The sequence below is a fragment of the Sciurus carolinensis genome, chromosome 6 (assembly GCF_902686445.1).
Source record: "Sciurus carolinensis chromosome 6, mSciCar1.2, whole genome shotgun sequence".
Taxonomy (NCBI): domain Eukaryota; kingdom Metazoa; phylum Chordata; class Mammalia; order Rodentia; family Sciuridae; genus Sciurus; species Sciurus carolinensis.
In genome coordinates this window covers 35,029,913-35,153,896 of record NC_062218.1, presented here as the reverse complement: position 1 = coordinate 35,153,896, position 123,984 = coordinate 35,029,913, and the positions used below count along the sequence as shown (strand labels likewise).

General features: G+C 36.4%; 3 protein-coding genes across 7 annotated transcripts; 2 read left to right on the top strand and 1 right to left on the bottom strand.

The window, feature by feature from the left end:
- The first annotated feature begins 9,509 nt into the window (after nucleotides 1-9,509).
- Nucleotides 9,510-49,271, top strand: Prkaa1 (protein kinase AMP-activated catalytic subunit alpha 1). Of its 3 annotated transcripts, XM_047555877.1 has the most exons (10): nucleotides 9,510-9,720; nucleotides 18,705-18,846; nucleotides 20,436-20,529; nucleotides 20,949-20,993; nucleotides 23,885-24,029; nucleotides 28,097-28,184; nucleotides 36,568-36,792; nucleotides 41,572-42,058; nucleotides 42,170-42,296; nucleotides 45,590-49,271. In XM_047555877.1, exons 1-10 carry the CDS (start codon nucleotides 9,594-9,596, stop codon nucleotides 45,832-45,834), a joined length of 1,725 nt encoding a protein of 574 aa, XP_047411833.1. In that variant the 5' UTR covers nucleotides 9,510-9,593; the 3' UTR covers nucleotides 45,835-49,271. The 3 variants fall into 3 exon arrangements, with proteins under 3 accessions (XP_047411833.1, XP_047411834.1, XP_047411835.1); XM_047555878.1 differs by lacking the exon at nucleotides 20,949-20,993 and having other exon boundaries at nucleotides 9,514-9,720; nucleotides 45,590-49,269; XM_047555879.1 differs by lacking the exons at nucleotides 9,510-9,720; nucleotides 20,436-20,529; nucleotides 20,949-20,993 and having other exon boundaries at nucleotides 18,707-18,846.
- Nucleotides 49,272-52,442: 3,171 nt separating this feature from the next.
- Nucleotides 52,443-101,821, top strand: Ttc33 (tetratricopeptide repeat domain 33). Of its 3 annotated transcripts, none has more exons than XM_047555534.1 (5): nucleotides 52,443-52,559; nucleotides 56,819-57,040; nucleotides 91,178-91,259; nucleotides 92,295-92,426; nucleotides 95,994-101,821. In XM_047555534.1, exons 2-5 carry the CDS (start codon nucleotides 56,820-56,822, stop codon nucleotides 96,345-96,347), a joined length of 789 nt encoding a protein of 262 aa, XP_047411490.1. In that variant the 5' UTR covers nucleotides 52,443-52,559; nucleotide 56,819; the 3' UTR covers nucleotides 96,348-101,821. The 3 variants fall into 3 exon arrangements, with proteins under 3 accessions (XP_047411490.1, XP_047411489.1, XP_047411488.1); XM_047555533.1 differs by lacking the exon at nucleotides 52,443-52,559 and adding an exon at nucleotides 52,607-52,648; XM_047555532.1 differs by lacking the exon at nucleotides 52,443-52,559 and adding an exon at nucleotides 52,654-52,701.
- Nucleotides 101,822-105,016: 3,195 nt separating this feature from the next.
- Ptger4 (prostaglandin E receptor 4) lies at nucleotides 105,017-118,313 on the bottom strand. Its single transcript, XM_047556749.1, has 3 exons — nucleotides 117,760-118,313; nucleotides 116,386-117,304; nucleotides 105,017-106,959 (listed from the first exon to the last, which is right to left on the bottom strand). Exons 2-3 carry the CDS (start codon nucleotides 117,259-117,261, stop codon nucleotides 106,369-106,371), a joined length of 1,467 nt encoding a protein of 488 aa, XP_047412705.1. The 5' UTR covers nucleotides 117,262-117,304; nucleotides 117,760-118,313; the 3' UTR covers nucleotides 105,017-106,368.
- Nucleotides 118,314-123,984: the final 5,671 nt, after the last annotated feature.

Genomic DNA, 123,984 nt, shown 5'->3' with positions numbered 1-123,984 from the left:
AGCTTATTCTAACATATAAATTTTGGGAGGGACACAAATACTCAGCCCATCATTTTTAATGTTGTGTGGTATCTAGGATGGACTCCTAGAAAAAGGATATTATGTAAAAACTAAGGAGTTCAGAAAATGTGTGAAATTTAGTTACTGATAAAATATCAGTTTTAGTTCATTAATTTGTAACAAGTGTACCACATAATATATAATGTTGAAAAGAGTGGACACTGGGTGTGGGGAATATAAGAACTCTGTACTTATTAGAAAATAAGTAACTTAGCAGAAGGGAAATATGACAAATCCAGGGATGAGATCAGAATACTACAATGCATGCCTTTAGCAGCCACGTATTTGTTAGCAGTAAGTCACTGAAGGTTGGCATGTCTGTTTCTTACAGTATCCCTCAGTGCATAACTGTACCAGGATAGACAGAGGGCAGCCAGAGGCAATCGAGTGGAGCAGCTGCATAGGAGCCAGTGTATCAGGGATAATATACATTTTGGGAGCATCACAGAATCAGCGAACTTTCCATTTGAGCTTTTGACCTGAGCTCCTCTCAGGACCTAGCTAAAAAAGAACTACCTGAACAAATCACTTGTTGGGACTAACACCCCCAACCCACAAATACTTAAGGTTGGATGCTAAGAAGTTAGGGTCGGATTAATGCGGGGTCTTTGTTTCCCAGGATATTGCTGTGGCAGTCCTCTTTTTCTGCCTTTCCACTTCAAAAAATATTGAAGAAAATTTGAAAGAATATTGTTTTTAAGAAGACCAAATTGCTGGGCATAGTGGTGCACACTTGTGATCCCAGTGACTCAGAAGGCTGAGGCAGGCATATCTCAAGTTTGAGGCCAGCCTCAGCAACTTAGTAAGACCCTATCTCAAAATAAAATAAATAAATAAATAAAAAGGGTTGGGGATGTGGCTCATCAGTAAAGCATTGCTAGGTTCAGTTACAGTACACACACACACACAAAGACTAAATTGCTAATTTGAATGGAGAGTCAATCAAATAAATATTTGAATTGATCCCATAGCTGAGCCCACTTAAGGCACCCATGTTTATCAGCCTTTTGTATTTCTGAAGTGTAATTCCATAAAAGCAATTCTAACATCAACCAAGAACAGGCTAATTGAAATATCTTTCATATTCTAATGGTCTAAAATAGTCCAACGGTTCCCTTTAAAAATGGGAACAAGGCAGGGACGACCTCTTTCACCACTTCTATTCAGCATCGTACTTGAAATACTAGCCAGAGCAACTAGACAGACTAAAGAAATTAAAGGCATACAAATAGGGAAAGAGGAACTCAAGCTGTCATTATTTGCTGATGACATGATTCTCTATTTAGAGGATCCAAAAAACTCCTCCAGAAAACTTCTAGACTTCATAAATGAATTCAGCAAAATAGCTGGATATAAAATCAACACACATAAATTAAAGCATTTTTATACATAAGTGATGAAACATCTGAAAGGGAAATGAGGAAAACAACTCCATTCGCAATAGCCTCAAAAAAAAAAAAAATACTTGGGAATCAATCTAACCAAAGAGGTGAAAGAGCTCTACAATGGAAACTACAAAACATTGAAGAAAGAAATTGAGGAAGACCTTAGAAGCTGGAAAGATCTCCCATATTCTTGGATAGGCGGAATTAATATTATCAAAATGGCCAAACTTCCAAGGGCGCTATACAGATGTAACACAATTCCAATTAAAATCCCTATGACATTCCTCATAGAAACAGAAAAAACAATCATGAAATTCATCTGGAAGAACAAAAGGCCCAGAATAGCCAAAGCAATCCTGGGCAGGAGGTATCACTATACCAGACCTTAAACTCTACTATAGAGCAATAGTAACAAAAACGGCATGGTACTGGCACCAAAATAGAAAGGTAGATCAATGGTACAGGATAGAAGACACAGAGACATATCCACATAAGTACAGTAACCTCATACTGGACAAAGGTGCCAAAAACTTACAATGGAGAAAAGACAACCTGTTCAACAAATGGTGCTGGGAAAACTGAAAATTCATATACAGTAAAATGAAATTAAACCCCTATCTCTCACCCTGTACAAAACTCAACTTGAAATAGATTAAGGATCTAGGAATTAGACCTGAGACCCTTCACTAAATAGAAGAAATAGTAGGCCCGAATCTCCATCATGTTGGCTTAGGACCAGACTTCCTTAAAAAGACCCCCATAGCTCAAGAAATAAAAGTAAGAATCAATAAATGGAATGGATTCAAACTAAAAAGTTTTTTCTCAGCACAGGAAACAATCAACAATGTGAAAAGAGAGCCTACAGAGTGGGAGAAAATCTTTTCCACACACAATTTGGACAGAGCGCTCATCTCCAAAATTTATAAAGAACTTAAAAAACTTTACACACAAAATTCAAAGAACCCAATCAAAAAAGGGTCTAAGGAAATGGGCAGACTCTTCACAGAAGAAGATATACAGGTGATCAACAAATATATGAAAAAGTGTTCATCATCCCTAGTAATTAGAGAAATGCAAATTAAAACCACCCTAAGATTTCATCTAACTCCAATTAGAATGGCTATCAAGAACACAAGCAATAATAAATGTTGGAGTGGATGTGGGGAAAAGGGCACACTCATACATTGCTGGCGGAGTTGCAAATTGGTACAGCCACTCTGGAAAGCAGTATGGAGATTCTTCAGAAAACTGAGAATGAACCCACCATTTGACCCAGCTATCCCACTCCTCAGTTTATACCCAAAGGACTTAAAATCAGCATACTACAGTGATGCAGCCACATCAATGTTCATAGCAGCTCAATTCACAATAGCTAGATTGTGGAACCAACTGAGATGCCCTTCAATTGACAAATGGATAAAGAAACTGTGGTATATATACACAATGGCATATTACTCAGCCATAAAGAAGAATAAAATTATGGCATTTGCTAGTAAATGGATGAAGCTGGAAAATAACGTGTTAAGTGAAATAGGCCAAGTCCAAAACAACCAAAGGCCAAATGTTTACTCTGATAAGTGCGTGACAATATATAATGAGGGGGGTTGATGGGGGAAGAGAAGAATGAAGGAACTTTGGATGATGTAGAGGAAAAAGGGGTGGGAGGGGGTGGGGATGGAAAAACAGTAGAATGAAACAGACAGTATTACCCTATATTACCCTATATATATATGTATGATTACATGAATGGTGTGAATCTACATTGTGTACAATCATAGGAATGAAAAGTTGTAACCCATATTTGTACAATGAATCAAAATGTGTCTGTAAAAATAAAAAAATATTTTAATTAATTAAAAAAATAGTCCAATGGTACAATTTAGACTATCTGCATATCCTTCAAGCAATCATTCAACAATACAATTTGTATTAATTGATAAGAATAGGGGAGTAAAGAGGTTGCAATTGTACCTTCAAGCAAGTTGATATGCTTTGTACTGCTGTTTACAAATAGAACAATATGCCTGATAATCCGTGATCAGTTGAGGGGCATGCAGAGTTAATACCTTCTTATTAACACTAAAGAACCCAACCAGGACCAACCAATAATACTCACATGGAGACAGGCCAAGGGAGTTCTTGTGAACAGTGTGCCAAGCTTTTCCCTAGAAAAAGAGTCCTGGGCCTATTTATACAAAGATAATTGAAATTTGAAATTCATCATTAGGAGGCAGTTTTGAACATCTTAGCCTAAAATGTTTCAAAGCAGGAGTTAGAAATCATCTACCTTACCTAATAAGAGCAGTAAAATTATCCACAAACTAATTTTAATCATTGAAACTTCTTGGGGAACTTCTAATTTAAATTGATTGCTATTCTCTTTCATAAGTTTGTATTGCTTCAGAATTCTCTTAATTATCCATGTTTTCAAAGTAAGTGCTCTGACCTTGGATCATTGTACTACATAAACTGGGGGAGCCAAGCAAGGAGAGAGCTTGCCTATAAGCCCAGCGACTGGGGAGACTGAGGCAGGAGAATCTCGAGTTCAAAGCCAGCCTCAGCAACAGCGAGGTGCTAAGCAACTCAGTGAGACCCTGTCTCTAAATAATATACAAAATAGGGTTGAGTATGTGGCTCAGGAGTCGAGTGCCCCTGAGTTCAATCCCCAGTAACCCCCTCCCCCAAATAAACTAAACTAAACTGGGGAGACCTCATCTACATTCATTGCCCTACTTCATCTGCCATCTTCCCAGTGATGACACAGAATCTGTAGCTCTAGACTGACTTCTTTGGGGCTGTAGTCCTGTATTACCAGTATCATTATGGATATCTTTACCTGAAAATCTCTTAAATGCTTTAATGTTAAAAATAGAATTCATTATTTCAGTTGAACCCTGTTTAGTCAGCTTTGCATCACCATGACCAAAAGATCTGACAAGAATGACTTAGGGGAGGAAAAGTTTATTTTGTTTCATGGTTACAGGGGTTCAGTCATGGGAAGTTGACCCTATAGCTCTGGGCCCAAAGAGAGGCAGAACACCATGATGGAAGGGTGTGCACTAGCTCTCTGCTTGCCAGGGACAAAGTGTAACTATTGTTTGGATATGAGATGCCCCCCAAAAGTTCATGTGTGAGACAATGCAAGGTTTAGAGGTGAAATGATTGGGTTATGACAGCCTTTACCTACTCAGGGCAGTAATCCTCTGTTAGGGACTAACTGGGTGGTAACCTCAGGCGAGTAGGGTGTGGCTGGAGGAGCTACGCCACTGGGGGCATTCCTTTGGAATTTATATTTTGTCTGTGTCAGGGGAGCTTTCTCTCTGCTTCCTGATTGTCATGTCCTGAGCCACCTTCCTTTGTCATGCCCTTCCACCATGATGTTCCGCATCACCTTGGGCCCAGAGCAAGAGAGTCATCTGTCTATGGACTGAGGCCTCTGAAACCCTGAGATCCAAATAAACTTTTCCTCTTCTGAAATTGTTCTCATCAGGTATATTGATCACAGTGGTGAAATAGCTAACTAAAACAACCCCAAATGCATGCCCCCAGTGACCCATCTCCTCCAACCACATTCTACCTGCCTATAATTAACACCCATTAATCCATTCAAATTATTAATCCATCAATCCGCCAATCAGGTTATGGCTGTCATAATATAATCATTTCATCTCTGAACATTTCTGCATTGTCTCACGCATGAGCTTTCAAAAGACACTTCACATTTAAACCATAACAAACTCTCATTCCCTAAAAAATCCCATTAGAAACCTGGAAGGTTTTCACAACAATCTTTGTGCTTTGCTAATTCCATCTTCTAAATAGGCCTTGAAATTTTCTTTTTCATACATGGTGCCTACCTCATAATTTTTTCCCTAGGTGGCTGCAAATCTCCTTTTTATCACTGCTTTGGTCTTAGTGTTCCCATCTATCTTCCAGAATAAAAAATTGTTTTAAATTTTTTCCTGAAAGTTAATTTTTTGACTGTAATATATGCATAAAGTTATAAAGTGATACAGGGAATAGTCTGCCCCTTGCACATAACTTTCTAACATTTTTTTTTCTTTCTTTATATATTTGTGTGTGTGTGTGGTACTGGGATGGAACTTGGGGCTTGCTCATGTTAGACAAGCACTTTACCACTGAACTACATCAACTATATCCCCATGATGCGCCTGACTCTTAGTCACCTAATACTTCCCCAAAGTACCCATCGCTATCAATTTCTTAGGAAAAGAATTTTTAAAATGCATCCAATTCTCAACTTGCCATTGCTCATCATCTTAATGTACAAGATAATGTCCAACTGAAAGGCACATATGAGGCCTTTTAGGATCCAGTCTCTCTATATTCAGATTTCATCTTCTTAACCACTCACTCTTCTTAGACAGTCTGAGGTTTACTTCTCTCAGTATCTTTGTATGTGCTTTTTTCCCTCCTCAAGAGGCCTTCCCCATACCACCCTTTTGAGTAGAAAACGTCATCACTCTCTTTCTCTCTCTCATTTTATTTATTATTTTTTTGGTACCAGGGATTGAACTCAGGGGCACTCAACCACTGAGCCACATCCCCAGCCCTTTTTATTTTTTATTTGAGACAGGATCTTGCTAAGTTGCTATGTTTGGCTTTGAACTTGCAATTCTCCTGCCTCAGTCTTCCTTTGCAGTGAAAACTTCATCTTTCCTCCTCCTCCTCCTCCTCTTCTTCTTCTTCTTTTTTTGAAGGCAAGAGAGAAAGGAGTAGGATTTATTTAAATGAGAAGAAATGAGAGAGAACTATCACAAGGTGAGAGGGGACCTGATAGCAGATTACTGAAAACACTGTCTCTTCATATTCCACCCCAGTGATATTCATGTTAAAGCCTGACAGACCTCTGTACATAAAGGTTACACCCTCCCCTCACGAGGCCCTTTAGAATCATAAACATATTTTCATTATAGTACCTATCACATTGCTTTATTTGCCACTAGATGGCAGAAACTGTGTTCCTTTATTTTTTTAAGTCCTTTGTCCAGCAAACTGTCCAATATATAGTTTTTTGTTTGGAAATGTAGAATCTTAGCTACACTGTGACTTCAGTTAAGCTAAGGAAACATTAGGCTTCATTAATAGCAGTGTAGTACATAGAATTTTTAGTTCTGGCCACTGTATTTACAGATGGGCATTGAGAAAGTATAAAATCTACTGATGCTGTAAAGTCTAGTACCACTTAAGAAGAAGTCTAAGAAGAGGCACAGCTCACTTAGAAGCACTGAAGAGCTAGAAAGGAAGCAGCTGTCAACTACCCAACTCCTCCATGAAACTGGACATCTCCACCACAGTGTTGGGTCATCCTGGTATGTCTTCATCAGTGCTGAACTTGTACTAATAAAAAGCTGAAGTAACTTAGTTTTGCAACAGTTTCACTTTTCCCCTTTTAAAATAGAGTGGATTCAGGTTACTTCTATAATGTCACTCCTATGTGCTTATATTCCAATATACTTTGCTGAGATAGAGGTAGAGTTATAACTGATAGGTCAGAAAACTGGGTGTAAGCCACCATCTAATGTATCTTCGGCTCCACCCTGGAGAAAGGTTGAGCCATGTGAAAAATATGATCCATGTCAAGGGAATATACAGAATGATCACTGTCGACCTTTCTTCAAGGTAGTAACCAAGTCTTTCTTTCCTTTTTTTGTTTTTTAAAAAATGAAAAATTTAAAATTTCATAGTGTCTGATAGTTAACAAACACCTGAAGAAAGTGAAGTTTTGGGGATGGATCTATGGGAGAATGAAAGGAAGAGAGAGTGAAAAAATGTGATAAAAATTTTTAAATAGGAATGAAGGAAAGAAAAAGCAAGGGATTAGAAGAAACTATTTTGTATTTACTTCTTGCAACCTGTTAATTGGTTTTACTCAACATTAAAAAAAAAAAAAAATCCTCAAAACACCACGTAGTTAAAGTTGCTTGAATTGAGACTGTGGAAAACCAGACAAGATGACCTCTAAGTTCCTATGCAACATTTTGATCTGTTATTCTATGCTTTTTATTTCCCCAACAATATCTTTAATTCTATTTGTGAGACAGAATTATATTTGATAATAACACAAAACAGCAACAAACAGATGCTTCTGCAAGAAAAAAAAGTGTATGTTACTTTCTCAAGTCTTCATAGTTTCATGAAGAGATTGGCGAATGGATATGCCAAGTTCAGTTTCAGTTTGCCCCTTTGCAAGACTCTTTGCCCCTTTAATTAGTACAGAACTGAGACATTTTGTGGTCATTTAAAAATTATTTTTCAGGTTAAAAGAAAGAGCAGAAACTTCCTGGGCTAAATTCTAATATGATGCAAGTTTTCCATAATTTAAGAAGCTATTTCTGAGGGGAGAAGATGAAATTAAAGTTTCTTAGCTTCCAAAATAGAATCCAAAGAACTATTTCTGTTTATAGTGATCCAAAAAGAGATGGGCGTGGTGACATGCATGCTTGTACTCCTAGCAACTCAGGAGGCTGAGGCAGGAGGATTAGCAAGTTTGAGGCCAGCCTCAGAAACTTATTGAGACCCTGCCTCAAAACACAGTAAAAAGGGCTGGAGATGTAGCTCAGTAAAGATTCTCTGGGTTCAATCCCTAGGATGGAAGGAGAAGCCTCAGCTACAGAAAGTCATAAAGCAAATAGGTAAAGATGAAGAAGCCAGTAACTTCCCTCGACGGCCATTCAATGTATCATAATCAAAGATTTCTTAACTTTTTACCCTCCAAAGTAAATGCAGTCCATAATACCGTAGGAACTTGATTATTCAAGGCTAGTTGATGCTATTCTCTGCTTATGTGGTGCAATTCTAAGCTCAAAGACAAGGACTTTTGTTTCCCCTGCAACACTTTCCTTGGAACCAAACAGTGTTTAATGTGTTATTTTAGTTTCATAAACAAAGAGGGCAAAAACACAGGAACTGGATAGTTTTCTTTCTTTCTTTTTTTTTTTTTTTTTTTTTTTTTTTTTTTTTTTTTTTTGCGGTGCTGGGGATCGAACCTAGAGCCCTGTTGTGCTTGTAAGGCAAGCACTTTACCAACTAAGCTATCTCCCTAGCCCTGGATAGTTTTCACTGGGAATAAAAATAATATTTTTGGTCTTTTACTTTTTCATATTAACTCGTGGTTTGCCCACAACCCCTGAAAAATTGAGAGCATATAAACTTTTTTTGATGACACACTTGATTTTGCCTATTGTTAGATGAGTAGAACTGAATAACAAACTCACTCGAAAACTACTAAATAAGCACACTTTACTTTCCCTGTAATGTTATGGTTCCATTTATACAGGCAGTAAACTAAGTCTGACTCACGACAAGTACAATAAATATTTGTCAATCCGGTGATGTAACTATAAGCCCTTTCAGTGTAGTGAAAGTACATTTTATTAATCTCTAACATTATTAATTCCTGTACATTATAAGTCCTGGATAACATCCCCCTTCCAGCAAACACATTCACGCACATCCCAGCCTGCGCCTTGCGACAGAGAATTCCGAGGTTTCAGGACAGCATCCAGGAGAAAAGACCAACAAGGCTTCTTGAACTCAGGCGGTGCCCAACAGAAACTTACTGGCTCAACAGTAAAAACGGGGGCGGGGGAGAGATTATCAAAGACACAGAGAAAATTCCTGTCGCGTCTGGATTCCACCGAAGAAAAGATGATGAACCAAGGTTAGGAAGCAGTGGCAGGGCGGTGTCCCCGCCGTGTCTCAGTTCGGGCTCACTGGTGACAGCAGCGTGTGCGCATCCCCAAGCCGTCCACCCGGTGCTCATCTTCCCTTCGAAATCGCAGGGAGAGGTACCCCGACCCCGGCGCAGGAGTCAGGGAGCCCCCGCGAGCAGGCCCCGCCAGGGAGGGCGGGCCGAGCGGTGCCACCCGCTCACGGTCCAGGCGCCCCCGCGCGCGGTGGGAGCGTGCTCCCGCCCAGGGGACGCGGGCGAGGTGGGGAGCGCCGCCGCCTCGCCCGCCGCCCGCCCCGCCAGGGGGAGCGTCTGCGCCGACGGCGGCGGCGGCGGGCACTGGGCGGGCGGCGCAGGGCGGCGGCCCCGCTCCCCGGCGGCCTCCCGGTCCCCACCCCCTCCCGCCCGCCCCCGGCGCGGCCCTGCCCGCCCCCTCCGCCCCCTCCCGCGGCGCCATGCGCAGACTCAGTTCCTGGAGAAAGATGGCGACAGCCGAGAAGCAGAAACACGACGGGCGGGTGAAGATCGGCCACTACATCCTGGGGGATACGCTGGGCGTCGGCACCTTCGGCAAAGTGAAGGGTGAGGATCGCTGGGGCACGGCGCGGTCCCGCCGGGAGCCAGGCCGCGTCCTCTTCTCGCACCTCTTCATCCTCCCCCGCGCTCTGCGTGGCTCGCCCCGGAGCTGGCAGCCCCTGTCCCGGCTCCTACCGGGGCGCAGCCCGCGGGACTGCGGCGCGGCCCCGGGGCCCGGTGCGGGCGGGTGGGGGTCGGTCGCCATGGCGACGGAGCGGCGGCGGCAGGGGCTGGTGGGTGCCGGCGGCGGGGATGCCTCCAGGTGTGAACTTTCCCAGGCGCGCCCCGGACGGCGGTGCGGGCGCCGGGGTCTCGGCCCGCAGCCCCTGTGAGGCGCCTTCTCTTCGCCCGGCTGGTGCTCCCCTGGCTCAGGGCCAGCCCATCGCTTCCTCGGCCGCCCTCCGGGTCGTCTGTATTTCCGTTGCTTGTAGGAGCCTGACGACTTACCTGCCCCTGCCGTTAACTGAGTATGAAATGTTCTCCCCAAAGTAAGGTTGCTTTGTGGGTCGCCTACAGAATTACATATGTTAAAAGAATTAAAAAACATTTTGTCGGAAAGGACCCTTGATTGTCTTCAGAGCGAGTTAATGGATATAAACTGGTCCTGTGTTTGCGACACATGGTTTACATTCCGAATGCAGACTCCGGTGCCCACAGTTTTTCAGCCATGAGGAGTTTTGCAGTTAGTATGCCAAACCTGCAAGGTAGGGCAGTTGTTGCCTCCAGATAGTATTTATTAGTCTCTTAGTACAGTTTGTTTCCATTTATTCTCAAAGGATATTCATATTTTAATAAGCAGTTTTCGTACACATCATTTGAATTTTGTTGTTGATCAGATCCTTGTGTAACAGCACAAATGTCCTGGAAATAACAAGGTTATTCTCTAGTCCACCATTTGTGGCACAGAGTTTAATTGCAAACTTTTTAATCCATACATATTTTTTCTTTAGAATATTAGACTTTGTTATTAGGGTTTGAGAATAAGGAGGTTTGGAACTGATGAAAATAATTCACACATTGTCTTTGGGGAAATAATAGGCTGTGGTTTGCATATACTGAGCTCTTAGTAAATATTTGACTCCGAAGGAAAAACTGTCTTTGAGAAAAAATTTACAGTGAACTGAACGTTGCTGTCCCAGAGCTAAATAAGCATTTTCTGATTTTATCTAGGAATGGAAGAGGAAAACTTTTCCATCTCTTGCCCTTTCTGAGTCATAGAACTGGAAAATTGCTGTATAGTTCACAGGGAAGCAATTGCCTAAATCTTCTGAAAATCAGCAAGGCCAACAATGTAAGGAAGTAAGAAGAAAATGCCAGAATAGGGTAAATACAGTTATTAGGGTTGGTCTGTATTAGGCCAGTAAGATGTTTCTGTGCCCTTGAAGTTTTAAATTTAGTTTAGATTATGGTATTTTTTAAAAAAATTTGGTTAGCAGTTGTAAACTGCAGAACGTTGCAACTAAGACACACTCAATGTTCCTGAAATAGTGAGAAGACAAACTTGATGCCCTCATCCTTTTCCAGAGTTCTGCTTGGATTATAGTGTTCACCATTCCCCTAATAATAGACCTGAGTGCAGTCAGGTCTGTTTTCATATTTGGCAGAGCTTATAGGAAAGGAAGACATTTTTCATTTCTGAATGTGATCTATGATGTGGCTGTGACATTAATTTCTCCAGTGAATCTGCTCTTCCTTAACCTTCATTTCTCCACCCACACATTCCCCTCCTGAAATACTATACTCTGTCAAAGCCAACAACCTTCTCAAATATTGAAGTCAATATTCCTCAATAAATCATATACTTCATGGTCGTGATTAAATTTGTTCATAAACATTAGTTGGTATTAGAATCTTCAACCAGTTCTTTTTTATGTTGTTAAATAGTTGGGATGCTTTCTGCTGCCACTAACAGAAAATCCAGTTCTCTGGTTCTTTCTTCATAGCAAGGAAGCCTAACCTACCTCTTGTGATTGGCTTATCCAGGGATGAGTTCATCCTAGCCAGGGATGCCATGTGCCTATTGGCTTAAGCTCTAGAAAGGGACTAGCATTACATTGGAGGAATATGGCTCACCCTTGGATGTGTGTGTGTGTGTGTGGAGGGTTGTCTTTTTCTCAAAGTACTTGAATAGTTTTGGGGGACAGGGTAGACACCTACAAAGAAATGGGTATGACTATTATTATTCTTTTGGGGGGGTATACCAGGGATTGAATTTATAAGCACTTGACCTCTGAGCCACATCCCCAGCCCTATTTTGTATTTTACTTAGAGACAGGGTCTTACTGAGTTGCTTAGCACCTATCTTTTCCTGAGGCTGGCTGCTGGGATTACAGGCCTGAGTTACTATGCCCAGCAAGAAATAGGTGTTATTAAGGTTAGAGAAGGGAGGACATGGATGCTCAAGGAGCAGGAAAAACATAGCCATTATAGTAGAAACATTGGTAACTAATACCTGTCTTAATGTGGCGAGAATTCTTATAATAATGGGATTAGCCATATATTCCAATTGAGATAATTTAAGTAGGGTAAGCTTTTAAAATTAGTTGTACACATTGGTAAACTTAAAAGAAAAAGAATCAACAGAATATATGATGATATACAGAAAAAATACCACTATGATGTTCTATGGTTACAACAAATTTAATTTTTAGAGGAACAGGGCTGTAAATTCATAGTGATTGTTTTATTTCCTGTTATAGGCTAAAAAAAAGTTCAGCTACTTAATGGTAACATTTTGAGGGTAAAGGTTGAATAGAAAACTAAGGTTAGTTTAGGATTATCCTTGAATTATCATCATTTTCAAGGTGTCTTTTATTTATTTAATTTTGGTACCAGGCATTGAACCTAGCAGTGGTTAACCACTGAGCCACACCCACTTTTTATTTTTTATTTTGAGATAGGGTCTCACTAAGTTGCTTAGAGCCTTGCTAGGTTCCTGAGAGCCTTGCTAAGTTGCTGAAGCTGACCTCGAACTTGGCCATCCTCCTATCTCAGCCTCACGAGTTGCTGGGATTATAGGTGTGTACCACTAAGCCCAGCTCTTCCCCTGCCACCTTCTGGTTGTAAAAATTTTAGTGTCTACTTCTTTGTGGATTCTGGTTCCTACCTCCCTCAGTGGAATAATTAGAAAAAAGTGGAATAAAGAGTCACGATACTATTATATTAAATTAATATGGAAGTTTTGGTAAGTTTTTCTAGAGAAGATGGTCTCTTTAGTAGGTTGGGTGTGTCATTGGCAAATGAGTTGTTTATACATATAACCTATTTATTAAATTGGTGAGTATTTCTACATAAAACTGCAATTTCAGGTAAATAGGTGACTTTTCTTTATGAATGAATCTCAGGAAAATTTAAAAATCCCTTAGGTAAAAAAATATACATATGAATTACATATATATAGTATATGCACACACACACAATGTGTTTATCAGACCTGAGTGAATCTCAAAAGCAGGTTGTAGAAGAACATGTAGTCTAATGTGGTTTATATATATTTTAAAAATATGCAAAACACTTATCCAGTGCTAGTGAAAGTTTAAATTGGTACCACCTCTATAAAGTGTGACAGCATTTACTAAAATTAACCTCGCACTTCAACTGCTAGGAATTTGGTTTATAGATGTACTCGTGTGTTTGGAATAATGATTATTCATTACCATATTTCTAATATAAAAGTTTGGAAATAACCTTTCTAATAGGACAATACTTAAATTATAGTTTATCCATGCAGTGAAATGTTTACAAATAAACGTTAAGGGGGAAAAATAGGAATTTTATATAATTTAGAAAATAATTTCTCAAGTGTATTTTCATGAGGAAAAGTAAAACTTTTTTGTATGTAGTTTGCCAATCATTTATGTACAAAAGGCAGGCAGGGCAAATATGTATGTGTGACTACTTTTATATATATAGTATGTGTCTTTAAAAATATATTTCTGTAATACAGTAGTTGCTCAGGGAATGGAAACTAGATAGCCGATGATACTATATTTTATGTATAGGTCATGTTTTCAAAATATATAAAATTAAAATTCTAAAATAAATATGAAAAACAATGTTACTGTATTTTTTTTACAGCTTCATACATATGTAACAAAAATATATACATCTATGGGAAGCAAACACCAAATCCAGAGTAGCGGTTACCTTTGGAGAGACATGAAGGAGAATGGAATCTGGGAGGAACCGTATAGTGCTTCACTTGTATCTGCAGTTTTTTGTTGCTTAAACTGGTGGTAGTACCTAATACTTGGCATGCCTTTTCATATGCCTGAAATGTTCTATTTTATAAAGGTAGCTTTCTCAAATTTCCATCTATAGCTTTTAAAACTCACCCCTCTCCAGTATTGTTATTTCCCTAACTCTTTTAAGAGTAAAATTTTTATCCTTTTAATTTTAGAATGGGGACAAAATGGTTAGGTGGCTAGAATATCTTCAGTATATATTCCTATCATTGTGACATCTCTGGCCTGTTAAAATCCTCTCTAAGTAGTGATCTTGTTTCACTTCACAATTACTTATCTGATTAGAAGAACATTTGTTACAGCCTTCTATATTGTTAGATAAAGTTCCCTTCAGAGAGTAATAACATGATTATTAGCCAAGATTTAGTTGATTAATGTGCTGTTCTTGTGAGACAGACATGGTGAATGCTGTTAACCTTTGCTTTGGGTGATGAGCAAGTCTTCCATGGATAAAGTACTTGTCTAATACTGTGGTAAAATAGTGACAGAAGAGTCAAGTTTTGTGCTTTGAAAAAATGGGAAATCCCTTAGAAATACATATTCCTGATAAAATAAATTTACTATATTCATTGATTGCATTGACTAACTGTGGAACTATATATAGTTAATTTGCCTACAGTTGAGTTTACTCAATGGAGACTCTAGCCCAGTTTTGAGAACAGTTTAATTCTGATATTGGACCAAGACTTTTTCCCTTGTCACTGCACAGTGCTGGTGGGATAGGGTGGATAGGCCAGAATAGTTGGAATCAAAAGACCTGTCCCAACTTGATCACAATAACATTGCTTTGACAAATTACAGAATCCTCTCTCTCTCTTTAAATGGTACTGTGGATTGAACCCAGACTCTTTACTATGCTAGTCAATACCACTGACCTGCATTTGTCCTTTTTATTTTGAGACAGTGTCTTGTTAAGTTTCCCAGGTTGGCCTCCAGTTTACAATTCTCCCACCTCAACCTCTGAGTACCTGGATGATACTTGAACACTATTCTGGCAGTATGAAAAGATGGATGAAAGAGTCCAATCTTAATTTGATACAAGTTTTTCTCTCTCAAGTTCTGAAATAATGTCGCAGCACTGACGACTCTAAAATATGTTCTTTCTTAATTGCGAAGGCTAGCCTCAAACTTGCAATCCTCTTGCTTCAGTCTCACAAGTTGCAAGAATGTCCCCACCGATGCTCTCAGGATCATAATTATGATAAATATTATTTGCTAAGCCAATAGTATTTAGTAAGCCAACAGATTATATTTTGTTTCTTATTAACTCTTAATTTTTTCCTTGCATTAATAAATTGCCTCACTCACCTCCCATTTTTAAAATTTTCTTTGACCTAGTGCTGAATTTCTCATATCTTTGAGTACTTTAATAAAATTTCATTACAGTGCTTCTGTACTTTGAACCCTTCTGTCCCTAACAATTTTCTTGGGTCTCTTGTTTTCCTGTCTGAATCTGTTGCCTTTTAGACTTTTACACATCTGTTATCTGTAACTTACCTTCATCATCATTTCAGAAATTCTCTTAATTAGTGGGGTCATATCTCAAAGTAAAAGATAAAAAGGGCTGGGGATAGAGCTCAGTGGTAAAGCACCCGTGGGTTCAATCCCCAGTACTAAGAAGAAAAAATAAAATTAAAAAAAATGCAGTAAACCATTGGAGCTGGAATGCAATAGACTAAGAGCAAGAAGTCCTCTGGCTCAGTGACTCCCAGGATGGCATTGTGTAAAGGTGCAAGGTTGGTGATCATGACCATACAAGCTGAACACTTATTTGTCCTTGTCATCATGTAGTATGTTCCATTTAGGAAGTCTTGGGTTTGTCTAGTACAGTTTGGAAAGCCAGTTTTCAGAAAAGATAACTTTTGTTAATTTGTTAATTTTAATGATGAATATTAGAAAATACACTTTTAAACTGATAAACTTGGTTAAATCAGTTTGTTAGGGCTGCAGTAACGAAGTGCACTGGATGGTTTAAAACAACAGAAGATTATTCTCTTGCAATCTAGAGGTTAGAAGTCTGAAATCAAGGGCTTAGGGAACATGTTTCCTCTGAAGGCAAGACACTAATGCAGCTTCTGCTCCTTGCCTCTTCCAGCTTCTGGTGGCTCCTGCTGTTCCTTGACTCTGGGTAGCATAACTCCAGTCTCTACTTCTGTGGTCACATGATCACCTTCTGTGTGTTCATTTGTGTTCTTTCTTATAGGGACACCAGTCATTAGATAATAGGGCTCATCCTAAATCCAGAATGATTTCATTTTGAGATCCTTAAGTAATTATATCTGTAAAGACCTATTTCCAAGTAAGATAACATCCTGAGTTTCCAGGTTGATGTGAATTTATGAGGGACACTCTTCAAATCACTGTACTTACTATTATATTTTTATATGCTTTCAGTTTTATGCTCTTTGTTTCTCTTTTATAATACTTTGTTTCTCTTTTATAATACTTTAGTTTTTAGGTAACTTTTAAATTGCTTTGAGAGAATGTATTAAAATGTCTTTGTTGCTATCTTAAGAAATTGATATGAGGCTTGTTTTCAGTAGGCTGTATTCATAGTTTGATATAAGAAAAAGGTCAAATAAAAGAATGAAATTTTACAATTGTTCTTATTTTAATAAGGGAAAATTCAATCTATTGTTTACAAAGATACAAGAGTATAAAATGAAGGATTCCTTTGATATGTTCAGCTTTTGTTTTATTAAAAGGATGTATATATTTGTATTATTACATCATGTAATGTCTTCTTGAGGGTTATCTTTTTAAAAAATTTGTATCACATTTCACTTACCATTTGTGGAAAAAGTGTGCATCAGATCTAGGTTGAAATTTTGGCTTCACCACTCACTTGCTATGTAACTTGGAGCAAGTTATTTTAATCTTTTTTGTGCCTCAGTTTCATGTAAAATGTTAATAAATACCAATCTTCAGGATTGGTGAGGGTTAGAGTATGTTTGGGTACAAAATTGGTATGCCATAAATATTAACTAGTTATGGTATAGACCTTATTAATACATAATGCAAATGAATGAATTTGCAAGAATGCTTTGAATCTTCTATTCCAGTTCCTTAGTTAATGACAGAATATATGTCCACAGTTTTGGATAATTCCCAATTATTCTTAATATTAATTGAGACTGATGTTCAGTTGAATAGGATCTAATAGGAAACTGGTTGGTTTGTGATGAAATTGAGTTCAGGATCAAATGGGTTCGGTTTTTAGTATTCTTTCCAGGTCTGACTTGGCTAGTATTATCCAGTTTTGTTGCTGTTTTCCAGTCCTGTTTTAGCTGTATAGCTAATGAGTTCTATTAAGTGAGAGTTTGAAACTTTGGAGAGTGTTTAGGACAGATGAGATCATTACCTCCTTAGGTATCAATAAACTAGTTCTTAGAAAGAAAGTACTTATTAGAAATTAGAATGTGCTTGATTTTTTTAAAAATATTTTTATCTTATTTATTTATTGATGTGGTACTAAAGATCAAACCCAGTGCCTCACACGTGCTAGGTAAGTGCTATACCACTGAGCTACAACCCCAGCCCACATGTGCCTGATTTCTACAATTCTTTTCAACCACTATCATAGATTTTTTTCCTTCTACCTTTACCTCTATGCCCCATTTTCCTAATATAATTATATAATACTTAATTCTTATTTATTGTTTTCATAATTATGATAAATACTATTTATAAGCCAATAGTATTTAGTAAGCCAACAGATTATATTTTGTTTCTTATTAACTCTTAATTTTTTCCTTGCATTAATAAATTGCCTCACTCACCTCCCATTTTTAAAATTTTCTTTGACCTAGTGCTGAATTTCTCATATCTTTGAGTACTTTAATAAAATTTCATTACAGTGCTTCCGTACTTTGTACCCTTCTGTCCCTAACAATTTTCTTGGGTCTCGTTTTCCTGTCTGAATCTGTTGCCTTTTAGACTTTTACACATCTGTTATCTGTAACTTACCTTCGTCATCATTTCAGAAATTCTCTTAATTTTTCTCCCATATTATATCACTTCTTTACTGGACTCCATGTCATCTTTTGTGATTTCCTTACTGATTTTGATGGACTGTACACTCTTTAATAGGTTCTTGAGAAAGGATAGAGATTAAATTTTGGGAGACTTTGCTTCTATAAAAATCCTGTCTATAACAATCTTATCACCATTGATTGTCAGGGTAGGCATAGCATCAAAATTTAAAGATAAAATCACTTTTCAAAAAAATTTCATATTTGAAAATGAAAACCACATGTCCATGAAAAAAATGGAAATTACAAGAATCTACTGATGATACGGGAAATGTGTCTGTGCCACAAGGGAGTTTTTAAAGGGTGATATTGGAACTGTTCTGTATCATATGATTAGTATGTTCGTTTTACCAGTTTTTACATGTGTTAAAATCCACAGAACTATATACCAAAAGATAAAAGGTTCAAATTAATATGTATGATAGTTTAAAAAAATGAAAAAAATTTAAAAGGACACAAGGCATACAGCCAAAAGGAAATCTTTTCCTCTCTTTTTTGTTTTCCAGCTTTATTTTATCAGAGAAACTACTACTTATATGTTTTTCCACTGAATTACTCTTAAACTTCTAAACCTTTAAGAGAATAATAAGAAGAGAAAAAAATTAAATCTGCTTAAGTATTTTCTGAGAATGCTAAGATTACTATTCTTAGACTCTACCTAAATATATTCTTAATCAAGACTGGCACTAATTTATTTAAATTATTTCTCTTACAGTTGGTAAACATGAATTGACCGGGCATAAAGTTGCTGTGAAGATACTCAATCGACAGAAGATTCGAAGCCTGGATGTGGTGGGGAAGATCCGCAGAGAAATTCAAAACCTCAAACTTTTCAGGCATCCTCATATAATTAAGCTGTAAGCTCTATGTATATTAAATGTAGTCCATTCATCTTTTCATCACTTTTTTTAACCTACTTAATCTATCAAGTGAGAAAGATGACTACCATTTCCTTCTGTCTCCTGAAGGTTTTGAAAAATTTCTTCTTGTTCATGTATTTATCTAACCTCATTCATTGTCATTTATGTCTGTCTTCATGTTTTAACCTTGTACAAGTTACTGTTATCATTCTCATTCTTTCCTATGTTCTGAACAGATGCCCTTCTGATAGATAATGTTTAGTACTTCTATTGCTGTAGAACCAACAATTAATTTGATGGTAAAAATCTCAACCTCCAGATTTCCATATACTGTCAATTAGCCTTACTAGAGACAATGCACTAGGAAGGTTTTTCTCCCCATAGTGCTTATATTTGATCACACAAATAACAAAATTTCAGGAATCTAATATTTCAAAGGGCAGTAATCTTACCGTTCTATAGTTGTAGGACTTGCATATAACCTATTTATTACTCAGCTCCTGCTTTATTATGCAGGCTATAATTTAAATCTGTTTAGATTTTTTTTATTGAAATTACTAAAACTGAAATTTGTTTCAGTCACTCCTTTTTTCATTTGTTTAAGTGATTTTAAATAACACCCACTGCTGGTGACCCTAAATGTACATTTCCTTCTTTGAAACCTCTTCTGCAAACTCCGGACTCCTATGTACACTGTTTACATCTCTGTTTAGATGTCCACAAGGCCTTTCCAACTCTGCATGGCCAAATCTGAACTCTTTCTTACCCTCCTAAACCTGCTCTTCCCACAGTTTTTGCCGTTGCAGTTAATAGTTGCAACACAGAAACTCAGGAACCATCTTTAACTTCCCTATTTCTCTCTGTTCCTACCATCCATTTCATCTCTTCCCTCAAAATCTCTCTCTGTTCCAACTATCTCTCAGGTCTTTATCACCATCAAACTGATCTGAACCACTCTCATCTGTTTCGTGGACTACTGTAGTAGCCTTCTGCTTCCACACTCAATTCCCTTCTGCCACTTATCCTAATATGCCAGATCACAAGATTACTTAAAAATCTTCAGTACCTTTTCATCCTCCTTCAAGTGAAAGTCAAAGCCTCTTCATGGCTTATAAAGTTCTGTGTCCTTTGACCTCTAGTTACTCTTTTGATTCATATCCTATTTCTCTCCAAGCTTACTCTACCCTTGCCTTCTTACCATTCCTTGAACATGCCAAGCAGGCTAACAGGAACCTTTGTACTTGCTGTTCCCTCTGCCTGGTTCCCTTCCTCCCAGATAATGGCATAGTTTGCTCCTTTACTTCCTTTAGGCTCTACTCAAATACTACTTTATTAGAAGCCTTCCTTGAGCATTCTGGGTAGATTTTGCTTTATTTCTCTTCATAGCATGTTGTGCCACCTGAGATACTGCTTATTTATTTAGTATTTGCTTCCTTTCTTCTGGACTATGAACACCACAGAGCAGAGAATTTGTTTTGTTCCCAGCTCCTAGCACAGTACCTGGTGTATTGTAGGTATAGTAAATATTTATTGAATGAATGAATATACATGTTTTAATATTAGTAGATAATGTTTTCTCTCACCAGGTACCAGGTCATCAGTACACCATCTGATATTTTCATGGTGATGGAATATGTCTCAGGAGGAGAGCTATTTGATTATATCTGTAAAAATGGAAGGGTAAGCAGTTCTGATTTAATCCTGTATATGTTTTATAACTCCCCTTATCCCTTACTGGCACCAAAATGTCAGAAAACAGTTTTAAGAGATCTAGTTAATAACCAGTTCCATTAGTTATGTATTTGTTCAGAATCATAGATGATAGAAAGACAACCTCTTTAGCCTACTTATACAGATGTGGATATTGAGCTTCATAGTTTATACATTTGCTCAAGGTCACATACTTTATTAATGACAGAGTTGGATTGAGACCCCAGAAATCATAATCCTTGAACTTATGCTTTTGGGATATATAAATACTTCAAATATGTATCTTAAAGGATATAATTAATCCTAAAAATATATTATTAAATAATTAAAAATCTAGACTTGCTAGTCAACCCTAGCCACATTAAATTGCATTCATTTTTTGGTTTCAGAAATCTGATGTACCTGGAGTAGTAAGAACAGGCTCCATGAAGGAGGTAGGAATTAGACTTAAAGAATTTAGAGCTGGAAGGAACGTGAACAGTACCATAAGTACAGATACAAAAACTGAACGTTGCTCACTGTCCATGTTTTTTCTCACACTCAGGTTATCCGGTACACAAAATCCCATTTCTGAAAGAGCTGTGCCTAGCACTGAGAAAACAATTTTTCATGTTCCCAGTTTAAACTTATTTATATTATTCATTCATTCATTCATTCATTTTGCATAGCATATATTTACTTTAATCAATCAACTCAGTCACCAAGTTAATTTTGAGTTTACTTTTCTTAACATGGTTCATTTATATTTCAGGTTTTCCCCTTAACTATCTCCTTGTCTATCTCCCAGTAAAGCTTTGCCTGGAAAAATGGAAACAGGCACAAGTTGAATTGATAACTTATTTTCTTATCTTTTTACTTCCATTTTCATTTCTTGGCCTTTGTGTTTTTCATTGTGGGATTTTTTTTTTCAATTTTATCTTTTGAATATTAAAATTTCAGCTTTCATGTTTTATATATCAGAGGCGTTTCTTACTTTCTGAAATTTGCTTTTCTTTAAAAAGTCTGCTATTTTTTTGCTCCACAGATGTAGTAACCTTACCTGGTTGAGAATGAGAGGTTTTTTTTTTTTTTTTTTTTTTTTTTTTTAAAGGTTGTCTTTTGTTCCTTGCACTGTTTCTGTACTTTCTGTTCTTTTTGCTCATCAATTTTTTTCTGTTCATTTTATTGTCTGTCTGTTGTTCATGGCCCTTCCTCAGATATCTGGTGATTTTTGGTTGTCCACCAATTTATTCGTGGCCTCTGAGAGTCTACCTCAGTACTTAAGAATGAACTACTAAATACCAAGCATATAGGAGTAGGTCTTACTGATTGGCAGGTCTTCCTATAGGTTGAATTGGTGGGAACCTGTCCATTTTGTTAGGGTACACCAATGTCAGTAATAACAGCTTGGGTCTAATATTTGCTGCACAAGGTAACTTCTGATTTTCTTGAAAATATTAGTTTAGCTGTCAGAGCTAGGTGGGAAAGAAAGAAGTCTCACTGGTTAATATGTTGACTTGCACTGAAAACACATTTTCCTTGAAGTGCCTCATTGCTGTGTGGTGTTCTTGAGGATGAAGCTGATTCAGTCTTCACTAGAGTAAACCTTAGGTCTTATTCCCTGGTAGGGGGGAGTTTAAAGACTCCTTGCTTCAATCATTTGTCCTGTTTTCAGCCCACCTCTCACTCTGCCTTCAGAAGTTCATGATGCTTCCAATTTCTAAGCCTCTTCAGGGTTCTGTGTGCTGATGATTTTATTTCTTACTGGTTTCTATCCCCATGGGCTTAGGTTTCACCTTTTTCTTGTTGGCTAAGTCTTTATCACTGTTCACCCATTGTCCAATGTGGTAACTCCTCTTGATGACTGCCATTTCTTCTCTTGTTCTTTTTATCTTTATGTACCTTTTTTTATTGCTGATGTAATTTTAATGATATTTCAGGGAGTGGAGGCAAATAATGTAGTGTGTGATGTTTAACTGGAAATATACTTTCACTTTTCTAATCTTCCTTTATATAGAATCTCTTTGATCCTTTTGCACTGTTTTTACAAATATAGTAGTTTTCATTTTTGTAAACTACCTAGTTGTTTTACCTCTCATATTTAGTATTTTCGTATTTTGAACAGATACTTTTTCTCATAAACTTTCATTTGAAGAAATAAAGGTGTTAAATTGTTAAGATATTAGTATTATTTTTCCAAAGGATTGTATAGCTCTTCAGTAGTAGTTCTAATTTTGTTTTTAAAAGAAATTACTAGTTTTTATTTTCTCTCAGAGTATCCATGCCAGTTAAGCTGTGGAATTTTGGTTTTAGAATGCTAATTCATGAGTTAACATTGCATGTAAGAGTTCCTTGCCTAGAGGATTAATAGTTTGTTTCTTAAATATGACTTCTTGGAAATAGGCATGTGCAAGTAATGATTATCACTTATGTTGAGAAAGCATCATAATTTAAGAAAATATGATTAGAAAGTCTTAAAAATATTCTTAGTTGTAGATGGGCATAATAACTTTATTTTATTTATTATGAGGTGCTGAGGATGGAACCCAGCGCCTCACACGTGCTAGGCATTCTACCGCTGAGTCACAGCTCCAGCCCTGAATAGAGAATTTTTTAAGAATAATTTTACAAAGGTAGTTGTAGCATAAATTTTTAAGAAAGATGCTTTTATGTTTATGAGACAAATTATGATTTTTCTTTTGTTAAAATTAAAACATTTTTTATTTCAGGACATATAATAATATGGCTGCTTGCTAGTTCATTAACAATGCTTAAATTTTACTTCTTTATAAAGTCATATCCCCCATTCCCAGCATCACCTTCTTTTATTCTTTATTTTTCTTCGGAGTGCTTTCACTCCTTGATGTTATACTTAGTTTTCATTGCCTTAGGTTTTACAACTAGATTAGGGATTTTATTTTATTCATTGCTGTATCATCAGTGAATAAACCGTATAGCACATTGAAGGTGTTTAATACATACTTTTCAAAAGGAAGGAGGATTAAATATTTCTAATTTATAGGAGAAAACATGCCTAGTTTCAATTATAAATTAAAACTATTTGAAATAGGTCATGAGATATAGAAGATTACAAGCTGTTAAATGTAGTCATATGCAAATGATAGGATTAGAAAGTTGAATTGCTGATTTGGGTTCCAAAAATCCTCTTAGCATTTCTTGTTTTGCTGGGCATGTATCTCCTCCCTGTTTCAAAAATATCTCATGGACAAAGTTCATTTGCAAGGTTCCATGAATTTTGACAGTTTATAGGTTGAAGAATTATACATAGGAGGAGTTTTTGTTAGTTTTTTTAATGACAGACCTTTACTTCTCTACTTTTTTTTAGCTGGATGAAAAAGAAAGTCGACGTCTGTTCCAACAAATCCTTTCTGGTGTGGATTACTGTCACAGGCATATGGTGGTACATAGAGATTTGAAACCGGAAAATGTCCTGCTTGATGCACACATGAATGCAAAGATAGCTGATTTTGGTAAGGATATTTTTACAGTTTCATGTGTTCATTATGTTTAACAACATAAGTAGCATTCTTCAGATAGCTTTTATGTAATAGACTGAGTATCCCATTTTGTCTCTAAGCATGAGCATAAAAAAAGAAAAAAAAACCAAGGTGTTCTTTCTTCATTTTTATGTATTTTTATATGTGTTGAATCACATTTAAATGATTTCAATGATAAAAAGCAAAAATATGATAGCACAAAAGTAACAACTCATTATGAAGGGTTTTCAAAAATATAAAGCATTTCTTAGGATTGGTGTTGAATATTTCTCTGCTTTATTGCTATTTCTTAAGCTTATTTCTTTAAAATTAAATTTTATGATAGTAGATAAACAGTTGAAGTTGGCAGTATTACAGATCATTTGAAAGAAGGTACCACACTTATTCCCAGCATATTCTTTTGATCAAGTATAGAAAGGAAAGTGAGTGGGATAGAATTCATTAAAAATTGAAAACAAGGCTGTGAGCTACATAAGAAAATCTGATTTCTTTCTTTCTTTCCTTTTTCTTTTTCTTTCTTTCTTTCTTTTTTTTTTTTTTTGGTATAGGGATTGAACCCAGGGGCACTCACTTAATCACTTATTTTGAGACAGGGTCTTACTAAATTGGTTAGAACTTCACTTAGTTACTGAGTCTTGCTTTGAACTTGAGATCCATCTGCCTTAGCGTCCCTGAGCAGCCAGGATTATAGGCATGTGCCACAATCCTGGGTGAGAAAATCTAATTTCTGCTTAAGAAACATTTTTTTTTTTTTTTTTTTTTTTTAGGGTTTAAACTTTTTTTTTTTTTTTTAATTTTATTTTTTTTACGTTTACATAGGGTAATGATGTTTATTTTATTTTTCCCCTCGCCCCCACCCCTCCCACCCCTCTTTTCCCTCTACACAGTCCTTCTTTCCTTCATTCTTACCGCTCTCCTTAGCCTAACTCTAAACCTAACCCTATACCTAATGCTAGCCCCTCCCACCCCCCATTATATGTCCTCATCCGCTTATCAGCGAGATCATTCGTCCTTTAGTTTTTTGAGATTGGCTTATCTCACTTAGCATGATATTCTCCAATTTCGACCATTTACCTACAAATGCCATAATTTTATCATTCTTCATTGCGGAGTAATATTCCATTGTATAAATATGCCACAGTTTCTTTATCCATTCATCAACTGAAGGGCATCTAGGTTGGTTCCACAATCTGGCTATGGTGAATTGAGCAGCAATGAACATTGATGTGGCTGTATCTCTGTAGTATGCTGATTTTAAGTCCTTTGGGTATAGGCCAAGGAGTGGGATAGCTGGGTCAAATGGTGTTTCCATTCCAAGCTTTCTGAGGAATTTCCACACTGCTTTCCAGAGTGGCTGCACTAATTTGCAACCCCACCAGCAATGTATGAGTGTTCCTTTTTCACCACATCCTTGCCAACACCTATTGTTGCTTGTATTCTTGATAATCGCCATTCTAATTGGGGTGAGATGAAATCTTAGGGTAGTTTTGATTTGCATTTCCCTTATTACTAGGGATGTTGAACATTTTTTCATATATCTGTTGATTACTTGTACATCTTCTTCTGTGAAGTGTCTGTTCATTTCCTTAGCCCATTTGTTGATTGGATTATTTGTATTCTTGGTGTAGAGTTTTTTGAGTTCTTTATAGATTCTGGAAATTAGCGCTCTATCTGAGGTATGGTTGGCAAAGATATTCTCCCACTCTGTAGGCTCTCTCTTCACATTTCTGATAGTTTCCTTTGCTGAGAGAAAGCTTTTAAGTTTGAATCTATCCCAGTTGTTGATTCTTGCTTTTATTTCTTATGCTATGGGAGTCCTGTTAAGGAAGTCTGATCCTAAGCCAACAAGTTGCAGATTTGGACCTACTTTTTCTTCTATAAGATGCAGGGTCTCTGGTCTGATTCCGAGGTCCTTGATCCATTTTGAGTTGAGTTTTGTGTAGGGTGAGAGATAGGGGTTTAATTTCATTCTATTGCATATAGTTTTCCAGTTTTCCCAGCACCATTTGTTGAAGAGGCTATCTTTTCTCCATTGCATATTTTTGGAACCTTTGTCTAGTATGAGAAAATTGTATTTATTTGGGTTTGTGTCCATGTCCTCTATTCTGTACCATTGATCTACCTGTCTATTTTGGTACCAGTACCATGCTGTTTTTGTTACTATTGCTTTGTAGTAGAGTTGAAGATCTGGTATTGCAATACCCCCTGCTTCACTCTTGCTACTGAGGATTGCTTTAGCTATTCTAGGTTTTTTATTCTTCCAGATGAATTTCATAATTGCTTGCTCTATTTCTGCAAGGTACATCATTGGGATTTTAATTGGAATTGCATTGAATCTGTATAGCACTTTTGGTAGTATGGCCATTTTGACAATATTAATTCTGCCTATCCAGGAACATGGGAGATCTTTCCATCTTCTAAGGTTTTCTTGAATTTCTTTCTTTAGTGTTTTGTAGTTCTCATTGTAGAGGTCTTTCACCTCTTTTGTGAGATTGATTCCCAAGTATTTTATTTTTTTCGATGCTATTGTGAATGGGGTAGTTTTCCTAATTTCTCTTTCTGAAGATTCATCACTTATGTATAAAAATGCATTGGATTTATGAGCATTGATCTTGTAACCTGCTACTTTACTGAATTCACTTATGAGTTCTAAAAGTTTTCTGGTGGAATTTCCAGGTTCCTCTAAATATATAATCATGTCATCAGCGAACAGGGATAGTTTGAGTTCTTCTTTTCCTATTCGTATCCCTTTAATTTCTTTGGTTTGTCTGATTGCTCTGGCTAGAGTCTCAAGGACGATGTTGAATAGAAGCGGTGAAAGAGGGCATCCCTGCCTTGTTCCAGTCTTTAGGGGGAACACTTTCAGTTTTTCACCATTTAGAATGATATTAGCCACGGGCTTAGCGTAGATTGCCTTTATAATGTTTAGGAATGTTCCCATTACCCCAATTTTTTTTAGTGTTTTGAGCATGAAGGGATGTTGTATTTTATCAAATGCTTTTTCTGCATCTATTGAAATAATCATGTGATTCTTAACTTTAAGTCTGTTGATATGGTGAATGACATTTATTGATTTCCGAATGTTGAACCAACCTTGCATCCCTGGGATAAAACCCACTTGATTGTGGTGCACTATCTTTTTAATATATATTTGTATGCGATTTGCTAAAATTTTGTTGAGAATTTTTGCATCGATGTTCATTAAGGATATTGGTCTGAAATTTTCTTTCCTCGATGTGTCTCTGTCTGGTTTAGGTATCAGGGTGATATTGGCTTCATAGAAGAAACATTTTTTTAAAAGTGAATTTAATTTTATTTCCTGTATATATTGCCCTCAACATTATTAAACCCAAGAAAAAAATGAGTCTTTGAAACTTTCTTCTTGTGGTTGGCTTTAGTTCAAATCAGAAGAAATTCTTATAGATATTTTTCTCAGTTTTCTTACATATATTATAACTATATGATGATTTATTAAACACTGCCAACAAACCAGAGCTACATTTTTTTTTGTTTTGTTTATTTTTCTTTTGAAATTCCTTATTTCTGAGTTGTCATAAGTATCTTTATATCAAGTACATTTCTGAAAAGGTAAAGATGTCCTTTTGGAGTAAAAGTATGAGGAAACATTCAGATTAAAAATTATTGGATTTTTTGTTTGTTTCATGTTTTTGTTTTTAATGAATCAGAACTTGATTAATAGAAACTTTGGATTTTAATCATTCTATTCACCTACTTGACATTATTTTCCCTAGCAGTTTCTATATTAATAAAGCTTACATATGACAAGTTCAATCTAGTAAGCAACATAACCAGTAGTTTAACATATACTCATTAAACTCTAACAATACACTAAGTTTAAATGTTGAAGTAGATTGTACATTTAAGGGCATAATGACAAAATATTTGGGAATAAAGACCATATGATTTTGTTGAAGCAAAGAACAAAATGATTCATCATATAAAACAATTTTGTTTAATGGGGTTTTGTTTTTATTTTTGTCCTTGGGAAAGCCTGACTAGCTGTTTTTGTGCACTTGTAGGTCTTTCAAACATGATGTCAGATGGTGAATTTTTAAGAACAAGTTGTGGCTCACCCAACTATGCTGCACCAGAAGTAATTTCAGGAAGGTACTATTTGACACCATCCCACCCCTATTACATTTATAATTAACTTTTTCTCCTAGATTTTGTCTTATGTAATTCTAGTGAAAGGAAAGAAATATAGTATCATTTAATTCTAGTGAAATGAAATAAATATAAGGCTCATTTTCTTATCTGTAAGTATTCTGTTTTATATTCTTAAGTGGAAGAGATTAAGGACTCCCTTTATAGAGTACAAAGTTGATTTGCAAATTAACACTGTGTTAAAGCAGTTAGAAGACAGTACTTTAATTTTTTTCCCCTGGTGGAAAATATTGAAGTTTTAAAGCTGATGTGTTTTAGGGTTAGGTGGTTAAGACCCTAAAAACCTGGGTAATATTGAAATACCCACTAGTTAGGACTGTTTTATTCTTTACCTATGATGAACTAAAAGTATAATGTGTAGCTTTAATTTTTCAAATAGATAGCATTTTGTAGCTTTGGGTTTCATGATGAGATTGTGTCTTGGAAATTGGACTGAAGTATTTATAAAATTCTCAGACTTCTTAACTTTCTTTGGTTAATAGAGTAGTAGAGATCTTTAGTAATAACTTTTTAAGCATATGATTTGCTTTTAAATTACCATTACTACTGGTGGTTACTTTCCTCTTAAAGGGGTACTGTTAACCTTAGCACTTTTTTTTTTTTTTTTTTTTTTTGGGTACCAAAGATTGAACCCAGGGATGCTTAACCACTGAGTCACATCCCCGGCCCTTTTTTATATTTATTTAGAGATAGGGTCTTGCTGAGTTGCTTAGGGCCTCATTTAGTTACTGAGGCTAGCTTTGAACTCAAGGTCTTCCTGCCCCAGCCTTCTGAGCTGCTGGGATTCTAGGTGCACCTGGCCAAAATTTAGCACTTTGATTATGCTAATTTGATACGTTGAAGCTAAGATAAATTCCCAGCCCAGGGCTTATTATAAACAGATAACCACTCATTATAAAAGGAAACAGAATACATAAAAGAGAAAATGGAATTTATCACAACAGATGTGTAAATATAGGACATGATGAAGCAGACCAACAAGTGCCTCCAAATACTTATAATCCTCTAACAAATTGAATCCACAACAAGATGCCTCCAAATGTTTATAATCTTCCAACAAATGAATTCACAGATACTGAAATGAGTAAAATATCAGACAAAGAATTCAAAAAGTTGGTTGTTAAAATGATTCATGAATTTAAAGAAGATCTAAGGAATGAAATAAAGGAGAAAATACAGGATACTCAAGAGCATTTTAATAGATTCTGAAAAAGAGTCAAACAAAAATCTTTGAAGTGAAAGACTCAATATCAAATGAGAAATTGAGTTGAAAGTCCCTCCAATAGATTAATCAAATAGAAGACAGAATCTCAGATCTTGAAGGCAAGGTTGCCTGTCTTGAATATTCAGATGATATTAAAAAGAAAAAGAAAAGAAAGAAAGAATATGTGATCAGAATAAAAAAGAACTGTGGGACAATCTTATGAGAACAATCTTAAGAATAATTGGCATCAAGGCAGGAGCCAGAAATACAGGTTAAGAGCATGGATAAACCTAGTCAGTGAAACAAGAACAGAAACATTTTAAAGTCTTGGGAATGAAATGAATTCCCAAGATAGAGGAGACATTTAGAACTCCAGATAGATAAGACCCAAAACAAAACTCTCTACTGCACTTCATAAATAAAATGTCTAACCTGCAGGATAAGGACAGAATTTTAAAAACCTCAAGAGAAGAACATCATTTTACTTTTAGAGATAAACCAATCAGAATAACATTTAATTTCTAAATAGAAACTCTGGAGTCCAGGTGGGCTTGAGATGATAAGCATTAAGCCCCTAAAGAAAATAACTTCCACCAAGATTGCTGTATTCAGCAAAGCTGTCCTTTAGAATCAAAGAAGAAATAAAAAACTTTAAAGGTAATCATAAACTAAAAGAATTCAGAACTGCTAAGCCAGCATGACAGAAGATACTTTAAAAAACCCTACACAAAGAAGAATTTAAAAAGCAAAACAATAAAAAAACAGCAGAACTCAGGGAAGAATAAAACTCAGAAGAGTAGTTAAGCACGTGAGAATTAGGATTGGATTAAATATTAGAAATAAATGAAAGTTCAGGAAATAATTAACACCTCTCTGTAATAAAATTGCATGTCAATTTTGGTCTTATCTCTCTAAGACAGAAACTGGAAGATTGGATTTGAAACAAGACCAATTTTGTGTTGCCTACTAGAGATAGACCCCTCAGGTGAAGGTATCCACAGGCAAGAAATGAAAGGAGGGAAAATGATATTCCTTGCAAATGGAGCCTGAAAGCAAGTAGTGGCTACTCTCGTATCTGAAAAAGCAGACTTCAAGCCAAAATGAATTAGAAGGGAAAAAGAAGATTGCTACATACTGGTATGGGAACAATCCAGCAAAAAGAATGATGTAATGATAGTAAATGTATAAACCCCGAATGTCAGCTTATCTAATTACATAAAAGAAACAACTACTTGACATAAATGCTCAGATAGATCCCAGTATAATAATAATACTGGGAGATTTCAAGACACTCCTCTTACTGATAGATCATCAGATTTAAAATCAGTAGAGACACTTCAGACATATAAAATACTATATAGCACGTGGCCTTAACAGAATCTGTGGATTATTTCACCCAGCAACAACTGAATATACTTCTCAGCTGCTCCTGGAACTTTCTGCAAAATAGACCACATTTTAGGTTTCAAAGCAAGTGTTAGCAAATAACAAAAAAGTAGATCTAATCCTTTGCATCTTATTAAATCATAATGGATTGAACTAGAAATCAACAGCAAGAAAAAGTAAAGAAACTATAGAAACTCATGGAGATTGAGCAATACACTTTGAAGGATGAGTGGTTCATAGAAGAAATTGGGGAGAAATTAAAAGATTTTTGAGAATCAAACTTGAATAGATGCAGCATACCAGAACTTCTAGGACATTATGAAAGTGATTTTAATCCCAAAATCAGAAGAAAGGAAATATTTTCAGAGCTGAAATTAATGAAATAGGGAATAAAAAAGACCAATATAAAGAATCAGTGTAACAATTCATTGTTTAAAAAGACAAACAAGATTGATAAACCCTTAATCAAATTAACCAAAAGTAATAGAAAAGTCCCAAAGTAGTAAAATAGGAGGTGGAAAGGGGGATATCACCACAGACATGACAAAAATTCAGAGGGTCCCTTAGGACTATTTTGAAAACTTATATCCAATAAGTTGGAAAATATAGAAGAAATAGATACATTTTTAGACATCAAAATTGAATCAGGACATCAAAAACCTAAATAGACAATTTATAAGTATTGACATTAAAGAAATAATAAAAAACCTTCCAACAAAGAAAAACCCAGAAATAGATGGATTCTCAGCTGAATTCTACCAGAACTTCTAAGAAGAACTAATGCCAATGCTTCTCAGATTATTTTTGAAGTAGAAACCAAGGAGGCGTGCTGGGGCTGGGGAACCTCCAGATTCATTTTATGAAGCCAGTATCATCCCGATAACCAAAACCAGATAAGGACATGTCAAGGAGAGAAAACTGTAGGCTAGTAAAGTGCCTTTGAGTATTAGCAAATAATATTCAATAACACATTAAGAGGATTTGTACAACATGATCCTGTTAGATTCATCCCAGGGATGCAAGAATGGTTTAATGTACATGAATCAACTTACATAATTCTCCACATAAATAGAATTAAAGTTAACAGTCACATGATCATCTCAGTAGATGCATAAAGACCTTTAGTAAAATTTATTACCTGTTTTTTAGTTGGCTTTTCATTGCTGTGACTGAAGACTTGACCCCCCACCCCCCAAAGAAAAATTTGTTTTGGCTCATGGTTTCTGAGGTCTCAGTTCACAGATGACTGACTCCATAGTTCTGTGCCCAAGGTGAGGCGGAACCTCAGGGCAGAAGGACATGGCAGAGGAACACAGCTCAGGACGTGGCAACAAAGAAACAGAGAGAGCTCTGTTAAACAGGGACAAAATATAAACCCCAAAGGCATGACCCCAGTGACCTTTCTCCTCCAGTCATACCTTACCTGCTTACAGTTACCACCCAGTTAATTCACATCATTGGAATAATTCACTGGATAGATGATACCTCATCATATTTTACCTCTGAAAATTCTTGCACTACCTACACATGTGCTTGCACCATATCTTATGCACAACAGCACCCATTCATGATAAAAACACTGAAGAAAGTAGGGGTAGAAGGAACTTACCTCAAAGCCACAAAGGCTGTAAACCCAAAGCCAATATTATACTGAATGGAGAAAAACTGAAAGCATTTCTTCTAAAATAAGGAACAATTGACCTAATTCAATATAGTACTTGAAATTTTAGCCAGAGCAATTGGCAAGGGAAAGAAACAAAAGGGTGTAAGTAGGTGAAGAAGAAATCAAATTATCACTGTTTGCAGTTGATATGTTTCTATACATAGAAGATGCCAATAATGAATCCATTGAAAAAGAAAGCAGGAAAATAATTCCATCAATTCCACTCACAATAGTCTCACAAACAAACAAACAAAAAAAATGGAAATAAGTCTAACCAAGGAGGTGAAAATCCTCTACCATAAAAATTATAGACCACTAAAGAAAGAAATTGAAGAATACACCAAGTGGTGGCTGGGGTTGTAGCTCGGTGGTGGAGCGCTTGCCTAGCATGTGTCAGGCACTGGGTTTGATCCTCAGCACTGCATGAAATAAATAAATAAAGGTATGTGTCCATTAAAAAAAAAAAAGAAGAAGAAGAAGACACTAAGTGATAAAAAGGCTTCCCAATGTTCAAGAATAGGTAGAATTGGGGGGTTAGGAAAAATGGTGGAATGAGACAGACATTATTACCCTAGGTTCATGTATGTTTACATGAATGGAATGAAGCTACATTGTGTACAACCATAGAAATGAAATGATGTACCCCGTTTGTGCACAATGAATCAAAATGTGGTCTGTAAAAAATTAAAAAAAAAAAATAGGTAGAATTGATATTGTTAAAAATGGCCCTTTTACAGATGATATAAAGATTTAGTGTAATCTCTGCAAGATACCAATGCCATTCTTCCCAGAACTAGGAAAAATGGCCTAAAATTCATTTGGAAGAATGAAAAATCCAGAAACATGAAAGCAATCATGGGCAGGAAAGCAATGCTGGAGGCATCGCAGTACCTGGTTTCAAATTATACTACAGAGTTACAGTAACAAACACTGCATGGTACGTTCATAGAAACAGATACATAAACCAATGGAATAGAGTAGAAATCAGACAAATCCACACAGATACAGTTGCTTGATCCTTGACAAAGACACGAAAAACATACTTTGGAAAAAAGACAGCTATTTTAATAATGGTAGTGGGAAAACTGGATGTCCAAATGTAGAAGAATGAGACTAGATTCCTCTGTCTCACCCTGCTCAGAAATCAACTCAAAATGAACCTAGGAATTAGACCAGAAACAGTACAACTCTTAAAAAAAAACATACAGGTGCATGCAAAGACTTCTAATGCTCAGGAAATATTGCTAGGAATTAATAAATGGCATGGCATCTGATTAAAAGCTGCACAGCAAATGAAACAACCGAAAGAGAGAGCCTACCAAATGGGAGAAAATCTCTGCCAGCTACTTTTCTGAGAGAATATGCAGAATATGTAAAGAACTCAAAAACTTAACATGAAAATAAAACAATAAATGGGCAAATGAACTAAACAGACATTTCTCAAAAGAGGTGTAAATATCCAACAAATGTATTTAAAAATGTTCAACATCTCCAGCAATCAAACTACACGTAAAGGGCTGGGGAGATAGCTCAGTAGGTAGAGTGCCCTGGGTTTGATCCTCAGCACCGCAAAAAACAAAAACAAAACAAAAAAAACTACACGTAGATATGTAGAACTACACTGGAAAATGCAAATTGAAACTATAGAGATTTTTATCTTGCTCCAATTAGAATGGCAGTCATCAATAATACAAATAGTAATAAATGCTGGTGAAGATGTGGTGGGGAGAGGAACACTCATTCACTTACATGGGATTGTAAATTAGAACCACTATGGAGGTTCCTCATGGAACTTAGAAATGCAACCATCCTGTATGTGACCCAGCTGTATAATCACTGGTATTTATCCAAAGGAATAAAGTCAGCCTACCATAATAGATGCATGCCCATGTTTGTAGCAGGGCAGTTCACAATAGCCATAACAATGTGGTACGTATACACAATGGAATTTTATTCAGTCACAAAGAATAAAAAGGTGTAATTTTCAGGAAAATTGATAGAACTGGAGAGCATCATGTTAAATGAAATAAACCAGACTCAGAAAGTTAAGGGTGGTATCGTTTTCCTCTCTTATATGAGAGGAAAAAGGAGGACAAAAAAGGGAGATCTCATAAAAGTAGAAGGGAGGCCAGTAGAATAGAGGAAGGAGATCAGGAAGAGAGAAAGGGAGAAAATAGGGAGGTTCTGGGGAATGAAATTGACTGAATTATGTTTGTTCATGTACAGATATGTCAAAATGAATTTTTCTGTTAGATTTAATTATAGTGCCCCATTAAAAAAATAAATCCTTCAAGTTCATTTATGCTCTATCTTTATTCTTTAAATGTTTTAGAGATTGGAGGATTGTAAGAATTCTGCCCTATTAATGTACTAATCATCAGCATAGAGAACATGAAGGTGTCTGCATAGGACAGCTTTTTAAATACTTTGGAAAATATAATTTTTAAAGGGTAACTGTTTGTTCTTTACCTCTAAAAGACCACTGAAATAAAAAACAGACATGTTTAAGTTTGTTTGCTAGATTTTATAGTTAACTTGATTAGTTGGTGTTCTCTAGAGGAACAGAATCAATCGGAAGTGTAATTATAAAAAGGAGATTTATTGAATTGGCTTACATGACCAGAAGCTGGTTAGTCCACAGTGGCTGTCTGCAGGCTGGAGAGCTGGAGGAACCAGTAACTCCGCAGTCCAAGAGGCTGAAGCTTTAGAACAAGAGGGTCAACATTGCCACCCTTGTCTGAAAACTCCCTGGAGAATCTCTGGCAGAATCTGTTTTGGAAGAGTGAAGGAGCAAGAATCTGATAGCCTCAGGCGATCACAGCAGCAAGAACCCATCCAAGAAAAATCAAGTTTGCATCTGCTGCTACTTCCTTGTTCTTCCAACTTTTATTTCATCTAAGTCACCATCCTGTTGGTTGTTGCTGCCCATGGTTAGGGAGGGTCTCCACTTCAATTTGCTATCCACATGCTAATCATTCCTTGACACATCCTCATTGACATGTCCTCTTTGAAGCCTCTTAATCCTTGGCATCTCTTAATACAATCAAGTTGACATTCAAATTAACCATTAGAACTTTTAGTAATTTTTCATTGCAAGCACATTTCTTTGAATGTTTCATATCTTCATTAACTCAGAATGAAAAAATATGTTTTTTTCATAAGCTTGTTTTCCCACACTGCCCAAAGAAATGTTATTTGTGTAAAAGCGTAACTATGAATAAGGCAGGAGTACCTAATTTTAGATTTGTCATCTTTCATCATTATCTTTTATATTAACTTAATGTCCCAAATTAGTTTTTAAATTACTATTTTATTTGTGTTTGTTGATCTTAATTCTTTTGGGAAGAAAACAATCCAGAACCTGGAAACTGGGTAGAGTGTAACTAAGTAAAAAGAAATGTGTTGTGATTATGCATATATGCCACTGCTATTACTGAATCTGATTTTCCCCGTATGGATGAAGTGTTTGAGGTCTGGGCGACTGGGAACTTTTACTTTACTGAACAGTTCAACAATGTAATTTTATTAATTAAATTTTTTTTTCCTTGAAGCTAGACTGAACAGATAATTTAACTAGTGTGCAGCTAGTTGAGGCGATTGTCTATAGTATATCTTAAATAAGAGTTTAAAATATTCTTTGAACGACTTACCTTGGCTTACTTCTTTGGCCACTTTTACCTTGGTAGGGTTCCTGGGGGGTCCCAGTATGTTGGGAAAAAATGGGCTCCATATGTCACCAAATAATTTAATCTCTCCTTTGTAACCAAAACCCAAATGTTTTAAATTCAATAGTGATCTGTTTGTTTGAGGTTTGGCCCTATTGGTGGGATTCCTTTGAGGGTGGTAATAAGGTGTAAGAATAGAATTTTACTTATGGTCTGTAATTTACAAAACTTCACTTTTGTTTTTAAGATAATACTGATGAAATTAAGATATTTATGGGAAATGTGCAGCAGTAGCTATAAAACCTATGTTTTGATTAATAATTCTTTATGAAATATCCATATTTGAAATTTTTGATTGAGTCTGACATCACTAATGATTATTTAATGCAATTGGTGTTTCCCTTACAGATTATATGCAGGTCCAGAGGTAGACATATGGAGCAGTGGGGTCATTCTCTATGCGTTACTATGTGGAACCCTTCCATTTGATGATGATCATGTGCCAACTCTTTTTAAGAAGATATGTGATGGGATTTTTTATACTCCTCAGTATTTAAATCCTTCTGTGATTAGCCTTTTGAAACATATGCTGCAGGTGGATCCCATGAAGAGGGCCACGATAAAAGATATCAGGTAATAAAGCAATTGGAAAGATCAGATCTAATATATCCATGATCTCTGCTAACTGAAAGGAAAAGTTGTAGAATAGAATATACAGTGTAGCCCAGTTTTATGTGAAAAAAATTACATTGTATAAACACTTATTTCATTGTGGTATTAAAAACATGCTGAACTGATACTTAGGGAAATGAAATTGGTTAGAGGGAGAACTTTTATTTTTTACTTATGTGTCTTTGTTTTGAAATTGTTACAATTTCATTGTATTACTTTTTTTTTCATAACTCTTTAATTTTTTTACCTTTATTTTATTTTTATGTGGTGCTGAGGATCGAACCCAGGGCCTCATGTGTGCCAGGCAAGCACTCTACCACTGAGCCCCAACCCCAACCCCTAATGTTATTTTATTTATTTATTTTATGTGGTGCTGAGGATCGAACCTAGTGCCTCAACACCTGCTAGGCAAGCAGTCTACCCCTGAGCCACAACCCCAGCCCTCCTCATTGTATTATTTTTTAAATTTAGAAAAGCTAATGATGGATTGGGGATATACCTCAATGGTAGAGCTCTTACCGAGCATTCATGAGACCCTGTTTGAGCCCAGCACTGAACATATGTCCCAAAACATTAAAAAACTTAACAGAGAATAAAAAGGCCCTTGGGTGGGATATTACTTAAATTTTCTTCTTATTTTTAATTTTTAAAAAAAATTGTTCTTTTTAATTATACATGACAGTAGAAATAAATTTTGACATATTTTTGCAAACATGGAGTATATCTTATTCTAATTAAGATATGTACATGGGAAAGTTATGACAGAATCATTCCACTATTCATATTCATTTCCTGTTCCTGTCCTCCCTTCCCTTCCCTTCATTCCCTTTTGTCTAATCTACTGAATTTTTATTCTTTGACTCCCCCTACCTTGTATGTTGGCATCCACATAATCAAAGAGAACATTGACCTTTGGTTTTTGGGAATCGGCTTATTTTGCTTAGCATAATAGTCTCCAGATCTATCAATTTACCGACAAAAGTCATAAAGTCATTCTTTTTTATGGCTGAATAATATTCCATTGTACATATATGGCACATTTTCTTTATCCACTTATGCCCTGATGAAGGGCACCTAGCTTGGTTCTAAAGCTCAGCTATTGTGAATTGAACTGCTATAAACATTGATGTGGATGAGTCACTGTAGTATGCTGATTTTAAGCCCTTTGAGTATATGCTGAGGAGTGGGATAACTGTCTCAAATGGTGGTTCCAGTTCATGTTTTCTGAGGGATCTCCATACTGCTTTCAAAGTTGGTTGCAGTCCCACCAGCGATGCGTGTGTGTACCTCTCTCCTAACATTCTTGCCAATATTCATTGTTACTTGTATTCTTGATAATTGCCATTGTGACTGGAGTGAGATGAAATCTCAGTGTAGTTTTAATTTGCATTTCTCTGATTACTAGAGATGTTGAACATTTTTTCATATATTTTTTGACTATTTGTATTTCTTCTGTGAAATGCCTGTTCAGTTCCTTTGCTCATTTATTGATTGTGCTATTATTTGTTTTGGTGTTTTTTGAGTTCTTTATATATCCAGAGATTAATTCTCTAAGGTGCAGGTGGAAAAGATTTTCTCCCATTCTTCAGGCTCTCTCTTCATGTTCTTGATTGTTTCCTTTGCTGTGAAGAAATCTTTTTAGTTTGATTCCATTCCATTTATTGATGCTTGATTTTACTTCTTGCACTTTAGGAGTCTTGTTGAGGAAGTCAATTTCTAAGCTAACGTGATGGAGAGTTGGGCGTACTTTTTCTTCTTGTAGTTATAGGGTCTCTGGTTGAATGCCTGGGTTTTTGATCCTCTGAGTTGATTTTTGTGCGGGTTGTGAGATAGGGGTTAAATTTTAGTCTGCTATGTATGGATTTCTGGTTATCCCAGCACCATTTTTTAAAGAGAATATCTTTTCTCCAATGTATGTTTTTGGTACCTTTTTCTAGTATGAGATATCTGTATTTATGTGGGTTTGTCTCTGTGTCTTCTGTTCTGTTTTGGTGCCAATTCCATGCTGTTTTTGTTACTATAACTCTGTAGGATATTAAATTTTATATTGGTTCTTTAGGATTTTCTGTAATATATGCTTCAGATTTCATTTTAATGTATTCCCATCAGGATGAATACTTTTTAGTAGTAAATTTGTGGTCCTGTTTGAGTAGTTTTGTATCTTGTTAATCTCAAGGGAAAATTTAATTAATAATATTTTTCATGGAGGTTACCTCGACTAATGTAAAATTGCTCTTGTATAGATAAAAGGCAGTGTTGCATTTTTAAAAAAATATTCTTATTTATTTATTTTTATGTGGAGCTGAGGATCGTGAACCCAGCGCCTCGCACATGTGAGGCAAGCACTCTACCACTGAGCCCCAGTGTTGCATTTTTCACATCTCAATTTTGTAGTTTAAATAAGGTAGAGGTGATGATGACAGATCTTCTCAAATTTAGGCAAACCAATTCTGATAATGACTTAAAAATATTCACCATAAACTGCATGTTTCTGCCATTATTATCTCCTTCTTTCCTTTTTATATTTTATTTATTTATTTGTTTTTATTGAAATTTTTTTATTTTTACAGACTGCACTTTGATTCACTGTACACAAATGAGGTTCAAATTTTCATTTCTATGGTTGTACCCAATGTAGATTCACACCATTCATGTAGTCATACATATATGTAGGGTAATACTCTCTGTTTCATTCTACTACCTTTCTGTCCCCCATCCCCTCCCAACCCATTTTCCTCTATACTTTCCAAAGTTCCTTCATTCTTCTCTTCCCCTCTCCACCCCCCCCCTCATCATATATTGTTATGCACTTATCAGAGAAACATTTGGCGTTTGGTTTTTTGGTCTTGGCCTATTTCACTTAGAATGTTATTTTCCAACTTCATCCATTTACCAGCAAATGCCATAATTTTATTCTTCTTTATGGCTGAGTAATATTCCATTATGTATATATACCACAGTTTCTTTATCCATTTGTCAATTAAAGGGCATGTAGGTTGGTTCCACAGTCTAGCTATTGTGAATTGAGCTGCTATGAACATTGATGTGGCTGCATCACTGTAGAATGCTGATTTTAAATCCTTTGGGTATAAACTGAGGAGTGGGATAGCTGGGTCAAATGATGGGTCCATTCTCAGTTTTCTGAGGAATCTCCACACTGCTTTCCACAGTCCTTTTTTTATTTTTAAATTTTTGTTTTTGTTTTCCTTAGAAGTTTTCTTTTGGTTTTCCTGATGGACAGTTCACACTTTTCTCATATGGAGGGAGAAGGAAGAAAGAAATCATAAATCTAGGAATAGAAATAAGAAAGCATTAGGGTCACTAGTGAGGAGTATATGTGGAAGTTGAAGCTTGACTTCCTTCCATTTACTCCATATGCTAAAAGACGAGGTACAAAAGAGAGCATGAATTTAGCATATGATTTTACTACCAGAGGGAAAGAATAAGCCAGAAATTCTCTAAAGTGTATATTTTAAAATACTTAAGTGAGAAATGTATTTGTTTGTTTTACATATTTTTTCCAATTAAAATGTAAAATATGACAATTGAAAAATCACAGAAAGAGAGGGGAGGAGAATAAAAATTATTTTTATTTCCATCACCTAGAAGATAACCATTGTTCTTTTGGGTGTTTTCCTCTGTTACCTGGCCCCCACAATCCCTTTTTAGTGTAGTTTTTGACGTGGTTCAATTAAATATATCCTTTTATGTGTGAAGTTAGGGAATTCAGATAGGACATTGTTCAGTGCATGTTCTTTTGTGTCACCTGGAATTTGGGTGCGGTCCTGACTCTGCCTGTTACTATCCTGACTTGGCAAGATCCTTGATCTTTTTTTTTGGAAGAACCTTTATTTATTTATTTGTCTGCTGTGCTGAGAATTGAACCCAGTGCCTCCTCATACATGCTAGGCAAGCGCTGTGACACTGAGCACAACCCCGCTCCCATCCTTGATCTTCTTGAACTTCATTTCCTTCATTTAAGACAGGGGATGCAGGGGCTGGGTTGTGGCTCTGTGGTAGAGCACTTGCCTAGCATGCATGAGGCACTGGGTTTGATTCTCAGCATCACATACAAATAAATGAATAAAATAAAGGCCTGTCAACATCTAAAAAAAAAAAAAGAATGTTATCTTCCTCTAGTTGTTTAGTGATGACAGGAGATTATATATATGAATTGTTTAGCATAAAGCCTGGCACATAGTAAGAACGAAATGAATGTAAGTCATCTACTATTTTCATTATTAGATTCTTTTTATTCAACATTGTATCAAAAGAATATTATAATGGGCTGGGGTTGTAGCTCTGTGGTAGAATGCTTTCCTAGCACATATGAGGTACTGGGTTCGATCCTCGCCACCACATAAAAATGAATAAATAAAATAAAGGTATTGCATCCATCTATAACTAAAAAAAACTTAAAGTATTATAATGAAGCCACAAAACATTTTTTATTTTGAGCTGGAAATAAGCTGTTTTGTCACTGTCACTTGTTCCAAAACTCGAAATGCAAGCACAGACATGTCTTTTCCCATTGCTACATCAATCCTTAAAGTCAGAGGGAGTTTGGAACATTTCCCTCAATACATACAAGACAGTGTGATCTAGAAGAAGAAAATCTCTTTTTAAAAATATGATAGTTATAACATGGATATAAATATAAATTACTTCATATCTTAAATTCCTCAGAGCTGTTAATTTCAGTCCTGGCTCAAAATCCTTCTGATCCTACATTTTTCTCAGGGAGCATGAATGGTTTAAACAGGACCTTCCAAAATATCTCTTCCCTGAGGATCCATCATATAGTTCAACCATGATTGATGATGAAGCCTTAAAAGAAGTGTGTGAAAAATTTGAATGCTCAGAAGAGGAAGTTCTTAGCTGCCTTTATAACAGAAATCACCAGGACCCTTTGGCGGTTGCCTACCACCTCATAATAGATAACAGGAGAATAATGAATGAAGCCAAAGATTTCTACTTGGCAACAAGCCCACCTGATTCTTTCCTTGATGATCACCATTTAACTCGACCCCATCCTGAAAGAGTGCCATTTTTGGTTGCTGAAACACCAAGGGCACGTCATACTCTGGACGAATTAAATCCACAGAAATCGAAACACCAAGGTGTAAGGAAAGCAAAATGGCATTTGGGAATTAGAAGTCAAAGTCGACCAAATGATATTATGGCAGAAGTATGCAGAGCAATTAAACAGTTGGATTATGAATGGAAGGTAAGAAGGAGCTTTCTGAGTATTTAACACATTTGGCAAACCTGTAGTCTAAAAGATATTTTATGGAAGAATTGATTTGACTTTTTTTTTTTTGTCAATATTGTATGCTAGGTTGTAAACCCTTATTATTTGCGTGTACGAAGGAAGAATCCTGTGACAAGCACCTACTCCAAAATGAGTCTACAGTTATACCAAGTGGATAGTAGAACTTACTTACTGGATTTTCGTAGTATTGATGGTATGTACATCACATAAAATAAAACAGATGGTTTATTAGAATTTGTTACCTAATTTGGCTTTTAGTCTGATTCTTTTGAAGCTGTTGACTTCTTCGTAGTAGTTCAGTATCAAAGGAATATGCATTGTGCCTTTTTGTGCCTTTTTGACACTAACATTTGTGAATCTTATTACTCTTGTAATCTCATAGTCTATTGTCATTTTAAATTGGTCTTATAAAATCCTTAAAGCCAAGCTACATTTTGATCCTAAAATGACAGTTTCCTGCCACATTTCTGTTTTTTTGTGTATGATTCATTTTGGTAAGATAAAATATTTTATTTAGAAATAAACGTTCACTTTTCTGTAAGTTTTTATTTACTGTTAGTTTTGAAGTTAAATACAAGGTTGTAAATATACTTTTTTCCATATTTTTATTGGTGCAGGATAGTTATATGTAATAGTGGTTTCATTGTTATGTATTCTTACATGCACATGATATAACAGCATAATGTGGTCATGTCTCCAGTAGTTCCCCTTTCCCTCTTATCCCTTTCCCTGATCTTTTCCCTCCTCTACTGGTCTCCCTTTAATTTTCATGAGATCCCTTCCCCTAAACTTCTCTGTTTTCTTCTCTACTTTTCACACATGAGAGAACATATGACAGTTACCTTTCTGAGTTTGGCTTATTTTACTTAACATAATGCTCTCAAGTTTCATGCATTTTCCTGCAAATGACTTAATTTCATTCTTCTGTATGGATGAATAAAACTCCATTGTGTTCATGGACACATTTTCTTTATCCATTCATCTGTTGGTAGACACCTAAGCTGACTCCATGATTTGGTTATTGTGAATTGTGCTGCTATAAACATGGGTATTCTTGTATTGCTATAGTAAGATGACTTTAATTCTTTAGGATAAATACTGAGGCGTGGTATTACTGGGACATATGGTGGTTCCATTTCTAGTCTTTTGAGGAACCTCCATACTGATTTCATAGTTGTACTAATTTATAATCCCACCAACAATGTAACAGTGTTCCTTTTTCTCCACATCCTGTTTGTATTCTTGATGTCTGCCGTTCTGACTGGAGTGAGATGAAATCACAGTGTAGTTTTGATTTTCATTTCCCTAACTCCTAAAGATGTTGAACATTGTTTCATATATTTGTTGGCCATTTGTATTTCTTCTTTTGAGAAGTGTCTGTTTAGCTTATTTGCCCATTTATTGAGTTATTTATTTAATTTGGTGTTTTTTGAGTTCTCCATAACTTCTAGTTGTTAATCCTCTCTCAGAAGAGTAGCTGGCAGAGATTTCCCCCCATTCTATAGGTTCTCTCCTCACATTTTTAATTGTTTCCTTTTTTGTGCAGAAGTTTTTTAATTTGATACTGCTCCATTTATTATTTCCTGAGCTTTAGGCAGATAGAGGAAGTCCTTCCTTATATCTATATGTTGAGTGTTGATACTACATTTTCTTCAAGAAGTTGCAAAGTTTCTAGTCTAATTCCTAGGTCTTTGATTAATTTTTTTTAAAAATATTTTTAGTTGTAGATGAATGCAATATCTTTATTTTATTATTATTTCTATGTGGTATTGAAGATTGAACCCAGTACCTCACACGTGCTAGACAAGTGCTGTACCACTGAGCCACAACCCCAGCCCATGACTCATTTTGAAGTCATTTTGAATTGACTTTTTTGCAGGGTGATAGATGAGGTTCTAGTCTCTTTCTTCTACTTGTGGATAACTAGTTCTCCCAGTACCATTTGTTTAAAAAGACTGTCTTTTTTCCCCACATTTTTGGCACCTTACTCAAGGATGAGATGACTGTACATATGTGGGTTTATCTTTGTTTATTCTGTTCTGTTCCATTGATCTGTAACTGTTTTTATTTCAGTACCTTGCAGTTTTTGTTACTATAGTTCTGGAGTATAATTGCAATTGTTATGCCTTAGCATGGCCTTTTTGGCTTAGAATTGGTTGGATATTCTGGGTCATTTATTCTTCCAAGTGAATTTTAAAGCAGTTTTTTTTTTTTCTTTCTAGTAATGTGAACTATGCCATTGGTATTTTGATGGGGATTACCTTGAATCTGTCTAGTGTTTTTGGTAGTATGCCATTTTAAGAATATTAATTCTGCCTATCCTTGAACGTGGGAGGTCTTTTCATCTTCTGGTGTCTTCTTCAGTTCTTTCCTTAGTGTTCTATAATTTTCAATGTAGAGGTCTTTTACCTCCTTGGCTAGATTTATTCCTAGGTATTTTATTTTATTTTTAAAGTCTATTGTGAATGGGATTGTTTTTCTGATTCACTTTTCAGCATATTCATTGTTGTTATATAGAAAAGCTTTTGATTTTTTTTATGTTGATTTGTATCCTGATATGACTATTACTCGTTGACCGAATCAATTAAGTTATGGTGCCTGCATTGTTTACAGGGGATTATATAGAATTATTAGATAAGGTTCACCTATGAATTTTTCTTCTTTATAAACTCAAATATAGTAGCTATTATAGTATCAGAACATCACAGGTTTGAGTCGTGTTATGCTGGCTAAACCTGATTTTCTATTTATGTCCAGATAGCATATATCTGCTAGCACATACTGACTGGTACAATTTGAGATATAGAATAGGTTTTATTTTTGTTACATTTGAATCAGATTTCAAGCCTAGATTTACTAGCACCTGTGTTTACAATTGAATGACCATTTACTGTTTTGTAATTTGGTTTCCTATAGTTTTTATTTGATTTTTTAAAAATTGGAATTATTGTTCTTTTACAAGATCTTAAATGAGGCTTGATGAGAAAGTGGAGAGTGAAGAGCCTGAGCTGAAGTTAGAGGAGACTTGTGTTTTAAACTTACCTTTACTCGTTTGCTCATTTGTTCGCTTGGACAATGACAACTTCTCTTGGGCGCATTTTTTAAAAAATCAATAAATAAGGCATGAATGAGATGATTCTCATTATACTTTCCATATTCAAGAGAACTGATGCTATGATTTTAATATAGAAGGATTGAGTTTTATTGCTAGATAATGATATTTATCAAACCCCAGGTTATTAGTTTACTGGGTTCTTAACCTTTGGTTGCAAGACTAATGAGTAACTATATTAGGGGATAGATACTATATTTAAAAAAAAGTGACTAGTTTCACACAGGCATATTGCCTCAATTTTTGAAGGTGGTTAAAATAAACATATTCTGGACATCTGGTCAATATTCTCACTTAAAGAAGCAAATGCAATATTTTAAAAAATTTTGTGGGGAGGACATATATTATAATAAATTGAAATTCTGTTTATCCAGATGAAATTACAGAAGCCAAATCAGGGACTGCTACTCCACAGAGATCGGGATCAATTAGCAACTATCGATCTTGCCAAAGGAATGACTCAGATGCTGAGGCTCAAGGAAAATCCTCAGAAGTTTCTCTTACCTCATCTGTGACCTCACTTGACTCTTCTCCTGTTGAGTTAACTCCAAGACCTGGAAGTCACACAATAGAATTTTTTGAAATGTGTGCAAATCTAATTAAAATTCTTGCACAGTAAGCCTAAAACCTTGCTTATTTCTTTAATAGCAATAAGCATGCATAGTAAATGATAGCTAAATGCTTCCATTTGTAATCAAGTTATATATATAATATATATATAATTATAACTAAGGATTGGCCTTTTGGAATGCAGTTTGCACAGGGATTGAAATATGATTAATAGTTAAAAGCGTAATGTGCAGAATGAATTAAGATCATTTTGTTGTTTGTTGTTCAATAGGTATACAGCATTATATAATACACACACAATGGATTATATCTCTCAGGCTCACTTGATTTTTGGCTATTTTATATTTAGTGTATACAGGGCTTTGTAGAATATTAATTTACCGTAAAGGCCTTCATATATTCTTACATGTTGATGTGTTGCTTCATAAATTTATTCAACAAATATTGCCTAGCATCTCCATAGAACTTTATAGGTGATATAGTTTTCTGGAATCCTCAAATTCTTCAATAGGTAGCATTTTCCAACAGTATAGATTGTCTGGATAACTTCTGTATCCCTCTCTTCAAATTCTATACTATAAGTCGTATCAGATATTAGACTCAAAGTTCTTCTTTAGCTTGGTAAGTCCGAATACACATGAATTTATATATTCAAATACTCTAGGCACTAAGTTTAATTATTAATGTCCCCCGAAATACTTTGTATATAAAGTGCTCTATTTGCTTCAAGAGCTGAGTTGCATATACTGTAAATAAATCATGTTGTTTTTGCCAATTTCACAACTTACTCTGGCTCATCATGTCAGCCAGTATTGAATGTATGCAAAAATGTCTAGCCATTTGATTGTGTATCTTTTAAATTGATTCAGGACATAGGAATACATCTTACAGACTTTAAATGCTTGGATCTGATTTTTCCCTAAAACTTTATTATGAACATGTTTTAAGAAAAAGTTGAAAGACAATATATTAGTAATCAAATTTAGCTACTACTTAGATTCATTAATTAATGTTTTACCATATTTGCTTTCTCTATATCCATATATGTATAAACATATAGGTAGTTATGCATATATATTTGTGTGTTTATATATGTGCTTTTCTTCCTGAACCATTCGGATGCTATAGATATGTTTATTATCCCTGAATACTTAAAGCCTATCGAAAACACGATAGTCTCCTAAAAATCCCTTATAAATTCATTATAAAACTAATATTCTTAATGTCTTCTAATGCTATTCCATATTTAAGTTATCCCATTTGCCCTCCAGATTTCTTTTTTGGCTGATCATTTCAAACCAAGATCCAGTTAAAGCTTACACATTGCATTTCATTATATCTCTTTAGTCAGATATAACATTATTATTTCTAAAATGTGGAATAAATCAGTGCTTCTAAATGGTCAAGTTTGCTTCAGGTTTTATTACTTTTTTAAAAAATCAGCATTATGGGAACTCTTTAAAAATGTTGAATCTTCCTAAGATCCCTGACTTATGTATTTTTTCTCTTAGTGATAGCATCACATACTAGGTGTAAATGCAGATTTAAAAAGTCACCTCAGATACAGTTGGTATCATGTGTATTCTGATAAAAAATAAAAAATGCTGTATTACCCATATTTGCATTATATTATTTTAACTTACATTGGGGTTGGGACTAGAGCTCAGTGGTAGAGTGCTTGCCTGTCACATGAAGACCCTGGGTTGTTTTCAGCACTGCATTTTACCATTGCAAGGGAGCTTTTTTTCCATCCTGTTGTATTAGGATGTTTTTTGGCACATACAGTGAGCACTTATCAGATAATAATGTAATTAGATGTTGTGATAGCTTGCATAAATGGTTACTCTAGTTAACGGTGACTCTTGTACCTCTAGACTGATGCACTGAATTCAAAACAAAAACCTTGCTTCTTTTTGTCCAGGGCTTGTTTTATTCAACTTCGGGTTTGAAAGATGTATAAAGTAATTGAAGTTCCACGTAAATGAGTTCAAAACTGTATTTGTAACTTGTATGTAGTCCTCTGGGGGATATTGATTTACTCGGGCTCTCTAAATGCAGCATTATATTCCTGTTGTTAAGAACAGAAGACTGTATTTTTAAAGTTACAGATTTGTACATAGAACTAAGTAATACTCTATAAACTCTTCTGGGGAGGAGGGATAAAAGGAAGAACTAATTAAATAGGACCTTCTAAAAATTGTTAATTTTGTAAACTTTGCTTCTAAGTTATTGTGATTCATTTTAGTTATTGAATTTATTTTGAAGATATTTAAATATTGCACTGTACAATAGTATGATAATGCAGATTATTGCAGTAAATTCTTTTTTAAGCTTGGACATGACAATTTTTGGTTAAGTGTGTCAAGGTTACAACAGAATTTTCACAAATTTATTGTAGTTTGCAGATTCTTACTAATATTAAAGTTGTAAGGGAAGTCAATGCAAATGATTTTTAAAAATCTTTTTTTATTATCTTTTCAACAATTTATATTTTTTGTGATTTTATGCAACCATATTTTTACTTTGTCTTGACAAATGAAAGATGTATAAGGTTTTTGCCAGAAATGTACTGTATACATAGTTTTAAATATAACAGATTTTACTGATATGTAAAAATTTTGCCATTAAAATTGATTTCTCACTGAGAGGAACTTTTCTACCAAGTTGGGACATATAGGAGCTTAATATATCATATATAATTTAAAATAATTTCACTGAAATAAATACCATTGCTTTTACTTTGATTATATTTTTCTTAAGATACTTTTGTAGTTTTTCAGAGTTTTAGATAATTTTATATAAAATTCTTTCCTCCCTCCCTTGCCACTGCCCTTTTTGATCTTGTAGTGATACCATTCACACTGAGTTAATGTGTGGTAGCCTGTGGCTGGATGTAGTGACACGATTGGAATGAAAGAAAAACGTGTGTGGTTTAAATATCTTTTTCGTTAACTCCTCCCCCACCTTCCCACCCAAAATATAAATCTGAGTTTCATTGTGAGTTCTCTTGACAAGATGAATGAAATTCCACATGAAACATAACTGTAAATTGGAGGTAGGGTAGAAATCAATCTGTGGCTTACGTATGCTTTGAGAATACAATTTCAAGTACCTTGATTTAGAAAGATGGCATGATAAAGAAAAACTTCATTTTTCATTGGTTATAATGTCTTTCTTTTTTAAACTCTGGGAAAACTAAATGGGGGGCAGTGCGACTTTGTTCATGGCCAAAGTGTCTGCACCTTTCTTAACAGTGTACTTAAATGTACAACATAGTGCTTGACCAAATTCGAGTACTTAAAATATTGTGATCTTTGTCTCCACTAAATTAGCTCTGATTTTTTCTAGAACTCAACCACCTAAACAAAGCGTTAGAATATCTACACAGTAAAAGCGAAAGCAGGGGCTCGGTTGTGGCTCAGTGGTGGAGCGCTGGCCTAGCACTTATGAGGGAGGCCTTGGGTTTGATCCTCAGCACCACATAAAAATAAATTATTGTGTCCATTTACAACTTAAAAAAAAAAAAAAAGCCAAAGCAGTTTCATTTATCAGTAGCTAACACTGGATTGGCTAGAGTCCCATTACTGTTAGAATTCAATAGTACTAAATCTTGTATCTGCACAGCGTTGTTAGGCAGGGCTTTTTCTAGATTGTTGGCATTCTAAATCCATAAAACGAGAAAACAATGTTAAAGAACATTATGAGTAGCTTATAGGTTCCTTTAGGGAAATTACTGCTCTGTAGATTTACTCTGTACACATTTATACACGATCCTGTTTGTGAAAAAGCAATATCTAATGAACTGTTTATTGTAAATACCAATAAATGCTAAGTGATAAATTTAGAGAATTTTTAGCAATTTGGAAGATGTTCATGTTCTTCTCTAACAAGAGTATAAGAAATGTATTAAGTAGATCAATAGGTTAATAAAGATCATAGACCAAGGAAAGAACAGAAATGGAGGGCAATTATAAAAGCTTTGTGGGAGGAAGCCTTTGTCAGACTAGAGGGAATCAAGATTAAATTACTTGAGAGATGTAGGAAAGGATCCTAGAAAAAGGGGCACAGGCTCTAAGCTGGGGGCCATGGTGCATGCCTTTAATCTCAGCAGCCCAGGAGGCTGAGACAGGAGGATCATGAGTTCAAAGCCAGCCTCAGCAGCAGCAAGGTGCTAAGCAATTCAGTGAAATCCTGTCTCTAAATAAAATACAAAAAAAGGCTGGGAATGTGGCTCAGTGGTTGAGTGCCTCTGAGTTCAATCCCCGTCTCCCCTGCCCCCCAAAAAAGGGGCTAAAGCACCATTTCATTATTCACTCTGAACTGTTATTTCCTCATGTGGCCACTGTGAACCAAGCACTACAAATGTGACCATGAGACAAATCCTGCTTTGAGCATCTTTTAGGGAGATACGTATATTTAAATGCCTTTAAATGACTTGTGTACAGAAAAGTGTACAAATCATAAATACTGGACTGAATGAAGTTTCAGAGGTTGCAGTGAACATGGCTGTGTAAACCTCTACCCAGGTTAAGAAACACTGCTGCCACCTTCGTGTCTTTTATAATAGAGAAGTGATATGTTACCACTACGTTCTGTTCTGTAGGTGGCACATCCCCTGGTGCAGGTGGGAAGGAACTTCACAAAGGTGTGAATGCGGGAAGTGGGGATCGCTGGAGGCTAGCTACCAAAACCATGCATTGACCATTTTGGAAATAGTACTTAAGCAGCTTTTACAAATGTTGAGGGATTTCATCAAACTAAATAGTCACATCTGATAGCATCACTACCACCGATCCCATTAAAGTCTGGAAATATTCAGAAGCTGTCAAGATCACTATGGTGAGTATATATTTTCCAAAAATCCTAATTTTTGCTTACAATCTTGAATTTTGTCATTGGTAGCAAACACTGTCAGTTGTTTTTCTTGAACTAACAGTCTTTTTGCTCGTTTTCAAGAAATTGTTAGTCAAATGTAAGTCTAATTAATTTGAATGCTTCTAAATAAAACTTGTGTTCCACAAAAAAAAGTATCTACTTCGATTTAGTGTGCAGTCTCACAAGTGCTTTTCTTTGAGACATCATTCCTTAGTATGCAGGAGAAGTGCTTTATGAGGACTTCCCATTTTGTTGCAGAATATTAAAAAGTATATTTTCTGGGTCTCAGCTACTTCAGAGACTGAGGCAGGAGGAACACTGAGCCCACCAGAACCTGGGCAACAAAGTGAGCCCTTTCTCAGAAACAAGAAACAACAAAACAAAACAAAATGTACTCAGGAGTCATTTTATTTATTTTTATTTTTCTCTTTCCACATTTTTTGTTGGTGCATTATAATTGTACATATTGAAGGGATTTTCTCCGTATTCATATATGCACAATACAACAACATGATTTGACCAATATCACTCCCCAACACTCCCCTCCCCACCCTCCCATCCTCTGGTCCCTTTACTGATCTCTGATTTTCATGAGAACCCCCCCATCCCCCAACACACACACACCTTTCTTCTCCTTTTCCCTCTCTGACTTCCACATGAGAGAAAACATAATCAAGGATCATTTTATAAAATATTTTTTACTGCTTTGTCACGGATATTTTTGAGTGATGGCACTTATTTTTCTTATCATGAGTGTGCGGTGGAAGAATACAACGACTACCAGTAAGTTCCGTACCGTTACCTTAATTCATGCTGAAGTGCCAGCAATTTTGCCCACTGTTCCTTTTAAAGCATCATTTCAAATGTGAACATTGTGAAAGGGCAACATCTTCATGAGTATGAAAATGGTTTTAGCTTTGAGAAGGTCTTGTGACCGTCAGGGGCTTGAGGATCACTTTTCAGGAATCCAATCCTCAACGGGCGAGTTTCTGGAAGAATTTTACTTCCAGTGATATGTGACATTCTCTGGGGGAAAAAATTGTCATAATTGGTGATGATTGATGGTGTTAAATGCTAATGGTATCTGATGGGTAGAGACCAGGGATGCTGCGAAAACACCCTACAATGCACAGGAGCAGCTTTCCTCAACAAAGAATTATCCAGTTCTAAATGTTAATATGTAGTGCTAAATTTGAGAAGGTCTGGTTCCCAGAAATGGGTCTTCCTTTATATAATACAGTTATATGGTAAATTAACAGTCATCATTTTTCAATTTCCTGAACGTCCTGTTTTACATTTGCCCTCTTATTTTCTATACATGATTCACAGCTACTTTCATGCATACTCTCTTCTGTGTCCAGTTTATTTGTTAATTTCCACGTGAAGCCTACAGGTCAGCAGTGAACCTCACTGATCAACCCCCTTGAATCTTTTCAACCCTGTTTTTCCTCTGCCCTTGCGGTGGCTGGCCTGATCAGTTAGGTTGTAAAAGCTCCTTAGGGCAGGATCATGTCTTAACTCTTTGAATTCCCCCCATCCCCAAATCGTCACCAGGGCCTTGCTTTACCTGCCAACTGGTTGCACCTGGGGTACAACCTAGTGGCTGCTTCTGTCACACAGTGACATTTTCCCGCCCTCTGGTCCTGAGGTCACCCTCTGGCCTGACACTCTCGACCGCCGCTAGAGGGCTCTCTGGGTAGGGTGGCTCTACTACAAATCCCAGAAGGCAACGCGGGGCCCGCCGCAGTGACTTCTGGGATTCGTAGTCCAGGAGAAGGCGTCGGCGGATGAGAAAGACCCCGGCAGTCGTCATTTCTCTGCCGGCTTCTCTAGACTACTTGGACCTCCCCAAGGCGTCTCAACTCGTTTCTTAGGAGATTAGGGAGCAAAAGTAGGCAGGTAAGTAGTCCGGCGTGGTGATAATTTCCGCTTCCTGTGGGCAAAGGGCAAGCGGAATGTAAACACGGGACCGCGACAGTGGTTATCAGGTAACTGGGGCTAGTGGGTAGCGGGGAAGCCGCGGGAAGAGGAAGCAGACGAGGCGAGTGGGTGTTGTGGTTGGGGCGAAGGGAGCTTCAGAAGTCAGAGTGGGGCCCCAATGGAGGGGTGGCGAGCCGGGGGGAGGCCGGGCCTGCGGGGGCTGTTGCGCGCGGCGCGGCGCCGGCGCCCTGGACTTCCCTCGGCGGCGGGGAGCGGGACGGCTCGCGCTCGGCGGGCCGAGGTCGAGGACCCGGGCCGCTCCGGGCAACTCGCGGCGACGCCCGCGCGGGCGTACGAGCTGCGCCTTGGTGAATGTTTTAGTTATTGTCGGCCGGTGCAGGGAAGGCCGCCGGCACAGTCTCTGGAGGTGGCATTTTTGGATAGGTCATTTCTTCACCCGAGTCTTCGCCACCGGAAGGATGCCTGGCGATTTCCTCCGTCCACACCCGGGTTTTGCCTGGGCTGCCGCATCCTCGGGTCCAGTCAGGAATGACCTTTTACTCAGCCCCGAGCTTCCTGCTCTTACGGCTGAGCAAAATGTCAGGCTGTCACCTTCCTGAGCGCCTACCGTCGTTGCTTAGAATTTCTGTAGCACTCCTTACTTACAGTTCTGACTGAATGTTGAACCTGTCGGGTTTCTCGAGTTTAACTTGAAACCTGTATGATTGTGACTTATTCATATGGCTTCTTATCCTAGTGAAAAATTGTTAGGGCTAGTGTGTTGGAGCCTTGTAGATCTAACTGTAGATTTAGGAAAACCTCCCTTGTAAGTTATGATTTTGTGTTCAGATAATAACCTTAGAGAAACGATAATCTCATACTATTGATCTTTAAAAAACAGTTTTTAGGTAAAATTGATGTATTCACCCATTTCAAGAATATGTGGTTCTTTGTATGGTTCTGAGTTGTGTCACCATCACTGCAGTTACAGAACATTTTAATCACATAAAAAGGAAGCTCTAAGATCATTAATAGTCATTTCCCATCTTTTCCCCACAGCAGCATTTAAGTTGTCTGGATCAAATCGGAGTGTTAAGTTTTCTTTGGGGAAGGTGTTTCACATATACCAGGACCCACTCCTCCTTTTAAGCATGTTTGACTTTTATCCTTAAAGTCCTCCATAAAGCCTCAAATGTCCCTTCTTTTACATCATAGCATCCTCTGTTTACTTCTGGTTATACTTTTATTGTCTCCATTTTCGAAGAAAATATAAAACTGTGGTAATGGACTTGGTAACAGATTCATGCTTTTAGCCTTAGTAGGCCCTTGATACTGTTCGGTGTCTCTATTCATTCCTTGTTGTTGCATTTTTCCTCATCCCCACAGTGACTATTTCAGATCTTTTTCATTTTTCTCAAGACTTAGATCCATTTATTTTTCCTTCACTTTGAGCAGATGACTACCTCCTATTTCCTTAAGAAATATGAATCTTGAGGACATGATATTCTCTCTTTTCCCTCCACCTCTGAACTCTCCTACACTTTTCACTTAGTATTAACTTCTTTTTTGTCTGCAAGGTATGTATCTTGTCGCTCTTCAAGGTGAATCTTGTCAACTTCTTGTGTCATCAGGCCTCCTACAGCCTTAGCACTTTATTGTGTCCTGACCTCTCCAGCCTTTGACTTCTGAGGAATCTGTGTGGGAGAGTGACAAATAATGCAAGCAACAAGTTTTGTGGCTTTTTCATACATGGTTGAGAACTGTATCCTCAGCACTGTAACGGCATTTTGGGTTGGGAGATAGGAACGGAAATGGGAGTCTGAATGATCTATTGATTTTTTTTTTTTTTTTTTTTTTGTGGTGCTGGGGATTGAACCCAGGGCCTTATACTTGCTCTATTGATTTTTAAAAATTACATGCAGATCTCCTTTTTTCTTTCTTCCCTACCGTATCCCCTGCTTCTAATAATCAACAGACTTAACCAGTGATTTTTAAGGTAATTTGCCTGCACTAAGCACGCCAGGTTTCTGTTACTATTAGTAGAGCCATTACACTGCCTGGTGCCCCACATTACTAATATAGAAACAAAGCTCTGTGTGGAAACTTGAAACTGGAAAACTTAATCATCATCCTTGTTACCTTTAGACAGTCATAAATCTGAGACTTCTTTATTATCTTTCCTTTTTCATTTCTTGTGAGGCCTTCCTTAAGAATCCGCTCTCAGGTTGTCTTCTCTGTGCCTCTGAACTTGTGATCCATAGTAATCACCCTTCTGTTTTCAGCCATTTCTTGGTTCTTCCCCTAGGATATGTATAATTATGTTTGGACATGGGAAACTCATTCTCCCATGTTGTGATGGGTCTGGGGAGAAGGTTCACATTGTCCTACATAATTGAGAATCCATTACTTCTCCAGGTTTTTCTAAAAATCTGTGTTCCTATGTAAAGCATATGGTTCACTGTAATAACTTGTGCATTTCATTGTGCATTGTGCATTTCCTCTTAGTCATTAGAACTAGGCCCAGGACCCACAATTTTCATACCCCTCCAATGCTGCTTTTATTTAGGGCTTTTTGTGTGAATGATCTCATAACTACCCTCATCTTTTTGTTTTCCTTCCTTCAGTGATTACTTTCACTTCAGCCAAGTGTGATAGTTGCTAGAACTTATTTATTTACTATTTCATTTCTTGCCTTCCTTTACTCTTAAAATGCCTATTAATCCTATCATATATATATATTTATTTTTGTGATAAATATTTTTGTGTTATATATTATTTTGTGATGCTGTGAATCAAACCTAGTACCTTGTGTATGCTAGGCAAGGACTCTACCACTGAGCTACATCCAAGTCCTTTAAAAAAATTCTTATTTTGAGGCAGAGTGTCACCATATTGCCCAGACTAGCCTCAAACTTGCAATCCTTCTGCCTCAGTCCCCCTAAGTAGCTGGGATTACAGGCATGTGCCACTGCTCCTGACTTCTTTAATCATTTTAAAGAGAATTTTGGTACATTGTTTTGTTTGTTTTTTCCCATCCCTCTAGTTGGTCAGTCAGTTCACCATAATCTCCTTGGAGTTATAAACTTCTGTAAAAATGGAATGAAAGCTTAGTATTCTTTTCTAGAATGTGCACAGTGTATAAAAAGTTTACACACAATCCTAAGGATTCTTCAGTATCTTGAAGTCCATTTGTGCAACTAGTAAATTATGATTCCCTTATTAATCCCTTCTCTTAACAAATACTTGTTGAATGCATCTAGTATTTTCTTTAACTTTGTTCTATTGTGCTTTCGTATTCCTTACATTTGTATACCATTGCAGATTTACAAAAACAATTTAACATATTATTTTTTGATTTACCCAGTAATTTTGTGAGTTAAGTCATTTGTAAGCTTGTATCTTTTAAACTATTTTTGTTTTCAAAGATTTCAACGTATATGAAAGGAGAGAGAAAAGTACTCCTATGTACTCATTACTCAGCTTCATTAGTTATCAATTCAAAGTAATCTTATTTCATTGATATCTTCCTGTCTACTGAACTCCCCACCCCAATGATTACAATGATTTAACAATTTTTAGATATTGTATAATTTCATATGAAATATTTTAAATATTTTGGTATGTAATTTCTAAAAGATAAGTATTCTTTTTATAAATATGATCATAATAAAGTATAGCAGTGATTTCTTGTTAAATATCAAATTAGTGTTCCATTTTTTCTTTTTTGTCCTAAGTGTTTTTTTATTCTTGGCTTTTTTGAACCAGGAGTACAACAAAATCTACACATTATGTTTGCTTCGTATGTCTCTTAAATTTCTCAATCTAGGGGTTACTGCCTACTGTTCTCTTCCTGGCAGTTAATTTCTTGAAGAAACCAGTTTTGTTTTTCTTGAGTTTCTGTATTCTGCTGCCTGCATCTCTGATGTGTTACTCAGCACACTTAATTGTATCCATATGTTTTTATAAACTTTTGGTAGAGGGCTGACATGATTGAGGATTAGTTTTTGCAGACTTGCTTTCTGGGTGGTGTGCTGCTTCCATTAGGAGGTGCAGTAATGTGTAATGTCCAATTGTCCTTCTTGGTGATGTTAGCAGCCCTTGATCTTAGCCCAGATCTACTAATTCAGAATTGAAAAATGGTGATAGTCTAAGTCTGTTATTCTTTATTCACCTGTTAGTTGGAATACTTTTATAAAAGGCCAAGTCGAATTTCATAATTTTTCTTTGTAATTTTCCAGCATGGCTTCCTTTGGGTGGAAGAGGAAAATTGGTGAGAAGGTCTCTAAGGCCACCTCACAGCAATTTGAAGCTGAAGCTGCCGATGAGAAAGATGTAGTTGAGAATGATGAAGGAAACTGGCTTCATGCCATTAAACGTAGGAAAGATATTCTCCTTGAAGGCTGTGCTGAGAAAAGTAAACAGCTGAAAGATGAAGGAGCCAGTCTGGCTGAAAACAAAAGGTACGTTTTTGAATTTTCTTACGTTGCAATTTGTTTGACTCCCAGTCTGTTTCACCATCAGTGATGGGATGAAGAGTTACAAGTTCTATAAATTCATGCTTTAAAAATCTCCTTTATTTTATTTGTTCTTTTTAGATATACATGACCCTTGAATGTATTTTTGTGTATTATACATACATGGAGTATAACTTATTCTAATTAGGATTTTATTCTTGTGGTTGTACATGATGTGAAGTTACGCTGGTTGTGTATTCAAATACAAGGATAGGAAAGTTATATCTGATTAATTCTACTGTCCTTCCTATTCCCCTCTCCCCTCCTTTCCCTTCATTCCTCCTTGTCTAATTTAATGAACTTCTGTTCTTCAAATCTCCACCCTCCCTTGTTATGGATTAGCATCCACATATCAAAGAGCAGATTCAGCCTTTGGTTTTTTGGGACTGGCTTATTTCAGTTAGTATGATAGTCTCCAGTTCCATCCATTTGCTGGCAGATGACACAGTTTCATTTTTCTTTATGGCTGAGTAATATTCCATTGTGTATATGTGCCACATTTTCTTTATCCATTTATCTATTGAAGGGCATCTAGGTTAGTTCCATAGCTTGACTATTGTGAATTGAGCTGCTATAAACATTTATGTGACTGCATTAAAAAAAAGAAAAAAGAAAGAAAGAAAGAAAGAAAGAAAGAAAAATCTTTTAGGTGTTTTTTAGGTGTTACACTGAAAAAAAAAAAGGATGTTTCAAAGTATCTAAAATTTCCCATTTTCTGGGAAATTGAAAGTTTGTAAAAATTGTCTTCAGGATGCTTATGTTTGCTTTTTTATCAATTTTATTCTGTCTAAAGAGGAGTAAAGGCTAAGTGAAATGTAATCCAATTTATTAGTTAGTCGAATATGGTTTAATCTCTGAAAACTTTCTCTTTACATAACTCTTGTTATGTAAAGTCAGGCATTTCCCAAACAGTTTGAGGGACTACACATTTAAAAATAATATTTAGTTATTATTTACTATTTACTTACTGTATCTTTCAGTAAATATGACATGGTGTGCAGGACTTTGATAATAACTGCATTTATTCATAGTCCTCCTTTAGTTAAGCTCTTATACTTCCCGTGTATGCATCTCTTTTTCCTTTCATCTGTTTCTTACTAAGTTCTTTTTACCTTCCTCTTCCTAAATTCTTCAGTAGGAATGAAAGTCATTCTGATGCACAAATCAGTGGTGAAAAGACAAATTGTTCAGTAGAATGTTGAGACCATGATTTATGAATGAGTACAGACCAATTTTTTACCCGATTGTATCTTTGTGCCTCTCATTTAACTCTGTCCTTTGTCCAGTATATTTCTTATAAATTGAAAGTTAGGTGTAGATATTTGATTCTGAGTTTCCATTTTGTCAAGAATATGTTATAGGTAATGTTTGTGCTTTGTATTGCATCATACTGGGAGATAAAGCATTAAGTTGCCTTCTTAGAGCAGCTATTGGAAAGACATTGTGACCCTTTCTGTCTTTTATGTTTGACATCTGTTGAAAGACATATTTTCAATAAAAAATCTTTTCTCCTTTTTTTTTCTTTTTGGTGCAAAGGAACAAATCTTACATCATTGGTCCTTGGTGAGGGAAGTGTATTAGGAAAATTGTTCTTAACAGTATGAGAGACTTGGGTAGGTAGCTCATTGGTAAAGTGCTTGCCTAGCATATACTAGGCCTTGTGTTTGATCCTCAGCAAAGCAAAAAGAAAAGAAAAAGAAAACCAATATAAGAACTGTTGATACATTTATACTAAATATATGCTTTTTAGAAGATATGTGTGTGTATATATATATATATATATATAAAACCAGTAGGAGTAGTATGTTTTTTTTTTTTTTTTTCCCAAATACTAAGAATTGAACCCAGAGCTTCATGCATTCTAAGTAAGTACTCTACTTCTGAGTACTATCCTTAGCCCTGGCAGCAGTACCTGAAATAGGCCTCTGGTTGGGACAGAATACTGTTCATATAAAAATCAGACCTGTGTGCTGTTGACTGATATCTTCCATGTGGTAGTGAAGAGTTTGAGAAATTAGGGGGAGAAAATGAAGTAGTATTTAGGAAGAAACACTTTTTTTCTTTCTCTTTTTCCAGAATCTTAAGAGTGGTTATAAGATTCCTTGTCAATAATTTTTGTCATTAATGAGTCAGAGTTGAGGAACTGACACTCTTTGTTTCTAGTTCTGTTTTTCATTTTGATTCTAGTGTAATTTAAAATTTTATTTTAATAGAAAACAAACCAGTGCTTAAACTATAACATATTAACACCTCAAATTGGGAATGAAGGATAGTAGTCAAGATCCATGAACATCTTAACAGTCTAATGTTAGATTGTAAATTCTCCTTTGTGGTACTTTAGGCATAAAATTTTTCTCTTACAGAACATTGCAAAATTGTGGAACACACCTTTGATCCCACCTGGGGAGGCTGAGGCACAAGGATCACAAGTTTGAGGCCAACCTCTGCAACTAGGCTCTAGACAACTTAGTAAGACTTGGTCTCAAAATAAAAAACAAAAAGAGCTGGGGATGTAGCTCAGTGGCAGAGTATCCCTGGGTTCAATCCCTAATACCAAAAGAAAAAAAAAAAAGCAAAGCAAGCAAGCAAGCAAGAACTTTGTAAAATTGGCTATTCTGTCATAGAAGAAAACCAAATGTAAATTTTCCACAGTTATGAAATCAATTTTATAATAGCCATAAAACATCTTTAAAAATTCCTGTAAATGCCTGTTAAAAGTTCATTAACTGTTGTTTTTTGCCTTTTCTCTAAACCACACTAGTATGTAGAAGGGAAAAGCTATTAAGTTATTACCATGGGATTCCCTCTGAATTTCCTGTGCTAGAGGAGAGATATCAACTTTGTAGATAAACAAAGTAACTGTCTGCCTGGGTGTTGTAATATTGAGTCATTTCACTAAAATCAGCTGGATTGGATGCTTTGTTTTGAAAGGAGAACACTGTGGGATGATTAAGTTTTTTGCTCTTTAGCATTTGTTTTGGAGTAATATACACACAGCTTTGGAGAAATAGCTAAACAAAATTAATGGAGTCTAGTGAAATTTAGTAGTTCAACTATTGTAAGCCAAACAAAAATAGAAATAATTGTTTAAAAATGCCAATGAGAATATTAAAGTTGACTAAAAGTAATATCAGAAGGAATAGTGAAATTAAATTAAAAAAAAAAAAACCCATCAAATCAGCTTTGATTAACCACTGTCAGTTTCACTACATTTTAGCCATGTTGGCCTTCTTCCTCATTTTGCGAGTGCAACTCTTACAAAACTTTGTGTTGTGACTCTGCAAAACTCTCTTCTTGTATATTCTGATGTCTGTTTTCCTGTTCTTCAGATCTCTGCTCACATGTCATATTCTTGGTAAGCTCTTTCTGATTAGCCAGTTTAAAGTGCTCCCTCTTGCTTCATGATATCATCCTGTTTTATTTTCTTTTAGTATTGCTCCCTGTTTAAAATTCATTACATGTTTATTTAGTTACTTGTTTATATGTTATTTCACTTCTATGGAAGTGTAAGCTCTGGGATGGTGAGCACTTTATCTGACATGTTGTTCAGAATCTTCAGCTCTTAGAATAAGTGGTGGCACTTATTTGACCCTCAGTAAATATTTATAAAACTGTCATTATTTGATATTTGGCTGTTTATGATGAATAGGTTTTTCTGGACTATTGTTGACTTTTTTCCTATAGAATATACATTTTAAAACTCCACATTAGAATATTGTATTCTGGGAATATGTTTTAATTCATACCCTAACCACAAAAGTCCTTTGGGAACAGACTTTTCCTACCTCCTTCCTGCATGAGAGTATGGTGTTTGAGAATAATTGTGCTATTCTTAGTCTCATTCCTTTTCCCATAACCAGTACACCCTCTATTCCCCCATCTTCTGGGTTATTTTGTGGAAGAAGGCTTTATTTATATAATAGGAAAATAACACTAAGTTTTACAGTATAGTGATTAAGGATTTGGGCCTTAGAGACACACTGCCTTGTTTTTTTATCCTAGTTCTGCCATTCACTAACTTTATAATATTGGGCAATCTATTCAATGTTTAAATTTCATTTTCTGCAAAAATATACATACTTCACAATATTGTACTGAATATATAATGTACTTAGTACGATGCCTGCTACAAAGCTAATACTCCATAAATATTAGCTACTAGTATTACTGTTACTATTAATATAACACCACTACCGTTGTTGTAATCGCAATTGGTCTGTGTCCTTGACTAATTTTTTTTGCCTTGCAAAGTTATTTGCTTCATGAGGTTCTTGTGAGGTTGAAATTCAATGATGAATAAAACAATTCTTTAAAAACTAGGTATGGCATTCCACTTGAAATCATGAAAGAGTTTCTAGAACTAGACCTGGATGATGTTCTTTTGCACAAAAGATATGAAACAAATGCTTTCAAACACCGGGCAAGAGTGGACTTAGGACTTTGATTTTTGAGAGAAGGAACACAAAGGAGATGATCCCCGTGAACTCCCTTGATTTCTACTTGAAGGCAATTTCTAGACTATAAATAGCCTATCTGGCTTAGTTGAGGAGATGGAGGATGGATGTTGGAGGGGATAAGGAAGCTGGAAGTTGTAGAGTTATCTGAGAAGAGCGGTACTTGGAAAAAGCTCCAGAAATCTTTATGACTCAGTAGTTCTCCTGAACCCTTTTGAACAGTAGGCTGTGCAGCTGTGGGGATAATTTCTTAAATCCAGGCAACATGATTGGGGAGTTTTAAGTTGAAAAATTTCCAGAGTTTAAACAGGAATATATTCAGACTTCAACCATCCAGACTGTAATGTCTTTAGTGTTCACCCTGTTCATCCTCTGGAGTCACTAGAAGGGTTATTATGCCTTAGGATAAGATACTTCTAGAGCTGCCCTAGCAAAGCTTAAAAACTGGTGTTTTTGAGGCTGGGGAAGGAGGATTGCAAATTCAAGCGCAGCCTTAGCAAATTAGCAAGACCCAATCTCAAAATAAAAATGATAAGGACTGAGGATGTAGCTTACTGGTAAAAGTACCCCTGGGTTCAGTCCTGAGTACAAAACAACTCCTATCCCCATGACCAACCCTCTGCCTAATAGGTATTCTGTTTTGTTTTGTTTTTTTGCAGTACTTGGATTGAACCCAAAGATTCTTTGTTTAAATTTTTTTAATGATACAGAAGATTAAACCAAGTGGCACTCTACCACCAAGCTCCATCCCCAGCCCTTTTTATTTTACTTTATTTTTAAATTTTGAGACAGAGTCTTGCTAAGTTATGGTAGCTGGCTTTGAACTTCAGATCCTTCTTTACTGCCTCACCCTCCATAGTAGCTGGGATTACAGACATGCTCTACTGCACTCAGTGTACCCAAATCTTCTTGCATGCTAAGCAGATATCTTTCCACTAAGTTTTGTTTTCAGACTGAAGAACAGGTTTTAAAGGGTTCAAACTGCCTGCCACAGCAGAGCCCAGATTTTCCAGTCAATGACATAAAATTTAAAATATTCAACATCAAATTAAAAATTACAAGATGTGCCAGAGTTCTATACAGTAGCCCATACACAGGAGAACAGTCAAATAGAAACAAACTCAGAAATAGCATAGATGATGGAAGTAGTATACAAAGAATTTAAAATGGCAATATAGCTATGTTCAGATACTTAAAGGGAAACATGAAGCAAATGAGGAATGAAATGGAAGACATAAATCAGTGGCACATCTAGAGTTGAAAAATAACAGTATCTTTGAAATTTAAAAATGTAGGATTTTATTAACAACTGTGCTAGTTTGTGTCTTTCTAAAAGTGAATGCCAAAAGTAGGTAAAACTTGCAAAGATTTTATTAGGGGGATCATATGACAGAAAATGGGGAGGGAACTGAGTATATCTGGGAGAGCTTTCAGACCATGATATTGGTCTAAGCTCCTGGAGTGAAGGTGGAAGTATCTTACACTGTTGTCAAATCTAAAGAAAATTGGGCAAGACCCTGGGTAGTTTTTGAGTCAGAGTTTTCCATCAGAGGAGTCCCATGCCTCTTAGGAACTGGCCTATCTTAGTATTCCTACTACTTTCAATTAGTGCACAGAATAGTTATGGAATGCTTATCCTTGCTGCAAATTTGGGCATGGATTTCAGAGTGTAGTATTTAAGGCCACTGGAGGTCGATATGAGATAATGGAGTAACATCATTGAAGTTCAGAAAGAAAACTATCAACTTTGATTTCCATGTACCACAAAATGTCTTAAAATGAAGGCAAAAATAAGTTTATCAAACAAAAGTTTAGATAGCTCGTTACCAATAGGCCTGTGTTTCAAGAAATGTTAGAATTTCTTCAAGTGAAAGGAAAATGATTCCAGATAAAAATTTGTTTGTCAACCAGAGACTGTAAGGTGCTGGAAAAGGTAAGCATATAGGTGTGAAGGGACTTTTTAAAATTTTTTTAAATTTAAGATTCTTTAAAAAGAGAATTTAAAAAAAATTTTTATTGGTACATTATAATCTACATGATAGTGAACTTTGTTATTACATATTTGTACATGCACACAATAAAACAATATAATTTGGTCAATTGTGTTCCTCAGCACCTTCTCTTTTCCTCCTTTCCTCCCTCACCCAGGTCCATTTCCTCTATTCTGGTCTCCCTGCAGTTTTCATGAGATTCTCCTACCACACACACACACCCTTTCCCCCACCCTTTTTTTCTCTCTAGTTTCCATATATAAGAGAAAACATAGGACTTTTGACTTTCTGAGTTTGGCTAACATAATGCTCTCAAGTTCTATCCATTTTCTTGCAAATGACATAATTTCATTCTTCATTAGGTCTGAATAAATCTCCATTGTGTATTTATACCACATTTTCTTTATCCATTCATCTGTTGATGGACACCTAGGCTGGCTCCATAATTTGACTACTGTGAATTGTGCCACTATAAACATGGGTATGTATGTATTAGTATGATTTGCTGACTTAAAAAGATAATCGACATTAACAATGGCAGTGTATTAAAAATTATAAAATATAAAAGTAAAATGTAATAAGCAAGAAGGGATAAATGAAGTTATATTGCTGTTAGGCTTTTATGTTATATGTGAAATATATATTATTTGGTCCTAAATCCTAGAACAACCACTCAAAATAATAGTTAAGAGCCAATAGTAGAAATAGAAAAAAACAATCAGAAATTTAAAAATAAAATTTAAAGTACCATTTACAGTAACATTCACAAACAAAAATTGTTAGAAAAAAATTCAGCAAATTCAGCAAAGTATTTCTAAGAATTGTATACTGACAACTATTAAACATTGCCAAGAGAAATTTAAGAAGATACATCAACAAATATATTCTGTGCTCATGGATCAGAAGATTAAATTTTGTCAAGACATCAGTTCTTGTCAAACCAAGCGGTAAAACTTAGTTTCAAACAAAATCCCAGAAAGCTGACTTTTGTAGTAATTAACAAGCTTATTTTAAAATTTACATGAAAATGCAAACTCTAAATTAATCAAAACAATTTAGGAAACAAGTACATACTTAGAGAACTTTATTTCAACACATGCTACATTTTTGAATGTGTGTCTTTGTAGTATTAGTATAAAGAAAGATGTGGATCAGTGAAAAAAAATTTAAGGTATAAAAATGACTCAAATATATGGTCAGTTGATGAAAAATTAAAACTTCTGGTTATCAAAAAGCTTAATTAAGAAAATGAAAAGTCAGACCACAGACTGACAGAAAATATTTTTAGTACATATATCTGACATAGGATTTGTTTCCAGAACATATAAAGAACTCCTACAACTCAATAAAAAGGCAAGTTATCCATTTAAAAAATGAGTAAAAAGTTTGAACAGATGCTTCATGAAAGAAGAAACATGAATGGCCAGTAAACACACAAAAAACTGTTCAATCTCATTAGCCATCAGGAAATTTCAATTAAAACCACAATGAGATACTACCACATAGCCCCTAGAATGCTAAAATTGAAAATATTGACAAATTCACATTTTTGATATTACATAGGTTACATAATAGTAGAATTTGACCAAAAAAGTTGAGCACTTGTCAAATATAAATTCAGAATTTTTTTCATACCTCTGTACATGTTCAAAATATATTTCTATATTCTGAATTTGCAAACATTGGCAAAAATGTAGAACAACTGAAACTTATATGTTGCTTGTGAAAATGTAAAATAGCATTACAACTTTGGAAAATAGTTTGACTGTTTATTATAAAGTTAAATATACGCCTTACCATACAATCCCACAGTTTTACTTCTAGGTATTTGCACGTGAGAATTAAAAACTATAGCCCCAGCCCCAGTCATGGGCTCTTTGAAGTGGCTTTCTGGTGTGTTAAAATCTCCTGGTAGCTCCTACTCTTCAGTTAGGCAGTACTGCTGGGATACACTATCTGAGGAACAGGTACTCCTCAGGCTATCCTGTGTGGTTCCATTGGATCCTTTAATACAATTCAGAAGCGATAAGTCACCTTCTGTGCATAAATAGCCTTATTAATAACAACATTGTTCACTTGCCCATCTCTCTGAAGATGGTACTTTCTTTGACTGAAGCGTAAGATGAAGTTATCTTGATTCCAAGGGAATTCAATGATTAACAGTCTCCTGATCAGCCATCACAAAATGGGGGTAAGCAAGCTTAAGGGGGTGATGAAGATGACAGTAAAGATCATGCTGTTCTTGCACAGTAAAGAGTCCGTAGGCTGCCGGCCACACGAGGCAACTGACAGTGATGAGTAGGCCAACGAGAGCTAGGGAAACTGAGCCAGAACTCCTGGCAGTACTGGGAGTAGTAGTGACTTTCAGGGCCAAGTGGTACCTCTGAGGTCTTCTCTGTGACCTGCTCACTTCCACTGGGCCAGGCCAGGCCAGGCCGTGCTTTTTAACCCATCTGCATTCCTATGTTGTCTTCTTCACTCTCTTCAGTCTTTTAATTTTTTTTTTTTTTTTTAGCTGTAGATGGACACAATACCTTTATTTTTATGTGGTGCTGGGGATCGAACCCAGTGCCTCTCATGTGCTAGGCAAGCACTCAACCACTGAGCTCCAACGCCAACCCTCAGTCTTAATCTGGAAGCAGAGTTGGGATTTTTGTAGTTGCATATTTTCACAAATCTTGAGTTTTAATCTTACTTTTTTAATTTAATAATGCTGAAGATAAAATAACAATCATGTAACCTTATTAAGAAAAGGCTGACTTTTAAAAATAAAATAATTGCAATTATTGAGTGCATAAAAGTATTTATTGGTTTTGAATTTGCAATCCTTAGAGTGAAAGAAAAGGATGCCTCTGGATGAAATACTAGAGGAGGAGAGAGGGAGAGAGGTGAATAAAGAGGAGGAACAACTTCTACTTACTGGAATAAATTCTTTTGCCTCCTTGTAATTTTTCGCTCTCTTTATAATCACTTAGTAATTTCTCATTTAGTTTTATTGAGGACAGATAATTACCTTAACATGTTGTTTTCCTTTATCTGAAGGAGGTTCAGTTCTTGGAATGCTAGGCAAATACAAAGTCTCTTTCAATTCAGTTTCCAGTAACACATTATAACTACTCTTAGAAAAACATGGTTTGTAGTTGAGCTATTTTTAAATTCTGAAATTTTACCTTAATTTTATTTATGATTCTTAATTTTATTTATGATAACAAAAGAAAAATTTACTTTCCTACCCAACCCCCAAGTAATTTTGATGCTTTTTTAGAAATGGAGTACATTGGTTAAGAGTGTGGATTTTGAATTTAGTTTGCTTCCTTTCAAATCTTAGGTTTATCATTTCTATATCGATAAACTTTGGGCAGTTATTAACTTCTATGTCAGTTTCTAGCTTGCTGTTATATAAAATGGAGATGCATATCCTGTAGAATATTGGAGGATTAAAGATCCAGTTCATGTAAAAGCATAGCATTACCTTGTACCTAGTAAATGTACTTTAGACATTATATTTTAGGTTGTTATGTTATTGGTATATTGCATGTAGTATTTTTTATTTTGTTCAAATATCTATTTCTAGAATTATTACTTATTAGGAGATAACCTCAAGGGTAACAGTCACAAGTTGTTCCTTGTTGGCATATAAAGTTTCATCCACTAGATGGTGCTATTTGATTGTATAACTAATGGTCTAATGTTTCCCTGTTAGTGTGTATGTATGTGAAGCAGGAGTATAATTAGAATTTACCACGAATTTTGTCTCTTGTTTAGAAAAGTGTCTGTACCAAAGTAAATTTGAGGGCGTTCTAGCCATGTGACATATATTCTTCTGATCAGCAGAATCAGTGTATTTAAGTCAATAACTTTGTGACATTTGTGGAAAAAAAATAGATGCAAGCAATGTAGAATGCCTTTGTTTTCTCACCACTGTATCTATCAAGATTACTTTATCTGGACCCATACTATTGGTTCTCACTCTGTTGTAATGAAGTGCCTTCCTCTTATCAAAGGCCCATCCCTCTGTGCACTGGATCCTCTCCCTTCTTGCTTTCTCAGGAGCATTTATCCTAAATTTATCCTCTCTTGTTTTTATATCATGTGTTGTTCCCTATTTTGACTCTTTCTCACTGATATTCTGAAATAACTGAAGAAAGGTATCTTTGACTCCATATGCTCTACCAGTTCTTTGTTCCCCCATTAGTACAAACTTCCCATTTCTTGATGAATCATCCTGTCTGTTCAACTCAGGTTTCTTTTTCTGCTCATTAACTTTTGTGAAGGTTAGCAATGACCTGCATGCTATAAAATCCAGTTGTCATTTCTCTGCTCTCATTCATTGTGCCTCTCATCATTCAGTGTAGTTGAATACTCTCTTCTTACTAAGTACTGCTATCTAGTCTTACATTAGCACTGCACTTTGATGCTGCTTCTTTAGTTTGAATGTCCACTCCTTTTAAATCTTTGCCTAATCCTTTTATTTATTTTATAAATATTAGATACAATGTTTGGAAAGTACCTTTTCTCTTTTCCATATACATTCTTTCCCTTCTCAAACTTATGTCATTTCCTGCATTTAGTATCCTCTCTATACTCCTGATACCAAATATATACCTGCAGTGATGTCCTTCTGCTTGAACTCCAGCCTCTTAAAATTCCAAAACTTGCTTTATGTCCTTTTGGATGTCTACATAGTACTCAGATTTAACATATACAGAGCAGAACATTTGATTTTTCTTCCAGACATCTGATGCTTTCCTGTCTTCCCCACATCAGTTACTTAAGCCTAGAAGCTGGGAGTCAACTCTGCTGGTTTATGTGCCATTCCAGAGCTAATGAGCCTCACTTGCTTCCAGTTCCCCACCCTTCTGATAGCTCATGCTGTTCTTACAGCCATAAAGCCCTGGCTGCTGCTACTGCCACAGGCCAGAGAACTTGCATATATGATGCTGACTGACAGTGAAAGACCATCACACCTTGACATTGGCCAGATTGGACCTGTTGAAGTTCCACTAGGCCTGGATCACATACCTAGAACGTGTGTGGCTTAAAGTCTCATAGAGCATACTTCAGATAGTGGGAGAACAGGGTATCTGAGGGAGCCTGTAGATAATTTCTTTTCCTTCTTTACTGCCAGGGACTGCTTCCAAGACACAGTGGTTTCAAAAGATCTCTCTGAAGTTCTTTAAGTTCAGTAATCATCTGTTCGTTTGTGGAGCCAGTTTAAGATAGACCTTGCATTTATTCTTCTTCCTGCCTACCTTATTCTTCTTTTCCCCTCACTCATGCTTTGCTGAGATCCTACTGCCTAACAGAATTAGCCAATAAGTTCCTAACAGAACTGAGGTTCTGTTTCCCAGGTAACCCAATGGAATCATTATCCTGGATACCTTACTGGTTTTTGCTCCTTATGTCTAATCCAAGTTGAGCTGACTTTACCTTTTCCACATATTCTCAATCTCTTTTTTCCCCTTCAGTTTTCACTGTAGTTATCCTAATGTAATCTCTGGTTAACTTTTATATAAATTACGTTGGTAGTCCCTTAACTGGTATCCTTGTGCTCATTTTTATACCCCTATAGTCCATTTCCCTTCCTTGGGCCAGACTCATCTTTTAAAAGTATTAATCAATTCATGTTTCTCTGTTGCATAAAAATTGGATTTTCTATCACACCTACATTAAATCCATATCTATAACAATGACCTATTTGGTTTTCTGTGATCATGGCTTTGACCCACCTCTTGGACCTCTCACTTCCCCTTCTCCTCCTACCATAGCCACCCTGGTTTTATTTCTTTTCCTTAAAACAGTGTGTTTGATCCTGCCTTAGTCTCTTCCTTTTGTCTGGAAAGGAATTTCCCCATATTTTCATGTGGCTGACCTCGTTTGTCATTCATGTTTCAGGTCCCATACCTTCATAGAGTTGCCTTTCCTGACCACCCATTTTGAATAGCTTCTTGGTTACTACCTATTGTATCCTTCCATTTTTTATTTTTATCTTGGCACTTAAATTTTGACTTAATTTGTTGCTTTCTTTCCCTATCTCCTCCAGAATGTAAGATTTAGAAGAATAGTAGGAGTACTTTACATCTTCTTTAAAGTAGTATTATCAGTACCTAGAATGCTACATGGTTCAAAGAAAGTGCCCTATAAATATTTATTAAATGAATAAGCTACTAACTATAGACCATTAAATTTGAAGCTATGGCAAATTAGAAATCTAATTGGGAGCAAAGTAGCGAAGCACTCTGACGTTTCTATCTGGTAAATGAGTATGCTATCTAACTTATTTGGCTTGTTCACCAGCTGTTCTTTACCTCATTGTAGGGTATTATCTCACCCTGCCCTTATATAATCCCTGGAACTATTCACTTTGCTTCCTTCCTTGTGCTGGTTTAGTTGCATACTGTTAAGGTTGTCTTTAAACTGGCTGAATCAGACTTTGGTCATTTATTAACCACAGTGACTTTAAACCAACTTTTTATCTTTTAATGCTTCCTATTCAACAGCTGCAATAGGGCTGTGTCTTTTCAGTCTGTTCCAAACTGAAGTTGAATTAAGAGATATGCTATAGGAGTTATGAGAGACCATTGATTTAGTGGGTGCCAAGTTTCCTACGATCCAAAAATGGAGGAACTAAGTGGTTCCACCCTTTATTGTTGGCCAAGAGAAGAAGTAAATCAGAGAGACAACTGAGAAATGAGAATGGGGAGGGAATTCAGCAAGCCGATAGTAATGAATTTTTTTTAATTGATTAATTTTTAAAAAATATTTTGGTTTAGTTGTAGGTGGACACAATTTTTATAAATAAATTTTTATAAATAAAATTTTATTTTATTTTTATGTGGTGCTGAGGATCAAACCCAGGGCCTCATGCTTGTTAGGCGAGCGCTCTACCACTGAGCCACAACCCCAGCCCAGTAATGAATTTCTTGCCCACTATTTTTTTGCTTCACTTTAGCTAGTGGAAAACAGCTCATTTGTTCCCTTTAAATCGTTGTATGCTTCGTGGACAACAAAGAACATTTTGTTTAGCAGTGCCTCTGCTGACAGTATTGGTTATGTTTTCAAAATAAAAGCAGTGGAGAGAAGAGGACATTTTTCTTTCTTTCTTTCTTTCTTCCTTTCTTCCTTTCTTCCTTTCTTCCTTTCTTCCTTTCTTCCTTCCTTTCTTTCTTTCTTTCTTTCATCTGTGTGCCTGTGTTTGCATATGTGCCTGTTTGTGTTTGTGTGCACCTAGTGAAAAGAGAAAGTAGAACTAATTGATGGTCATCGTCATCTCGAACCTTTAGTTCATTGTTCTTTGGGACAACTTAAGCTTAAGTATATCGACAGGTTTGTCGTGTGATGAAGGGAAAGCCTCCTGTTTCTCAGCAGTAGTGCCAGTTGCATTTTGGGCAGGACAGCACTTTATTGTTCAGGACTGCCACTTTTCTTGTGAGTTGTTAACATGCTTGACCAGCTCTACTGCCTTCAAGTCATAGTGACAACCAAAAATGCATCCATGAATTTCCATAAATGCCTTCTATTGGGTGATAACAGCCTCTAGCTTAGGCAGAAAATAAGACTGGAATTAAAAGGGACATTTGGCAAATATGACAAACTTTTAACAGTAGTTGGTCCAACTAGAGCAGGGGTTGTCATACCATAGCCTATTTTTTTTTTAATTTTTAACTTTATTTTATTCATTTATTGTTTTATGTGGTGCTGAGGATCAAACCCAGTGCCTTACATGTGTTAGGCAAGCACTCTATCACTGAGCCACATCCTGAGCCCCCCATAGCCTATTTTTGTAAATAAAATGTTTTATTGAATTAGAATTGTGTTCATTGGCCTATGGCTGATTTTGTTGTCTAGTGATAGAACTAAGTAGTTGTGATAGAAACTGTATGATTCACAAAGCCTAAATATTTATTATATGTCAACTCTTACTCTGGAAACCAAAGACTTCATGCCCTTCCCCAAAAGCTGCAGACTTTTGAAAGCTCAAATAGCCAAGGTTTTAAGGTCCCTCAGCTATACTTAAAATTCTCATCTCTTTGTTCATTCTGCCCATATTTATATTCCCCTAGTCATGGGATTTCTTAGAATTTCTGTTCCTGAAATGTGACGTCAAGTACAGTAAGAATTAAGGTGTTGCTACTTCTTTCCTATAATTTTTTTCACTTCCATTTTTCCCGTTGCTACCTCCTGTCCCCTCTCCCCTCTTTTTTCTTCACTCCACTGCTTTCTAGGACTTTTCATGGGAAAGGCAGGACAAATGAGGTAGAAATAATCTGTGATGTTAGCACCTTCCAAGTGCCCTGAAGTTTTCTGAGTTATGTGAGAACATAATCAAATCTATTCTTTGGTCCCTGAATTCATTCGTAGAGAGAAGACAAAATTACATGGAGGAATTAGAGAAAAATTAAATGAGAAACATCACTGGAGGAGTAACAGGTAGAGAAGGCACTGTTCTTATAAGAATTAGCTTCACATCCAAGCTTGCAGAATTAATACTATGTGCCTCAGATTAGTCCTGTAGCTATTCTCAACCTTTGTTTCCTTATCAGTAAAATGAGAAAAAGTAATGCCAATCTTGTAAGACTTTGAATGCTAAGTGGGTTAACTTTTTGTGAAAATAACTGCCTGTTAAATAATTGTGTTTAAAGTGCTTTGGAAAACATAAAGTACTTTAGGAGTGTAAGTGATAATCTTTGTTTAGGCAGCTGATACTTTGGCTAATGAGTAGAGCCACTAGAGGAACATCAGAGCCTTTTAACTTGGTTTTAGAGGCAAAAGAATCTTTGAATAAGTGAAAAGGGGTAAGAAGGCGATCTTTGATGTCATGTGTATGTGCATAGGGGATCCAAACAAGCAGATATATGATATGTGGGTGGGGCCAGGGTAAAAAGCCAGCCAAGTAGAGCAGAGGAGTATAGGGGACTGGTAGAAAAAAGACCAGACAAATAGGTTAGTGTTGGAGGAAATATATGTGTACAGAATTTATTACTATTACATTTGTTAGAAAATTGTAAGTGGAAGGATTATTACTAAGGAATAAGTTTTCCAATAGAGGTAGAATAGAACATCACAAATTTCCGAAGTTCTTCATGTTGTGTCTGTAATAACATTTGGAAGTATTATTTAGCGAGGCGAGAGATCACCCAAAATCCACCTAAAGAAGCTCAAATACTTTTTAATTTAGTTTATATAATTGCTGTTTTAGAGGTAATGTTACTGAAACCTGGTAGATAATAGTATCAAGGGACTAAATTTCTTTAATGTTTATGTACTTTTTGTTAAGAACAATATAGAGCATAGCTGTACACAATCAGAAATAGATAATAAGTTATAGTATTGTTGACTGGCATGTATGTTTTTCTCCTTTAGCTGTTAAATATGAACCCATTTCTAAAATTTTCCTGAGGTGCACACTACGTGGTCATGTAGATTTGTGCCTTAATAAGTTGCTGGACCTAAATTACCGATCCTTTATTTAGAATTTTTCACATTCATTTTATGGACTAAAAGTCTTCAGTGATCACTAAGATTGATTCTCTTTTAGGAAGAAAATCTTTGCCTTATTTTTATTGCTAACTTCTCCAAATATGTTTAAATATCTTAAAACTCCTAACATTGCATTTCTAATTGTGATTTTAAAACTTTGGATTAGGCAGTGGCAGCCCTTTTGTGGTCAGGGCCTGTTCTGTATTGTCCCAGCTCATTACACAAAGGCCATGGACTACTTGTGTTCGCTTTATTCCTTCAGAGATATTGATATCTGTTAGGTACTACAGCTGCATATGTATATCTATATATGAAAAATGCCCATCATGCTGCATACATAGACATTTTAGTTTTAGTAAACACAAAAATAAACACAAAGTCTCTTAATTGTTCTATAAAAAACAACAAGGTACTGTTAGCCAATATTAACCTGAATAATTTTGATAAGGTACTTCTCTAAGGAAACAAGTGGTTGGAGTTCATCATGTGATAGGAAGGAGTTCTATTTATTCTTTTGCCTTTTTAATGCTTTGTGATTTTATCAGGTTTTTAAGAAAATAAGATAAGGCAACTTGATATAATCATACTGTTTATTTTTTATGACATTTTATCCAAATTATTCCATGAAATTAATACTAATTTCTGGCAGATTAGATTTTGTGAGATTTATTGTATGTTAAATGAATGAATAATATAGATGTTAAAACACTTAATTATTCTGGTATCTGAAATCAGACTTGGGAGATTAAAATTATGACTTTCTACTTGTTTCAGAAAATTCATTGTTTAATGGGTATAAAGAAACAGAACTGGATAATTGCTTTCAATGCAGTAAGACCCTCAGAATGTCTAGGTAGAAGTTACAATATTAGGTCTTAGGTAGAAGTTAAAATATTAGGTTGTAGATAGAAGTTACAATATTATTTTGATATGCTTTGGAAAATGACCTTTATTCAGTGTACACCTTCTTGTAATGTCAGATCCATCTTCCTGTTTCGAGAGTGAATTAATCTGCCATAAATGGTTTGGTCTTGCATATAATAAATTAAAAACTCTTAAAGACATAGTTACTCTTTTGCGTAAGTAAACAATTACTGAAATTGAACTTTATGACTTAATTTTATCCTACGTCTATATAATTTGAGTGATATAAAACTCTGAGCAGTTTAGGAATTATTTTGAGATATATTTATAACTTTTTCTCTCACCTGGTAAAAGCATACTGGAACTCTCTGTTATAAGCAGCATTTCAATACTTCTTCCTGATCCAGTTTCCTCTGCCATTAATATGACTGTCTTATGTGCATATTTTTCTCTTTCATTGTTTTTGCTTCTTTTTTCTTTCCTTCTGAGCCTTTTAAGCTATAAGAAATTAGGTTCCTTGTGATGAATAGTAATTTTAACTGCACACTTTTCTGCCCGTTTTTCAGAATGCTACTCCAAATTCTAAACAGAAATTCAAAATAATTTGGAGATTTTGGGGGGAATTTAATTCAAGAACTTGATCATTGTTCTAAAATTGGAATTTTTAGTTAAACTTGATCCAGTAACTACATTAGGAGTCAGATGTTTTTCAATCTGATGAGCTCTATCTAAAACCACTTTTTCCTTTTCTTTTTTCGTACTGGGAATTAAATCCAAAGCTTTACCACTGAGCTACATCCCTGACCCTATATATTTATTTATTTATTTTGGTACCAGGGATTTAACCCAAGGGTGTTTAACCACTGAGCCACATCCTGGGTCCTTTTTTATTTTTTTATTTATTTTATTTTATTTTATTTTTTTGACGATTAACCAGAGGCTGCTTTTTATATATAACAAACAAACCAAATTACATGGGGAGGAATATTCAAGCGCGCAATAAAAAGTTATCAGAGGGCCTGCAGAGATTCCCCCTGGAGCTTCCAAGCACAGATTCAGTAGCCAGTAATTTCTACTTTCTTAGATAATGTGCAAGGACCATGGTGCTGATTAGCTCTTTTTTTTTATTTATTTATTTATTTTTATTTTTTTATTTTTTTATTTTTTATTTTTTTTTTTAATTTTTTTTTAACGTTTACACAGGGTAATGATGTTTATTTTATTTTTCCCCTCGCCCCCACCCCTCCCACCCCTCTTTTCCCTCTACACAGTCCTTCTTTCCTTCATTCTTACCGCTCTCCTTAGCCTAACTCTAAACCTAACCCTAAACCTAATGCTAGCCCCTCCCACCCCCCCATTATATGTCCTCATCCGCTTATCAGCGAGATCATTCCTCCTTTAGTTTTTTGAGATTGGCTTATCTCACTTAGCATGATATTCTCCAATTTCGACCATTTGCCTACAAATGCCATAATTTTATCATTCTTCATTGCGGAGTAATATTCCATTGTATAAATATGCCACAGTTTCTTATTCATCAACTGAAGGGCATCTAGGTTGGTTCCACAATCTGGCTATGGTGAATTGAGCAGCAATGAACATTGATGTGGCTGTATCTCTGTAGTATGCTGATTTTAAGTCCTTTGGGTATAGGCCAAGGAGTGGGATAGCTGGGTCAAATGGTGTTTCCATTCCAAGCTTTCTGAGGAATCTCCACACTGCTTTCCAGAGTGGCTGCACTAATTTGCAACCCCACCAGCAATGTATGAGTGTTCCTTTTTCACCACATCCTCGCCAACACCTATTGTTGCTTGTATTCTTGATAATCGCCATTCTAATTGGGGTGAGATGAAATCTTAGGGTAGTTTTGATTTGCATTTTCCTTATTACTAGGGATGTTGAACATTTTTTCATATATCTGTTGATTACTTGTACATCTTCTTCTGTGAAGTGTGTGTTCATTTCCTTAGCCCATTTGTTGATTGGATTATTTGTATTCTTGGGGTAGAGTTTTTTGAGTTCTTTATAGATTCTGGAAATTAGCGCTCTATCTGAGGTATGGTTGGCAAAGATATTCTCCCACTCTGTAGGCTCTCTCTTCACATTTCTGATAGTTTCCTTTGCTGAGAGAAAGCTTTTAAGTTTGAATCTATCCCAGTTATTGATTCTTGCTTTTATTTCTTGTGCTATGGGAGTCCTGTTAAGGAAGTCTGATCCTAAGCCAACAAGTTGAAGATTTGGACCTACTTTTTCTTCTATAAGATGCAGGGTTTCTGGTCTGATTCCGAGGTCCTTGATCCATTTTGAGTTGAGTTTTGTGTAGGGTGAGAGATAGGGGTTTAATTTCATTCTATTACATATGGTTTTCCAGTTTTCCCAGCACCATTTGTTGAAGAGGCTATCTTTTCTCCATTGCATATTTTTGGAACCTTTGTCTAGTATGAGAAAATTGTATTTATTTGGGTTTGTGTCCATGTCCTCTATTCTGTACCATTGATCTACCTGTCTATTTTGGTACCAATACCATGCTGTTTTTGTTACTATTGCTTTGTAGTAGAGTTGAAGATCTGGTATTGCAATACCCCCTGCTTCGCTCTTGCTCCTGAGGATTGCTTTAGCTATTCTAGGTTTTTTATTCTTCCAGATGAATTTCATAATTGCTTGCTCTATTTCTGCAGGGTACATCATTGGGATTTTAATTGGAATTGCATTGAATCTGTATAGCACTTTAGGTAGTATAGCCATTTTGACGATATTAATTCTGCCTATCCAGGAACATGGGAGATCTTTCCATCTTCTAAGGTTTTCTTGAATTTCTTTCTTTAGTGTTCTGTAGTTCTCATTGTAGAGGTCTTTCACCTCTTTTGTGAGATTGATTCCCAAGTATTTTATTTTTTTCGATGCTATTGTGAATGGGGTAGTTTTCCTAATTTCTCTTTCTGAAGATTCATCACTTATGTATAAAAATGCATTGGATTTATGAGCATTGATCTTGTAACCTGCTACTTTACTGAATTCACTTATGAGTTCTAAAAGTTTTCTGGTGGAATTTCCAGGTTCCTCTAAATATATAATCATGTCACCAGCGAACAGGGATAGTTTGAGTTCTTCTTTTCCTATTCGTATCCCTTTAATTTCTTTGGTTTGTCTGATTGCTCTGGCTAGAGTCTCAAGGACGATGTTGAATAGAAGCGGTGAAAGAGGGCATCCCTGCCTTGTTCCAGTTTTTAGGGGGAACGCTTTCAGTTTTTCACCATTTAGAATGATATTAGCCATGGGCTTAGCGTAGATTGCCTTTATAATGTTAAGGAATGTTCCCACTACCCCAATTTTTTCTAGTGTTTTGAGCATGAAGGGATGCTGTATTTTATCGAATGCTTTTTCTGCATCTATTGAAATAATCATGTGATTCTTAACTTTAAGTCTGTTGATATGGTGAATGACATTTATTGATTTCCGAATGTTGAACCAACCTTGCATCCCTGGGATAAAACCCACTTGATCGTGGTGCACTATCTTTTTAATATATATTTGTATGTGATTTGCTAAAATTTTGTTGAGAATTTTTGCGTTGATGTTCATTAAGGATATTGGTCTGAAATTTTCTTTCCTCGATGTGTCTCTGTCTGGTTTAGGTATCAGGGTGATATTGGCTTCATAGAACGAGTTTGGTAGGGTTCCCTCCTCTTCTATTTCATGGAATAGTTTGAGGAGTATTGGAGTGAGCTCTTCTTTAAAGGTTTTGTAGAACTCGGCTGAGAACCCATCTGGTCCTGGACTTTTCTTTGTTGGTAGGCTTTTGATGACCTCTTCTATTTCATTGCTTGAAATTAGTTTATTTAAGTTGTGTATGTCCTCCTCGTTCAGTTTAGGTAGTTCATATGTCTCTAGAAATTTGTTGATGTCTTCGAGGTTTTCTGTTTTGTTGGAGTATAGATTTTCGAAATAGCTTCTAATTATGTTTTGTATTTCACTCATGTCTGTTGTGATGTTTCCTTGTTCATTCCGAATTTTAGTAATTTGAGTTTTCTCCCTCTTTCTCTTTGTTAGTGTGGCTAAGGGTTTATCTATTTTATTTATTTTTTCAAAGAACCAACTATTTATTTTGTTAATTTTTCCGATTGTTTCTTTTGTTTCGATTTCGTTGATTTTGGCTCTGATTTTAACTATTTCCTGTCTTCTACTACTTTGGGTATTGGTCTGCTCTTCTTTTTCTAGTGCTTTGAGCTGTAGTGTTAATTCGTTTATTTGTTGATTTCTACTTTTTTTTTTGAATGCACCCCATGAAATAAATCTTCCTCTAAGTACTGCTTTCATAGTGTCCCAGAGATTTTGATATGATGTGTCTTTGTTCTCGTTTACTTCTAAGAATTTTTTTATTTCCCTCCTGATGTCTTCTGTTATCCATTCATCATATAATAGTGTATTATTTAGTCTCCAGGTATTGGAGAAGTTTCTGTTTTTTATTCTGTCATTTATTTCTAATTTCAATCCATTATGATCTGATAGAGTACAAGGTAGTATCTCTATCTTCAAAAGAAGTCTTTGCTAACGGTAGCTTTGTGGCATAAAATATGGTCTATTTTAGAGAAGGATCCATGTGCTGCTGAGAAGAAAGTGTATTCGTTCTTTGTTGGATGGTATATTCTATATATGTCCGTTAAGTCTAAATTGCTGATTGTGTTGTTGAGATCTATAGTTTCTTTATTCAATTTTTGTTTGGACGATCTATCCAGTGGTGAGAGAGGTGTGTTAAAATCGCCTAGTATTATTGTGTTGTGGTCTATTTGATTTCTGTAATTGAGAAGGATTTGTTTGACGTACGTGGATGAGCCAATGTTTGGGGCATAGATATTTATGATTGTTATGTCTTGCTGATTTATGCTTCCCTTAAGCAGCATGTAATGTCCTTCTTTATCCCTTCTGACTAGTTTTGGTTTGAAGTCCACATTATCTGAGATGAGGATGGATACTCCAGCTTTTTTGCTGTGTCCATGTGCATGGTATGTTTTTCCCCATCCTTTCACCTTTAGTCTATGGGTGTCTCTTTCTATGAGATGAGTCTCTTGCAGGCAGCATATTGTTGGATTTTTCTTTTTAATCCAATCTGCCAGTCTGTGTCTTTTGATTGATGAATTCAGGCCATTAACATTCAGGGTTATTATTGTGATATGATTTGTATTCCCAGTCAATTGACTCATATTTGTTTTTGACATGATTTGGTTTCTCCTTTATTTGGCTATTCCTTTAGGCTAGCGCCTCCTGTTGCTGATTTGCATCATTGTTTTTCATCTCTTCCTCATGGAATATTTTGCTGAGAATGTTCTGTAATGCTGGCTTTCTTTTTGTAAATTCCTTTAGCTTTTGTTTATCATGGAAGGATCTTATTTCATCGTCAAATTTGAAGGTAAGTTTTGCTGGGTATAAGATTCTTGGTTGGCATCCGTTTTCTTTCAGGGCTTGGCATATGTTGTTCCAGGCCCTTCTAGCTTTTAGGGTCTGGATTGAAAAATCTGCTGATATTCTTATTGGTTTCCCTCTGAATGTAATTTGATTCTTTTCTCTCGCGGCCTTTAAAATTCTGTCTTTATTTTGTATGTTAGGTATTTTCATAATAATGTGCCTTGGTGTGGGTCTGTTGTAATTTTGTATGTTTGGAGTTCTATAAGCCTCTTGTACTTGGTTTTCCATTTCATTCTTCAGATTTGGGAAATTTTCTGTTATTATTTCATTGAATAGATTGTTCATTCCTTTGGTTTGTTTCTCTAAGCCTTCCTCAATCCCAATAATTCTCAGATTTGGCCTTTTCATGCTATCCCATAATTCTTGTAGATTCTGTTCATGATTTCTTACCATCTTTTCTGTTTGGCCAACTTTGCTTTCAAGATTAAATAATTTGTCTTCAATGTCTGAGGTTCTGTCTTCCAGGTGTTCTATCCTATTGGTTATGCTTTCTGTGGAGTTTTTAACTTGGTTTATTGTTTCCTTCATTTCAAGGATTTCAGTTTGGTTTTTTTTCAGTATCTCTAACTCTTTATTGAAATGATCTCTTGCTTCCCGTATTTGCTCTTTTAACTGTTGATTGGTGCGATCATTTAATGCCTGCATTTGCTCTTTCATCTCCTCCTTCAATGCCTGCATTTGCTCTTTCATCTCCTCATTAGCTTCCCTGATCGTTTTAATTATGTACATTCTGAACTCCCTTTCTGACATTTCTTCTGCTGTGCTGTCATTGGGTTTTATTGATGTAGTATCTAGGTTTGTTTGGGACATTTTCTTCCCTTGTTTTCTCATATTGGTCAGTTGTCAGTGGGACCCTGAGATATTGCAGTTTTCCGCTATTGGCTTATAGTGTCCCGGTAGATTTCCAGTGTATCACCTCCCAGCCTTCAGTAGCTTGATGTCTTGGAGGAATCTGATAAAGCAGCTCATCCGAAGAAAACTACCCCTAGCCCCCTACTGGTTCCACGGTTTGGAACTGGCTCTGTGCAGAAATGCTCTCACTGTGGGCCTGCACCGTGCAGCTGGCCGTGTGGGAGGAGTCCACTGCCGGAGTGTGGAAGGCTACCTTGGGAAGACTCTAGCTGCCCTGCCTGGCTCCAATAAGCCACCTCTATCTGGGCCTGCCACCCGGGCTGAGCTTTACCCAGTGGGCAGACTCACCCGTGGCTCTATTTCAGTCCGAGTCTCTCAATGCCTCCCCTTCTTAACTCCTGGGTTCTGGAGCGACTGGGGTGCAGTCTCCCTCTAGGCCGCCATCTTGGATCGCCCCGTGAAGAGAGCCTGCAGCCGGAGTGGGCAGAGCCGCCTGAAGAGGTCTCTGGCTGCCCCGCCCTGATCCCAGATGCTGCTTGCGGATCGAGGCTCTCCGCTGGTTTGTTGCCGGAGTATGCTGCGCTGCAGTGGCTCCGGGACTCGGAGCTTGTTCTGGTCAGAAAGGCTCTCACTAGCGGGCCAGTTCCGTTCCGAGAACCTGGAGAAGCTGGCTGTCCCTTTTTTGTATTTTATTAGAGACAGGGTCTCAATGAGTTACTTAGAGCCTTGCTAAGTTGCTAAGGCTGGCTTTGAACTTGCGATCCTCCTGTCTCAGCCTCCTGAGCTGCTGGGATTACAAGCGTGTGCCACCATGTCCAGCACCCTTTTTATTTTTAATTTTGAAATAGGGCCTTGCTAAATTGCTGAGGTGGCCATGAATTTGCCATCCCTTCTGCTTTAACCTCCCGAGTTGCTGGGATTACAAGGGTGTGTCATCATACCCAACTAAAAACTCTTCTCAGTATCATTATAGCCTAATAAAATCACCCACAAAATCAAGGAAATAAGTTAAGAGTTTTTATTTTGAATAAAAATTAACCCTGTATTTCTTCTAGGAGCAGTGCTTAACTATTAATTCAGTGGTTGTGGTGATTTTATAGAACATAACTACTATGAATAATGAGAATTGACTATTTAGAATAAAGCTTTTGTGTTTAAATATTTTAATGTATTCAGTTTTTAAAATCAAGAATCTAATCATGACACGTAATTAAAATTTACTTTAAAACTGTGTAAATTCTAAAAGTCTGATTCAGCAAAGCTAAAATTAGGTTCAACATCATTTGATATTTATTGTTTTATTTTTTGCTCTATTTACCCAGGTTAGTTCATGTACGAATTTCTTATATATTTTTTTTTCACTCCCTAATGTTATTTGGTGTGTTAGGCATTGATGCTACAAAGAAAATTTTAAGTAAATGACTTTCATGGAGTGAGTCACAGGGAAGCTATTTTGATATGGAATCAAGATTATTGTTTTAGAGGGTTTATTACTTTGATGTGTGACTTTAGAATACTCCAGACCAAGTGCCTTTGCTTGTTCTCATCTCTCTCCTTTCTCTGATCTTACCCAGTCCCATGATTGGTTTAATTTATTATTAAAAGTTTCGATGAAAAAGCCAGTAATATGTGCTCATGATTTTAAAAAGCAAACACAATAACAAAGGAAATACAGTAGAAAGTAACTTTTGGCCCCACTCCAATTCTGGTTTTGGTGTCTGTTTTTCTTTTTCTTTTCCTTAAAGCAACATTTATTACATTTTTAAACACTGAGTTTTTTTGGTGCTAAATGTCTCTTTGGTTTCTAAAATGGTAAGAGTAATTTTTTTTGATTTGTTGTTTTAGATATACACGACAGAAGAGTGTATTTTGACATGTTATACAAACATACCCTTTCAGACTAGACTGAGTGTGTTCAGGGTGGTATGGCCGTAGACTCTTGATATCCTTTTAAAGAAAATCTTTAGAAACATGTGGATCTGTATATATTTTAAAACCTCATAAATGGTAGCATTCCAAATATATAAATCACTTTCTCCCTTGCCTTTTTGGCTTAATGTGTATCTTAGAGATCATTTTGAAAAACACTATTTTTGTTTTATTTATTTTTATGCAGTGCTAAGGCTTGAACCCAGTGCCTCACACATGCTGTGAAAGCACTTTGAGGTCTTAGAGGTCATTTTGTATTATTACTTATAGAATTACTTTATAAAATTTTAATATCTGTACAGATCTTTCCTTATCCATATTCTTATCATGTACTTTATTTTGTCAAGTATTATAACTTGGAGGAAGGATGTTTTCTTTAATTTTTATAAATGATATAGTGAATATCTTTTCAGAGATATAAGTTGCATACATAAACATCAGTGTATCAGAAAGATTTGTAGATGGAATTGCTGAATCAAACTGCATTTTTAAATTTTTTATGTTATTTATTTTTATTAAAATTTTTTTCATACATGTATGTAGGGTAATAATGTCTCATTCTACTATCCTTCCCATTCCCACTGCCCCACCCTTCCCCTCATTCCCCTCTGCATAATCCAAAGTTCCTTCATTCCTCCTTACCCACCCCCAACTGTGAATCAGCATCTACTTATCAGAGAAGATATTCAACCTTTGGTCTTTTTGGCATTGGCTTATTTCACTTAGTATGATATTCTTTGGTTCATCCATTTACCAGCAAATGCCATAATTTCATTCTTCTTTAAGGCTGAGTAATATTCCATTGTGTATATGTACCACATTTTCTTTATCCATTCATCTGTTGAAGGGCATCTAATGTGGTTCCATCTAGTTTGGTTTAGCTATTGTGAATTTAGCTGCTATAAACATTGATGTGGCGGTGTCACTGTAGTATACTGATTTTAAGACCTTTGGGTATAAACCGAGGAGTGGAATAGCTGGGTCAAATGGTGGTTTCTTTCCAGGTTTTCTTAGGAATCTCCATACTGCTTTCCAAAGTGGTTGCACCAATCTGCAGTCCCACCAACAATGTTTAAGTGTACCTTTTCCCCCACATCCTCACCAAAACATATTATTGCTTGTATTCTTGATAATTGCCATTCTGATTCAAATGAGATGAAATCCTAGTTTTTTTTTTAATTCATTTTTATTGTAAACAAATGGGATATATCTTGTATCTCTGTACGTGAAGTAGAAGCATACCATTTGTGTAATCATACATTTACCTAGGGTAATAGTTTTTGATTCATTCTGTTATTTTTTTTTCTTCCCCCCACCCCTCCTACCCATCTTATCCCTCTATAGAGTTCCTCCTTCCTTCATTCTTGCCCCCTTCCCATCCCCTACATGTGTCATCATCTGCTTATCAGTGAGATCATTCGTCCTTTGGTTTTTTGAGATTGGCTTATCTCACTTAGCATGATATTCTCTAACTGCATCCATTTGCCTGCAAATGCCATAATTTTATTATTCTTTATGACTGAGTGATATTCCATTGTGTGTGTGTGTGTGTGTGTGTGTGTATCTATATCTATATATATATCTATATATCACAGTTTCTTTATCCATTCAATTGAGGGGCATCTAGGTTGGTTCCACAATCTGGCTATTGTGGATTGGGCAGCTATGAACATTGTTGTGGCTGTATCTCTGTAGTATGCTGATTTTAAGTCCTTTGGGTATAGGCCAAGGAGTGGGATAGCTGGGTCAAATGGTGGTTCCATTCCAAGTTTTCTTACTGCTTTCCAGAGTGGCTGCACTAATTTGCAGCCCTACCAGCAATGTATGAGTGTACCTTTCTCCCCACATCCTTGCCAACACCTGTTGTTGCTAGCATTCTTGATAATCACCATTCTAATTGGGGTGAGATGGAATCTTAGGGTAGTTTTGATTCGCATTTCTCTTATTACTAAAGATATTGAACATTTTTTCATGTTTGTTGATTGTTTGTAGATCTTCCTATGTGAAGTGTCTGTTCATATCCTTAGCCCATTTGTTGATTGGGTTATTTGTATTCTTGGTGTAGAGTTTTTTGAGTTCTTTATATATTCTGGAAATTAGTGCTCTATCTGAAGTATGAGTGGCAAAGATTTTCTCCCACTCTGTAGGCTCTCTCTTCGCATTGCTGATAGTTTCCTTTGCTGAGAGAAAGCTATTTAGTTTGAATCTATCCCAGTTATTGATTCTTGCTTTTATTTCTTGTGCAATGGGAGTCCTGTTAAGGAAGTCTGATCCTAAGCCAACAATTTGAAGATTTGGACCTACTTTTTCTTCTGTAAGATGCAGGGTCTCTGGTCTGATTTCAAGGTCATTGATCCATTGTGAGTTAATTTTTGTGCAGGGTGAGAGATAGGGGTTTAGTTTCATTCTGTTGTGTATGGGAAATCCTATTTTTTTTTAAATTTTTTTTTTTTTTTAGTTGTAGTTAAACACATATTTTATTTATTTTTATGTAGTGCTGAGGATCAAACGCAGTGCCTCGCATGTGCTAGGAGAGCACTCTACTAGCTGAGGCACAACCCCAGCCCTTAAAGTAGTTTTGATTTGCATTTCTCTGATTGCAAGAGATGATGATCAGTTTTTCATGTTTGTTGATTGATTGTATTTCTTTTTCAGTGGACTGTCTGCTAAATTCCTTAGCCCATTTATTGATTGGGTTATGTGTATTTTTGGTGTTAAGTTTTTTTGAGTTCTTTATGTATCCTGGAGATTAGTGTGCTATCTGAGGCACATGTGGTAAAGATTTTTTTCCCATTCCGTAGACTCTTTCTTCATGTTATTGATTGTTACATTTGCTGTGAAGAAGCTTTTTGGGTGGAATCCATCTCTTTTATTGATTCTTAATTTTACTTCTTGTGCTTTAGTAGTCTTGTTGAGGAAGTCAGTTTCCTAAGCCACCATGATGAAAATTTGGGCCTTGTTTTTCTTCTGTTAGGTGCAGGGTCTCTGTTTTAGTGCCTACATCTTTTATCCACTTCGAGTTGATTTTTATGCATGGTTAGAGATAGAAGTTTAATTTTATTTTGTTACATATGGATTTCCAGTTTTCCCAGCACCATTTGTTGAAGAGGTTATCTTTTCTCCAGTGTATGTTTTTGGCACCTTTGTCTAGCATGAGATGACCGTATTTTTGTGGGTTTGTCTCTGTGTCTTCTATTTTGTACCATTGGTCTACCTATTTTGGTGCCAGTACCATGCCGTTTTTGTTACTATTGCTCTGTAGTGTAGTTGAAGGTCTGGTATTGTGATACCACCTGCTTTGCTCTTCCTGCTAAGGATTACTTTGGCTAATCTGGGTCTCTTATTTTTCCAAATGAATTTCATGATTGCTTTCTCTATTTTTATGAGGAACGTCATTGGGATTTTAATTGGAATTGCATTGAATTTGTGTAGCTTTTGGTAGAATGACCATTTTGACAATATTAATTCTGCGTATCCAAGAACATGGGAGGTCTTTCCATCTTCTAGGGTTTTCTTTAATTTCTTTCTTTAGTGTTTTGTAGTTTTCATTGTAGAGGTCTTTCGTTTTTTTTTGTTAGATTTTTTGTTAGATTCCCAAGTATTTTATTTTTTTGAGGCTATTGTGAATGGGGTAATTTTCCTAATTTCTCTTTCAGAGGATTCATCACTTATGAATAAAAATGCTTTAGATTTATGAGTGTTGATTTTATATCCTGCTACTTTGCTGAATTCATTTATGAGTTCTAGACATTTTCTGGTGGAATTTTTTGGATTCTCTGAATATAGAATCATGTCATTGGCAAATAGTGTTAGTTTGAGTTCTTTTTTTCCTATTCATAGCCCTTTAATTTCTTTGGTCTGTCTAATTGCTCTGGCTAGAGTTTCAAGGACGATGTTGAATAGAAGTGGTAAAAGAGGGTATCCCTGCCTTGTTACAGTTTTTAGGGGGAATGCTTTCAGTTTCTCTCATTTAAATGATGTTGGCCATGAACTTATTATAGACAGCCTTTAGAATGTCGACGTATGTTCCTGCTATCCCTATTTTATCTCGTGTTTTGAGCATGAAGTGGTGCTATATTTTATCAAATGCTTTTTCTGTATCTGTTGAAATAATCTTAGATTCTTAACTTCAAGTCTGTTGATGTGGTGAATTACATTTATTGATTTCCAGATGTTGAACCAACCTTGCATCCCTGGGAGGAAACCCAATTGGTCATGGTGCACTATCTTTTTAATATGTTTTTGTATGCAATTTCTTAAAATTTTGTTAATTTTTTCATCTATGTTCATTAGGGATATTGGTCTGCAGTTTTCTTTCTTCAATGTGTCTTTGTCTGGTTTTGGTATCAGGGTGGTACTAGCTTCATAGAATGAGTTTGGAAGGATTCCCTTCTTTTCTACTATGTTTTGCTGAGAATGTTCTGTAGTGCAGGCTTTTTGTTTGTAAATTCTTTTTTAACTTTTGTTTATCATGGAAGGATTTTATTTCATCATCAAATCAGAAGGTTAGTTTTGCCGGGTGTAAGATTCTTGGTCGATATCCATTATCTTCCAGAGCTTGAAATATGTTGTTCCAGACCCTTCTAGCTTTTATGGTCTGGGCTGAGAAATCGCTGATATTCATATTGGTTCCCCCCTGTATGTAATCTGATGCTTTTCTCTCGCAACCTTTAAAATTCTATCTTTATTTTGTATCTTAGGTATTTTCATTATAATGTGCCTTGGTGTGATCAGTTGTAATTTTATACATTTGGTGTCCTGCAAGCCTCTCATATTTGATTTTTCCATTTCATCCTTCATATTTGGGAAATTTTCTGATATTATTGAATAGATTATTAATTTCTTTAGTTTATTTCTCTGTGCCTTCCTCAATACCAATAATTCTTAAATTTGGTCTTTTCACGATATCCCATAATTCTTGGAAGTTCAGTTTATGATTTCTTACCATCTTCTCTGGTCAACTTTTTTGTTAAAATTTTTTTTAAGTTGGCAGTGGACTTTTATTTTATTCATTTATTTGTATGTGGTGCTGGGAATTGACCCCAGTGCCTCACACATGCTAGGCAGGTGCTCTGCCATTGAGTCACAACCCCAGCCTTCTGTTTGATCAACTTTGTTTTCAAGATTAAATATTTTGTCTTCATTGTCTGAGGTTTTGTCTTCCAAGTGATCTAGTCTGTTGGTTATGCATTCTGTTGAGTTTTTAATTTGATTTATTGTTTCCTTCATTTCCATTTATAGTTTTTTTCCTTCAGAATCTCTATCCCTTTATTGAAATGATCTTTTGCCTCCTGCACTTGCTCCATTAACTGTTTATTGGTGCGATCATTCATTGCCTACATTTACTCTCATCTCATTGTTTGCTTCTCGGATCATTTTAATTATGTACAATCTGAACTCCCTTTCTGCCATGCCATCATTTCTTCTGCCATGCTATCATTGGATTCTATTGATATAGCATCTAGATTTGTTTGAGACACTTTCTTCCCTTGTTTTCTCATGTTGTTTGTGTATCTTCCCCTCTAGCAGTGGTAATCTGAGGTATTATAGTTTCCCCCTATAGACTTATAGTGTCCCTTCAGGTTTGCAAAACTGCACCTTAACGTGGGAGATAAAAATTAGCAGCACACAATACAAACACTATGCATCCTTAACCCAAATAGTCCCTATTAAGATATTAACCATATTGTCTTAATAAATAGAGGTGATGATTTCAGTTATTATCTACAGCATAAATAATAGGTTTGCAATAAGGACCACAATTTCTAATGATAGACAAAGAGGATGGGGAGGGTGTAAGATATAATGTTAATGAGATAAGAAGTGAGTCTATATAGGTACTAGGTCATAGGAATATTGAAAGCGGAATTAAAAGAAATTGGTTGTTAGCATGAGAAAAGGGAGAAAAAGTCTCCAAGGAAACAGATAGATAAAATAGAGTGAGAAAAATATTAATAAAAGAAAAGAGAAGTAGAACTAATAGTAGGTATAATAGGAATAATGATAATAATACTACTAATAAAAAATTCTATAATAATACTATACTGTTCAAACCTCCTAGTCTTCAGTAGCCTGATGCTTGAGAGGTACTTGATGATGATGATGTGGTATCCCAAGAAGGGTGCTGCTGCACTAGGGATGGTGGCCTCCAGGTTGGGAATAATCCATGCTAGTGGGCAGAGGTGACCCCACGTGTTGATAGATGGTCAGCCGCAGCACGGGCTGGGCTGGGGTGTCGCTGAAGACCGCAGGCACTGGGCCAGAAAACAATTTTTATATAAAAACAATTATCATTTACTCAGATACAGAAACAAGGAAGAGCTCATTTAAAGACATTTTGTATTAAAGAATTGAATGCACAATTTTGACTTAAATTTGTAGTTTGAGACTGCCTTAATAGATACAAATGTGTAGTTCAGAGAAGGAAGTAAAGTCCACTGGAATCTCTGTAAATCCTGCCTTCCTTCTATTTCCCTTTCTCTCTTACCTGCATGCTATGGATTTTAGTCCTTCAGGAGCCCACCAGGAAAGTTCAGAACAACTTTCTCATTCCTTCTCTAGAAGTTCCTTTTTTATCTTCTCTTTTGCTAATTTGTGTACCAGGTGAGAGCTGTGCATCTTTTTTTCTACCATCCATCTCTTTCACAAGTACCATTTGCCACATTATCTGAGGGGACCGGGAAAGGGAAAATAAACTAGAATTGGACTCTAGAATCCAGGCAATATGATCTGATAGGTGGTGACTATACAAAAGCAGCTGGCCAATGAATTCTGTTTAGTTAAAGCATTTTAATGGAGTAATTGGAATGCATAAAGAATTTTGTCTTATCTCAAATTTTAATGACACTTGAACAGAAAATTTAAATGGCAACTTCATATTTTGAAATGCATGAGGCAGGTCTTAGGCTAACAGCAATATATGAGTTATCTAAAGATAACTGTGAGCCTTAGAATCCCACTTAGGGTAACGAGGAGCTTACAGTAGGACATAGTACCAACTTATGTGTACCACCACCTAGTTACAGGGTAGATATGGAGAATTGCATGTCATCTTCTGAAACCTGTATAAGCCAGCATAGTGAACATATTCTGATACGATTCAGAAGTGCTCAAGCAGAGCAATGGAGGTAGCACTTCAAAGGAATCTGCAAATCACAAGAACTGACAGAAAGCAGGCAGTGAGACTCCGTGTCTCCTGTTACTTCCCACTTGGGAAACCTGGCTCTAGACAGATGCTTCAGTATGGCAAAATCCTTCATAGAGAAATAATTTTAAGTTAGTGAAGCTCTGAGAGATTTGATGTTTGCTTTGTCAAGATGGTATAAGACCTTGGAAATGTATTGCTTATTTGAATTATATCCTAATAAAGGAACTCAGTGAAAGTGTTTTCACTTGGGTGAAAACAGTGAGAGAATGTATATTTTTTATGTACTTTAACTTTCTATTTTTCCTTGGGTTCTGCTTTTATTTCTTAAGTTCTATGTACCTTGCTTGGATAATGATCTATGTACATTAGCTGACATTTTGTTGTGTTTGGTTTGGATCTTCATATACAGTTATGCATTGCTTGACATTGCATACATGTTCTGAGATGTGTCATTAGGCATTTCATTATGGGAACATCATAAGTGTGTATTTTACACAAAGGTAGATGATATAGGTCAATGACTTGGTTTCAAGATACTCAATAAAAACAGGTGTATGATGTTGCTTCTGGTGTAATGCAGCACATTATTTTACAGTAAACTTATTTTTATAAGTACAAGGAGTACACTCTAAAATAAGAATAAAAAGTATAGTATAGTGAATACATAAACCAGTGGCATGGTTTTTTAATATCAAGTATTATGTACTGTATGTAATTTTGTGTGCTATACTTTCATATGACTGGCAGTGCAGTAGATTTATTTATACCAGCATCACCACAAAGGTGAGCATTAAACTATGCGATGACATTAGGACAGCTACTGAGTCACTAGGTGATAGGTACTTTTCAGCATCATTGTAATCTTATGGGATTGCTATTATTATGTTCAGTTTGTTGCTGATTGTATTAGGTACAAAATTATGCACAAGAACACATACACAGGAAATGAAGGGTTTGGGGAAAAATCAAGAAGTGATTCAAGAAAAGATAGTACATGATAGGAGTTACTAAGATATGACAAATACACTATGACAGATATTATCAGTGATTCAAAATCTGGCACTTTGTAGAAGTGCTTAAGTATGTGGAAATAGAGCAGTGCTCATTAACATTATCAAAGTTTTGTTTTTTAAAAAAATAAATACTTTTATGTTTCTGCAGATTTGGCATGGAGTAGGCTGAGGTCAGATTTGTTCAAACTGGGTTTGAACTTGTGGGTCCAGATGGAGATGTTAATGGACAAAATGACCTTAGACCGCAAGAGACCCATTTAGGAAAACATCAGTGAAAGGGTAGTAGTGGAGTCATCTCCATATTGTTTTTGTTCATTTCACCCATTTCTTACAAGCTTGCTTGGATGAACAAAAACAGATACAATTCCTTCCCTATGTTCTTCTTTTATAGACAAAGAAACTTAGAACTGAAGAATCTTTACAAAATTACCTGGCAGATTCTTAAATCATCATCTCTGTCTCTGATGGATTTCTATAGCAGGGCCAAGTTGCAACTGAATTATAAATTTATCAGAAAATTTACATGCATCTAAAGTAAATGTAAACATATGCCAACAATTAGCCTGAGTTTGAGAGACAGAGAGAGAGAGAGAGAGAGAGAGAGAGAGAGAGAGAGAACGAGAACCTGGTGGTAATTTCTCAACCCAGAAAATAAAAATCTTGGAGAAAAATATCTAAGATCCCTTTTATTTGTATTTTGCATTTTTCTCTTTACTGTTCTTTCCTTTCATATTTTTATTTTTTCTGGATTTTGTAACATTTATTATTATCAGTTCCAAAGCAGAGATTCATAAGCAATTAATTATTTCCTAGTATCTAATTTTTAAAATTTGATCATCTGTTCTCAACGATTTATTGAAAACATGTTAATGTAACTTTAATAACTACAGATATCGGGAGGCAATTCAGAAGTGGGATGAAGCACTACAGTTAACCCCAAATGATGCCACCCTCTATGAGATGAAGTCACAGGTAATAATTATGCAAAATTTCACTTTGATTATAAAATTGTGCCATTTGGTGAGCAATAGTGAACCAAAATAGTGTTTTCTCCCATTTTCTTTTTCAAATATAATTTATTTAAATTTTTTATCATAGTATTTATGACTCTGCCATATGTATAAAATTAGAAGTTCATTTGCCTTCATAATGAACTTAGCTGTTATTTTTAACCTAATTATGATAAAATATAACTATGATTAGATATCAACAGATGGATTTTTTTTTAAAGTTACATTATAGTGAACCTAGTAATAGCTTACTTTTCTTCAAAATTAAGATGAATTGAGTTGTGTATGAGATTTCTCTAAAAATGGCCTAGGTCATTTTAACTCTCAGTCTTAAAATACTTTGTAATAAGGCATAATTTAGAGCAAACTTCATGAAAAGTTTAATTTGGAATCGAAAATGATATTCTCATCAAAAATGTTCTAAAATGTTAATGGCCCTAAAGATTATAGATAAAATCCAACCCTTTCCCTTAGACTAAAGTGGAGGGGTCTCAAACTCCTTGATTTTTCTGGTTTATATGGTTCGAAAAGCCCAGTTGTAAGGATGTCTATGGAGTGTCATAATAATTTTCAAATCAGGGAGATGTTTACTAAGGACAGGATGGCTGGTTGAACAAATTAATTTACCTAGTTGAACAGCAAAGCTTGGAGTTTCCTTAACAACCACATTGTAAATGGAATGAATAAAAGTGGAAATAGGAGTCCAAGTAGATCTGAGCTACCATGACCAGAATAGGACCACTTGGTTTTGGCCAGATGGACATGGAATTTAGTAGCTGGAAAGGGAGAGTTTATATTTTCATAGTTTTTTTTAGGCGATAAAAGACTAAATTTCTAACCCTGCTTGGCAAAGGAGGGGTAAAAACCATTGAAATGCAGTGTTTACCAGGTTAAAATATATTTTAAAAATGAAAACCTTTGTTTATTCATCAGTAGTTTACTAGTTTATATGTGTATTACTGACAAGTTTTTTCTTGTTCTAATTTTTGGCATATAGGTTCTAATGTCTCTTCATGAAATGTTCCCAGCAGTACATGCAGCAGAAATGGCTGTCCAGCGAAACCCACATTCATGGGAGTCTTGGCAAACTTTGGGGCGTGCTCAGCTTGGATTAGGAGAGATAGTCCTGGTAAGAAGTCAGATGATTATAATGCTGAAATTGTAAGTTTATTTTGACATATTTTTGGTCAACCAAACCAAAAAGCAAGTAGTCATTTCTCAGATCTATACAAAAAATAGATAGAAAATTACCTCTTTAAAGGTATTATTCCATAAATACACATCAAAAGTTATTATTGAACATCTCTTATGATTATTAGCACCAGTTTTATTGGGATAAGAGTATTTTTCAGTTATTTGGTATCATGAAAATTAAAAAATAAAAATTTATCATAAAATATTAGCATTTGGTAAACCATATTTAAACAGACAATAAGCAACTTTTAACTTCGTTCTTTGAATCATTAAGTTTACTGCATTATAAAGTGATAACAGTGTTATCATGAAGGTGAAACCACTAATAGATTTTGAAGGAAGAAGACAGTAGAATATGGGAGATAAATGACAAATATTTAAACTGAAAAGTTGCTGGGCTTAGGGGAAAGTGGGAAAGGGTAGAAACTTATGAAAATAAAATATTCATTGTATAAAATTTACTAAAAGTGGTGCTAAGTGCATCTCTTAACGTGTTTGGATTATACCTTGTTGGTAGCAAAGGCTAATAACTAGGTAAGAATTGACTGTAAGAATTGTCTTCTTTTTATTTTTAACAAAATATAATATAGAAGTGTTTACAAATATAATACAGTAATGCCAAATTACTCCTTTATCATTAACTGAATTAATGCCTTTTTATGGTTTTGTTAGTCTTTTATAGTTAAAAATAAAACAAATTTTAAAAGCTTTAAAGTATAGGCTTATTGGTAAATCCTGAATTTAATGTTATTGATAATGGTTTTAGTAAACTGTGGATGACAGATTTTTCTGGTACTCTTTAAGAATTTTTTTTTTTTATTCACAAAAAAGGTGTTCTTCAAATTCTCAGAAGCAATAAGGAATTTTCATGAGAAAATAATTAGACTAAAGTAACTTGAAAATAATAATCTCTCAAGGACATCCACGTTGATGAAAACCAGTTTAACAAAGTGTCATTTTTTTTTCCTGCTATTTAGTGTCATCATTTCTCTTTTTTTACCTGAAGACTTAAATCATACCAGTGTTGGCACAAAAGAAATTCAAGGTTTTTTCCCTAATAGAGTAATGGAGGTCAGGGGACCTATCATAAAATATTATTTTTCCATATTCTTTTTATTAAAAACTTAAAAATCATGGTATCTTTGATTTATTGTTTTTGGTAATGGAAAAAATCTCTAGAACATAGTGTAGTAATAATTGTGTTTCATAGGGAAAATGTAGTTCAGGTGAGATAACAGAGATACTTTGAAAAAACTAATAAAAATGAAGTTATTTGAAGTTTGAAATTTTTTGAATAAGAGTACCATATGTTCAGCTGTTTTTTTTTTTTTTTTTTTCCCTATCAATATGGTTCTGTGATGAGGTTTTGGAAATGTTGAAAGTGCTCACTGCTCACCTCCTTAGCCCACCATTTAAATGTAATTATTTAAGGCTTTAACTTGGAAAAATCTCAATTTGTAATTTTATGTAGATTTAAGCTATTCTTTTTAAAGTCTAGTATGGTTAAATGATAAATAACTTTACTCAGAATGTCATAAGGAAGGAAACTTATTAAAAATATTTTTGAAAGCAATCTGAAATTTCTAACATCTGACGGTCCTTATTATTACATGTAAGGACAAAAACATAAGAAAATACAGGAATAGAAATTAAAAGTCAGTTAAAATTAAAAGTCATGAATTGGGTATATCTCCATGAGTAATTATTTAGGTTTTATGAGAGTTGGGTGTCTACTTTGGAAAATTCTTACAGGTAATATAGAGAGTGTGAGGGGGATGGTGCAGGGAGAGAGAGAGAGGATAGGATTGGACTTCACTATAGTCCTAGTTTAGGAAGAGGAAGGATGAAATAATAAGAAAGCTGAAGAGATTGGTTCTGTGTGAAGGAATGGGATTGTAGAGAAAGGAATATGTAAGAATATTTATCCTGGAGAAGTTGGAAGGGAAAGTAGATTAGGAAAATTGAGGAATACCAGGAGGTACCAGTTGGGAAGGATGATTGGATTAACTTCTCATGGTCCTTGACCTTCAGTGCTGGAAATAGCTTTGGGTCTCCCTTTTCAGTCTTCGCATAACTCATTTTTTAAAATATATATGTATATTTTTAGGTGTAGTTAAACAATACCTTTATTTTATTTTTATGTGGTGCTGAGAATCGAACCCAGGACCTCACGTGTGCTCTACCACTGAGCTACAACCCCAGTCGCTGCATAACTCCTTTTTAGCTTTTGATTTTCTTCATGCCAATATGTGATGTGTAGTCATTTTACTTACTAATGTTTTCTTTATTTCCCAAGTTTTATTTTAGTTAATGATTTTAATGTTTTGTGTGAGTAAACTTTTGGTAAAAGTTTCTAGTTCCCCTCTTGTAATTATTTATTATAATAATGATAATGTGTATGTGTTAACTTCCAAAAGGAAGACATTGAAGAGTTAAAAAATTTCACTTGTGCATTTTTAGTTAATCACTGTTGATTTTGAGTTTAGCTGCATTATATTTTCTGATATTAAATAGCAGAGTCAGATTTGAGTTATAACCTTTATAAATATCTTATTATGGCACTTAAAGGTAAGAATTGAGAAATCAATTCTACACGATTAGCAAAAATAAAATCGTGTAGATGTATATCTGGTATATAAAATCCTAAAACAGATCTGTTTGTGTGAAGATCTTTGATACAAAGAGTAAGTGTTCTTGGAATAACACACAGTAGATTTAGACCAGTGGTTCTCAACTGGAGGAATTTTGCCACACAGAGGACATTCATCAATGTCTGGAGATATTTTTGATTGTTACAGTAGTGGTTGTAGGTCAGAGATGTTGCTGAACATTCTACAGCACACAGGACAGTCCCCTCAAATAAAGAACTATCCAGCCCAGAATGTCAGTAGTCCTGAAGTTGACCTTAATCTGGATCAAAGTGCACTTCTTGTAATGAAGTAGTTCAACATAGTAAGATTGCATGACTTCTAGAAGTGATTGCCCAAGTTTGCATTCTAGTTATGCCACTTTCTTTCTGATACCTTTGGTAACTGATCTTGCTGTGCCTCTATAAAACAGAACTGAAAACAATATCCTCCCTACTTCTTAGGATTATTGTGAGAGTAGCTGAGTTAGTGCATATAAATCTTTCGAATAGTGTCTAGAACATATCAACCACTTAGTAAATGTTAGCAATACCAAAATCTAAGCTCTTGGCTCTAATAATATGTATTTCTGGTACCTTTCTGATTGTGGGTTAGCCCAGGAAATTCACCTTTGTATATTTGGTGGTTTATAGAGGCCAAACAATATATTTGCTTTGTCTTGAACCTTAGAATCTCTATTTTACTGGCTTTCATTCATCAGCATTTTGCAATCACTTTCTGATACATTAAAATAATGCATTGTGTATGTGTAGGTGTCTATCTGCGTACCCACACTCTCACAGGTGTGATTGTAGTAAACAAACTGAATTTTAAAAACAAAATAAATGAAAAATGCTCACCTGTTTTTTTTCCAGGCAATTCGAAGTTTTCAAGTAGCCCTTCATATCTATCCGATGAACCCTGAACTATGGAAAGAAGACCTTTCTTGGGCAAGAACGCTTCAGGAGCAGCAGAAGGTAGCACAGAGAATTAAGAGAAGTGAAGCACCATCTGAAGGAACACATTTTTCACCAAAGTCAATTCCTGACTATGACTTTGAAAGTGATGAGATTGTTGCTGTTTGTGCAGCTATTGCTGAAAAACAGAAGACCGTTTCAGCGAATAAAACAATGGTTATTGTGTCAGCTTCTGGGACTGTTGAGACTGTAACTGAAAAGGAGGATGGTGCTGCCCCACCAGATGGCTCTGTGTTTATCAAAGCCCGATGAAGCAATATACAGAAAGGAATTATTTGAATCTTTTTGATTGCTACTAAAAGTTTAGACATAGGGACATTTACTCTGGAGAAAGAAAGCAGAACTACTGTTTGTATAATAAGTTTTTCAGATGAGGAATATAAAAACTAAATGGTAGAATTATTGAAAGTGTTCAGACTATGCTTTGATAAGTTACAATTTATTCTTCTTAAGATTAGAATTCTGAGTAAAATGCGTGTGTATTTTTTTTGTTTGTTTGTTTTGTTTTGTTTTTTGGTGGTGCTGGGGATTGAACCCAGGACCTTTTTCATGTGAGGCAAGAACTCTACCAACTGAGCTATATCCCCAGCCGTCAAATGTGTTTTGATTGATAAATTTAGTTTGATTTGAATATCAGAATGAATATGTCTTTAAGAACCCAACTTGAGAAGTGTATTCTTGAATAGTGAATAACTTGGTAACCATTGTTTTTAAAATGTTGACTTATTGACTTTTGCTTTATGATAAAGGCAGTGCGTGATTTCTTTCCCTCCTAGAAATATGTTGCTTGTTACCCTTCACTCTTCCATTTTTCCTGCTTCACTAAAGTAAGTCTTCACAAAGCTTAAATATTTTTGACATTCATTTTGATTCAAAATTACTGTTTGGTTATTTGTGAAATCTTTGAGAGTTTGTCTGAAAATGTGTGCAAATGTGTACATACTACTGAGTATTTTATTGATGCTTTTTTCAATTCAGATTTGTACTTCTGTTCTAACTTTAAAGTTCTATCAGTGGCAGTTGTTTTCTTAGATGTATGAAATACTGATAAATGTCAAAATGATGGTTTTATTATTTTTGTTTTTATGGTTACAGATAAGTCATAATAAGTTGTGCTCCAAAATTAACACAATCAAAAGCAATATTTCTTTTCCTCACTTTTAGGTGCTTAAAAAGCCCAGATAATATTTCTTGATTGTAACTTTCCAGCCGATGATTTAGAATTACTTTTCCAAATAACTTTTGGAACTATTCAGTGAAATGAAAAACTGTTAAAATTTAAATATGGTCCATATCTTTCTAAAAATAAAACAATAGGGATATTACTAAAATGCCAATGAATGAACAAGTTAAGCAAAAATACATAGAAACTGGAATGTGATTTATGGTGTAGTCTCAAGAACATGAGGATATATTGAAGTAGTTTATTGAAAGGACACATGTGCAAATCAGTACTATCATTGTAATGTGATTATTTTTATACAATATATTATACAACCATATAGAACTGTTGGGAACTGTTATTCTGACCTCAGGAAGATATTATTGGCATAAAATTAATTTTATCTGTTAGAGGTGAAAGTTAGCTACTTTATGTATAATCTTATCTAACACTGTTGGAGTATATAAATAATGATCTACATTTTTGTGAGGGTTCTATTTTAAAAAATTTTTGTTGTAGTAGAAAGCCTATTTTCTTTTTCAGAGTTAGAGAAATCAGCACTTGCCTTAAAAAGTATTATAGTTTCCCCCTAAGTTATATCATAAAAAAGCCCTGGTTAGAGAGTTCAGTTTTAGAATGATAAAAATATTCATTATTTTATTTTGTTTAATAAGGAATATTCTCAGAGGGTAGAATGGTATCTAGACAAGTGATTTGTCAACATTTGGTATGTTGTTTTGTGAATGGATATTTGTTTATTGTGAAATATGTGAATAAATAGTTTCTTCAGCATTTTGAAGATTTTCCCATTTTATGTTGTTAGCTTTTGAAAAATTAGATTGATTTTACTTAATTTCTTAAGTGAAAGTAATATATAGTATGCACCTTGCATGTTTCCTCGTACATGAAGTGCTCGGTAAATGCTAGCTGTTTCTATGAAGAATTTGCTTTAGTTTGGAGATACTTAACCTTGGTTTCCTCTGATTTTAAGAAAGAACTCCATAACCTTTCCTTATCTGAAAGTGAGAAGTCACTACTTCCAATTTTATAGGATAGATGGTTGTCAGTTGGAGATTATTTTTGGCACAAGGTCTATGCCTCAACTTCAGAAGAGGTGTGATCCAGCATGGAGTGCATCTAGCCACTAGACTGTTAAAGAACCTGCTCTCTCCTTTGTGTTGGATGTGGTAGGCCAGATTATGCTCTTCTTTACCAGGTTAAGAAAAAATAGTTTAGATGTAAGATGGAGGAGAAGGAAAGAATAGTTATGGAGGGGGAAGGCTACTCATTTCTCTAAGCCCCCAAAGATGCTTACTTTAGCTAAAACTTTTCCAGGCATGAAGAGAAAAATGGATTCATTATTTTTAAGGATGTGACTACTGATACATAAAAGTTTACCAGGCTTGTTAATTATAACGATGAATTTTTTGAACCTTGAGAAAAATATTTGCGATGGTAATGTAATCATTGGTGTTTCTTTCCTAAAACAGCACTGTCTATGGTTCAAATTATAGTGAATATAATTTTTTAAAATTCTTGTTGAAAATTGTGTAGCATAGACACTCAGTAGTTAGAAAACTACAGATCCAGACCATGCCTGGTAACTTGGGACTCCTGTTATTCTCTGGAAAACCAGCTCCTAGATTATATTTATCTTAAATATGCTAAGAAATACTACACAAAACATTGAAAAGTCATGCAGGGTACACTTCACAGAACCTGGATATACTGCAGTTGGGGCCTTTGTACAAAATTGGATGATAGTGATTTAAGTATGCAAATTTTAAAAATTGATTATATAAAACTGTAATGAAGACATAAAATTAAAAAGCATCTCAGAAAACTAGGGTTATGGGGCTGAAATTGTAGCTCAGTGGTAGAGCTCTTGCCTAGCATGTGTGAGGCACTGGGTTCAGTCCTTAGCACTACATAAAAATAAAGGCATCTTGTCCATATACAACTGAAAACAATATTTAAAAAAAAGAAAAAGAAAAAGAGAAAACTAGGGTTATAACTGAACAGTATAGCCTTGTCATTTTGAAGACTTGTACTTTATATGATTCAAAAACTTACTTCACTGCCTTTCCCAGCAGTGAAAATTATTAATCATTTTAAAATTTCCTTGAGTCAGAGCTCTTCTAAATTGACACTGGTCCAGTCATTCTGAGCTTCCATTTCATGATGCAGTATGTATGTAAATGAGTTGTGAGTTGGCACAAGAACCATAGTCCTATAGTAATTATCTTCAAATCAATAGGTATATTAAATGTATTCTTTACTGAGACGTTATTAAACTGAAGATATATTTTATAATTGATGGCATATCAATAGTATTGAAAAAGTTAGATTTTTTAAACCAGGATAATGAAATAATGGAAATTTGTAAATTGCTTACCTCCTAACTAAAGTAAACTGAAGTGAAATAAAGGGGGTTATCCCTAAAGTTATGTCTCTTAGTCAGTTGCAATTAATTATGGCCACTTTGAATAGAAAGAAACACTGATCCTGTAGTTAGAATACCATACATGAATCCTGTCTTAATTTGATTACACATGAATTTCATCTGTTCTATGTGCCAAGGTGGAAGAAAGGTTGAGAAACACTGATCTACGCTGGTTGGAAAGCAGAAGGGGATGGCTTCCTTTCACAATGCTACTTGGGATATCCATTAACCAAAGAATTCTGTTCTCTCCTTCTCACCTCCCTGGGAGAGGAGGGAATTTAGGATACAGAACTGATTTGCACGTCTCTTTCTCCCTTCTTTGGGTTTATCATGGCCCTCCCTAGCTTGTGTCTGCCTTTCTACAAGGGGATACTCATGCTTGCAGAACTGTGTGTGGCTTGTAGAGCCAAGTGTCTTTAATTCTGGGTTTAATATGAGGTGGCTGTTGTTGGCTCAGACTTAAATTATATCATTTAACTTAGCCTTTTTCAGCAATAAATCTGATGTATTCAATATCCATCTGCTTGACTGTCTCTCAGGTGCCTCAGAGGCTATGAGGGGATGATGGACTACTTTATGACTCCCTCAGTTCTGACAAAAATTATATTTCAAAGTAAAAATGAGATTTAGGAGATACAAATTGGGGAATTCTTTGCTAATTTTCTTTTTTTTCAATTATGGAAATTGTATTGAAAATGAATAATATTAATTATTAGGCAATATAAAAATTTCTTCAGGATATTTACAAGAGTTACTGATTTAGTACAGGAATAAGCCACAATATTTTTGTGTTTTTTTTGTCTTCTTTTTTTTTGCAGTGCTGGGGATCGAACCCAGGGCCTTAGTGCATGGAAGGCATGTACTCTACCGACTGAGCTATCTCCCCAGCCCTAAGCCACCATAGTGAATATACATTTAATTGGAAGGGAAGAATGTGTAATGAATTATGGTCTCCTCACCCCTGTCAACTTTCTTAAATGAATATAATTTGAACATAATGAAATACAACCATTTTAATTTACAGTTTGGTGAGTTGACAAATGTGAACAAGCATATAACCACTGAAAGCATCAAGAGGAAATTTATGTCCCATCACCAAAAAGGTCTCTAAAGTTTTATGCAATCACTTCCCCTCTACTTTAACAGCCAGCCCTGTTTACTTACTTGCTTTGTGTGATTATAAATTAGATTTCATTTTTCTAGACTTTCAAATAAATAGATCATACAATATGTACTCTTTTTGTATCTGAATTATTTTTGTTCCGCATATTTTTGAGATTTCATCCCTGTTGAGATTTATTTGTTATTGTGTGTGCTAATATGTTCCCACTTACTGCTTAGTATTCTACAGTATGAATATGCTGCAATTTGTTTAGCTCTTCCTATTGATGGTCATCTAGGTTGTTTCAGGTTTTGCTCTCTTATGAATAAAGCTGTTTTGTACATAGATCACAATTCTGTGTATGGACATATGTTTTCATTTGTCTTGGGTAAATGCCTAGGAATGGAATTTCTGAGTCTAGTATTTCTAAGTATATGTGACACTTGAGAGGGAACTGCCAAACTGTTTTTCAAAAGTATCTAAATCATTTTGCATTCTACCAGCAGTTTATTAAAGAAGTTTCAGGTGTTTCACATCTTTGTCAATGCTTGGGATTGTCAGTCTTTTTAATTTTAGCAAGTTGAATGGATGTGTAGTGGTAGCTCATTGAGATTTTAATGTGCATTTCTCTGATTATGTTAGGCATCTTTTCATAGGTTTATTAAACGTGTCTTCTTTTGGGAGGTGTACATTCAAATATTTTGATCATTTTTAATTTTGGTTATTGAATTGTAAGAATTTTAAAATTTTTATTAGATAAATATTCTTTTTGAGATATATGTGTTGTGAGTAGTTTCTCCCCTTGTTTTCTTTATAATACCTTTTAAGGAGCAGACATTTAAAATTTTGATGAAGTCCAATTTATAGGTTTTTTAAGGATTGTGCTTCTTGTGTACTAAGAAATCTGTGGTTACCCCCAAATCATTCTTGGAATTCTCTTTGCTTTTCCTTATATTGAGTCCTGTTTCACTCTTTCTCAAAAAAAAAAAAGAAAAAAGAAAAAGAAAAACTTAAATAACTGTTCAGATCTTAGTATGTAGAGTTCCTGTGACTGAAAGTTCTTAGGACAGCCAGATGCAGTGGCACACACATCTATAGTACTAGCTGTCTGAGAGGTTGAAATGGGAGTATCACTTGAGTGCATGAATCTGAGACCAACTTGGGCAACATAGCAAAACTCTGGCTCAAAAAACTATTTTTTCCCACTTAGGACATAGATTATGTTTGGTGATCTGTTCTCCTCTTTCATGGTGGGGATTAGAATGTATGGCAAGGAAAGGTAATGAGTGGTAGAATTATCGATATATGGACCAGAGGCCTAGCTCTTTCTCTGTTCCTTTCTTCCAAGGTGCTTCTAGTCTGGCACCAAAGCTTTAGCTATCAGGGCAACTCCATGCTAAGTCATATGGTCAAACACTCTCCTTTGCTGTCTCTTTTTATCTGGTTCCATTCTCTTGTACCTGGATAGTAATTATAAGAACATGATTGCAGGGCCTTATACTGAGGGTTTGGCTGTTGTGGGAGAAGGGGATGAGGTAGAAAGACTGATGGGAAGGAGTAAATATGGCTTATTTTGTTCTGAAACTAGTACAGGTAGTTTAGGAAAAATGAATATTTTGTGTAATATGGATTTTTCTGCTTTAACATTTGAGGCCAGAAGGCACAGATAATAGTAAATATTACTGTGTCTGGATTTTTCCATGACCTTTATATTTTTGTGCCCCCAATAGAAAACTTGTGGAAAGGGCTGGTGGTCATTTTAGAAAGGACTCTTGATTCTCCTGGTCAGAGTACCACTAGCAGTCTCATTACCTTTTCTGATATACTTGACCCAGTTGGTTAGATGGTCTCGGATTATGAGATGGTGTTAAAATTACCTTCCTGTCCACTATATCCTATAGGGACCAAGTAAGATTTAATACCAGCCACTTAGACAATCAGAATTTTCCCATATAGAAAATCTGAGACTTTCTAAACAATCTGAATAAGTGTCCCACAGCACAAAATATGATCATCATCATCATCAACAACAACAAAATAAGCTTTGTATTACATAGCTATTAAGTCTTAACAAATAATTATGGAATAGACCACTGAACAAGACTTTTTCCCTTGGCTGTGCTTTTACTCAACAATAAAATGGATTGAATTATGTGCCCCAAAATTCATTTGTTGAAGCTCTAACCCTCCATATGACTATATTTAGAAATAAGGCTGTTAAGGAAGTAACTAAGGTTAAATGAGGTCATAAGCATGAGGGGTATCCAATACATTTGGTGTCATACAGAGAGAGAGAGAGAGAGACAAAAAAGACTGAGGTACCAGAAATGTGCTCACAGAGCAAAGGCCTTATGAGGACACAGTGAGAAGGTGGCCATCTGCAAGACAAGGGGAGAGACCTCAAAACAAACCAACTCTACCCTCATTTTGATCTTAGACTCCAGCCTTCAGGACTGTGAGAACATAAATTCTATTGTTTAAGCCATTCAGCCAGTAGTATTTCATTGTGGCAGTCTTAACTGATTAATGAAAACATTAATGCAACAATTGACTCATGCAGTCAATTAAAAAATGTACAAAGGACTTGAATAGACTTTTCTCCAAAGAAAATATAAAAATAACCAATAAGGATGTGGATAGATTCTCAATATCATTAGTCATCAGGAGGATGCAAATCTAAACCGCAATGAGATACCACTTCATACCCACAGAATGACTACAATGAAAATACAGTAACAAGTGTTGAGAAGGATATGGAAAAATTGAAACTCTGCAATTGCTGGTGGGGATATAAAATGGTACAGTTACATGAGAAAAGAGTTTGATGTTGCCTCAAAATATTGAACTTATAGTTGCCATATCCCAGCAATTTCACTCCCAGGTATATGCTAAAAAGAATTGAAAATATTTTCAGACAAAAACTTATATACAAATATGTTTCATAGCAGCATTATTCACAGTATCAAAAAGTGAAAAGAACCCAGTGCCCATCAGTGAATACATAGATAAACAAAATGTGCTATATCCATACCATGGGATGCTATTCAGCCATAAGAAAGAATTGAAGTACTGATTCATGCTGCAATTTCAGTGAACCCTGAAATCATTCTAAGTGAAAAAAGCTCACACAAAAATATAAAGTATTCAGAGCAGACAAATTCATAGAGATATACTGGTTGTCAGGGCCTGGGGGGGAGGAAAAGAGGAACTGGCTATAAGTGGACATGTGATTTCTTTTTGAGATTATGAAAATGTTCTGAAATTAGCAGTGATAGCTGCCTAACTTTGTGAACACACTAAAATATTTTAAAGGGCATATACTTTAAAGGCTAACTTTTGGGCCTATGAATATTTCAGTTAAAAAAGATGAAGTCAAATCATTGTCTCAGATGGTGAACCTGAAATGAAGGTGGATGAAATTGGGCCTTGAGTGTTAATAGTTCTAACTCATAAATGGGACTTTGGTTTTCCTCCCATTATCATGGGTGATGCATGTGTACATATTTATATATAAATCTAGGTGTTGTCTCTGATGCCCTTCATAGAGGCAAAACAAAATCCTTCTCCACAAGGAAAACAGAACATTTTAGAAGTTGAAGCTACCTACTCCTTTTTTGAATCATCCCTACCTCAGCAGAGAGTCACTGGGCGGATAGGTGTGAAAACGACAGGCCTGTTTTTCTGACATCATTAAAAAAATTTCTTTAAAAATTTGCCAAGGGAAAATCATGACCTCACTCTGAGAGATCATGCCCACTTGAAGTGTACCCTAAGACTGGCAGCATCACATCACCCAGGAGCTTTTTAGAAATGTTGATACCCCAGACCTACTGAATCAGAAACTGTGTGTGTGTTTTCATATGCTGTCAGATGACTCATGCAGACTAAAGTTGGAGAAGCACTGATCTAGAGAAATTGCAAATAGGAACAAAGTTTGTGCTCATTTTTTGCAATAACTATTTGAGTACTTTACATGCAGCTTTCTAAGCATAACACTGTCTCTCCCATCACCCATACAAACAATAAAAATCCACATTTCATGCTTTAGTGAGACACTTATCCCTTGGATCATGTTTTCTAAATATATTCTCTACTGAGTGAATCCAAGGCTTTGTACTATTCTTGCAACTTCTCCTTGATGATTAAAATAAATTTTTTTTAAAACTTCTGTTTAAAAGGATGTAGAAAAAGTCCTGAAACAAACAAAAACCATACAAGTTTTCCAAAACTGAGGATATGGAACTCAGCTGGAATGCATTAATTTATTACAATCCTCAAAATAATTTCAGTTGGTACAACTACTTCTTAAAACCATATCAATATCAGGCTCAGAATTTAATCACAACCAAGCAATTCACAAAAACACTTTAAGCAACAAAACATGCTTAATATTTCTTTGAGGAAGTTCCTTCAAATACATGTACAGCATCACTGGGTACCACACCAAACTATTAGAAGGCAACCCTTACATGCCCAAGTTATACCACCTTGTGACACTTTTGACACATGTAAAAGGTGAATTTAACTACATCTCAAAACACAGTCTTTAGGGTGCAACCTTTCTTCTTATATTTTAAAGAATACTCTAGGTCATTTCTTAGGCAAGCAAAACTATGCACACTTTTAGGGGGAAAACAAACTGCTTAGAGTTTTTATATCATACATTTCAATTATGGGTAAACACAATTTTATATTATAAAAAATATCAATTAGTGGGAACAAAAGTTGAAAATATTTACCAGCATGTTAGGTTCTCTTGAAATCACAGCTTTCTGGATAAATAAATGTAATGTCGCTAAAATACTTTCCAATATTATACATAGTTTGGAAAAAGTAATATTATTTTGGACTGTAATTTTCACATCTTAAATGAGATTTTTTCTTTATTCCTTTGTCAATACTAAACTCTTTCTTCAAAAATTTTGTATCTATTTTTATAATTAGTTTCACTGAATTTTTGACACTTCGGCCTGAACTTGTTCATTAAAAAAAAAAAAAAAATCTAACATCTCCTACTTCTGCTGGTTATACTGGGAGGAGAGGGGTTACCATAACTTTATTATACCATGTATTAACAATAAACCTTCTCATAGAGAAGAAAATACTTTAAATACCTTAAATCATATTTACAACAATAAAAATTCACATTTCATGCTTTAGTGAGACATTTCAATCAGCCATAAGGTAGTAGTCCTCATAGTTTATTAGAATAGAGCCCTTCTGGTATCTGGGCCTCTGCTGTGTACCAGACAGAAAGCTCTTGATGTTATGAAAGTAGCATAACTTCTGCCATCCTCCCATCCAGTAGCAAACTGAGGGCAGCTCCTCCTCACCATCAGGTCGTGACTGCAGTCCTGTGTCCTAGCAGGGCTGCGACCAATGTGCTGCAGGCCTCTGGACACGTGAATCAGCTTGATTGTTTGAAAAGTGCTCAAGAGCCTGACTATTTTTTAATGTGAGTCGCAGGACAAAGGCAGCCCTTCTGAGCACAACTCAACACTTAATGTGTCTATTGCACAGGATTTTAGAAGTTTCCAGAAACAGTGCGGTTATCTTTCCCTAGCTACTATATACATTTTTCAGATAAGTTCAGTGTTTCACTGGGAAATGTGACTTGCAGGGAGTTACCCTTAGGAGCCGGCCCATCCCTGTTCCTTCCTCCAACCTCATCCACCAGTAGGACGCTCTCGGAGTCCTGGCCCTGTGAGGAGTCTGAGGTCTCTGATATTCGCAAAGTTCTCAGTGAGGTGGTGTCTGTTTGGGCCAGGCCCATACCAGGCACACCTGGAAGTAAATTCCTGCCCGCAAGGCCACTTTCACTTAGGTCTGGCAGGTAAAGGAGGGTCTGAGATGTGCTGCTGATCTCCTTCAGCTCCCTGGAGATGAAGGAGCGAGAATGGCTGGACATGGCGGAAGAGGTCCTCCGACTCTCAGAACACTGCTGTCTGGAGCGGTCTCTGCGCGACCCACCAATGCGGCAGAAGAGGCATTTGATTTTCTCTATTGCTTTACTGAGCACGGCCTTTCGTAGAAGGATGTATATCCAGGGGTCCAGAATGGGGTTCACAGAAGCAATTCGGATGGCCTGCAAATCTGGGTTCTTGCTGATTTCTCGCACCACACTTGGCTGATATAACTGGTTGATGAATACACGTACCTGCATGAATGAGATGCCCACATTTAGATTTTAAAATTAAGCAACTGGGAAAACACTTAAATGCTATGTCTACATTAGCAGCATTGGGTAGCTGCTCTCTTCTGGCAGTAACTTCCAAGAAAAGGGCAGTTTACACAGTAAACCTCAGAATAACTGATAATTGCAAAAATGCAATTACATTTGTTTGGAGTTACTAATAAATATTTTTGTAAGTATCTTATGAATATCTTCCCTAGATCAAAGATGACATACAAAAAAATGCAAGTATGTGCCCAAAATTATATGAATAAAGTCTCGAGAAGCATTTTGCTAACTTAGTTTCTGTGACTGCTTTTAAGTTTTCATAATTCTAATGAAATCTGTTTTTTCCAAGACCCACTGATTTGCCTTATCTGAGCAGCCATTGTATATATTTTATAAGATACTCACTTTTAAAGTCAGTTACACATCTAATCATTAAAGAAACCTGAAATCTTTTTATTTTTGTTTAGAGAGAATATGCTACAAATGTTTGAACCAACACCAGGGTATCTTATCATCTGGAATCACCAGAGAATAGTTTCTATGACTTTATTCTTAAGGAATAATAATCACCTAGTGGTGTTAACTGTTTCTCTAACCAACATTTTATTGTTTTGTTTTATTTGCAGTACAGGGGTTTGAACACAGAGGTCCTTTACCACTGAGCTATACCTCCAGCCTCCTTTTCAAATGTCTTATTTTGAGACAGGGTTTTGCTAACTTACTGAGGCTGACCTCAAACTTGTGATCCTCCTGCCTCAGCCTCCTGAGTAGCTGGGATTACAGGTGTGCACCACCATGCCTGGCTTAACCAAAGACCACCTCCAGTCCTTTCCCTCTAACTCCATTTGTCACTTAGAGATAATACTGCTGCAGCCACCAAACTAGCCTTTTCACCTGCAATTACTCTCATCTCCATTCTATCTCCAAACTACCATCAGATTATTTCTAAACTATATATCTGATTATGCTTGTTAGACCCTAATACCTAAAATAGCTCCTTGCAAAGCAGTTTTGTTCATCTTTGAAGGCAGAGCTCTAACTGCCATTCAGGGAATCCATCCTTAAACTCCAATCAGAATCAATTCCTCCTTTGTGCTTGTATGGCCTTTGAATCAGTCGACAGCCACTGAGCACTGCAAATAGTTCAGTGGGGTGACAACTCGTTCGAGTGCAGTTTGAGCCGTGTCTTGCCAGCCCACCACAGGCAGCTATGGCATAAATGGAGGAAATACAAGAACACCCCAGCAACCCCTTGGCTATTTTGGAGTCTTATTTCTGGCAGTTAAATAGGCCTTTATTATAATCATTTATTTCCTTACATTCTTTCACATATATCATCATTTTACCAAGAAGTGCTTACTGTGTTTTAGGTCTCATGATAGGTTCTAGGGACAAAAAGTCATACTAGATGTCATAAACTTCCTGAAGGCAGAGAGTAATGGTACAGTCCAGAGGACAGAAAAATAGATCAACTATTACTGCAGAGTGATGTCATGACATGGGAGAGGAGTGTGTGTGTGGGGTGGGCTCAGCTAATCCAGACCTGGAGGAGACACTTTCTGGGGGAAAGGAAAGGAAGCACTGTTTTGATGGATGAGTAGGAGTTTGCTAAATTTAGAAGGAAGGAAATAACTTTCAAAGAGGGATAGCTCCATGTGCAGAGTCATGAAGAATGAAATCATGTCAACTTCTAGGAATGTTGAATGATTCACTGAAAAAAGCATGAATTGGTATACACTTAAGGAAAACTAAGTTTTGCTCCTTAGAAAAAGCACTTGTTAAGTGTATACTCTCAAATTAAAAAAAAAATCTAGATCTTACTTCTAATCACACTGGGATCATTTATGTAAAAATCTCATCTGTAATTCACATAAAATGTCATTTTGAGATCATTGCCATCTATTTAGTAATTAGTTAGTTAGTATTACCTGCCTTTGGTAATTATTTTAGGTTAGGGAGAAGTTAAAAGCAAGTCTTACAGCTAGGAAAAATAAACAAAAACCATTAAAAAGAGAAAGAGGAACTCACAAGACCATACCTAGAACCTCCATCTATTAATTAGAAGCAAACATTTCTAAATTTAACAAGACTTGGGGACATTGCTGCCTTACCATAGAGTATAATAATTAATGACATGCTTTTATGAATCATCAGAAAAGGGTGGGATATTTTAGAAAAATTTACAACAATGTGGACAAAACAAAAGTGGAAGTTCAAAATGCTTCAATTAAGTTTCATTAATCTTCAGATTTCAATTTATAGGAACACTATTCCTGGATGATGCTAGATCAATGACATATAACATTTCTATTTCTCCCTTAACAGGAATTTAAATCTTAATCAGCTATAGGTCCATTAATCCTTCAGTAAGAAAATTTTGTTAGTCTTCATTTGTTTTGCTTTGGGAACTTATTTGGTTGCAAAACCTGACCCACACTTGGCATCAAAATCTGAACCAAACAGACTATTTTTAGTTTTATTTATTCTACTTACAGTAAATATTACTGTTTTGTTCCAGGGGCACTTTTCCAGTTCTGATGGGAATAGCACATATTTTATGGTATATCAATAATTCCTTTTCTAAAATTCAAGAAATTCTGAATTCTGAAACACATCTGGCCCTAAGGAATTGAGATAAAGAATTATGGACCTATAGATCTCATAGAATAAAGTGGTCCAATGACTCTAAGATGAAATTACCATTTTGATCTCTGGAAGACAGATCAAAAAAGAATGCACAGCAGTATATGAAGTCTTCTCTTAAAATACTTGCGGAAACTATGTTGGGATAAATGATAATATCAAGAAAAAATGTGACTGACTTCTTAAAAAAATCTTCACAAAAATTAGTAAAACAAAGTATTGTGGTTTCTTCTTTCCAGAAGCTTGATTGAGGTCCTCAGTGATGCTGGGAACTAAATATTCTCTCGTGACTTTCCTCAGATGAAGTATTTGTTACTGAGAACTGGAGGTTTTGAAAACTTCTCATGTTGGTTGAGTCTGGTCTGGGCCCCAGGTTCTAGATGAACTCCATGTTGTTGTTGTTGTTTTTTTTTTTTTTTTGTTGTTGTTGTTGTTGGTTTTGCTCTACAAGGTTTATTTCCTGTTATTAGAATCATTGGTAAAATGCATGAGGTCTATATTTTACTCATATCCCATATTATGTTTCTTTTTTATTGTTTCTTCTATTTAGTTATACATGAAACATATGTTTCTAATGTTAGAAGAAATGATGGATCTACATCTGTCACTTTCAGGTCATGTCTGTGGCCGTTTGTGCAGACTTGAGACTTTATGCCTCTAGGTGGCAGTGTTGCTCTACTCCAGTGTCTGGTAACCCAGTGCTTTAACAGGATGCCTTAAAAGCACAGCCATTTCCAAGACTCAGACCAGAATCTTGGATGAGCCTGAACATTGCATTTCTGAGATTTTAAACATTGACATGTTATGTTGCTGGTTGTTTTTTCACCACAACCTCAAAGGAAACATGGTTACTACTGAAAGGAGGAAAAATTTTGAATTGTTAAAATGAGATGACATTTGTAGCTATTTAAAGGAATATTAGGACTTAGCATTTTTTTTTTTTTTAATTTCTGTGACCTTTTAGAAAAGACAGAGTATTGCAAAAGAATATCTATTGGTTTTCATAATCAAAAGTGATGAAAGGCAAGGAAAGTATCACTTCTTGTACCTCACTTCATCCACAGCTGTAACCACCAAACCTGGCTTTTACTGTCTCTTCAGTAAAAGGGAATTCACAGGATAACAGAAGGATGAGTATAAAACACAAAATTCTAAATTCAGAGAAAACCATCCTTAAAAGCAGGTCAAATTATTTGAAAAGAATGAATATGAATGAGTTTTACTTAGATAATACATTCAAAGGCAGTTTAAGTGCACACAGGGGGAAAAAGCTCAAAAAAACCCCAAAAAGTTCATGCATTCTGTAATGTTTGAATAAATATAGCAACTTCTGCATCACTTTAAAGGCTACTTGATTTCTTCTCCCTGAAGGGAGGGAAACCCAGATTAGGATGGGAATATCCACAGCAGTAGTTCCATGTCATGCTGGGAGGTTAAAACTTTTCTGGAACTCTTGTCCAAAGGGCCCTTTATGTTACACAAATAAACAAGTTCAGGCAGTTTTCAGTGTTGGAAGAGTGTGCTGCTGATAAAACAGAACCTCTGAGTCAGAGGGGAAAAAAACATCCTAAACAATTCACTGAACTCAAGCAATACCTCATCTTTCAGCCAATTTTAAAAGCTAGTCTTAAAAGCTGTAGTAGCTGCAGATTTGTGCAGGTGACTTTTCACTAATACCGGCATACATTAAAATATTTAAATTTGTAGGACACTGATTACAGCTTAGGGTTCAAGTGCATCAGAATGTAAATTGGAGAGGATTCGATAAAGTCACAAGGTGTAATGACAGGAAAGTTCAAGGGAGGCTACGTGTAGAGAGGCAAATGTTCGAGTTTTTTAATCAAACAAACCTCTGTTCAAATCCTTGCAGTTCTCCTTACAAATTGTGCATAAATTACTGAAGTGTGTAGTACAGGGCCCAGGATATAACACATATGCTGGCTCTCTTTATTTTTCTTGTAACTCATATAGGGACATTTGGCCACTGTGGAATAGACCAATAATTTGAAAACTGTGGGTAAGTGGTAACTTTAGGATATGGTTAATGACATGGCATGAAAAACATGTATGTCCTACTTCAGAACAACCTATTTGCAGGGAATGTTGAATTGAAAAAAGAATGTTGAAATCTTGATCAGATCAATTTAATAATTGATTTTCAAAATAGTAATACTTTCCAATAAATAACAAGATCTGTAACTGGATTTGTGCATGCATACTACTTGTTCTGTTCCAAGCACATAAAAGGAATTATTTGTGTGTGCTCGGTTATCTCACTGCCTGTGAAGAGTCTAGAATTGACACAGCTGTTACTAGAAGTTCTTACCACTTTTTTTTTTTTTTAAGTGAAGGATCATGGAAAGAGTTCTGGACTCTATGATGGTAGAAATGAGAGACCTCATTTCTCATTCCTTCTGGGTCACCAACTGAACACTTACTGCAGGCAAGTTAATCTCTGCTAGTCAATCTCTACATTGCAAATTTATTTCTAATTTTTTTTTAACTCTCATGTTCAACATTCTAGTAGAGGACTGCAAGAATAACTACAGCTCTGGGGAAAAGTATCTTGTTAGCAGATGTTCAATAAAACCAAGGTTTGACAGGTCAGCAAAGCATGGTGAAAGGACATGGGACGGGACTCACCCATAGCAACCCAGGAAGTTTCACCGAAAAATTCTTCATGTGCAGCTGGGAAAGCTCAAGTGCAGAGAGAGAGGAAAGTATGGTCTGCTCTACTTTGTTCCCATAGTCTTTTCAAGACTCAAATGAGATGCCAGATATGGAAATACCTCACTTTTTTGTGTTATTCTGCAGTGTTCAAGGTACTACTTACTACTGGGTTTGCAATTTCATGTTATGACTAAAAAACCTGCTTCTAGAAATTGCTATTTCTTAACTTAGCCAAAGTTATTTTAAAAAATCAAATCCTTTTGATTCTACTGCAGTTGTACCCAAATTTACTACATTACTGTTACCCATGGGTATAATTCTTACTCACCTAAAATCCCATCAGTTATTTTATGATGGGATTCCAGTTTGCCTTAAGTAAAAAAGTGTACATATTTATATAATTTTCATCTACTTTGATAAGTTTTTGCTGGTCAAATGCTGGTGATCAAATAGTTTATAGTAATTTTGTTCATTCTTCTATTTGTAATCAGTCTTAGGATTTTTTAAATACAGGAAAGATGAATAAATGATAAAGTATGTTTAAGATTAAAGAAAGAGATTACATTCTTCAGAAATATGCAGGCAAGACATCCTCTCTAGGTTGTCTTTATAGAGACAACTAGTTTATAGTAAGCAACTAAATAAACACTTACAGGAAGTTATTTTCCAAGGACTTAAATTTTACCTGACCAAAGCATCTGATTAATCAAATTGGCCATTCCATTCCCAATACTTGAATACTTGTTAATTCAGAGTAAGAGGAAAGAAAATAAATAAGCAATAAATATGGCCTTGGCTTGCCTATGCATGAAGGAAAATGCCTTTCCAACTCCTACAGTATAACTGTTTAGCCCTGAGGCAAAATATTTGATTATAATCATTATCTTAACATTAGTACTGTTAACTGCAAGATTAGGTACCAGAAATTGATCTAACTACAACAACACAGGGATGTTAGGAGATTATCTTGCTTGCATATTTCTGAATTCAATACCTCTTTATTTATCTTAAGTGTACTCTTTCGTTTATTCAGCTTCTCCTGTATTAAAGAGAGGGAAAGAGAGAGAGAGAGAGAGAGAGAGAGACAGACAGACAGACAGACAGACACAGACAGACAGACTGGTTACAAATAGACAAAAAGGCAAAATGACAAGAACCACCTTCCTACTAAATCTTGACATTTGATATTCCTTATGGATTTCACTTCCACTTTCCACCTTCTTTGTTCATTGATTCTGATCCACTTCAGAGAATCTTGTAGGTTCAGCACAGCACAACAAATTCCCCAATCTTTCTTAAATTCCCATTCCAAACTTGGTTCTATTTATAAAACATTCATTTTTGATAACAGACTGAAATTTACTTTTTATACTAAACTCAGTATCACCCACCCTTAGAGTCACTGTAGCTTTTTCTTCCCTAGTATCCAAAAGACAGAAATTTGGCTGCTTTCCAGTGGCCGCTTATTTCTCTTCTATGTTGTGTCAAGCTTTCTGAAATTCTGAGTAACTATGTTTGCTCTGGTAGGTAGCCTTTCCAAAATGATTCAGAGTGTTTGATTTTTCCTCACATAGATTTAGCAACCAACTTTACTGGATAAAAGTTAAAATTGATGCTTCATTAATTTCCCTGCAATTGAAGAAAGATCCTACTGCTTTAACTGCCAGAAAGTTCAGATGCTTTAATCTTAAATTATGTTATGATTATGAGAAATGTGAAAAAGAATGTTGAAAAAAATAAGCCAAGGAGGACTGTAATTGTGGATGTTTCCCCTTTGATTCTTTAATTGCTGAATTGTGCATGCATGGATGGGTAATAATATAATGTCTGATTACTTTATCAATAATTCACACTTAAACTGATTCTGAAATTAGATTTCAGTAGTCAAAACTTAAGGCTAAAAACTAAACCACAACTACTTGTGTGCTTTCTTACTTCACACAAAAGTACGTAAGTTCTTGACAAGCATGATTACTTCTTAACTGAGCCAGTTTCAATGTTCAGGTTGAGGTTACTTACTATCTATTATATATTACTGACTTTCTCCAGAGTTGATGATATTTTTTTGTTAGCTAAACTATGGTTAATTTGCAGACCATACATACAGGTTCAACAACTTATTGCCTCTGGTCCTCAAATAATTTCAAAGGGTTTGTCATAAATGGTTCTATACCTTAAGGTCAGGTCTACTATGTTAGTCTATAGAATACATTAAACTTTGTTTGCCTCTCCAGATGATGGAAGAAAACACTATATCCGTGGATTTGCAGGAATCAATAGCTTCACATGCTCATCTCCAACCAAAACATTTAGAAAGTATGAGCCTGTTGCTAACCTCCTAGCTCTAATTCCTTAGTTCCTTAAAGTGGATGTTCTGTAAATAACAACCACTCACTTTGTCATTTATTGTTCTTCAAAACATAAGGCAGAGGCCAGGGAACCCAGACCTTAGCAGGGGCAGAGTGCTTTCTTACAAAAGCTCACTTGATCCTGAGTTGCCATCACTGACAGTAAAATATATTTATGTGACTCAAGTGTGACTTCACTCTGTAAATTATACTGGGTTCTGGAATGGCTTAAAGGCTCTTCTGCCAATTATATTTACTTCTGTTTATACGAATTGGCAAGAAGCTACTGTATGCTGGCTCTCAGTCACTTCTAAGTTCCTTCCATTTACAGTCACTTATCAGAGATATAATATTTTTACATCAAATATTCCTGGACAGTATTAATAAAAGAAAGAAAAGAATAATAGCCCATTGCATTTATTTCCTCTTGCTTCCATTAAGCCTAAGAAAGAGCAGTCAGCTCTTTTTGAGTTGGTATTTTGGAATTTCCAGGAATGCAGTAAGTTAGATGGAAGAACTCAGAATTAGTTGCTTTCAAGATAAACTAGATAAGGAATTATGTTCACCTGCCCATCTGTTATTGGTGCATTCCTTCTTAATAACAGGCAAAAGTACAGAAGTACTCTTTGAACTTTTCTACTTATTTTTTAAAAAGTCAATGCAAAGGCAACTTTAAAGAGAATGTTGTCCTGAAAATAAAGTGCACCAAAATTCTAACACACACAGCACAAAGGCCAAAGTTAGACGTTTTGAGAGGGAGAATGCAATACTACAGGAGCAGGGTTTGGAGTCTGATAGCCTATGGGCCACGCAAACTAGAATTTTGTCTGGCAATAAATAAAAATCATCTCTAAACCTTGCAAACCATCTAAAACCTCTATAAAGGTACTGTACCTCTCATGGTTATTGAGAACTCGAAAATTCAAATTCATTAACTTATGTATACCAGCCTGTCCATAATCATACCCCCCCACACCCAGAAATTATTTTCCTGGCCTGCAGAAAACCTGAGTCTGAGCCATGCCCTGTGCAAGAGTTGTAATTTGTGTGCATTAAGATCTTCTCCCAGGTATAGCATGGTAAAGAGCAGGAAACCTAGCTCCACATGTAGTTTCTGCTAGATTATTCTCAAGTCACTCCCTTCTTCCTCTGTGAGGTGAAGGAGTTAGGCTACAATCAAAAGCATCTGCTATCTCTTCTAGCACTAAAATGCTACTTTATCTAAGGAAACAAAACCAAACCAAAAGCTCTACATAAATCTAAACACCCAAAGCCCCACTCTCCTAAGGAATGGTTTCCAGGAGAGATCACCACCCCGAGGCTTTCAGGCTCTGCAAGTTGTCAGTGTAGAGGGCTGGGCTAAGTCATCCTACAGAGTTCCCCTCCACATGTGACTGAGAGCGGTGGGTGTTCCCAGAAGACTCCAGACTAATATCAGCACTAAGGGGTAGGCAGGGGTTGTCCCCGGAGAGAGGAACCCAGGCTTTCAGGGAAAGGCACTCAGGGCATGTAGGGGAAAGGCACCTCCCAAATCTCTTCGGGTGGGCACCCAGAAGGCCTCTGAGGAGGGCTCAGAGAGGCCCTGCGGGGGTCCCAGCCCCTATCTGGAGACAATTAAGGAATCTTAATTGTCTTAAGATTCCTTAAGACACAATTAAGGAATCTGAGGGAAGAGGAGGAGTCGGAGGGGAGAGGTGGATGTGGGAAAAGGGCAGAGTGGGGCCTGAGCTGGGCCACTTACCACGAGCGGGATGGAGCAGATGAGCACCACCAGGGAGGTGGCAATGAGTAAGATGACCATCTGGATCTCTGCGCCCGCCATGCGCCGGAAGCTTCGCCTGCGGCGAAAATCGCTGAGGCGCGGCAGAGCTGGGGAGGCAGAGGGGTTGCCCCGACAAGCAGCAGAGGACACAGCGGCGGCGCCAGCTGCGTGATGCTGCTCGGTGCCCAACGAGGTACGGCGCATGAATTGGCGGTGCATACGGAGCAGCGCGCCGCACACGAGCACGTTGCAGAGCACGGTGGCGAGAATGAGGAAGGAGCTGAAGCCCGCGTACATGTAGGAGAAAGCGGCGTACGCCGTCACGTTGGTGGTCCAGTCGATGAAGCACCAGGTCTGCGGGTACTGCAGCTGAGAGCGGCCGAGGCCCATGTTGGGCAGTGCACAGAACAGCACGTTGGATGCATAGACAGCGAAGAGAGTGAGACCGGCCAGTCGCTTGTCCACGTAGTGGCTGTAGAAGTAGGCGTGGTTGATGGCCAGGTAGCGCTCTATACTCATGGCACAGATGATGCTGAGGCCCGACAGACCGAAGAAGAGCAGGATGAAGGTGCTGTAATCGCACAGCGCCTGTTCCCCTGGCCACTGGCCCTTCATGTACGTGGCGATGGTCACCGGGCTCACCAGCAAAGTGCCCAGTAGGTCGGTGACAGCTAGCCCACATACCAACGTGTAGAAGGTGGTCTCCTTCTGCTCCTTGCGCGACTTACACAGCACCACGATGGCCACCAGGTTGCCCACCACCCCGAATATGAACATCACCGCTGGGATGGTAACTGGGCTGTTCAGTCGGTCCGGACTCGAAGAGGCGGACGCATTGACCGCGGGCGTGGACATGATGGTGGCCGGCAGTGCGTAGCCTTGCAGAGCGATGCGGGGTCTAGAAATGGCAAGGGAGAGGAAAATGATCGGTGCGCGGAAGTTATTACTTGTAAGGTGTTAAACCTGTACCCAAGAAACAATATGCTGATGAAACAAGGGAACTTGATCTTACTTTCTGGGTAGTCACTTACTGACTTGCGGCTACCGAAATCCCCTGGCTCCTGATAGGTCCTGCCAACAGCACCACTCTACTGACATTAATATTTAGATGCTGATAACTGCCATTCTCTCTTCCTCCCGCTTCCAAACCAACCCACTCCACTGCCAAGATGAACAAGACCCATCTCAAGGGAAAAGTGACTCCTAGTGCTATTCCCGATAGATTATGAGTCGACAAAATTCTCACAGAAAACAAGTTATGGAAAGCTCGCTCTTCTCTTTGGTTTCCTGAGGTAGTACCCGACCACTGAGCTGTCTACCCGATGACCACTACCCAATCTTACACCACCTTACCTGTAGTGGACGCAGTTGTAGCAGCACCGTAGGCGCCCAGGCTCAGACCTCGGATGTCCTGGATCTGCCCCCAATCTGCCTTCAGCCTCGTCCACCTTAATGTGGAACTTGCTAAGCGTTAGACTTTTCGGAGCTGGGTCTCGGTGGCTGCCAATTTTCCGGAACTGGGATCAGAGTGGTCAGTTTTCAAAAAGTTGGAGAACAGGAGGGGCAGCGGATGGGTTAGTGAAGACTGGTGTTGAGTTTTTTGTTTATTTTTCCCTTTTCCTTCAAAGATGAGTCCCCGATTTGCAGAGCCCGCAGGTCTTGTCCACAGGCAGATACCTTCCAGGTGTGTGGCAGCGCGCGTAGGTGGAACCGTGCGTGGGTCCTCGGTTCACGCCGTCCTCCTCCCCAGCCACGGTCAGAACGGACGGCTACGGTCGTTGGCGGCTGCTGCTGAGGCCGCTCCTGGTGTCTTGGGGGCGGCTCGGGGTCCAATCTGGGGCTCTGACCTAGAACTGTTCATCTTCCTCTCTGGCTGCCGGGTTTCGAGCTCCGCTCTCACCCTTCCAACCTCTGTACTAACTTTTCTCCTCCTTTCAAGTTTCCCTGGCGGAGGCGGAGACAGACCGCGCACGGCCCAGGCACCCATTGGCTGAACTGGAAGGGGCGGAGCGTGTCCTCAGTTTGCGCGGCTAGGAAGCTTGGCAGGGCGGATGCCGGGCTCAGACCTGCGCCACTCCTGCCGCGCTGCTGGGGGCGACTCTTTAAACCTTCTCACACTCGAACTTTCTGAGAGAGCACCGCCGGCGGTGATCCTAGCCCCGGTGCTTTCCGGGGCACCCTCACAGCTTCTCCTGAGCTCTCCATCCAGTGTTGGAGGGGTGGGGTGGCGAGGGAGACAACGCTAAAACTGGTATCTCATCTCCCTCACTCCTTGCCTCTCCGAGGGGGCTGTTTCTCGCCACTTTTACCCTTGGGGCGCAACATCTGTGCCTTGGGAAGGGAGGACAATTGCTTTAGGACTTCACAGTGGAGTAGAGCACTGGGGAGGAGTGGTGGGATGTGTGTGTGCACTGGACCGAGTGAGCGCTGGATCATACTTGGGTGCACGCGCGGACGTGGTGGGTGGGTGGGTAGGTACCAGGCTAGGGCGTGGAAACTACGCAGAATCCATCCTCTCACCATAAAAGGAGTTGGCTGGCAGGGCTGGGGCTGCCGGCTGCACTCTATAGGGCACCGCCGGGTATGACCGAAAGTGAGGGAGGGAGGGAAGAGAGAAAGAAGACGGGACTACAGCGTCTCCGCGCGCAGGTGGCCGAAAGCCTTGCGGCGTTGGAGAGTACAGGAGAGAATTGTTGAAAGTGGGAGTACAGTCTAACTGCGGAGATCGTTCTCTCACCCTGGGGAGTTTCTCTGACCTGAAAGAACAGGTAAACAGCTCCTGCCAAGATCCTGTTATATTTGTGTTAGATGCCTCACCGTGAATCCTTGGAAAGGTCAACTGGAGCGTGAGAAGGAGGTTGAAAGTCACGCAGGCAAAAAGATTCTCTAAGCATTACCGTTACCCTACGCTTTTCTTTGAATTTGTTTGGCCTTGTCTGGTGGGGAAAATTTTTTCCATGTACTCATTATTCATTTATTTCTACTTAAAAAAAAAGTAAAGCGTTATGGTGTAATTTAAATCACTTCATCATTAAAAAGAAAAAGAAAAAAAACTATACAGTGATATTGTGTGGGCCCTACACAATTTAAATTCCTAGAAAAACGTCTTTCCATCTGTGGTACACTTGCTGTTAACACATCTCACAGGGTAAGTAATTTGATTCTTTTCTATGATAATCAGGCACTCTTTCTTAAATGTGATTTCATGAATGAACAAACCCGCTAAGAATCTGTCTGGTTCTCCAGTGAGTCTCAGTAACATGTGAGTAAAAAGAGAACCAAAGGAAAAAAAAAAAAAAAAAAAAAAGAACCAAAGAGAGCGTTTCATCAACTAATTTCTGGTCGTAAACTATCCAGGATCACATTGACTTGTGTAGGGCATGTAGCGTCATTCTGTTGTGTATACTATTTTATCATGAATATCAGAAGAAAGTAGACACATTTGTTACTAGCATAAAAAAAAGCAGCCGCGATTGGGCATTTTCTCAGTCTTCTCTTAATCACCATTATAACCACTTCTGATGTCTATGCTTCTTTTGAGTTGTAATCTCTAGGATGGTGTCAGCATAGAACACAAATCAACACCAGAAAGAGGGAACTGCACATTCTGCCCCTATTCCTCACTTGACTGCACTGCATTCTGTCACTTGTGTCAGTTGCTTGTCAGTAAATATGTGAAGGGGAGGTGAGAGGTTGGTTCTACTCACTTTTGCTCCTAATGTTTTTTTTTTTTTTTTTTTTTGAAGTTTTCTTTCCTTTTGAAGTTCCTAAAATGGAACAATTAGCGTTGGTCTGCTCATTAATATTTTCATGATAAATATATTTAAAATAAAAACTGAGGCATACTGTTGATAAAAATCAGTCATTATTACAGGTTTATAGCATGTCATTGATAAATTGGACTTCTTAGCAATTGAACTTTTTTTTTTAATGTGTTTTAAAATTTCCTTCCGGTAGCTTTAAGAAGATGGGAAATTAAAAAAAATCCAGCATATGAAACTAAAATAAAGTGTGGTGAGGTTTATCTGTGCCCTCTTTTAGTGTATGATTCTTAAAACAAATTTAGCCTTCAGAAGTAGAAGTTGAAAACTTGCAAAAAATTTTATTTCTTTAATTTAAAAAACTGGGATGGTGAAGTTCAATTTACCTTATACTCTGCAAGGAATCCACATTGCAAAAGGAAAGGAAGAATTGCCATAATTAAGTGGGCAATTCTTGTTACTGTTTGTATATGTCAATGAAGAGTTTTCTTTTTTTTTTTTTTATTCTAATCATTGTTGTCTGTTTTCCCTTGCAGTTTTTGCTTCAGTCCTTACTCCTCTGAACTAGAGAACCCAGGCTCAATTCTTTGGAATTGTCATTAAATCCTGTCTGAAGATATAAACTAGTCCCAAAACTGCCTGATGTGTCTGTTTGATTTCTCTGTTCTAGCTGTTTGACTGCTTTGAAGTAAACACTTTAAGGTGGGAACCCACTTAAAAGCAAAGGCTGCTGAGGGGCTACTAACCACATTCTCTTTGAGGAGGTTGAATCTTCTTGCATCAAAGGAAATGTAGGATAGACAAATCCTGTGTTTCAGGCAGCAGGAATGGGGTATGAAAGGGAATGATTCCTGGGAGGAAGGCAGCAAGATGACTCAGATCTGGCCGGGACCCTTACTGAGCTACAGCTGGAAGCATCTTAGTGCATTCCTGAAGCACTAACATTCATGTTGTAAAACCTGTGCAAATTGTGTTTGCTCTTGTCTTTCATGACAGGCCATGTGGAGACTCAAAACAGAGTGTAAAAGGCATCTATCTGGTGCAAATAACACAGTGCCCTTGGATACATTTGTCTTCCACATGCTCAGCCAATTGGTTCAGCGGAGTATAAACATGGCATTCACCCCTGGGCACGGAAAGAGGCCCATGATTGTGGTTGTTGTCCTAATGGTGTCCCTCCCTTTTTAGTAGTACATTTTAAATGTGTGGTTTCCTAATTATTTTCATTTTCTAAACCTGAGTTTTATGCTGAGCCTAGGGCCTGGAGCTGCTACACGTGTCAGTACTGTGATTAACTCCCCAGCATCTTCAGGTGGTGTTAAATTACTGCAGTGGAGGCTGGTAACTGGGATGATTCCACTAGGCTGCCTCCTGCTCACAATTACACTTCTCAAAGTGATGGCTTTCTGCTTTTTAATTTTGTCCCTTCCTTTTCTCCAGATACTTCTGTCATACTCCCATTGTGAATTGGGCCAATAGACAAAGAAAGGTGACTCTTTACCTCTGATTGCTTAATTTTGAAGATACATGTGGAGAGATAAAGCCTAAGATCAGTAGTCTTGTCTTCTGCAGGAAGGAGGATCTTGTGATTTCATTTCAGTTCCATCTCGCACCCAGATTGCTGTTTGTTTGTTTTTTAAAAAACTCTTCAGAAGACACACAAGACAGGCATAGTACTGCACACCTGTAAATCCAGCGACTTGGGAGGCTGAGGCAGGAGGATTGAAGGTCAAGACCAGTCTCAGCAACTTAGCGGGACCCTAAGCCTTTAGCAGGACCCTGTCTCAAAATGAAAAGGGCTGGGGATATAGTTCAGTAATAAAGCACCCCTAGGTTCAATCCCCAGTACCAAAATAAATAAATAAATAAATAAAAAATAAACCAAAAAACAAAATAGGTACACGAAACTCACTGGTTTAATCATCAACACCAACATCAACTGTAGCCCGTGTTTGTCTGTTACTTCCACGGTACTTTCACACTTGGATTCACACATGATCTTATTAGCATCCCCAGCCCGGGATTTTTAGGTGCGTATGATAAAGACTGCCACATTTTAACAGATTCTGTTTCCACTTCTCTTGAACACAGACCTGAGTGTTATGCCCCAGATTGACTTCTTGTGCTTAAGGGCAGCCCACCTGATGGAATTCTGGTCAATGGAATATGGAGGTAGAAGTGATGTGCGCCAATTCCAGCCCCAGTGCATCTAAGACCCTTCTCCTTTGTGTTCTTGTTCCTCTTCTCCCAACAAAATGCAAGACACTGGGGTATGGCAGAGCCACAAGTTAGGGGTCCCTGGATGCTTCCTGGAGTGGGATCTCATACCAATCCCAGCAGTCCTCAACGAACAGTGAAGGGAATGCAGAATAATATACTGACACTTGAGAAGCTCCATATTTCAGTGGTTAGTTTATGCTGGTTTGTTTAGTAAGGTTTATTTGTCTCATCTCTCTTCAGTGAATGAGAATGTGGGCCCAGAGCAGCTCAGAATCACTGAAGGCTGAAATGTATCCAGTGCTTAGTCTGTGTGAAGCACTGCGCTAAGTGATATCTAATTCTCCCAACAAACCTATGAGGAAAGTAGTAGGTAGTAATATGCCCATTTTACAGATCAGCAAAGTAAAGTTTGGTTAAGGAAGTAGAAGATAACATTTTAAAAAGGATGCCCACATGTATATCTAAAAGAACAAATTAAAAAATTATTTATTTCAAAAAAGGCTCCCCCGCCTCTGAATCCCTTGCCTATTTGTGGGAATCTTCTGCTGTGTGGTATTGTGTGGATTTAAGACCCAGCCTTCCATGGAAGAACTAAATGGGCTGGATCCTCTCTATCCACGCCAGAGTTTGAGCATGTGGCCTTTGCTGGGTCTATAAGATGCCACTGACCCCAAATCTGGAGGAGTAATTATAGCAGCACGGAGTCTGTGTGTGTGCTCGCCAAGTTTCCCCAGGTGGCAGTGGCTGTTGATCGAGGTGTCGTGACTACTTGCTTAGGATGTTATGACCTTGGTTGAATTTCCTGTCACCAGCCTTCCTGTTGACCCTGCTTGTCTTTCCAATGAATTACTCTCCTGTTTAAATTGACTACACTCCTGCCTAGTACAAAGAGGTTGAGGAAATTGTGCAAAATCATAGCTGAAAAATGACAGAGCAAGGATTTTGTTCTTGGTGTCTCTGATCCCAAAACCTGTGCCCCCAACCTCTGTTTCCTAGCTGACACTTCCTTTTCTCTATCAACATCATTATCTTTGTAATAAAGAAAATCTGGGTTTAAAGTAATAGTAGTCACTTCCTGTGATGGTTTGGACCTGGATTGTCCCCTAAAGACTCATGCATTGAAGACTTGACTGATGCAACAGGTCACTGGGGACACACCCCGAATGGTTGTATTTAGGTCCAGTCTACCCCCCAACACCCTCTCCTTCATAGCTGACAGGATGTGAGCACTTTCCTCTGCCATGCCTTTCTGTCAAGATGTTTCTGCCAGTTGACCATGAACTGACACCTCTGAAACCATGAGCCAGAAATAAGTCTTTCCTCTTCTAAATGGATTTCCTCAGGTATTTTGTCACAGTGATGGGAGGTTGGTTAACACATATACCTAACTAAGCCTTAGCAAAAAGGAGCTTTCAGTAACAATGTCCTTTTTAAAGGTAAAACAATCCTACCAGTAAAATGTTAAAAATAATAAATAGTAGACTAATTATTACAGTTATTATATATATAGTTAAGATTCCAAGATTCACTTCTAAAGAACACATAATTAGTTGCTGGGCATAAATTATCAGGGTGTATCATAGGTGTATCATGGTAA

Excerpts from the sequence above, each read along its gene's own strand:
- Ttc33 (XM_047555534.1), top strand. The coding sequence starts at position 56,820 with ATGGCTTCCTTTGGGTGGAAGAGGAAAATTGGTGAGAAGGTCTCTAAG. Across the intron at positions 57,041-91,177 it reads AGTCTGGCTGAAAACAAAAG|ATATCGGGAGGCAATTCAGA; the intron begins GTACGTTTTTGA and ends TAATAACTACAG. Across the intron at positions 92,427-95,993 it reads GATTAGGAGAGATAGTCCTG|GCAATTCGAAGTTTTCAAGT; the intron begins GTAAGAAGTCAG and ends TTTTTTTTCCAG.
- Ptger4 (XM_047556749.1), bottom strand. The coding sequence starts at position 117,261 with ATGTCCACGCCCGCGGTCAATGCGTCCGCCTCTTCGAGTCCGGACCGA. Across the intron at positions 106,960-116,385 it reads TCTGCTCCATCCCGCTCGTG|GTACGTGTATTCATCAACCA; the intron begins GTAAGTGGCCCA and ends TCATTCATGCAG.
- Prkaa1 (XM_047555877.1), top strand. The coding sequence starts at position 9,594 with ATGCGCAGACTCAGTTCCTGGAGAAAGATGGCGACAGCCGAGAAGCAG. Across the intron at positions 20,530-20,948 it reads ATATCTGTAAAAATGGAAGG|AAATCTGATGTACCTGGAGT; the intron begins GTAAGCAGTTCT and ends TTTTGGTTTCAG. Across the intron at positions 24,030-28,096 it reads TGCAAAGATAGCTGATTTTG|GTCTTTCAAACATGATGTCA; the intron begins GTAAGGATATTT and ends GTGCACTTGTAG.